Raw genomic sequence first — 144,179 nt, 5'->3', positions numbered from 1 at the left:
AAACATTATATGGTGCTTGTTTTATGAATAATTTTACACATGACTTAATATGGTTCAGAACATATATAGCACATTTGCCACTGTACGTAAATCATACAACAACCAATCAATCATGCCTAAAAATAAAAATTGATTAGAATACCTGATACCTTCCGGGCGATTAACATTTCACTAATAGATAATATGGTATTTTACTTCCAGAAGGACATTAAATAAAGTAAACCTAGACAAATTTGTACTAAAAGTGTCAAACTTTAACTACTTTATATTGAATGATACTTCAGTCGTGATGAAGCTATCACAATATATTTAATTATGATATGAGCCTATCACGCAATCGGTAATTTGAATCCCAATCGGATAGAAAGCGTGATGAATATTGAACTAGTTACATACCTCATGATGAGCCCGGTTCCACACAGCAATGAACTCGAAAAAGCTAGCCTGACTTGTACAATAAAACCTCTTCACACCTACAATTAACTGCTATGGTACTGGAGATTCTGGTAAGATTGATAATAAGTTCAATTAACACGCGTTAAGTTATTAACGAATGCTTATTGGTTGTCCAAGTTTATGGTGAAAGTTTAGGTTAGACAGGTTTCACTGTTTATCATCTCGGAATTGAATGCTGTTAACATCATTTATGAAATTAAGCATACTAATAATTAAAACGAACATGCAATTTATGATTATTCTACCATTAAAATGTATGCGTTTTTCAATCTTAAATAGATTGATTACCTCAGAATTAAAATCCAAATATTTGACAGGCAATAGAGTTATTGATTTTTATGATTAAAGGATCGTTTTGAATGCATTTTTTCAACCAAAAAATCATGACTGGAAATGAACATGCGAAGTGAGAAAACGAGGAACGACACCAAGCAATAGTACAAACAAGTAAAGAATATTTAAACTAATGAAATGTGTGGTACAGGCTGAATGAATTTAAAGGAGAGACGAAAATGAGATTTCCATATGAGAATAATCAATTGGGTCAAATATAGGCGCCCATTGATACTCTGTTCACCATGTGTGCTACTTGATTTCGTATCATATCAACATCAAAACTCTTCAGATAGTTTGAAAAAGTTCAGAGAAAAATAACAAGGATCTTTAATAAAAATAGAAAAAAACGACACTGTCCTTGTCAACACGTTTTCTACTAATCGGACAAGAGTTAATGAAAGTTAAAGGACATTTTGTTCTAAGTACAAATAGCCAAAGTTATTTCCAAGAAAACAATGAATCTATGAGTTTCCTAAAAAAAATCGTTATAACTTGTGTTTTATTTACACGGTCCTGTTTTACATCCATTAAATAAGAAAGTGTACAATCATTTCGTCCCCGCAAAGTCAAAATAGTAAAATTCGTCTTTACTTTCATATATATGTTAGTTCTACTAAAAATGGGAGAATATAATCAGGATATATTAACTCAGGCAATTCAATTGTTAATCATTATGATATTATCAACGGTTTATATGCAAAACACAATTTGATTGATTTGAAAAAAGAATATTAACACGCTGAAACTGGCGTAACTTAAAAGTCCATTTTACACATTAGTTTTGGTAAAAGAACTATGAGACGAGGTCTTACAAAATAAAAATACCTATATTGACATATTTTTATATGACATATCGGTTGAGAACACCTTCTCTTTTAACACTTTAGACCGAATTAGAATTATATTGTGATTGTATTAACCTGTTTAAAATAAAGGTTGCCAAAGGTTTTGTAATACTGCTTTTTAACCATAATTTTATCTTATACACTTTTTTTGTTTGATTCAGAGAAGAAATTTGAGTGAGTTATACGTAAATAAATTATTATGTTTTCAGTGGATAGACAACGGTAGGCTTAAATGAACAAATTCGAAAATTTTACTTTGTGGGTACTAGATTTGGTATGTGGAGTTATCCATTAGTTCAGTCACACTTATGTTTTTTCAGAGCAGTCAAGCAGTCAAGCAAGTACTCTCAGATCTGTTTATTGTGTCTTTTTGTGTCGGGATGTATAAATACCCGGCCACGTCCATTTGTATTTTTTGTCTATCTGATGAGTTAAGCCTTTTTCAACTGATTTTTATAGTTCGTTCTTATGTTGTACTGTTATACCACTGTCCCATGTTAGGGGAGGGTTGGGATCCCGCTAACATGATTAACCCCGCCACATTATTTATGTATATGCCTGTCGTAAGTTAGGAGCCTGTAATTCAGTGGTTGTCGTTTATTTATGTGTTACATATTTGTTTTTCGTTCATATTTGTACATAAATAAGGCCGTTAGTTTTCTCGTTTGAATTGTTTTACATTTTCTTATAGCTGACTATGCGGTATGGGCTTTGCTCATTGTTGAAGGCCATACGGTGACCTATAGTTGTTAATGGTTGTGTCATTTTGGTCTTTTGTGGATAGTTGTCTCATTGGCAATCATACCACATCTTCTTTTTATAAGCAGTACATGTTCATGAAATGTTATGTTGTGGCAAAAGTTACTGACCCGTGGAGTCAGATCATCGACATAAACAGTACGTAACATTTATTGCGCCTAAGCTTACATTTCGGCTAAAGATGAGATAAAGTCTTAACTTCTGAACATATCTTTATGCATACATTTTTGCAATCTCCCTGCATGTGTAAGGAAAAAAACGATGGAACTTTTTTTCAATAACAGACTTCAGTAAAACATACATTTGCTGAAACAATGATGTTTTCCCGTTTAATACATACGTTCACCAAATCATGTAATATTTATAGTGCCTATTAGAAATGCTTCATGTCATTTGTCTGGTCAGAACGTTACAACAAGGTCAGCGAGTAAAAACGTGTAATTATTCAACAAACTGTAGAAAATTATATATAATTAGAGTGACCAGAGTATAAAACCTACAATTATTCTAAAGTTATATCTTTTTAGAAGACAAGATTACTTTGGAAGCACGGCTATTTTCTATAAATGGTTTCAATTTTCCGCCGGTCACCTTCACTAATCTAATGACGTTTAAAAATAATTATTTTCTATTGAATCAGAGACAGTTGTCTCTAATTCCTATGACAGCGACAAGCTCAATAGTCTATTTGTTCATATTTACCAAGGCAAAAGTTTATTTTGAACATTCTGTTTCTCATTCGTGTCTAATTTGCACTCTGTTTTCATTAGTTTTTCCTAAAGCAGTGTATATTTTTTGATGTATGAAACGTTTCGCTAAAGTATCGGTTACGTGTAAAAAGATAGCGTTGGTGACCATTATAAATATTCACCTGTATAGATATAGTTTTTTGTAAAGTAATTAAAGTAATTTAATATATAACATGTGTCAGATTGTTTGTTCCAAAATCATAATGAGACCAATAGAAAACAGTTCCATTGAACAAATTCTAAATTCAAATGAAACAAGGTACCGTGGAATGTATGGGCACTGAAGCTGACTGCGATTGTTGGACGTGTTATATTATTTATTCATTCGCTTCTTTGTTATACATATTCTTGTGTGTGTTTGTGCTTTATTTCTGTCGCGGAATGATGTCGTTTCAGCGATATTCTTTAATATTGTCATGAAGCGGGAAATTTGGGCTAGTCATTAAACCAGGTGCAAGCCGTCCTTTATTGTCCTGTATACATATAGTTGATTTGTTCCCCTCAATTTTGGTTTGTTACCTGGATTCTCTCTCTCTCTCTATCTCTCTCAATCGATTTCAGACTTTTGAACACCAGTATGCTACTGTTGCCTTTATTTTGTTTTGATTATATCAGTGTCTGTATAGTCAATATTTAATGGCCATTGTTATATCATAGTTCGTTTCTGTGTGTGTTACATTTTAATGTTGTGTTTCTGTTGTTTCGTAGTTCTCTTATATTTTATGTGTTTCCCATAGTTTTAGTTTGTAACTCGGATTTGTTTTTCTCTATCGATTTATGAATTTCGAACAGCGGTATACTACTGTTGCCTTTATTTAAGTTACTGAACATAGATTGAAGTTAGTGCAGCGATTACGTTCTTATATCGAAATATACTACTGATCATTATACAAATTGCAACGAAAGGATGCATATTATGTTTACTTATATAGTTATCATAGGAACCAGGATTATGAAAATACGCCAGACGCGTACTTACACTGAGGATATCCTTTTTTTTAATTTTAAGATCATAACTTCAAAGTTCACATTAAAAGCTATACTTAGATTAGTGAATCAAAGTGGTTTTCAGACAATAACTTTGGAATCATAGAGCGAGTTCAACAAAGAGTTGTTTTACAGTCAGTACAATCAGGGTACAATGTTAGGAAAATCCTGATTGATTCTAAAGTCAAAACGTCACAATCTTATTAACTCTATAAACCTACTGAAAATATACCGAAATAATTGCAAAAGGGGTCATAAGCACCTTTTTAAAAGATTGAGTCTTTACAAGACGCGCATCCGGCGTACATAATTTCAATCCTGGTATCTATGATGAGTTTCTTAAAACATAAATAATTTTTAATTATGGTAACAAATAAAGAGATTCCTATTGATTTACAGATTAGTATATGGAAACAATAATCTCATCATCGATACCAGGATTGATTTGTATTTGAACCAGTCGCGCGTTTTGTCTACAGAAGACTCATAAGTGACGCTCAAATAAAAAAAAAAGTTAAACAGGCCAAATGGGGTATTATGATAGTTCTTACTATAATAGTTCTTTAATCCAAAGATTGAAATACATAACTAAAATATGAGGGAGATTTCAGATAATACAGTAGGGTAAACAGTTCAGGCATGTAAAAGCACCGTATTGATAGTTGATAATGTCAAAGTAAGCAAACATCATATGACGAGTGACAGATTTCGTTAACAAAAGAGGCAATACGAAACATGAGGTCGATGTATAATGGAGCTTCACCACTTGTTTTGTACTTTAGTGTTTCTGTTTATTCGTTGTTTCCAACTTATAGCTGATGGGTTACCTCAGTTTTAGGTTACAACCCGGGTTTGTTTTCTCTAAATCGATTTATGACTTTCTAACAGCAGTATACTACTGTTGCCTTTATTTGTTGATGTTCCTGGCCTTAATATATGTTGAGTTGCATAACAGATTAACAGAAGACCCTTATTCTTAACATGTCCTTCTATGTTGTCGGATAAATATGTCTCTCTATTACCTGTTTATTAAGTTTAATTTGATAATCTGTGATTTAAACATCAGATAACAAAACTGACTTTTATATAGTTAGATAAGAGAAAATTTTTTTAAACATTAATTATACAGCAATTACTTTCTAAATATACATTAAAGAGCATGCAAATAAAACTATGGGACATAATCAGGCCACAGAACTGCTTTTTCAATAATAGTTTATTAATTTCTGTATTATAAATTGGCAGTGATTATTAGTCATATTCTGTTGCATTTCATTGAATACATACATACTTAGTTCTGCTTATTCATTACAAGAAATCTCAACTGTTCTTCTGATCGCCGTTTTTTGCTTTTACAAAAGTAACACTACTGAAACACTGTAGTTCAATTGTCAGTCCAATAATTGTATGGTAATGAACTAGTTTGCCTTCAACTTTTTCACCTCAGCATGCTCAAGAACACTCTTGATCTTAATGATATTTAAGTGCCAATTAAAGCGTTAATAAATCTTCGTGGTTCTAAAGAAGAACATTTTAAGAAAAACAGTCATGTTCGGAAAGTCGTCTGGCGTCCTACTTATTTCTTGGCTTTCTGAACTTACGTCAAAAGTATATAGGAACCAGTTTGTCTGTTCAATCAGTATTTGAATAATCAGAATTTTAGAGTATTTTGCTATGTACATAATAACATACCAAGTATTTTTCTATAGTTTATAAAAACTTAAGCAACACATGTATAGAAATTTGAAATCAGGCTGACACTAAAATTGATTAACAGTAACATTGTTTTACATTCTGTTCTGAAAGAGAGTTTAATTAATAACATTTTTTTTTAAATTTGTGCACATTCTAATTCACTTTTCAAAAATGTTGCATTGGCTTGTAGTAATATCCGGGCGAAATTAATTTCCAAAGTTGCACTGAATTGTGCAGATGTAATCTTCCCTGGCAAAATAGCACATTCTTTCATTCATGAATAAATGATTGAGTATGTTATATTATCTATAGGGTTAAGTTAATATTTGAAACACAAGTGCATCGTTCAGAAAATGATAATTCAATTTGATTCATGCTCACAAATTTATATTTGCAAATTGAAAAATCATGATACGGACTCATAGTTCAAGCAACAATCTCAAGCATACTTCGTTAAACATAAATCGGATGCTCAAATTGAAAAAAGAAAGTTTGTCTTTTAAAATTAGAAAATGTAAATATGTTTTTTTTCTTCAGATTTCAAATCCTTTGTTATATTGATTACTCAATTTTTTGCCCTCTACTTTTTATAGTACATGGTTTTTCATGCACTATGAAATGCTATACGTGAATGCCTTTTCATTGTTAGTTAATTATGAACGTGGACTCTTAATAGCTGCACTAACGAAGTGTACAACCCCGTAAGGCATTTTCCTTGGGAAAATAGCCCACTGATTAAAGATGAAAGAGCAAAGATTAAAATAAAAACATTTTGAATTTTGCAAAATTCCATGCATTTTCATGGGGTGTCTTCCTCCTACTCCCACTTTTTAAAAATATTATTCCTTCTATTCCCACTTGAAAATAACAATAAATGTTTTGATAAATAATTTGTTTTTATAACATTCAATGTGAATTAGAATTTCACCTAATATTTACCTGTATTTTTTCAACGCAAGACAAGACAAGACAAGACAAATACTTTATTAAAGTCTCACCACTTGTTACATATAAAATATACAGCTTTTTAAAGAATATACACTCTATAAAGAGTTATGAGAGACTATAAAACAATTTTATAATACAAATAAAACTTAAGTCAACTATCATGAATATAAAATACATTTTCGCTTTATTAAAATTTCATAGCAGTTTTTGGCAGTGTAAAATACCATATTTTTATTTGTAAAAGAAAAATAAATTTCTCATTATTAGACATATGTAAAACATTCTCATCAACAATACTAGCATGGTTAAAAATAACATTACTAATATCTGAATATACAGGACAGTTTAACAAAACATGTTTTTCATCTTCAACGTCATCAGTACAGGTAAAACATAATCTATTTTCAATATCAATATTCTCATAACGACCAGTATCAATTCTGATGGGTGCACAAATATTCCATATCAAGTTCTTTTAACTTATTTTTTACTCTAAAATGCCAATGTTTTACTTTTTTACATGTGTTACCCCATATAAACATTTTTATTTACTCTATCATCATTCATTTTATTAAAACGTGTCCAGTTTCTGAAAACACTAGTCCACTGTTTGATTTTACATGGAATTCAGCCAATGTCACCATACAAAGACATATTAGGCGTGTATTTTCCTACACCCATGAAAAAACGCATGGCTCTATTTAACCCATTTGGTACACTGTTTAGGTATAATACCTTGTTTATTTGTAATATGCATATATGTTTCTTTTTCCATCAAAGAAATACTTAAAAATAAAGAAAAATTATGATAAATAGATTGGATTTACATTTTTTTTTAATTTGTTTTGGATGTGTAAACTTATAAACATTATGTTGTACTAATAAAATTAATCATAATGTAAATAATATTATAACCAAGTATAATCTTAAGATGTCGAATAAAAGTATACTCTTTTGAGTTAAGTCTGCCAATTGATATTTTATCGTATGTTTTTCTATGTTGTGATGTTATGCTATTGTTTCAGAAAAAGGGAGAAGGTTTGGGTCCATTAAAACGTTTAATCACGCTGCAAATGTTTGCACCTGTCCTAAGTCAGGAATCTGATGTACAGTAGTTGTCGTTTGTTTATGTAATATATACGTGTTTCTCGTTTCTCGTTTTGTTTATATAGATTAGACCGTTGGTTTTCCCGTTTGAATGGTTTTACACTCGTAATTTTGGGGCTCTTTTTAGCTTGTTGTTCGGTGTGAGCCAAGGCTCCGTGTTGAAGGCCGTACTTTAACCTATAATGGTTTACTTTTTAAATTGTTATTTGGATGGAGAGTTGTCTCATTGGCACTCACACCACATCTTCCTATATCTATCTAAAAATATAATGACTTTGGCCAATAATCAAAGGTATAAAACAATTGAGGAAAAACTTCAAAGCATTAAAAATTTATATAAAATTGTGGTCCTTATCAGTCAAGGCATTATTCAGTTTCAATGGCTAATGCACAACTACAATTAAAGTTTGTCACAAACAGACTCGGAAACAGAATTCTTGTACACAGTGGGTTTAAGTTCCAGGCAAAGAAAAAAGGGGCATAAGAACTTACTGGAAGTGTTCGACTTCAAACTGTCCAGCCGCCATCAAAACTTTGAACAACATACCAACCAACGTCTCAGCACATCACAACATGCGTCTGACCCCATGCAGCTGAAAGTAGACAGTGTCCTTCAGAGAATGAAAGTCGCTGCACAAATAAACTGACACCAATTCTAATCATCTACGAGGGAGAACTTGTCACCTATATAACCACTACTTAACACAAGAACCAAGGACAACAAATCATTTAGAGTTTTCTGGTTTTTGGTGGGGTTCGTGTTGTTTATTCTTTAGTTTTCTATGTTGTGTCATGTGTACTATTGTTTTTCTGTTTGTCGTTTTCATTTTTAGCCATGGCGTTGTCAGTTTGTTTTAGATTTACGAGTTTGACTGTCCCCTTGGGTATCTTTCGTCCCTCTTTAAGAGGGTTGGTACCCGTCCACATCCAAATAGATTAGACGAACTTATTATAAGGTTAGACACCACACCAGGAAGTCACAACAGTAGAGTTTGGTGATGCAGCCTCCCACCTTCTTCACGTGGAACAGATTGATAAACTTTAATAGACTTGTATCCAGTGATTGTCTTATGTTTGTGCTACAATGTGTGATTTGATTTAGTGCTGTTGTATAGTTTATGTTATATTATGATTGCTTGAATCTACAGTTGAATTCATACAGAAAAATATCTTATTACCAGTTCTAATAACAAAAAACACTGGTTAATTAGCAGTTGATTAAAAAATGTTTGTACAGTATAATCCTTTATTATCACAAGTTTTCCTCCAATTCCCACATGACATTTTACCTTTTCTTACTAGATTTATAAAAGTGGGAATAGAGGGAATGAACCTTTCATGGTACACATATATAGAATAAACAAAAATAATTTGGTTTAATATCTAGATAAAATAATACTTATTTTATTTGTATACCTGACATTTGAGGGATTTTTTTTCTCAAGAAAACAATGCCATACTGCTGATATATAAAGCAAAGATTTTTTGGGAGAAACACAAATACATGCAAATTAATAAAAAAAAAAGTAAGCATGTAATGTTGAATGGTCGGAATTTAAATATTTATACAGAGAGTTTTATATTTGAAAAAAAAGTCAAATTTCAAAAAGGGGATTTATATAACATCGTTTTGCTTTTTAAAATCAAAAAAATCTCAAGATATCTAAGTATTAAATTTCACCTTAAGCAGAAGAAAAACAATTTATCTATACGGTCCTCACAAACTATGTCCGAGCTGATTCATTGCATCTATTGAAATGATGATTACCTATGTTTTACACTTAGCTCAATATAAAAGTGAACTCTTATTCAGGTTTGAATATTACAATGGGAAAGGATAATTGTGTAAGGTTACTCGAAAGAGTGAATATGTTCTGAATTGGTCAGACAATACTTGGTCATGTTTTGTTTTTAAAGATTTAAGACCTCGGCTTTGCCTTGGGCTTAAATCTTCATAAAACATGACCAAGTATTGTCTAACCTATAAGTAAAGATAATTAATGCGCTTTTGTGTATACTCATTTATAGATATCGTAAACTGTTAGTCAAATTGTAGTGCACTCAGATATATAGCAATTTGAATTAAAGTGCATCGTATACATTAAGAGAGACGCGGCAAACAATATCCTTCCCCTGGGAAGGTCTTTAAATGAATTTATATCGTGGTAAACCCTATGACATTTACACAAGAATGACTCCTCTCTCAATCCCCATTGTCTTAATGAAGTAAATGAACCTAGTGAACCGTCTTTGCCCTTCCATTGTTGGTTTTAGTCTTGAAATTTTCAATTTCATGTTACATGCTCCATATAACTTCCTTGTTGATATGTCTTTACACGAAACGAAGGTGTTGTAGAGTTTTTATTCGATAATGTCTTGGGATTAATGATCATAGATTGCCTATTAACGAAGGAGTCTACCATTACTATCATATTTTTGAATCAAAACTCGCATCTCTAGAGAAAGGAATAACCTCTTTGACACTAGTAAAAAAAATCCATTTATTCTGATTAAAAACCATTAAAAAAAATCATTGCATAAAACATTCATAAGATGTTCGTTAATCTTGGTAAGAATCTGCAGTAACAACATGTAAAGCAATTGGTTGAATGAAACCCTACATTGAATCGGTTATAAAGTTTTATTAGAGTGATACATGTATCTTGATTATCAAAACTTGATTACAGCCCCTCTCTTATAGGCGTAATAAATTAAAGCAATTTGCCAAGCTTCGTTAGTTGTTAAAACATCTTGAAGAATCACGCTTTACTTGCGGTAAAGTGTTTGACTATAAAAGATAAACGAGGAAATTTCAAGATTAACTTCGCAAGTTTTTTCCCCAATACTTTTATCGTCATTGTCAGTTTTAATGTATTCTTTTAATCTTATTAGTACATTGTATGTCTAGTTTGAAATCAGGTTTAACTATAATCATTGTTTAATGACCATGCATGATTTGAAAAGCGTAATAATTTGCAGTTTATGAATAAATAAATTGGGGGGGGGGGGGGGGGGGGGGGGGGGGGTGGGGATCTTTTACTAAATATACATTGTTTATGACGTTGCTTATCAATACGAACGTTTCCAACCATGAAACTATCAAAATACAACATTACACGGAATGGTTTATATTAAATCATAGATGTAATACATCTATTATTCTATATATTCTATAAATATTCTACTACAGAAAAGATAGTTCGTGACCTTGATTTCTTCTTTCTACAACCCTATGACTCCCTTCCTGAATATGAGTGATGACTCACAAGTCGTATTTTATTTATTATAATCTGATTAAATTACGAAACCATTTAGCATTGCTGGTTTACGTTACAATTATTACGACTACCGAAAACCACAACTAATGACGTCCTGTTGCACGACGTCTCTACCATTAATAAGTTACCAGCAGTGATTTTTAACATTGGGATGTCGTTCTCTAAAAGCCGGAAGGAACTATAAATCAAAAGATTGAATTTTCCCATTATGTTTATTTGCTGGGTTAATATGCATAAAAACTAATTACTGTACACTTTAGTATGGCGTTGTCAGTCAAAGTCGTTAAACATTCCCGGAGTAAACCAGGTTGGGAAATCGGTTTATATTCCATAACAACTTGCATGTCTCCCAATGTATTTTCTTTTATCGCTTAGATATATGAATAAAGTATGGAGAAAACATCCATTTTATAGTCACTAAATCTAATTAAATTTATCTTTTAAATATCCATGTTTATATTGTAGCATAGAATAAATTTATTCGTTCAGTGTATGTTCACTTGCGTTAATATGTTTTTGATTGAGTATAACAATTTCAATTGATATTTCTTGGTGTGTCTTTCTATGTTGTGATGTAACACTATTGTTTCAGATAAAGGTGAAGGTTGGTACCTATCAACACGTATAAATCTCACTGTGGAAGACCGTAATATAAATACCTTGACCTATAAATGTTACTTTTAGAAACTGTGACTTGGATGGAGAGTTGTCTCATTGGCACTTATACCACATCTTCTGATAATTATTAAACATTTTACAGCTGACTGTCGGCATTTGGCAGTGCCATTTAGCAATTGACCATAATTTGAAAATACATTTTTTTATTACATAAGATAAGAAGATGTGGGATGGTTGCCAAGGAGACAATTCTCCACAAGAGACCAAATGACTCAGATATTAACAACTATATGTAACCGTTCGGCCTTTAACAATGAGCAAAACCAATATATATATATACATACGTTGGGTTATGTTATAATATATATAGGTTGCAGCTACATGGAACATATTTAAACTCATGTGTTCGGCTGGCTGTTCTATTTATCATTTTAAGTGTATGTTGTTCTGTAGTATCCTTAACGTTTGGCTCTTATCGTAACGAAAACACGTGTATAGTACACGTACATATAAGATTAAGCTACTTCATAACTTAAACAATATAGCAATAAACACCTCAAACGAGAAGAAATTTTGTATGGAGAGTTGTCTCCTTGGCACTCAAACTACATATTCTTTTCATATATGTACACTGACCATTTTTGTCAATGTCGTTTTATCAAAAATAATAAAGATTAAAAGAACATTGGCAATTCCATTCACTTACATTGAATATTTTCCTTTAATGAACATTTGAAACCTCAATTATAACCTGCATTCTGATAGATGTCGTATACATATATAAAATCAGCTGTTTTGATCAGTTGTTTCTTCCGACTTGACACGTCCATGTCATGTTGAGAAATTGAATAAAGATAAGAATCATTATGCACGAAACAGCGAACACAATATGAAAAATGTATGTAACTAATACTGAATAGAAAAATATGGAAATTCATTTCGAAAATTGAAGTCTCAATCAACTTAATTGCATAATTTAGACATTTGAGTGAATTTAGGGTTACATTTGACATTTATGATTTGTATTCAAAAAAAGAAATTTGTAGGAAGGAAAGTGTATTCGTCAAATAACCTTTTTTTAATTTCCATTTTCATGATGTCTTTCAAACTTATATACAGACATTTTAATTGACATGATATAAAGTATGACGACTTTCCACTAGAGACCAACAGACGTAAAAAGTAGCACGTGAAGGTCATTGTCCGATCAACAACGTACAAACCTTTAACGCATAGAAAGTTATATAGGGGTCCAACATTACAAATATGATTCATTTCTAACGAACTTATAAACTGGTTAATGAACAGTATCAAAATTAAAACAAAAAAATCACAATATACAGCAATAATTTAATTTTGGATGTAACACGTTTTCTGATTGGCTGACGTTATTTTGTTATGAGCCCATATACATAATTTAGTCATGCGACCGTGACGTCATCAACGTTTTTTCATGGTTTTCTACGGTTTAAAATGGATTTTATAATTAAATTATAAGAAATGACTGTAATATTTTTTCTGTCTATTCGAAATAACATAAAAAATGTGGTGCACACTGTTAAATAACCCGCTACGCGCGTTATTCAGTGTGCACCACATTTTTTATATTATTTCTTCATAGACAGAAAATATATTACAGTCATTCCTTAACCAAACGACAACCACTGCATTTCAAGTTGATGATAAACTCATGTATAGTACAGTATATGAACGACAACATTGTGTATAATGTCACTTTTAACTCAGCGGTTACTTCATTTAAATATCACTGTCGTACATACCGTCAATAAAGATGTCTGGTATGGTCATTATGTTTGATGGTCCAACGTCCGATTCAAAAGTTATCAAAGGTACAAGGATTATAATTTAGTACGCCAGACGCGCGTTTTGTTTACATAAGACTCAGCAGTGACGCTAATATCAAAACACTTATAAAGCCAAAAAAGTACAAAGTTAAAGAGCATTGAGGATCAAAAATTCCAAAAAAGTTGTGCCAAAATACCTGGGACAAGAAAATCCTTAGTTTTTCGTTAAATTCAAAGTTTTGTAAACAGGAAATTTATAAAAATGACCTTATTATTGATATTCATGTCAACACCGAAATGTTGACTACTGGGCTGGTGATACCCTCAGGGACGAAATGTCAAATAGTGCATGCAAATTCAGGATGTGAACAAATTAGAAATTGAAACTATAAGTAGGTTCTGCTAGTAAAATCAAAGTTTGGAAGTTTGAATCGCAACTTGGAAAGGAGTATAATGTATTTAGGGACATACATTTTGTCTTACAGCTGAGCAGGCTATTCACAGATTGTCAAAGAGTGGTTTTAATGGTTCATTAAAGTGTGTAAATACCGAGCGTGTAATAATTGAGAACGTTTATTCATAGAGAGCGCGTCACAATCGGATTTAAGGTCTTCATTCTAACCAACCAGGCGTTTATTGGGTGTAAACTCGAATAACCACGATAAGCAGCATTTGGGTCAAATCTAGTTAAAAAAAAAGAATAATTTTAATAAAAACACAGGCACTTGTCTCAGATCCACCCTCATATACATTAATATGAAGGAATATAGAAAAAAATCTGAGACAAGTGCCTGTGACCAATCAGAGTAATTTGGAATGCATGTTTGTTTTTCTGCCGTTGGTGTATCATTGAATTCACTCCTTAGTTTTGTTGTATAGCATGAGTGTTTTTAGCCTTAATTAAATCTTTTTAGTACATACAGAGACGTATGGGTAGAGACATTTATTGTCCGTTTAAAACAAACCATTTGATGTTAGTAGTGGAGTTATATATGAATTCGGGGCTATTTTCTGATTCTGACATTTACGAATGACGTCAGCTACTAATTAAACTATAGTAGCGTGTTTATAGATGCTTTCTAATTAATTCCTCTTTTATACGATATTATATATTTATCCTGTTTTCACGTATTCACTGAAAAGTATTACACATGGATAACATGAACTTTTTATGACCTTCGGAAAATTTAATAAAAATTACTTGCTACTAAAAAATCCACGGATTACATGGCATGCTAACTGAAAATGGTAATGGTAGATGGACATTAAAAAGATATGGCAGGAAACAATTCATAGAGACGAACCAATTAAATGCAAGCTTCAGCTATATCGGTAATTTTCAGAAGAAATACTTTGTTTTCATTTATTCAAAAACGTCTATAAAATTGAGAATGGAAATGGGGGAATATGTCAAAGAGACAACAACCGTTCAAAGAGCAGATAACAGACGAAGGTCGCCAAAAGGTCTTTAATATCACGAGAAAATCCTACACCCGGAAGTGGACCACAGCTTGCTCCTAAATAAAAATGTGTACTCGTTTAGTATGAATAAAACTTTAAAGTCGAAAATGAAACTGAAGAATACTATCATTGGTCGTATTGACTCAATTTTGTATATTGATATTGAAATGTCAATTCTAGTTTTATCTTGACAATAAGCTTCTAATTGCTCTGACGCGTATAACATGTTCTTTCACATGTATATGTACTTTTAAATTATTTCATTCCCTTATCTGTCTAGGTGTACCTTAAAAAATATGTTACTAGATGTTCCAATATTTTGTAATATTTGTCACACAATAGTTCTCTTTTCTTCAAGTTACAGACTTGGTCTTGTAAAGCACCTGCTAGACTGTCAGAATTCTAATCATGTCTGAGTAACAATCGAAATCAAAATAAAGGATGTTATTAATAAACTATATAAAAAGAGCCGTTTTCATAGGCATTCATATCTAGATTATAACATTAAACAGTATTAAAGGAGTAGGTCCGGTAAGGGCCGATTTTGGCCCCAAATTTCAAGTTCATCTAACGAAATATTTTGGACACTTTTTAAACACTTAAATGTCTATTTCAATTGATTCAAATAGTTTATGTAAAAGATTTTAACTGATTTAGTTATTAAAAACGCTCCAATGAAAATATATAAAATATGCCAAAAAACGTCACTTTTTAGTTAGTTATTGTCAAAAATGAAAGTGACCGCATCCGTGTTCATCCTCAACCTTTATATATGTAATGTATAATAATAAAATACAACTTTCATTTCAATATTATGAATGAACACGAATGCGACCACTTTCATTTCAGACGGAAACCGTCTAAAAATTTACTAAAATGCCTAAATTGTGACGATTTTAGCAATTTACCATGACTTAATGATGCTAGTACTCGATATATGTGCATTGTATTGTAAAAACAGCCCATATTTATGTAGCAGAATCATTCTACTATCCAGTAAATAGCCTGAAGATTACCTTTTCTCAATTTTGAAAAACGGCTATATTTGGGGCGAAACAGGGGTCTTACTGAACCTACTCCTTTTACGTCTTGGACTATGACTAGATTATTTGTGATTTGATCTTCTATACGGTCAGTCACACAGCTGTTGGGCAAAAACATTTTTAAATGCAAAAAACGATTATGTTGATGCTTTATAAATGTCATTTGAAATTTTAATCTAGGTCACAGTAAATTTCAAGATGTTGTGACTAAATGGACATATAAATTTTCAAAATATCTCTTTAATTTCTCAGATCAGTAAATTGCCTAATTGATGTTTAAAAGGTTTGAAATTTTATTGAAAAACTTAAAAAGTTTTGAAATGAAAAGTCTAGTTTTAGTCTCCTAAATTGTCTGCGATGGTATCGTAAATTTGGTAAAAGCAATTGAAGAAAACCACTTTTGTATTGATTAAGCATTTCGTGGAAGATATAAGCAATAAAAGAACTCCATCAATTCACTTGAAGAGATAGTTACGTTATATACTAATTGATTGAAACAAAACTTAAATATTGTATAAAATACTAAAAGACTCGTTGTTTGCAATAAACTACAGAATTTTACTTAAAATTCGATGTAGACTGTTTGGGATTGAAAACTACAGACGGATTAGGAACATATCTTTGTAATCATTAAGCTAAAAAGATGCCAAGAGCAATTAATAAACTATTTCTAGATGATTTATGAAGCCAGAGGAGTTATACTTGTAAACACAATCTGAAACCATACATTATTGTCACTAGATACAGCATGTATAGCCGAACAAACTTACCAAACCAACATTTTGTAACAGGTTTTACATTCCGCAGTACGACAGAACTGGGGGTTGTTTACCAATCTGACCTGTCCGTGGTGTTTTTATCAAAACTCTTGGAATGCTAAACCAAATTGACAATTACGAAGTTGAATAGCATTTAAACAAATTTTAAATTGGGGCAAAATCGGCTTTATATGGAGGGTGACACAACACTTAAGCAACTCAACTGACTTAAGCACATACAGCAACATCTGAATCAATAATGCTACATGTAAGCATAACTTAAATTATTGAATAATGGTTCATATTCAGTATTTGCTCCTTTATTATATAATTCACTATCACTGAACTAGTATATATTTGTTTAGGGACAAGCTGAAGGACACCTCTGGTGCTGAAATTTTTCGCTACATCGAAGACCTGTTGGTGACCTTCTGCTGTTGTTTTTTCTATGGTCGGGTTGTTGTCTCTTTGACAAATTCCCCATTTCCATTCTCAATTTTATACCAGTGCTTACTGTGGTATTGGTGGTATTTCAAATTTGTAAGCATGTTTGGATAACATTAATGATTTCATTGTACTAACTGGCATTGACCTAGCTTTCAGTAACTGCAAGTACTCATAGTTCGGTCCTGTGTAGCTTTTTTTTTACTTGTTTGGCTTTTTAACTATTTTGATATGAGCGTTACTGATGAGTCTTATGTAGACGAAACGCGCGTCTGGCGTATGAAATTATAATCCTGGTACTTTTGATAACTATTTACACCACTGGGTCGATGCCACTGCTGGTGGAAGTTTCATCCCCGAGGGTATCACCAGCCTAGTAGTCAGCACTTCGGTGTTGACATGAATATCAATTATATGGTCATTTTTATAAATTTTCTGTTAACAAAACTTTGAAATTTTCGAAAAACTAAAGTTTCTTATCCCAGGACTAGATTGCCTTAGCCGTATTTGGCACAACCTTTTGGAATTTTGGGTTCTCAATGCTCTTCAACTTTGTATTTGTTTGGCTTTTTTAACTATTTTGATCTGAGCGTCACTGATGAGTCTTATGTAGACGAAACGCGCGTCTGGCGTATAAAATTATAATCTTGGTACTTTCGATAACTATTTTCTCCCGATTAGTGCCAAGCAATTATGAACTGATTTTTATATGTGTATGCCTTCGTCATAGCCAACGAAAGAGTTCGAATAATGGCAACAAGTCATTTACCGTTCCAGAGTTATGTTCCTTTTTAATCTTTTAAAATTACAGTGAGGCTAATCGTATATAAAGGAGTGTTGATGCCATTGAAATGTAAAGTGAAACACCAAATGCGAATCCGCTGCTGACAAAAGTTCATGACAGTTGACAAGAACAGTTCCAAAAAAAAAAAATTTTGAACAAATATTTAACTCCGCCTTTATAATTAGTTGAGACAAGGATATGCTTCCCTTATGACACATTTCTCAACACTGTCTCCGATGCAAGTTGGTTTATACTGTAAACTATAAACGGCAATATAGTCTTTTTATTTAGCTTATTTAAGTTTTCGCTCTAAATCATTGCATTGTAAACTCTAAATGGTGATTTGTATTTCGTTCTGGTATTCAGTACACAGACATCGCCGCTTGTTGGTACAAATAATGATTTTAGCTCGAAACAACGATTTAAACACGTTTGTAGGATAGGAAATATACGACATGCGAAAGGAAGAAGGTATGCGGAAATTGATTAGAACACAATGTTACTGATTCATAAGATTCATAAGAATCTAAGACTGTATAGTTCCTGGGTTTCTTAAAACTCTAAGCGACATGCAACTGTAACATGATTCGTTTTCTTTTGTGATGTTTATGATATTGCTTCAGGTTCTAACTTTTATTCCTTGGTTTGGTACATCTTTTAATTTCTATTTTAGAAACAGAACTATTGCTTAGTACAAATGTTCGTCATTGGCATTTCGTGTTCATTATCATTTTAATACATTTTATTTGAGATTGTAACTTTATTCTGGTTTAATATTTGAACGACGATACTTAATAATTAAATTAAAACAAATGATAAATCATATTTATTTTCGATAAAGACAGCTTATGTGTATTGCATTTAATTTGTTGCAATGTCAATACAAGAAAGTGCATTAATCAAAATGTTTCTCATGATTCCAATTGATTTTTATACACGAAAGGAAATTATTGAAAGCATCGTGATCAGAATACATTTTGAATTTGAATTTCAAACTTTGAGCAACTTTGAGCAATTAAAAATGCAAAAAACGGAAAATCATTTATTGAATTTAATGGATACTAATTAAGTTTGTTGATTTACTCAAAAGTTTTGATTGGTTTTAATTAAATTTGACTTATAATTAAATCAGATGTTACCAAGGAAACTAATCGTAAAAAATCTAGAATTCTTTATAGGTAATTCACTGCAAATACATAAAAAAGAAGATGTGTTATGATTGCCAATGAGACAACACTCCACAAGAAACCACAATGACACCGAAAACTATAGGTCACCGTACGACCTTCAACAATGAGCAAAGCCCATACTGCATGGTCAGCTATAAAAGGCCCCGAAATGACAAAAAAAAAAACCAATTGAAACGAAAAAACTAACAGTCTTATTTATGTAAAACAAATGTCGCTTTAACAATATAAAGATTTTATTTAAATTTACTTCGTATTTACAAATGTTTCTCAGAATTTTATGTTCATAAAGTCGTAAAAAGAGATTCATGGTTTGTACTGGGGATTATTTAATTTACATATGCCTAAAAGACAGTTGCAAGATACCAAAGGGACGTTCAACCTTAAAAGTCGACCATAAACTGTCACGCTAAAAAAGCAAAATGACTAAAATTGCAATCCTGGAATAATTATCAAACTTTTAAATAGGTCTTTTAGAAAAGTCGATTTTTACCCTGTTTCCCTTAAATCATTAAACTTTAAGGATTAAAGAAAATATTATCACAAACGTTCAAGAAGATTATTTTTGACAACAGTTACTATTATATATATATATAAATTTGTCAGTAAACATAATATTTTGTTTAAGCTGTTGTCATTCATTGAAGATTTAAATTTAAAAAACTGACAAGATTTTTAAAATGTCATTAAAAGTTGTAGATAAATACCGTTGAGTATGTTACAAATAGTCATACGGTGACATACAGTTATTTTCATCCTCGTTCTCTGGTCTATGTATGAATATAAAAAGAACGAGAAAACTTACGGCCTTAATTATGTACATAAAATAAACGAAAAACAAACATGAAACACATAAACAAACGACAACCACTGAATTACAGGCTCCTGACTTGGGACAGGCACATACATAAATAATGCGGGGTTAAACACGTTAGCGGGATCCCAACCTTCCCCTAACCTGGGACAGTGGTATAACAGTACAAGATAAGAACGAACTATAAAAATCAGTTGAAAAAGTCTAACTCATCAGATAAACAAAAATTAAAGTAGACGTGACCGGGTACTTATACATCCCGACACAAAAAGACACAATGAACAGATCTGAGAGTACTCGCAGTTATCTGACAACTAGTTCAGAGCCACTAACAACTAATGAAAAAATCATGCATCTAAAACTAAACTTAGTCAAGCCTTTTTCAATTGTGTGTGACAGTTTTTTCATATGTTACACCGCATCCCAGATTGAAGGGGGTTTGGGATTGTAAGCTCTAAAACATGTCTTACCCGGCCACATGGTGCATGTTACTGCCCCATGCTTGAAAATTTATTTCAGTTGTTGTTTGTTTCTGTCTGTAATTTTTGTTATTTCGTATTCCGTTTTCGTAAATACAAAACAGGACATTGGTTTTCTCGATTTAGTTGCTTTTAATGTTCTCTTCACAAGGTATTTTGTATTTTGTATTTCATTTGGGCTTTTTTTTACTTTTTTTTGGATTTGAGCGTCATTGATGAGGATATTGTAGACGTAACGCGCGTCTGGCTTATATATATATACGGTATCTATGATGAGTTTATTTACATACATGTACAATCAATGTTATACGTACAGTAGTGTGTTCTCTCTGCTATACAATTTAAATATCTTTCAGTTTTAGAACGTTAAAACAAATTATCAGAAAAAATATATATTTTATAAGCTTGGAATTAAGAAAATCTCATTGTAAAACCAAGAATTTAGATAGGAAGTCTTACTTTACAGGTCCTTGTCGAGACACAGACGTACTGTGACTTTAAGATGAACGTAAACAATTGGCAATTTTAAATTTGTTAATGAGTTGTCAAACCTGACTCTATTTTCTAGGTTTGCGTTCATGTTCAAGAATCAACGTTTAATCGTTAATCTAATCCTTTGTCAGAAAATATCGATACTGAAACAGAAAAAAAATAAAAAATTAGCACGACCAAGCTAAAAAAACAACAACTTGATATGACCGCATCTATAAATTTTTACGACTCATTCCACAAAATTTTTACTAGAAAAAATTATCACTGAACTAGTATATATTTGTTTAGGGGCCAGCTGAAGGACACCTCCGGGTGCGGGAATTTCTCGTTACATTGAAGACCTGTTGGTGACCTGCTGCTGTTGTTTTTTCTATGGTCGGGTTGTTGACTCTTTGATACATTCCCTATTTCCATTCTCAATTATATTGAACATTCCAGTATAACTTAGTAATACGATCAATTTTTGCTGTCAAATGATTTGTGGAAAGAGCATCATATACTTAAGCGTCATTAAGGATGTCTGCTGGTCATGTTTTTGAATTCTTGTCATATTTTCGATTTTCTCAGGTTTTATCCATCCAAATGTATTAAAAAAAATTTACACGACACCCCACTTTTGTCTTCATTAATCTGTTCAATAGATCATTTAAGATTTAGTGATCCGGCGGAATGAAATCCTTGTTATTTTTTCTTGGTTTAAAGGGTAAAAAATAATTCCAATGTTAACAAATAGTAAAGTCTGAAGAAAACCCTTTTCCCGCCATTTTCTAAATGTCTCGTATTTTGAAAACTACACACGAGACTAATGATTTTATTACTTTATTTTGTTTAAATATCAAAGTTGTTTTCATTTTAAGCAACCACATGAAATCCTTGTTATTTTAAATTAGAGCAGCAGACATCCTTAATCTAAATACTTTTGTCGTGTTGCAATTGTGCTTGATTATAAGTTTTGTAACACAATTATTCATTAACTGTCCCTTGTAGTATTCGAATGAATAACGCCTTTTGAAATTATATAATCTTATTAAAAATAATTTGTCAAAACTTCATCTTTCTTATCTTTTTTTGTTCATTTACAATTCATGGTATGTGACTTTCTTTTTTAAGAGATTTTAAAAGAAAGTATCTTCCGTCCTTTCTGATTTAATCGTCTTTTAATGAACAACGTTGAAAGTTATTTTAAAGAATTTACAATGTACTAGTTAAAGAACTCACAGTCAAAAATTACATCATATAACGTCCAGTCTTAAATTTAGTAGAAATTGCATATGTTTTATTAACTGCAAATAACATTATAGAACAACAATTATTTGGTATCTGTTTTAACATATTCTTCTAATTATTTGTTTAGATAGTATCCAACTCACAAATTTATTCCTGCTTATGATTTCATTTCTTACTGCATATCTGGTTTAACATGAACCACGAAATGTTAAAATTCAATACTGTATGCTTTTGTGTTTTTTTTACATTTAGAAAGATTGAAGCTCGGTTCCTGTCATTGTCGTCTTGTGTTTAAATGTACCTGTAGTAGTTGAGTTCTTTTAAGAATAAAATCATAATTAGAGATTAAAACATGCCCGTTCACTTTTTGTAACTTCTTTTAAGCGGGGTTCAGTACTTATATATTGTACATCCCACCATTATATTATTGTGCTTTATGGTCATTGTTTATTTTTTGTCTTTTATTTTACGTGCTTTTTCTATATGCCATTTTGCATGTCTTTGTTGACATGTTTGTTTGTTTTTATAGTGATTTTAATTATAACATAATAATTGACTGCGGTTTCTTTTTTCTTTTACTTTGTACATGTTATGTCCGTTTGTTTTGTTCACACATTGTTGTCAGCATAATGAAATTGTTTGCTACTGTCATACAAGTAAGAGGTTTAGCTAGCGTTAAAACAAGTTTAAATCTCCTGTTTATTATATAAGTAAATGCCTGTACCAGGTCAGGAATATGACAGTCGTTTTACATTCGTTTGAAGTGTTTGAGCTTTAATTTGATGTTGTAACTTAATAAAAGAGGGCCGAAAGATACCAAAAGGACAGTCAAACTCATACATCTAAAACAAACTGACAACGCCATGGCTAAAATTGAAAAAAGACAAACAGAAAAACAATAGTACACATGACAACATAGAAAACTAAAGAATAAACAACACGAGCTCCACCTTAATAAGAGTCGTTCCGTTTTGAGTTTCCCTGGAGTGCGATATTTTTATTATTCAATTGTTTTTGCTTCCCCCACATTCAAAACTCACTGTCATCTTCCGTAATCACCAAAAAAAATATATAATAATGTATTGCTATTATGAAATGTAAACTTTTGATCCTATTTCATTTACAAGATTATTCTATTTCAAGGACATTTTTCTTTTTCTTATTTTATTCGTTCTGCTTAGCACGTTTTTTAAAACAGAATAAAGATTGCTAGGAGTCATTAAGATTCATTTGTTAGTTGGAATGAAGATATATGAATGTGAATAAAACGATGTTTCATGAAAGCGGTGATAAGACAACATTCTAGATAAAGACTTAAGACACCTAGAAAAGTACAAACGTTTTCAAAACAATACAGAATAAAAATGTTAAGATTGAAATATCAAAAATACATTTTCTATGTATATCTGTTTGCATTATAATTAATAATAGGTTTGAAATGGGTGAAATTTCCGATTAAAAAAACCCAGAACCAGCCCTATTTGCACAGGTTGTGTCATATAAAAAAGGAGAAAAATAGCAACAGCTTAGTAAACACGTTATTTGGATGGAGAGTTGTCTCATTGGCACTCACACCACATCTTCCTATATCTACAAACTGCAATAAATAAACTACCATGATATTAGCAATGGTAGTAAATTACATATCGAGAATCTGTTGCCGAATGGCATTATAATTTCGACTAAATGTCGTCATAACGAGCGGTAATTCCGATCTTACAAGTGTTAATTATAACCAGTTAATTCCATCTTCACAGAAGCATATCATTAATCCATTCATAATACCATAAATTTGCATGGCACACATTTTGTATGAAAAAGCCTGTAGCAAAATATTGGAAGTAGATCAAATTAAGGCCCTTTTCTTTAGCAATTTGACCCTTTCGCTGCTAATTAGGATTTCTAAAAACTAATTATCGATCTCTAGATTTACCAAATTTAAAGTATCTAGAGGCAAATATTTAATTCTATAAATCTGATACTTCTTCGTTATTTCATTAGTGGTGAAAAAGATTCTCTTAACCGCTCTTGTAAAGCCACTTATATTATGATCATTGCAAATTATTTCATTGTGTCCCCATTTGCTCCATTATAACCTTGATTGATTGAATTTACCCAATCTCAGAAGTTCTAACTTCAATTTCCATTTATTTATTTTCGACTTCCCTACACAATAGATCGGACCAAGCAATTAATGGAAATGTCAAAGGAAAGAAATTATAGTCCCTCTTAGGTTAGATTACAGTATCAAAGCTCGCAAATTGGTAGGAAATCTATTTATATCAGAATTATTGAGTTATTTGACAATTACATACAAAAGAACGTAAAAGAAATTAAAGAATGGTAGAAATGGAATGATTTTCGATTGACAACAAGTCTGCGTTAACTTAATCTAAATGTTGTCTTGTGGAAAAAGGCTGATCCAATTCCTTATTATTTACAGTGTTATCTTAACTATTTTAAATGAATGACGCAATTTTTATTAAAAACTGTGCTTGACTACTCTGGATTTGATTTATAATGAAAGTACATGGTATCATTAAATAACATCTAACATTTTGTTGCATGATTGCGTGTTTCAATTTGATTGCTCTGCAGAATGAGGTCTTATTCTCTGTCAGAAAAAGTGCAAGAAAGTGGCGAATGTAGGTTAATTTTCAACTGGACGAAGTGCATCCTTTTATATCTGGTTCTTCAACTATGTTCCATCTATTTAATTATGGTTGTTTGCAAGAAAGCAAGAAATACCCAAACTGTCTGAGTTCTTATGGTTAAAAAAAAGAACTTGCATAAATTCAAGTATATTAGAGGGACATAATCTGGCAATTGATGTTTGATCAATGTCCTGCGAATAAAGTTGATACATAATGATGCATCGATTTCTGTTTAGAAATCAAAAGGAAAATAAAAACAACTTTCATTTTTAACATAAACTGACAATGCAAAGAAAAAACAGAAAGACGAAGTAAAAACGAACAAGTCCTCAAAATAGTACATACAACGGTTTTCAAATATAACTTGCGTAAATATTTAGGTAAATTAAAAGTATTTATATGTTCTTATAATGAAACAATACTCAATGTCTGCAACATTCGCATCTGTAAAGCACAATTCATCAATCAACTAATAAAGTATTTCAATGAATTCCGTAAAACAACACATCATAACAAATATGCATAGGTAGGTGCATATTTTTTACACGACAGGTCATAAAAAATGAAAGTTGTCGAAAGAAGAATGCTTTTAGGATTGGTATAATCATAAACCCGTCATGGAATATATCTTCACACTTAATCACCGTTAAACTCAATTGAATAATCTTTGTTGGTCACAGGTGTTTTTGTAATATTTATGCAATGATTTTTTTCTGTTGTGCTTTGTGTCTCTTAACTTCCCTTCAGATGAAATAGACTGAGAAATATGTTGGCCAGAAAACTACTTCTAGCAAATACATTAGAGAAATGAGTTCAAAAACACTTTGCTAGTAAATTAAAACTAAAACAGTAAATCAAACACTCTAAACAATAAATATATTTACTACCACATTAGTTTGCTGTTAAAGGTAGATTCACTGCACATCGCCATCTTGGATTGTGCACACTAGCAGTTCACAGTCAGAATAGTTCTTTGCAATAAATCTACAAATTTTAATCAGATATGCAATACATGTGTAAGACTGTTGATTTACATATACAAAAATAATACGTGAGAAATTGAATTAATCAAAATGAGGACACACATACCAAATAGTTGTGTTTTTTAGAACCACTTTTTTTCCCAACTTGGCCCTTTAAAGGTAGATAACTCTTACTGGATTTTTTAATGTTGGAATGATAAGGACAATTTGATGTTTTACTTGTAGCAATATATAATGATTTTATCCTTTCGTTTGATGTGTTTGTGCTTTTGACAATCGATAGTAACTTGTGGTTTTGAATTTATTTCGGAGTTCATTTTTTTTTGTGGTTTTACTTTTTTTTAAAGTTTGGTGATACTATATTTCTTTCTATTTGTATAAAGCATAATATCAAACCTTTCTCCTCATATTTTGTTTCAAAATTATGCCTTATATTGATTTCTTTTGAAACACAAAAATGTCTATATTTCATTAAATGTATCCAAATTTAATAAATTTTGCACGACTTGTTGCTTAAAAAAGCACGGTGACACATACTCTGTATTTTATTATCGAAAAAAAAACCATAGTGAAATCTCCATTTAGCAAAGCAGTAAAAAGTTCAATCTGAGGAAATATTAACCGATGATAATTCTTAACAATTTATCCCAGTAAATACTTGTTCGTGTAATTCTAAACCCTTGTGCAAAAGTGAAAATGTTTACGCATCGCGTAATATCTTTCAAATCGGTTTAGGTTAATTGTTATCAAATGCCAAATTATTCGCTTCACGTAGACGTTTTTAGAGAATCACCATACAGCCTTGAAACATTTACACAAATGCACCACTTCTTGTTGTTCGGTAAATCATTCTCAAAGAAGAAATCGGTTATTGAACTAAAATCACTTACGACTACTAACCTGTTGATAGTAAGTATGCTTCAAATACAGAGAAAAAGAAAATCAAATATGACAACTTGTAAAACATAAAGGTAACGAGGTAAGTACTTCAATACATACAAAGTAACGGAAATGGACAGCTTCTGTACACCTGACAGAGTAAAACATATGTTAGTGATGATTATACTGGTCATTTTACTTTTGATGTTCACATAAATCATCGTTTGTATTCATTAAGATCAACAACTGCCAAACTTTTTTGAAAGATGTTTTTTGTACATTCTATTATTCACTATCATAATCTGAAAAAAAATTATGCAGACATTTTGTTTTTTATTCTGTTGTAAGTTTACCTTTTTACCTTTGAAAGACAATGATATCACAAACGTTACCGATTTTTTCTGCATCAGATGTGCATTTCGACAATCAATCCAATGTTATTTAAAGGATGAATAGCTGTAAACCAAAAAGAAAGGGCAGCCAAAACCGGACAAGGATTCAGAGCTTCGCTAGAATTTTCTCGGAGTACAGTAACTTTATGATTTTACTTTTTTCTTATTACTATGTCAAAAGATATCAAACTCCTTATTACTGCAGTATAAAAAGTGTCGCTTTCTTATTAATATATATATATATGTAGATTATGCCCAATGTGTGAAAAATGTCATGTAAATCCATCACACTTGCTCGAAGATGCTGTGATGACATTCACTCTGACTAAACCATCTTCATACGGTTAAAGCTACCATCGAAGATGCTGTGATGACATTCACTCTGACTAAACCATCTTCATACGGTTAAAGCTACCATCGAAGATGCTGTGATGACATTCACTCTGACTAAACCATCTTCATCCGGTTAAAGCTGCCATTATGAAAGGATTTATTGAAATCCTTTAAGCGTGTAGATTCTTTGACAATGTTTATGGTGAGATGGATAGGTTGATTCCTTCACAATCCCATACTTAGTTTTGGAGGATAAAACATCATATAGTAATCCATTATATTTTTTATAAAATTCATTTTCAATGGGAAAACTATAATTACATCACATCAAACCATACTAAAATTTTGATAAATAATGAACACAGGTAATTCATCAAGTTAATTAAGACCGCTTGATATTAAGATATTTCACATCGATTAATGTTCCAAATCTGTAACAGTATAATATATATTGCTAATTTAACTACATGTTTTAATTACTTTTTAATGAAAGACACATGCTATTGATTATCTATATTGCAATTACTATATCATAATATTGTTGGGTACACTATGAAATAATGTGAACCTGTTAAATATGCATTTGTATTTGGGCAAATGTCCATGCATGTTAAATCACCTTGTTATCACGATGAAATATATAAAAAAATCGTTATTCTGTCTAATTTCTCTTTGAATCGTGGCTCTGCAGTTGAGGACTATGCAAGAAAATGGGTAAAGCGCGAACCAGATGAACCCGAACTGGACACTTTGTCTGAATGGATCAAAGCTATTCGATCATGCATTCAGAGGCGCATACAAAAACTACGATGTAATATGAGTACTAGAGTTTCTAACCCTTTCAGGAATCCGGAGGTTGTGGATGCTTTATCCTCTTTGCATGACAAATATGTCGTTGTTCCGGTAGATAAAACCTCCAATAATATTGTCTTCATATGTAAAAAACAATATTTGCAATGTCTCAAAACAGAGCTTGGTATTGATAAAACAACTGGTAATCCTACATATTCTTTAACATCATTTACCAAGGATGAAATTTTACAAAATCATAAATCTGTCTTTTGGTATCAACATCAAAGAAAACGAAGAAACTTGACCTCATTATACTGGATCCCTAAATTACACAAAACTCCATATAAAGAACGATACATAGCTGGGTCTTCAAAATGTTCGACTTAACATCTTTCTAAAGTACTGACTTAACATCTTTCTAAAGTACTGACTACTATTCTTTCTGCAGTTAAAGATGGGCTTCAAAAATATTGTGAGGAGATATATTCTACCAGTGGTGTTAACCAGATGTGGATTCTCAAAAATTCGAAAGATCTACTCCTTAACCTTCGATCACAAACTTTGTAATTTTGCAGCAACATAAAAACTTTTGATTTTTTTACGCTATATACTACTATTCCCCATGCTCAGTTAAAAGATCGACTTCACCATCTTATGAGATGAAACAGAGCTTTTTCTATAAAAATGGGAATCGTAGATACAGATTTCTTGTATTGGGATACAATAATTGTAAATAATCACACTGAATCTTCCAGAAAATATACTGAAGATGATATTATTAAAATGCTGGACTTTTTGATCGACAATATATTTGTTGAGTTTGGAGGATTCATATTTCAACAGACAGTCGGTATTCCAACGGGTACTAATTGTGCACCCCTGCTGGCTGATTTGTTTTTGTACTCGTATGAAGCAGAATTTTTTCAGAACCTTCTTAAAAAAAAAAAAAAGCACCTTGCGAAATTCTTCAACCCATACTTCAGCCAATACTTACATCTCATATATCCCAGTGAACTTGAAATTAAGGACACTACTGATACTAGAAGGACTGCTTCATAACTTGATCTTTTCCTCAATATTGACGTAGATGGACGACTTCACCCGAAAATCTATGATAAACGGGACGATTTCAACTTCCCAATTATCAATTTCCCATTTCTCAGCAGTAACATACCCTCTACCCCTTCGTGTTTACATATCACAATTAATACGTTATTCACGTGCTTGTTCACACTATATGGACTATATATACAGGAGTGTGCTCCTTACGCAGAAACTGCTCCAACAAAGTTATGAGGAGGACAGATTAAAATTGACACTCCGTAAATTTTATGGACACCATCACGAATTAATGTATCCATACGATGTGTCTTTAACCAAACTAGCTAAGGACATTTTTACCACATGGTAGATTGCAGTTTGTCATTATGTCGTCTAATCTTTTATTTACCAAACGTGACTTATTCCCGATTGTGACTGTTGTGCTGAATGTGAATTCGCATTACCATAAGACGGGTTACGGTACTTGTCTATCCCAAATTCATGTATTTAGTTTAAATTTTTAATGTTATATTTGTAATTTTCATCGGATTTTGTCAAATGTGTTGACGTCTTTTTTTAAATAAAAAAAAATAATCACCGCCTTTATTAATTATATTTAATTTTGTACGATAATTTACGTTTGAAGTTGGATTCATAACAAACTGGACATATATGTATTATAGTTAATTGCTATTAATAAGTATTTCAATATATATTGTTTAAATGTAATATCAGTATTTAGTTCTAATATAATCTTAAATCAATCCTAATTCTATCTTACTTTTGAATTAAAGTTTTTCATATGTGACGTCATGCTGTTTCTAAATTTCATAAATTCAAATGTGGCGTAATGTTTGTGCCTTTACGCCATCGTATGTGACGTCATTTTAAAATTTATGATTCACTGCGTTTAGGCCTGAACTGATTCGGGTGTGTCTATTCTGTGTTGGTCTTAGCATTATGTATACGGTTTTAGTTTTCAGTAATTAGTTAATACTTCAGTTTCATTATGTATATCTCTTTCATATTCATTTGATAAAATTTACTGTTTACAATAGCATTAACTGTTCTAAATAATAAGGATGTTCTTATCCCAAGCATAAAAACTACGCCGTATTTGGCACAACCTTTTTCAACTTTTGATCTTCAGTGCTGTACAACTTTGTACTTTTTTTCACTTTCGATCTTTTATACCTGGGCGTCACTGGTGAGTCTTGTGTTGACGAGGCGCGATTTTGACGTATTGAATTTTAAACCTGCTTCTTTTTGTTATCTAATAATCATGTGTTTCTTTGTCTTTGTCTGATATGTTCTCCTATGTATTTGTATTGTAGTCCTGTAATATTATGTTGTCATTTCAATGTTATATTTAACTTTGCCATTAAAGTGCGAGGTTTGGCGTGCCACAAAACCAGGTCCAACCCACCATTTTTATTCCCCTTTAAAAATGTCCTGTACCAAGTCAGGAAGATGGCCAATGTTATATTATTGTTCGTTTCTGTGTGTGTTGCATTTTAATGTTGTGTCGTTTGTTTTCTCTTATTTTTGTGATATTTAGATAAGACGTGGCACGGGGTACTTGTTTATCCCAAATTCATGTATTTGGTTTACATGTTATATGTGTTATTCTCGTGGGATTTTGTCTGATGCTTGGTCCGTTTTTTTGTGTGTTGCGTTTCGGTGTTGTGTCGTTTTTCTCCTCTTATATTTAATGCGTTTCCCTCGGTTTTAGTTTGTTACCCCGATTTTGTTTTTTTGTCCATGGATTTATGAGTTTTGAACAGCGGTATTCTACTGTTGCCTTTATTCTGTACTTATACATCTGGTCATTGTGTTGTTGTACTAAGGTAAACTTGTCTATTCTTGTATTTACATTTCGCTAAAATGCTTGATTTGTATTTCATTTTGTGCGTACTTATAACATATTTGTTTGTTTTAATAGTGATTAAGATTATAACACAATGTTGACTGCTGTACCCTTACTTTTGGCATGTTTGCCTTATGTGTCTGTTTGTTTTGTTCACACATCGTTGTCAATATAACGGAATTCGATGCGACTGTCATATAAGTGAGAAGTTCAGCTGGCTTTAAACCCAGGTCAAATCCACCATTTTCTACAAAAGGAAAGGCCTCTACCAAGTCAGGAATATGACAGTTGTTATCCAGTCGTTTTTGAGCTTTTGATTTTGCTGTAATTAAGAGACTTTCCTTTTACAATTATCCCCCGAGTCCAGTTTTTTTGTGATTTTACTCTTTGTTTGCTGACATCGTTTACTAAATACGATGATCCTGAAAATCGAAATCAGATTAGTTTCCACTTTTGTGTACGATCTGATGAAATCTGGACGGCATCACTGTATACATATGTACCATTCTGCGCCATTATGATCATTTTTTTCTTATACTGTACATATTTAGAATGGATCAACGTTGTCTATGTTCATGTCTAACGCTGTTCTACATTAGCCTTATATTTGGTCTTGCTTATCCCCCTACGTAGATTGCAACTATGATTATATATCGTTTCGTCCCTTGATCAGTTTATTGCTAATAAGACTGGATAGATGTTATTTTATGTAGAACATTTTAAAAATTCATTTCGTATTATTCGTTTACTGAATTTTGATTATATGATAATCTGATTCAATCAATCACAAACGATTCAATATTAGTTAATGTAATTAGATATTAATGCATTTTAGTATCAAATTGATACCTAGTAAATTCCCAAACCACTATACTGATATAATTATTTGTCTGCCTGCATAAAAGGCTAATATTGAATTTATTTTATCTCGTTTAATTTTCAAAAAAAATTCAAATGCGCAAAACCAAAATTAAACGGTTTTATATCTGTTCAACATATATTATTCAGTGCAGAAAGAACAATTAATTCGTTGTCTTCAAGCTTCTGTAACCTAACGGTTAACGTATTGATCTTCACTTTCTATGTTGTAAACATGTATTATTTTGTCTAATATTTTCATGGTAACCTTTTTTCAATTATCTTTTTGACAGTATAAAAAGGAGGTTGTATTCCAGGACTTCCATGATCAATCTTTGGGTAGAATATTGTGGCAACCGTTGAAATAACGGACCTTTTTTCACTTGTGATTTCAAACTAAAAATGTGATTTTCGCTGACTGAAAATTGAATTTGACAAATGAAGTGTTTAGGCACAATTTCAAATTAAACGAAATGCGCGTCTGTCGGAAAAAGAAAGTTATTAAATATGATGAGTTTCTTTAACCGCCTGCCGGGTGGATTCATATACTGACAGAGATGTTATCTACGAGGGTATCACCAGATAACACGACTTTTTATTGATATGGTCATAACTATGAATTAACAGTTTGTAAAAGTTTGCATTTTCGAAAGGTATTTTCTACCCTACCTGAGCTTTACCAATCCGAATTTTGGGTTTTCAATTCTTTTCAAAACTTCGGACTTTATATTGCTTTTTTTTCTTTTTTTTATTCGATCGTCACTGTTGACTACATGTGCATTTTGATGAACAAAAATGCGAGAAGAGAACAATCGGGGATTTATGAAGCAGAATATTGACCAGAGATGGACATACACTGTATTTATTAACGACAACGTGAAACGAAATAACATTTTGCCGTTAATCTATCTTTCTTTTAAATGGTTTCCAATTAGAGGATAACGCTTTTATTTCAGAATAATAGAATACATACTCAGGCAAACATTACCCAAAAATGACTCTGCTTTCGTCAGGTTATTCATATTGACAAATTCTTAGAGATCCGTTAGACAGTCAAAGGATTTTTTGAACATACATTACGTTGTGTCTATTAGAAAACAGAAAGTCATTTGTTGAAGACGTACTGTCAAATTTGTATACTAGTATGCAATTATCTTTGACGATATTTAAGCAGAAAAATAATAACTTCTCTATAGTACATTTAGTCCCGATGAATGTATTCGGAAAGCCGTACGTGGCAGCGGCGTGAGACACTAATTTTAATTGACTATTTTATACCGATGGTCGTAGGCTCTCTGCGAGCTTTCGTGTTTCCTTAAGCCTTCAGAACTAAATGCCACGCAGTACTACTCTAGCTATGATGTATTTAAATTTGCGTAATTTAACACTAAAACATCGAATAATCAAATAAATGGAAGTTAATTGGTGAAAAGTCCTTTATCGTGGAGATGAAATCATCCTTTCTTAAATTTTACGCACGCCATCATGAGTTGGTTGACCATTATGGAATAACTGTTTCACAATTGATATTGGATATGTTACTTATGTCGTAACTCAAATCCTCTTCCCTTTTCACCACGAATGTGACCTTCCGAATAAGACTATTTACCTGGTTTGTAATAATATGAGCAACACGACGGGTGCCACATGTGGAGCAGGATCTGTAACCCTTTCGGAGCACCTGAGATCACCCCAAGATTTTTGGTGGGATTAGTATTGCAAAGTTTTTAGTTTTCTATATAATGTGTCTTGTTAACCATTATTTGTCAGTTTGTCTTTTTTTATTATTTAATCATGGCGTTGTCAGTTTGTTTTCGATCTACGAGTTTGACTGTTCTTCTTATATCTTTCCCCATCTTCTATCTTTCTTTCAGTCTCAGTCAAGTCGTTACTGTTCAAATACATACATTATTCATTATTTATATCTAAACGGCACTATTCGACACTGATTCATTTTGTAAATTATGCAAATTCGCAACCTTTACAAAAGAGTCGAAAGATATCATAGGGAGATTCAAACTCATAAGTCGTAAATAAACTGACAACACCATGGCTTTAAGACTTTTCTCTGATAACACCCTTCGTTTGTTCAATTAACTCTAAGTTTTCTGTTTATTTATTTTCGAGAGCATGAAGAAATTGGGCACATGAAAAATGGTAAAAGTATATATAATAAAATATAACTAATTCGAGTGGGGAGAACATATAACCTGGGCTCACGAATAACATCAATGTGACCAAAAAATTATTTGTATTCATTTAATCTGCGATAACTTAGAACATTTCAACAGCAAATTAATTTACGTGATACATGTACAGAGTGAAATATATACATATGTCGTACTTCAACAGACACATTTACAAGGTAAAGAAGTCATTTACAAAACTTTATTGTGATGTATGGACAATTATATAACAATTGTAAATTTATTTCCTTCTCCTTCTATGTAAATCTCATCTATTTTAGTATTCATAAATCATCTAATATCAGGTGTTCTAGAGAAATAAACTGCGTTCTAAGGTATATAAAATAATTTAGTCATTGGTAACAAAATGATGTGAGACTAAAAGTAATTTTACATGATATAAATTGTTTACAAATATTTCAGAATATTAGAATACATGCACGATTGTATCCCAAAATAATACAAAACTATTAGATAAAGCTGAATCTGGGCGACTCCTCAAGTCGACCCAGAAATGTAAACAGTTGTGAAATTTCTGACACATTTAATTACATACAAGTAGAGGTACAAAATCTGTACAAAATTTGTGATATAAATCAGATTTAAACAGAAAATTACAACATGTATTTGTGAAATTGGTATACTTTGATAATAATAACAACTTTCTACTTCTACAAGTACCGAATATATCGGGATCAAATTTTTTAAAAGAAGTAGAAGTAACCATACAAAAATAGATTAAGGAGTAGGTTTATTAGAGCACAATCAATTAAGTGTTCTCTCTGGAAAAGTCGCTTTCGAAGGGTTCAAAGGTCAAAGTCCTGCTGCCATCTGAGTATAACATTGTTTAGACTTCTTATAATGTGAAATGATCAGGAATAACACATTTCTGTCCGGAACACTAAATAGTTATGTGAAATACGACTACATGTACAAATGGTCAAAATATATATAAAGAGGTATGACCATATACTATAAATATAACACCCGTAAAGCTGTTGTTTATGATCGAAAGTTATTGTCATAATTATGAATTGCTTTCCAGTTCAATATGTAGTCTATTACAAGTGTGAAATGGGTAAAAACAACTCAGCTTTTGTTCATACAGAAACAATTTAAGCATAACTTAGAAAAAAAAACCCAACTGATATAAAATATCTAATGAATTTATATAATTATAGTTTTGTGAAATTTTGAATGTCTTTAAAATTTGTAATCGTCTAACAAAATCTTTAGCTGACAAAACATATACATGAATCATATTCAATCATAATGCAGCGAGAAACAAATAAAAATCAACAAACACAAATATGAACACAACCATAACATTTAACATCATTTCTCTGTAAACAGGTACTACGGTTCCATTTCACAAGCTTTTTTCACATTTCGTGTCCCTTTAATTCGAGTGAAATAGCCATTCTTACTGACCATCCATATTGAAAATAAATCACAAAGTATTTGAACATGCTACTTTTCATTGCATTAGAATTGTGAAAACAATATTGCAACATTGAAAATCTCAAGTTAAACATATTACCTAAGTAATATAAACAACGTAACGAAAGTCAAAGCAATTAAACCTGTTGATGGATTAGCTGAATATCCAGAGTTTGGATTTTCGTCCGTTGTCGATGAATATTTCTTTGTATCTACAAAACAAAAGTGTACTGATTATATTAATGTTTTACAATCATATGTATTCATGTTTGATTTCAGAATATTGATAAAGGTATAAGTGTATGAATTAAGAATTGAATGCTTCTTTTTGTAAATTTATTGGGTGGTAAAAGCGTTGACCGAAGTACATTTTGTATGAAGCGCGGAAGCGCTTCATTCTAAAAATGTACGCACGGTCAACGCTTTTACAACCCTATAAAGTTTCAAAAAGAAGTATTCAATACTTATAATTACATTTTTTTAGCTAAAATCATGAAAACACGATTTTTATCCAGTTTTATTTAATTCACCTGTGCACTTTTTTGTGGGACCTCGTGTCATCATGCATGATAAATGTTATTGTCTGATGCAATTGTTTACGGAATAACATGTTAGCCAATCAGAATAACGTATTATAATGAAACTTACATCTAATGTAATTATGTTAAAATGAAGAATGTATAAACATGTGATAGAAAACATCAAAAATATCAAGGCTAAACAATGTTATTGATAAAAACTAAGGTAAACGAATTATCACGAGCAGCATGGAAGATAACCCTTTCCCGGGACTAACAGACCTTCTGGGTGGAAATCAACAACCCAATGATAAACATTATGACTGAAACATGCATCTTTTTAATCTTTCAAAGCGTGTTCATTACAAATCATCGTGCATACGCTCGAAGAACTGAAAAGAATTTGTCAAAAAAAGGGAAAACATCAAGCCTTATAAAATCATAGCACTGCTAGAAATACATAATTAGAGCTATATAAACTGAACAAATCTGTCCAACAACCAAATATGGTGTAAATATGACACCATTAACATGTTTGAATTGACGTGTAATGACGAGATCTCAAAATGTGAATAATCTGACTAAATATGCACCGTTTAAACTTTGCACAATATGTTGTTTTCTACTTTTTTTCGAATCATATTTTCGTAAAGCATTTAAAAATCATTAAGAGCATATTTTGATAAGAAATAAAAAGATATGTTACTTTTAGCACAACACCGTTTTGTATGATCCATGATTTCGAAAGGGGTCATACGATTAGTTTTAATCAGGTCCATTTCTTTTTACTTTATTTCGTGTGTGTACGTTTATTTAACATGTATATTTAATTTGCTATAAAAATTATAGGCTGAAGTAAAAACCTACATATGATTTTGATAAAATATTACGAAACATAAAGTTATAGAGAATATTTCCTGAAAACGCATTTTAAGTCTGTTTGTTTTTGAGAAAGTTCGATACATCCATATTAAATCATAAATTAAATATTTCTTCTAGTTTCATATCAATTTGACACAATATTCACAACAACAAAAGTAAAATCGCAAAAATACAGAACTCTGACATAAATTCAAAACGGAAAGGCTCTAATTAAATGGCAAAATCAAAAGCGTAAACACAACAAACGAATGGACAACAACAGTCATATCCCTGACTTGGTAAAGGCAATAACTTTTGTAGAAAATAGTGGATTGAAACATGGTTTTAAAGCTAGGTAAACCTTTTACTTGTATAACAGCTGCATAAGTTATATGCAGTGACTGGTTAAAAGGGCAGCGATTTTGCATGCCCAAATTAGAAGCACCTATTGTCACTCCATTTGAAGTTTATATGACATCCATGTCAGTTGTTATGTTCTTGGAAGGCTGTTAACAATTATTTTTTAAATGGAGGAACCGTACAATTTAAAGATTTGTTCTATTCTGACAAGTGAGTTTTATGTCACTACATTGGAGATGAGAGCATTGAAATGAACAAATCAGCAGTACCCGACCAGCTTCAGTCCCTTTTATGTCTTAATAGAGGTTTTGAAACTTGAAAATCAATACCAGCGTATAATTCCTCTAAAAAATCATTGTACTCGCATTTATTATGTGAAATGAAAAACCTTATTACACAGATTCAGTATGTCAGTAGTAGACATTGGTAGCATTAACCGAATACATCATACCACGATACACGAAGATATTCCGACGACTTTTATAAAATTTGATAACATTTGTCAGAGAGTATCGTTGGCATTTAAGACTCTTTAATATTTGATCGTTCATATAGTTGAAGTTGTGAATAATGTTTTATGCATTTATGTTTTATTTATCATCCTTTAACTTCTTCTGAAATCTGATAATCAAAATTAATTTTAAAAATTACTTTTGACTGGAGATTTACCGTATAAGAGGTTCATCATGTCAACAGATCTGTAATTCTGATCCTGATATTTGATTAGATTATTATTCATTTCCCTATGTGTGATCATTAATCGAGAGCACCCGTCATATCCTGTGCTTTTCTGACAACGATGAAAGACTTGGCCGTATGAGTCAGATTCTACCATTGTCTAGAGTATTGATTAACATCACTGTTTCTCATCATCAATATTTGGAGTACTTTAAATCTAACGATGTACTAATGTTTTAATAAATAATTCGTTTCACTGGACAATTCATTAAGTTGAATGCATTACGGATATTAGACTTAAAAGTTATTGATGACACAGACGATGACAAAACGTTGATATGTGCCACGATTTGACTAGTTTAGGTAAAAATAACTTTAAAATGCTAACGAATTTGAAATTAATTGCAAGTCGTAGAATATTATTGAATTCTGTAATCAGTCTATAGTCATTAAAAAATAAATATTCTGTATTTTTAAAAGTTTCAATAAATTATTTTTAATTACAACGCATCATGCCCTCGTGATTATTCTTGTTGTATTATCATTTGGGGATACAATAGTGATGGTAGTATTGTATTACTGTGACAGAGTCATTTGATAACAACTTTTTGGTTATTTTGCATTTTTTTTAAAAACCAAAACAAGTATTAGAAATGCGAATAATGATGAACACCTCTTAAAGACAGGCAATTCTCTACAGATGATTTTGCTTTATAATTATTATGATCTTGAGCCAAGAAATCATTTAATTTGAGGACAATTGTCTCTCTAGATATAGCGTACAGCGTGACTGAATCCCAAAACAATTTGCTTTCATATTCTTTAAATCACCTATATGACAAAACCGACAGATTCTAACTTATTATTCCAAACACCAGAGGAAAACAAACAACGGAACTGAAATGAATTGTTTCTTGTATACAAATTAGTTGCTAGGAAGCTTGGACGGAAGGTCACAAGGGTTGTATAATCTATAAGTGTATTTATATATCAGTATCAAAATCAGACATTTTTGCAGACCCCCAAAGGAACGAGATGCTTAATATTAATGAACAGTATCGTTTTACAACAATGGTCCTAATTTGATACGTTTTCGATAAGAAAAAACAAAAAAGACTATGTAATTGTAAAATGTCAAAACTACTGATGTACAACAATGATATTACTGTCTACAATAAATGGATGTTTTAGACATCAATGCAGGCTACAAGTACACTTCCCTTCTATTGACTTATCCAGATATGATAAAATGCACAAGGGAATTGCGTGTTACAATGGTACGGCGATATTTGCAGATATGACACGTTTTATTAGATAACTAATTAGTTGATGCAAAAGTCGATGACTGCGATAAGAATCAGTTAACTACAGTACAAATTAAATGCAAGTTAGTAGAAACCACTGGTTAACTAAAGTCATTTTATAAATGTACAAAGCATTGACACATATTGTAATGAACAGAAATGAACATTACACTTGAAATTGCAGATTTTTCAATAAAAAGAATAACTTGACTAAAAATAAGCTTTATTTTTAAATTTGTCATCTGAAATACTATAAGTTACCAATTTGCCAAATAGAAAAGGGTTTGCAATAATTTCAGTTGTAATATTAACATTGGCTCGTGTTTTGTCAATCAAGTCGGTTTTGAAGATTTCTTTCAATTCTTTTATCCGTTTGAATCTATATAAAGAGGTATATTGTTTTTCAAATCTATAAATTTATAAATTATTATAGAGGAATCATTTAGGTAATATGTTTCTCTGTATATTTCTGGTTATGAAAGTTAACATGTGATTATGTACATCCATAAGTGACGATTTTCTACATAAAATTGAAATATAGCATATAAAGCTAGCAAAGCATCGATGTATTGCAATAAATTAACTGCATATTTTGTATTGGAGTCAAAATGAAAAGTTTAAACTCTTGAAAGTTTCTTTTTATCTTATCAATAACTAATACAGATATCGGAGTTCTTAAAACCTAACATGATCAACAATGCAATCTATTTATATCCCATACTGTTCTCTTTTTTGTCCACCTCATTGTATTGCAAATACTTAAGATAATCAGGTCTGTTTGTTTTTCTCACAGTTTATTGTTAATATAATTGAATTGTTTGTGACTGTCATACAAGTGAGAGGTTTAACTAGATATAAAACCAGGTTTCGTTCCTTGTTCCTCAAACAATGAAATGTGTGTTCTAAGTTAGGAATATGAACCTTGTTATCTATTCGTGTAAAACATTTGAGCTTTGGCTTTTGCCATTGGTTAAGGGACATTCCGTTTTATTTTCCTTGAAGTTCGGTATTTGTGATACTTTACTTTTTGTACTTTATATTAGTACTCTTAATATACTCATTTCGGTTAAAAATGAGATTACAATATTACAATTACACAAACTGGTTTTGATTTTTTTGTTTTCCTCAACTGTGATCAAACCAAGTAATTAAAATATATAAAATATTAAAGTTTCAAGTCTAATAAACAAAAATACGCAGGCAAATACATTTCACGAACCTATAAATATTTAACTGGTGCTGACTCCCAATATACGGATTTTATAATGAAATATTTAAACTTTTCTGGTTTTCTGTTAGATTTAAGTATATTGATGATTGTGCAAAACAGATCTACAAGCAAACTACTGAAGCAGGACTTAATAATTACGATGGTTCCGAATATGTACTCTACAAAATGTATGTATATAATACATGAATCATCTTGCTACTTTATACTGAGCTGATTGTTGTTCTGAAAAATTTTGACAAATCGAAAACGTTTAAAGAGGCTAAAGTTATGTACTTTTAGTGCTGAACTACGATAGTCTTATATTTGGATATTTTTACGTTTATCAATTCTATTTTGAACAGCGGTATACTACTGTTGCCTTTATCTACCAATCCTTCTCCATACACTATAAAATGAGAATATATACGCTTCACAATCGTTATAAAATTAGGCATCACGTTTTTAGAAAAATGGATTTTTGAAATCATCCAAACGAAGCTGTCAATAATTGCAAACTCAAACTAAAAATTTACATTTTTGAAACATTAAATTCAAAGCATTAGGATCAGAAAATACATTAAAGGATTTTCTTAAAAAAAAAGGAAAGAAGACAAATTTTATGTGTGCATAACTATCTACTTTGTTATGTAATTTGGAAAATAATTTGATGAAGACTGGATACGGTATATGAGGCAATGTGAACAAATTCTACAATCTATGAGTTTGCAAAGTTAAATGCATAATGTGCAACAATTCTGATAGCGTAAGCAAATCCCTATTGGTAGCCATTTCAATACATCAACATCTGAAAAGATTTTTTCTAGCAAACTTTAAGCAAAAGCCATAAGAATATCTTGTGCAAAATTGCATTGTTAATAATAAAAGCAAATCGTAGGAAAAGATTAATGTTAATGTTCGATATATGTATACTGTTCTTACCTGCTCTCTTTCCGTGTTCTTTCTCTGCTGTGGAGAATGGTAGAAGGAAAAAGAAAGATTAAGATTCATGTAGAAATATATCTTCATAATAGTTTATAAAGCAAGTAGACGTTTACAATAAGTAAGGTACAGATTTGTCCTGGAAACTTCATAAAAGTTTAAAACTGCATATTAATTAAAATATAAGGACTATAAAGTAATACCGCGATTCATGATACTGTATGAAATGAATGGATGCTTAAAATATATAAGACATAGATTCGTCTTGCAAACTTCATTAAGGTAAATTTAGTTTATTTCAAGGGTTTACAATACGACAAAATAACAACATATACTCTTATTTCTAATTTACCACCGGTATAGATGTTTTACGATTTGTCACACAGACTGAAGGAGTGACGGAACAACGATGATTATTTACTGTACGTTCTCTCTTCTTTTCGGGGAGCATAAGACTGAAATGGAGTATGGTGTAAATGAAACAAATATCGTCCCTGTAAACTTCCTAATAACTATTTGTCTGGTCGGCTTTGGTGACATTGATGGCGTTGTTATTTGATCACACGCAGTCATCATAACTTATTTTAATAACAGTAGATACTAAGAACGGCATGCTCATTCGGAAGAAAAACATTCTTTTAAGATCAAAAGAGATTCAATGGCACGTTACTTAAATAACTTACTATTTAGAACTGATATATCCAAACTTGTGGTGTAAAAATTGTTCATTGCGAAACTTCGGCAAACATATTTGCCTTTATCCGCAAATATGCTATAGTCTATAGTCAATTCACTAACAAGCATTCTGCCAGGTACATCAGGCACATAATCATTTATACGTAGTCTCGACTTCCATCTTGGATCTCGTCCACGTATCATGTGACCATTAAAGAACCAGTCTATGAGTGACGGCGCACGAGTGCCACCTGTTGCATTGCATACTAATTTGATAGGTTCATGAAGGTTGATAAATTTAGTACCATACATAGCTATTGCTGAAAATACAAATGAACTTGGAATAAATAATAAAAAAATATGCATTTTTCACTATCTTACATGTATTCTTTATTAAGTTCAATTACCATATGCAGTATCTAATGGAATTGAAAAATTGCTATTGAATACAATTGTCTAGGTTAAACAATCACTAGACGTTTATAAATTGAATGTTCCAGTAAATATAAAAATAAGAAAGAAATAGTATGATTCGAATGATTCATATTAGATAACTACCAACCAAAGTTCAAATAAAGTGAATGTAATCAATTATAGGCAGCCGTACGTCCTTCAGAGAATGTTTGCAGCTAAAGATTGACATTAAATTTTCAAACATAGTTATGATGAAGACAAAGGGTTCCTTGAATGAAACATACATCTGTTTTGTCTGGTATTATTATAAAACATATTGTTTTCATATTATGAACAACAAAGCTACAAATGTGAACGGGTTGTTTGTCTATTTTTACCATATAAAATTATACCAGAACGGAAATACTGGAAGGTTTGTCATTTAAACATAACGTTTTCATTGTGTAAACATTCATAATAACTATAAACTGCTACAAAAACCTAGCCGCAATATATCAGCAACGGAAATAATTGAGAAGCGGACGGAATGAAAACAAGACTTTATAATTGTATATAATTATACCTTTTGGTTAAACACTAATGGCACTAACGATACAATGTAATGTAGCAAATTTACTTAAAACAGATGATTTGAAAGACAGCCTATATTATCTAGGGTAGATGCAATATGCACATATTGTTTGTACTTTACGAACTTCAAAAGACAGACAATCAATTACACCATTAAAGACAGAAACACTGTAAGGTTGAGCTCTTGCAATTACTTAATTTTCCACTGTCAAGTTGAGAAGCAGTACGATGTAAAAGGATATGTAAACATGTATTTGTATCACAGAATCAATGTGACGGAAATTAGCAAAATGATTAATTCAAGACAAATTATCCAGTTTAATTTGTTTTAAAAAGCGGCATAAGGTTATTACGTCCTGATTTATTTTATGCACATTAAAGTATCCATTCTAGTAAATAAGTATAGTACCCTGTTTAGTACAAGACCAGGATGGTAAGCCGGATGTGTTAGTTCACAAAGCACAAATAGTCCGCAACAAGAATAAGACTTGTCACTAAACCGAGACGCACTTTTCCGGTTCAGAGTCAATCAGCATAGATCTTATTAGTATATATAATAATGTATAGGACAAAAGTTTTCCTTTGTCAACTTACAAAGCTTCATGCAGCATAGTTTATAACTTATTCATATTTAAATTTGTATATTTTACGTTAATGAGAAAAGTAAGAACATTAACATATAATTGTTAATAACTAAACACTTGAATGTCAAAATTTGTTACAAATAAATGTGAAAATACACAAGATTGTAGCAAACATTCAGTAATTAGCTCTTAACAAGTGTTTTTCGTAGTATGATTATAATGAGAGGTTCCTGAAATAATGATTATTTGATCCCCTATTTTGTCATTTCAACATATTATGTATGTTTGTCATGTTCTCACCTCGTTGTTAAAATCATGAAACTTTATGTGACTGTCATACCAGTGAGAGGTTTAGCTAGCTATTGAAACAGGTTTAATCCACTGTTTTCTACATTTGAAAATGCCTGTCCCAAGTCAGAAATATTACATTTGTTATCCATTCGAATGATGTGTTTGAGCTTTTGACTTTGCCATTTGATAAGGGACTTTTGAGTTTTCTTCTGAGCTCGGTATTCTTGTGATCTTACTCTTTGATCCGAATCCCTGTATAATTCCTAATTTGTACAAAATACACAAATGACTGAAAAGTAAAATTTGTATGTAAACAACATATATACGATATGAGATGAATGCTTAGGATTATTACATTAAACATGCATGATCGTGAACAATATTGTGCAGTATAACACGTATATGAACATAATCAACATACCTGGATTGACAACTAATGGCGTGTCTGTAAATGGAAAGAGCAATATAATTATAGTACAAAGAAACTATCTAAAAAAATGAAGTTGCTCAACTAGAGATAAGCATAACCTCATTGTTACAGCAACCAAACATATAAAACATACAGCAAATTTCTTATTCATTGAAACACGAAATTGAATTGACCATATATTTTAGAAAGTTTACAAAAAACGAACATGTGTATTTTGAAGTAGATATGACTTCAACTTCAACATGCGTAAACAAAAATTTCAATCTTAGACGGATCTATTTTACGGACAGACGGACACATAGACCGGGAACAATACACTTCTTACTGCCTAATGTGGATATGTTGATGGCTGCAGCTAAAGCTCGTAACTGAAATCCTAGTTTTGACATTTTATAATGTATTGGACACCAACTTCGTATGATATGGTCTATTACATCCGCAATACTCGAGTTACAACCGCTGACAAGTAGAGAATGGTACTATACGTTTTTCAAATTTTTTTTATTGTATTAATTTGTCGTTGTTTTCTCGTATTATTTTCTGGTGATTATTTTTGTTCTTTTCAAAACAACTTAAAGCGAAGATGACTTTGTCGGATGAACCAATTATGAAAAGAATTGGAACGATGAACGTACTATGATCGCTGTGTTGACGCTATGTGGACCATAACAAACAGAATAGTGAATAGCTAACGTGATAAAACTAAAATGTATATAGTATATTGCGACCGGTACATATATACAGAACCTTGTGATCGTTGGCATGTAATCTATACAAAGCATTACTATTGAGATTCAGGAAACACTAAACCTTATCATAAACGGCATATCATATTTTAAGAACTTAAATAGTTCTCGTTTAACTTTTTTTTTTATCTCATTGTTTGTATTGTATTATGAAAAAAATTATTGATGTTGTAATGTTTATGCCCTTTGGGGCCCATAATTGGAAAATAAAAAAAATATCTTATTTTATATTTACGGTGCTGTTGTTTATAGGGATAGTAAATTTTACGATCCAGGTAAACGTATTGATCCTATAAATAAACTTATTCTGAAGGTTATTAATTTTTAATGTGGTACGATCTTTGAAATTTTTCTTTAAAGTAATAACATCGATTTTTTTTAAAATAGATTGAAACAACTAAATGTGTATTGTTATATATTTATGAACACTTATGGTCTAGAACTACATCATGTCTAGAAGTACATGTTGGCTATGTTCAAGGTCATGATTTCTTCAGTTTGTTTACACCAAATCCGTCGTTGAATGTGTAATTGTCGACATCTCAGTCTAAGAAAATTTTGTTTTTATTTTATTAGTTGTAATTGTCTTTGGACTTACATTAAGTAACAGCGAGTACTTTAAATCGGTTATTTGTGTTCCTTCACTTTTTGTTAAGGGTTTTTGTTGTGTTTCGAGCTGACATAGCAAGTCAAGCCATTTTCAAATAATTTTGTCTTTTAAGTTTATTCTTTTTGACACACTCTCCATTTCCATTCTCAATTCTATGTGTTGTTTAACCTTTGCCTCAAATTACGGGAGGGTTGAGCGCTCACAAAGCCTGTTCAACTATTGGCAATCATATATCACATCTCTTTATTTTCATATAATCGTTTCATTATCTGTAATTTGCTACCAGTGCGAGATAAGAGCAGTGGATCAAATATTTATTTAATTTGTTTGTTTCAGTTTTATAGCAATGTATTTAACAACAATAACAAAAAAATGTATGAAAAATGATCATAGTAATAATATCGCAATCTTTGCATAACGTATGTTTTTTCTTGAATTCGTGTAAGTTATAGTCATACTTGGAGTGTAGTATGTTTCACCGAATAGTCATTGTTTAGATATCTGCGGTTTAGCAAATAGTGATTAACAAACCTCATATCTCCTTGTTTTCAAAACAAAAACCATCCACGTACATCCGGGTTATTGTTTATGAACATAAGTGAAAAACGCAATATATATTGACTGTGCCAAAAGACGATATAAATTATGAACTTTGGTAATTGAGAGAATAGTTTTCAGCTGATATGAACTGAAAGAACAAATCAGCAGGTATGAACTGAAAAAACAATTTGGTAGTTATAAACTGAAAGAACACTCGGCAGGTATGAACTGAAAGAACAACTCAGCAGGTATGAACTGAAAAAAACAATTTGGTAGTTATAAACTGAAAGAACACTCGGCAGGTATGAACTGAAAGAGCAACTCAGCAGGTATGAACTGAAAAAAACAAATTGGTAGTTATAAACTGAAAGAACACTCGGCAGGAATGAACTGAAAGAACAACTCAGCAGGTATGAACTGAAAGAACAACTCGGTAGGTATAAACTGAAAGAACAACTCGGCAGGTTTGAACTGAAAGAACAACTCGGTAGGTATGAACTGAAAGAACAACTCAACAGGTATAAACTGAAAGAACAACACGGCTGGTATAAACTGAAAGAACAACTCGGTAGGTATAAACTGAAAGAACAACTCGGCAGGTATAAACTGAATGATTAGTTCTCGGCAGTTATAAACTGACAGAACAGTTCTCAAATGCAGCAGGTATGAACTTACCTATCACTTTAAGGTAAACATAGTGAGTGTAAACATTTTTAGCGCTGATCTGACACTCATACATTCCCGTATGTCTAGGCTTAGCATGTTTAATTATTAAGTCCCATTGTGTCAATCCCTCTTCTTGTTTTTTAAGATCCTTGTAACTAACACTTATATCTTCCTTAGGGTCAAATGTCACAATACCAACCGTCAATGGCCAATCCATTGACACTTTTCGCCATGCCACCTGAAAAACACAGTAAATTATACTTATAAATCATAAATCGTGGTTCTCTAAAGGTCATCAATTGATGCAATCATATTTGAGTGTAAGAACGCATGCTTACCATTTCAATTTAAAAGTACCATACTTAGATATATTATCAATAAGTGGTATTATTATCGCTATAAAGCACAGACCAGAAGACGAGGACGTAAACAACAATATACCATTAATTTATACAGCCTTCAACAATGCGTAAAACCATACTATATGATGAGTTATAAATGCTTTGTCGTGACATTTTGAAACAATTCCAATACAACACGAACGGCCCAATTGGTGCTAGAAACAATACATGAAATCAGGTATGCCAGACAGTAACAAACTACATATACAACCACTGAATTACGGGCTTCCGGATATGCATACCAAATATATAGTACGATTGAACATGTTAACAAGTGTTCAGTTCTCCCATAACACGACACAATGTAGTAAATAGCTTCACTTATAAACAGTCACTCGGCATACAAACAGACCCTATCATAGCTTGACTTATGAACAGTCACTCGGCATACAAACAGACCATATCATAGCTTGACTTATAAAACAGTCACTCGGCATACAAACAGACCCTATCATAGCTTGATTTATAAAACAGTCACTCGGCATACAAACAGACCCTATCATAGCTTGACTTATAAACAGTCACTCGGCATACAAACAGACCCTATCATAGCTTGACTTATAAACAGTCACTCGGCATACAAACAGACCCTATCATAGCTTGACTTATAAACAGTCACTCGGCATACAAACAGACCCTATCAAAAAGTAATTCACAAACACAAGGTACAGATTTAAGAATATTCGCAGTCACTGTATTCGAATGTAAAGCCAACCAACTCCCTTTTATAACTGACTACGCGGTATGGGCTTGCTCATTGCTGGTGGCCGTACAGTGACCTATAGTTGTTAATTTCTGTGTCATCTGTTTTCTTGTGGAGAGTTGTCTTATTGGCAACAATACCACATTTTCTTTTTCTTTTATATCAACGAGGAATTCGATCATGTTTTTCTATACTCGACATTCAATTAATACACATCCCACGACGGATTGACATTGTGGACCTAATAATCAAGACACTATCCTTTGATCTTACGACAGTGTTAAGTTTGTTAGTTTTTAGAATGAGGTTATTTAAAAATAATAAAAAAGCATCTGTTCAGTGAGTTTACTTGAAAATTATGAAATTAACGGGGTCTATAAATAATATTCCCGTAAAAAATATAGACGCAACATCCCGTTTGTAATATGGTTTCCATGAAGCAATTGAGTAAAGATTTATAAAGTATAATTTGTGGTAACAAAATCTCTGACTTGTAATAGGTTTATCAGTTATAAACTGGTTACGTTCAATGAAATCTAAAACGTCAATACAATCACAAGCTTGCTTCAGTTCTTTCTACAGTTCATGGTACGATATCATATAGAGTCCTGTTCTTCATGTAGTTGTTCTATAATCTTCCAACATTATTGATAATCAAATTCTTTTCCTATAGTCGGATTTTATCGTTTATATGTTTTCTTCTTGATCTTTATAATTCCACTGGTCGAGATAATAGCTTACAAATGAATTTAAAACCCGCGAGATGTTAATTGTCTGAGAGGTTGTAAACAGTGTTACTTTACGTTGGTTTTTACTATTCTCTGGTGTATTTGTTCACAACTTATCAAAGCAATTTTGACCTTGGCAAATTGTATGGACACTTGTGCATTACTGGAGGCAACACGTCTCATCTGTTTGTTGTCTAATGAACATTATCCCCACAATTTTATTCACTTTTAATAATAAGGAAATAAAATGTTGGCAAAGAAGAAAATAGTAAGAAAATAAAAATTTATAAGCTACAATGCAGCTTTGATCAAAGAACCGGTAATATTAATATTTCATGACAAATCAATCTTTATTAACATACTCAGTGTTTCGTTGTTTCTTTGATATAGATTCATAATGGCTTTAAAACTCCAACAGACTATCTGTTGTTTACGACAAGACTTTACCAAACCCAGGCTTTAAAACTCCAAAAGACTATCTGTCGTTTACGACAAGACTTTACAAAACATTTTGATATGTAAACTGTATTATAAGCACTTCAATATGTATTATATGAAGGTATTGAGTAGTGTAAATGGTAAAATGGCCTCAGCGACCACGTGGTATAAGTAAAACTACTGTATTAATATCATGTCCCCACTTAAATCGCAGGTTGTAAGTCCGAATCCCGATATTGGCCATGTTGACAGGTGCGCTAGACTTCAATCTTAATTGACTAGGATTGTTGGTTACCCTACGGAAGGTCAGTGGTGCTCACCACCTATAAAAACTGACAGCCCCGGAATAGCACAATAGTGCTGAAAGTGGCATTTAATTAACTCCAATCAATCAACCAGTCAATGTAAATGCAATAATTAAAAAAAACGTAGATTCTCGACCATTTACAAATGTCTGCAGTCTTTACTTTATTATGCTAAATGAATCGTTCTTTTCTGTCTATCATAAAGTTATATTTAAAATTGAGAATGGAAATGGGTAAGTTGTCAAAAAGACAACAACTCGACTATGGAGCAGACAACAACCGAAGTCCACCAATTGGTCTTTAATGCAGCGAGAAATTTCGCACCCGCAGGAGTCCATCAGCTGACTCCTAAACAAATATGTACATGTATACCAGTTCAGTGATAAGGAACGTCATACTAAACTCCGAATTATACACAAGAAACTAAAATTAAAAAGTTACCTGTTTCGGACCCAAGTTTTTGATTCTACACTGGAGTTGTGCTAATTCATTCATGTGGACGGTAACGTTTCTTGGTGTGTTCAAAAATGTTGGTTCAGCGGTCATGCGCTTGTATGAATAGCTAGTAACTGAAAGTAATAAAAAAAATGTAAATATTTATTAATAATATGCATTCTGAAATATAAGATTTAAATATTTCCTCTTCATGAAAATCTGTTATTCTTTGTCCGGATTTGGCAACACAGTTTGTTCTTTGTTTGGTTTATAATCTCTTCGTATTTTTTAATAGGTTTTGCATGGATTTTTAAATGGTGGCCTCAAGCATCACTGAAGAGACATTTATTGTCGAAATGGAGTCTAGTGCAGTAAAGTTGGTACCGTTTAATGTTATAAATGGAGGTACTCAAATATACAAATAAAACAATTGAAAGTTCTAAAACGATTTTTTTTTTGATTTTTTGTGTTTGTTTTTTTAATTAGTAGACTTGACGGTAATGTTTAGTTACTATAACATGTTTGTCATCAATGGTGAATGATGCAGCTATTTATTAATTAACGATAAATCAACTGTAATTAAGGTTATTATGTTATTTTAACCTAAAGTACTTATCGACATTCTGTCAGTTAAAAACCGTACTTGACACGTCAACAATTTTTTTTTCTACAATCTGCTACTTAAAAGGAATAAAACAGTATTTCCCTATAAAATCGTTCTCTGTTTGACAGCTTTCATAATCCCAGCGAACCCAGCCATACGATTTCATTACATATCTATTTTTCCCTTACTTTTCTTATCAATTATAATATAAATCAATACGAAATAAGATGAAGAAATATTGACGACAGCGTTATAGAATAGACCCTGTAACAATACTTAAGAAATATTTCAATGAATTTGTACGACCTGAACTTGTACAGTATTCCAACTAGTTTGTAAAACGAAAGTATCTGTCTCTAATTCTGAGTGGTCTTAATTGAAATTTGCAGCCTAAATCAATGTAAATTTTCTCCTCGTCTAGAAATTCAATAGTAATTTAATGCTCAAGGAAAAGCTGGCTTTTGGTTTTGAGTTCCGACAGTTTAAAACATTGTTAATATTAAGTGTGACATTAAGTGATACATGAAAACTTTATTAGCAATAGAGACGGTTAAAACCAACTTATCACCGTACGGCGCGTATGCTTATCAAACCACTCTAGGTTAAAATAAAATTGGAATTATCTTAACTTAAACTTTGTAACATCACACTTCAGTCCATGTAACCAACTTGAAGTAGATTTAGATCGATTTTGTAAGTTAAATACTTTCGTAGATGTGGAGTTCATTCTAGGTCGTTTCACTATGAATAAAATCTGCCCAAAAAGCAGTGGGATTCATTTATGTTTTTCAATTTTCAAGTATTATTGTTTTATTTAACAATATGGTCGTGTAAGGGATTATTTGTATGCAATTTGAAAGCAACATTTACTAAAATGAAATCACGAAAATAACAAACACTTAAATGTCGAATTCAATTTTTTTAGAAGTCCATTTCAACCGGCTTCACGGGAATCAATTGCCCGCTGTTTTCTTTATATTAGGTGGCAAAATGTACTTGGATATTCTGGACAAAAAGAAATTAATAATTTACAAAATGTATACGTTCTCAAAAGTGGTTTGACTTATGGTCTAAGACGGACATTAGACTACCACATAACATTAGTGTTTGTTAGATTTTGAGAGATTGGACACAGATACAGGCCACCTATAGACCTGTCAAATTATTTGTGGTTCATGTAGAGATCATGACACGAGCCATCGAATTGAACATCCCAATTCAGACCGGACGTGGCAATTTATTTACATATCCAACACAGCTGGATACACGTTCCTCCATAGTATAGAGTGAAAGAAGCCCGACCGGGTGACCATATTTCTATAGCCCAAGGAAAATAACCGTGTAACCGTATGTTTTAAAGTATAAAGATAGACAAACATTTAGATTCACTTATAAAATGCTTAATATAAAACGAAACGATAAGCGAGGTAAGTAATACTAATGTCGAGATTACATACTATAGATGTATATAATGATAAGTGAATTCATACTTTCGAAATTAAGTGTTAGTGTTAGTATGTAATTGTTTTGCACTTCAATCGATGTAAGCTAAAGTAAAAAATTTAAGCCACGAAAAGAGTTAAACAGGCGCCAAAGAATAGATATTTTCTATCTGGTCAAAAAATGATTATCAAATATACGTAGTGCTATAAATGTATTGTGAGGTGAGGGTCTAAATCATGAAGCAAGATAGAGTTAGGATGTTATAAATGTATTGTGAGGTGAGGTCTAAATCATGAAGCAAGATAGAGGTTAGGATGTTAGAAATGTATTGTGAGGTGAGGGTCTAAATCATGAAGCAAGATAGAGTTAGGATGTTAGAAATGTATTGTGAGGTGAAGGTCTAAATCATGAAGCAAGATAGAGTTAGGATGTTAGAAATGTATTGTGAGGTGAGGGTCTAAATCATGATGCAAGATAGAGGTTAGGATGTTAGAAATGTATTGTGAGGTGAGGTCTAAATCATGAAGCAAGATAGAGGTTAGGAGGTTAGAAATGTATTGTGAGATGAGGTCTAAATCATGAAGCAAGATAGAGGTTAGGATGTTAGAAATGTATTGTGAGGTGAGGTCTAAATCATGAAGCAAGATAGAGGTTAGGATGTTAGAAATGTATTGTGAGGTGAGGTCTAAATCATGAAGCAAGATAGAGGTTAGGATGTTAGAAATGTATTGTGAGGTGAGGGTCTAAATCATGAAGCAAGATAGAGTTAGGATGTTAGAAATGTATTGTGAGGTGAGGGTCTAAATCATGAAGCAAGATAGAGGTTAGGATGTTATAAATGTATTGTGAGGTGAGGGTCTAAATCATGAAGCAAGATAGAGTTAGGATGTTATAAATGTATTGTGAGGTGAGGGTCTAAATCATGAAGCAAGATAGAGTTAGGATGTTATAAATGTATTGTGAGGTGAGGGTCTAAATCATGAAGCAAGATAGAGTTAGGATGTTAGAAATGTATTGTGAGGTGAGGTCTAAATCATGAAGCAAGATAGAGGTTAGGATGTTAGAAATGTATTGTGAGGTGAGGTCTAAATCATGAAGCAAGATAGAGGTTAGGATGTTAGAAATGTATTGTGAGGTGAGGTCTAAATCATGAAGCAAGATAGAGGTTAGGATGTTAGAAATGTATTGTGAGGTGAGGGTCTAAATCATGAAGCAAGATAGAGTTAGGATGTTAGAAATGTATTGTGAGGTGAGGTCTAAATCATGAAGCAAGATAGAGGTTAGGATGTTATAAATGTATTGTGAGGTGAGGGTCTAAATCATGAAGCAAGATAGAGTTAGGATGTTAGAAATGTATTGTGAGGTGAGGTCTAAATCATGAAGCAAGATAGAGTTAGGATGTTATAAATGTATTGTGAGGTGAGGGTCTAAATCATGAAGCAAGATAGAGTTAGGATGTTAGAAATGTATTGTGAGGTGAGGTCTAAATCATGAAGCAAGATAGAGGTTAGGATGTTAGAAATGTATTGTGAGGTGAGGTCTAAATCATGAAGCAAGATAGAGGTTAGGATGTTAGAAATGTATTGTGAGGTGAGGGTCTAAATCATGAAGCAAGATAGAGTTAGGATGTTAGAAATGTATTGTGAGGTGAGGTCTAAATCATGAAGCAAGATAGAGGTTAGGATGTTATAAATGTATTGTGAGGTGAGGGTCTAAAGCATGAAGCAAGATAGAGGTTAGGATGTTAGAAATGTATTGTGAGGTGAGGGTCTAAATCATGAAGCAAGATAGAGTTAGGATGTTATAAATGTATTGTGAGGTGAGGGTCTAAATCATGAAGCAAGATAGAGTTAGGATGTTAGAAATGTATTGTGAGGTGAGGGTCTAAATCATGAAGCAAGATAGAGTTAGGATGTTATAAATGTATTGTGAGGTGAGGGTCTAAATCATGAAGCAAGATAGAGTTAGGATGTTAGAAATGTATTGTGAGGTGAGGTCTAAATCATGAAGCAAGATAGAGTTAGGATGTTATAAATGTATTGTGAGGTGAGGGTCTAAATCATGAAGCAAGATAGAGGTTAGGATGTTATAAATGTATTGTGAGGTGAGGGTCTAAATCATGAAGCAAGATAGAGTTAGGATGTTATAAATGTATTGTGAGGTGAGGTCTAAATCATGAAGCAAGATAGAGTTAGGATGTTAGAAATGTATTGTGAGGTGAGGTCTAAATCATGATGCAAGATAGAGGTTAGGATGTTAGAAATGTATTGTGAGGTGAGGTCTAAATCATGAAGCAAGATAGAGTTAGGATGTTATAAATGTATTGTGAGGTGAGGTCTAAATCATGAAGCAAGATAGAGTTAGGATGTTAGAAATGTATTGTGAGGTGAGGGTCTAAATCATGAAGCAAGATAGAGGTTAGGATGTTAGAAATGTATTGTGAGGTGAGGGTCTAAATCATGAAGCAAGATAGAGGTTAGGATGTTAGAAATGTATTGTGAGGTGAGGTCTAAATCATGAAGCAAGATAGAGGTTAGGATGTTAGAAATGTATTGTGAGGTGAGGTCTAAATCATGAAGCAAGATAGAGGTTAGGATGTTAGAAATGTATTGTGAGGTGAGGTCTAAATCATGAAGCAAGATAGAGTTAGGATGTTATAAATGTATTGTGAGGTGAGGGTCTAAATCATGAAGCAAGATAGAGTTAGGATGTTAGAAATGTATTGTGAGGTGAGGTCTAAATCATGAAGCAAGATAGAGGTTAGGATGTTAGAAATGTATTGTGAGGTGAGGGTCTAAATCATGAAGCAAGATAGAGTTAGGATGTTAGAAATGTATTGTGAGGTGAGGTCTAAATCATGATGCAAGATAGAGGTTAGGATGTTAGAAATGTATTGTGAGGTGAGGTCTAAATCATGAAGCAAGATAGAGTTAGGATGTTAGAAATGTATTGTGAGGTGAGGTCTAAATCATGAAGCAAGATAGAGTTAGGATGTTAGAAATGTATTGTGAGGTGAGGTCTAAATCATGAAGCAAGATAGAGGTTAGGATGTTAGAAATGTATTGTGAGGTGAGGGTCTAAATCATGAAGCAAGATAGAGTTAGGATGTTAGAAATGTATTGTGAGGTGAGGTCTAAATCATGAAGCAAGATAGAGTTAGGATGTTATAAATGTATTGTGAGGTGAGGTCTAAATCATGAAGCAAGATAGAGTTAGGATGTTATAAATGTATTGTGAGGTGAGGGTCTAAATCATGAAGCAAGATAGAGGTTAGGATGTTAGAAATGTATTGTGAGGTGAGGGTCTAAATCATGAAGCAAGATAGAGGTTAGGATGTTAGAAATGTATTGTGAGGTGAGGTCTAAATCATGAAGCAAGATAGAGTTAGGATGTTATAAATGTATTGTGAGGTGAGGGTCTAAATCATGAAGCAAGATAGAGTTAGGATGTTAGAAATGTATTGTGAGGTGAGGTCTAAATCATGAAGCAAGATAGAGTTAGGATGTTAGAAATGTATTGTGAGGTGAGGTCTAAATCATGAAGCAAGATAGAGGTTAGGATGTTATAAATGTATTGTGAGGTGAGGGTCTAAATCATGAAGCAAGATAGAGTTAGGATGTTATAAATGTATTGTGAGGTGAGGTCTAAATCATGAAGCAAGATAGAGGTTAGGATGTTATAAATGTATTGTGAGGTGAGGGTCTAAATCATGAAGCAAGATAGAGTTAGGATGTTAGAAATGTATTGTGAGGTGAGGGTCTAAATCATGAAGCAAGATAGAGGTTAGGATGTTAGAAATGTATTGTGAGGTGAGGGTATAAATCATGAAGCAAGATAGAGTTAGGATGTTATAAATGTATTGTGAGGTGAGGGTCTAAATCATGAAGCAAGATAGAGGTTAGGATGTTAGAAATGTATTGTGTGAGGTGAGGGTCTAAATCATGAAGCAAGATAGAGTTAGGATGTTATAAATGTATTGTGAGGTGAGGGTCTAAATCATGAAGCAAGATAGAGGTTAGGATGTTATAAATGTATTGTGAGGTGAGGTCTAAATCATGAAGCAAGATAGAGGTTAGGATGTTAGAAATGTATTGTGAGGTGAGGGTCTAAATCATGAAGCAAGATAGAGGTTAGGATGTTATAAATGTATTGTGAGGTGAGGGTCTAAATCATGAAGCAAGATAGAGGTTAGGATGTTATAAATGTATTGTGAGGTGAGGGTCTAAATCATGAAGCAAGATAGAGGTTAGGATGTTAGAAATGTATTGTGAGGTGAGGGTCTAAATCATGAAGCAAGATAGAGTTAGGATGTTAGAAATGTATTGTGAGGTGAGGGTCTAAATCATGAAGCAAGATAGAGGTTAGGATGTTAGAAATGTATTGTGAGGTGAGGGTCTAAATCATGAAGCAAGATAGAGGTTAGGATGTTAGAAATGTATTGTGAGATGAGGTCTAAATCATGAAGCAAGATAGAGTTAGGATGTTAGAAATGTATTGTGAGGTGAGGTCTAAATCATGAAGCAAGATAGAGTTAGGATGTTAGAAATGTATTGTGAGGTGAGGTCTAAATCATGATGCAAGATAGAGGTTAGGATGTTAGAAATGTATTGTGAGGTGAGGTCTAAATCATGAAGCAAGATAGAGGTTAGGATGTTATAAATGTATTGTAAGGTGAGGTCTAAATCATGAAGCAAGATAGAGGTTAGGATGTTATAAATGTATTGTGAGGTGAGGTCTAAATCATGAAGCAAGATAGAGTTAGGATGTTAGAAATGTATTGTGAGGTGAGGGTCTAAATCATGAAGCAAGATAGAGGTTAGGATGTTATAAATGTATTGTGAGGTGAGGTCTAAATCATGAAGCAAGATAGAGTTAGGATGTTATAAATGTATTGTGAGGTGAGGTCTAAATCATGATGCAAGATAGAGGTTAGGATGTTATAAATGTATTGTGAGGTGAGGGTCTAAATCATGAAGCAAGATAGAGTTAGGATGTTAGAAATGTATTGTGAGGTGAGGTCTAAATCATGAAGCAAGATAGAGTTAGGATGTTAGAAATGTATTGTGAGGTGAGGTCTAAATCATGAAGCAAGATAGAGGTTAGGATGTTATAAATGTATTGTGAGGTGAGGTCTAAATCATGAAGCAAGATAGAGTTAGGATGTTAGAAATGTATTGTGAGGTGAGGTCTAAATCATGAAGCAAGATAGAGTTAGGATGTTAGAAATGTATTGTGAGGTGAGGGTCTAAATCATGAAGCAAGATAGAGGTTAGGATGTTATAAATGTATTGTGAGGTGAGGGTCTAAATCATGAAGCAAGATAGAGTTAGGATGTTAGAAATGTATTGTGAGGTGAGGTCTAAATCATGAAGCAAGATAGAGTTAGGATGTTATAAATGTATTGTGAGGTGAGGGTCTAAATCATGAAGCAAGATAGAGGTTAGGATGTTAGAAATGTATTGTGAGGTGAGGGTCTAAATCATGAAGCAAGATAGAGGTTAGGATGTTAGAAATGTATTGTGAGGTGAGGGTCTAAATCATGAAGCAAGATAGAGTTAGGATGTTATAAATGTATTGTGAGGTGAGGGTCTAAATCATGAAGCAAGATAGAGGTTAGGATGTTAGAAATGTATTGTGAGGTGAGGGTCTAAATCATGAAGCAAGATAGAGGTTAGGATGTTATAAATGTATTGTGAGTCGAGGGTCTAAATCATGAAGCAAGATAGAGTTAGGATGTTATAAATGTATTGTGAGGTGAGGGTCTAAATCATGAAGCAAGATAGAGGTTAGGATGTTAGAAATGTATTGTGAGGTGAGGGTCTAAATCATGAAGCAAGATAGAGGTTAGGATGTTATAAATGTATTGTGAGGTGAGGGTCTAAATCATGAAGCAAGATAGAGTTAGGATGTTATAAATGTATTGTGAGGTGAGGGTCTAAATCATGAAGCAAGATAGAGTTAGGATGTTAGAAATGTATTGTGAGGTGAGGTCTAAATCATGAAGCAAGATAGAGTTAGGATGTTATAAATGTATTGTGAGGTGAGGGTCTAAATCATGAAGCAAGATAGAGTTAGGATGTTAGAAATGTATTGTGAGGTGAGGGTCTAAATCATGAAGCAAGATAGAGTTAGGATGTTATAAATGTATTGTGAGGTGAGGGTCTAAATCATGAAGCAAGATAGAGTTAGGATGTTATAAATGTATTGTGAGGTGAGGGTCTAAATCATGAAGCAAGATAGAGGTTAGGATGTTAGAAATGTATTGTGAGGTGAGGTCTAAATCATGAAGCAAGATAGAGTTAGGATGTTATAAATGTATTGTGAGGTGAGGGTCTAAATCATGAAGCAAGATAGAGTTAGGATGTTAGAAATGTATTGTGAGGTGAGGTCTAAATCATGAAGCAAGATAGAGTTAGGATGTTAGAAATGTATTGTGAGGTGAGGTCTAAATCATGAAGCAAGATAGAGGTTAGGATGTTATAAATGTATTGTGAGGTGAGGGTCTAAATCATGAAGCAAGATAGAGTTAGGATGTTATAAATGTATTGTGAGGTGAGGTCTAAATCATGAAGCAAGATAGAGGTTAGGATGTTATAAATGTATTGTGAGGTGAGGGTCTAAATCATGAAGCAAGATAGAGTTAGGATGTTAGAAATGTATTGTGAGGTGAGGGTCTAAATCATGAAGCAAGATAGAGGTTAGGATGTTAGAAATGTATTGTGAGGTGAGGGTATAAATCATGAAGCAAGATAGAGTTAGGATGTTATAAATGTATTGTGAGGTGAGGGTCTAAATCATGAAGCAAGATAGAGGTTAGGATGTTAGAAATGTATTGTGTGAGGTGAGGGTCTAAATCATGAAGCAAGATAGAGTTAGGATGTTATAAATGTATTGTGAGGTGAGGGTCTAAATCATGAAGCAAGATAGAGTTAGGATGTTATAAATGTATTGTGAGGTGAGGTCTAAATCATGAAGCAAGATAGAGGTTAGGATGTTATAAATGTATTGTGAGGTGAGGGTCTAAATCATGAAGCAAGATAGAGTTAGGATGTTAGAAATGTATTGTGAGGTGAGGGTCTAAATCATGAAGCAAGATAGAGGTTAGGATGTTAGAAATGTATTGTGAGGTGAGGGTATAAATCATGAAGCAAGATAGAGTTAGGATGTTATAAATGTATTGTGAGGTGAGGGTCTAAAACATGAAGCAAGATAGAGGTTAGGATGTTAGAAATGTATTGTGTGAGGTGAGGGTCTAAATCATGAAGCAAGATAGAGTTAGGATGTTATAAATGTATTGTGAGGTGAGGGTCTAAATCATGAAGCAAGATAGAGGTTAGGATGTTATAAATGTATTGTGAGGTGAGGTCTAAATCATGAAGCAAGATAGAGGTTAGGATGTTAGAAATGTATTGTGAGGTGAGGGTCTAAATCATGAAGCAAGATAGAGGTTAGGATGTTATAAATGTATTGTGAGGTGAGGGTCTAAATCATGAAGCAAGATAGAGGTTAGGATGTTATAAATGTATTGTGAGGTGAGGGTCTAAATCATGAAGCAAGATAGAGGTTAGGATGTTAGAAATGTATTGTGAGGTGAGGGTCTAAATCATGAAGCAAGATAGAGTTAGGATGTTAGAAATGTATTGTGAGGTGAGGGTCTAAATCATGAAGCAAGATAGAGGTTAGGATGTTATAAATGTATTGTGAGGTGAGGTCTAAATCATGAAGCAAGATAGAGTTAGGATGTTATAAATGTATTGTGAGGTGAGGTCTAAATCATGATGCAAGATAGAGTTAGGATGTTAGAAATGTATTGTGAGGTGAGGGTCTAAATCATGAAGCAAGATAGAGTTAGGATGTTAGAAATGTATTGTGAGGTGAGGGTCTAAATCATGAAGCAAGATAGAGGTTAGGATGTTATAAATGTATTGTGAGGTGAGGGTCTAAATCATGAAGCAAGATAGAGGTTAGGATGTTAGAAATGTATTGTGAGGTGAGGGTCTAAATCATGAAGCAAGATAGAGTTAGGATGTTAGAAATGTATTGTGAGGTGAGGTCTAAATCATGAAGCAAGATAGAGTTAGGATGTTATAAATGTATTGTGAGGTGAGGTCTAAATCATGAAGCAAGATAGAGGTTAGGATGTTAGAAATGTATTGTGAGGTGAGGGTCTAAATCATGAAGCAAGATAGAGGTTAGGATGTTATAAATGTATTGTGAGGTGAGGGTCTAAATCATGAAGCAAGATAGAGTTAGGATGTTAGAAATGTATTGTGAGGTGAGGTCTAAATCATGAAGCAAGATAGAGTTAGGATGTTAGAAATGTATTGTGAGGTGAGGTCTAAATCATGAAGCAAGATAGAGGTTAGGATGTTATAAATGTATTGTGAGGTGAGGTCTAAATCATGAAGCAAGATAGAGTTAGGATGTTAGAAATGTATTGTGAGGTGAGGGTCTAAATCATGAAGCAAGATAGAGTTAGGATGTTAGAAATGTATTGTGAGGTGAGGGTCTAAATCATGAAGCAAGATAGAGGTTAGGATGTTAGAAATGTATTGTGAGGTGAGGGTCTAAATCATGAAGCAAGATAGAGGTTAGGATGTTATAAATGTATTGTGAGGTGAGGGTCTAAATCATGAAGCAAGATAGAGTTAGGATGTTATAAATGTATTGTGAGGTGAGGGTCTAAATCATGAAGCAAGATAGAGGTTAGGATGTTAGAAATGTATTGTGAGGTGAGGGTCTAAATCATGAAGCAAGATAGAGGTTAGGATGTTAGAAATGTATTGTGAGGTGAGGGTCTAAATCATGAAGCAAGATAGAGGTTAGGATGTTAGAAATGTATTGTGAGGTGAGGGTCTAAATCATGAAGCAAGATAGAGGTTAGGATGTTATAAATGTATTGTGAGGTGAGGGTCTAAATCATGAAGCAAGATAGAGTTAGGATGTTATAAATGTATTGTGAGGTGAGGGTCTAAATCATGAAGCAAGATAGAGGTTAGGATGTTAGAAATGTATTGTGAGGTGAGGGTCTAAATCATGAAGCAAGATAGAGGTTAGGATGTTAGAAATGTATTGTGAGGTGAGGGTCTAAATCATGAAGCAAGATAGAGTTAGGATGTTATAAATGTATTGTGAGGTGAGGGTCTAAATCATGAAGCAAGATAGAGGTTAGGATGTTAGAAATGTATTGTGAGGTGAGGGTCTAAATCATGAAGCAAGATAGAGGTTAGGATGTTATAAATGTATTGTGAGGTGAGGGTCTAAATCATGAAGCAAGATAGAGTTAGGATGTTATAAATGTATTGTGAGGTGAGGGTCTAAATCATGAAGCAAGATAGAGGTTAGGATGTAAGAAATGTATTGTGAGGTGAGGGTCTAAATCATGAAGCAAGATAGAGGTTAGGATGTTATAAATGTATTGTGAGGTGAGGGTCTAAATCATGAAGCAAGATAGAGTTAGGATGTTATAAATGTATTGTGAGGTGAGGGTCTAAATCATGAAGCAAGATAGAGTTAGGATGTTAGAAATGTATTGTGAGGTGAGGTCTAAATCATGAAGCAAGATAGAGTTAGGATGTTATAAATGTATTGTGAGGTGAGGGTCTAAATCATGAAGCAAGATAGAGTTAGGATGTTAGAAATGTATTGTGAGGTGAGGGTCTAAATCATGAAGCAAGATAGAGTTAGGATGTTATAAATGTATTGTGAGGTGAGGGTCTAAATCATGAAGCAAGATAGAGGTTAGGAGGTTAGAAATGTATTGTGAGGTGAGGTCTAAATCATGAAGCAAGATAGAGGTTAGGATGTTATAAATGTATTGTGAGGTGAGGGTCTAAATCATGAAGCAAGATAGAGGTTAGGATGTTATAAATGTATTGTGAGGTGAGGTCTAAATCATGAAGCAAGATAGAGGTTAGGAGGTTAGAAATGTATTGTGAGATGAGGTCTAAATCATGAAGCAAGATAGAGTTAGGATGTTAGAAATGTATTGTGAGGTGAGGGTCTAAATCATGAAGCAAGATAGAGTTAGGATGTTAGAAATGTATTGTGAGGTGAGGGTCTAAATCATGAAGCAAGATAGAGTTAGGATGTTAGAAATGTATTGTGAGGTGAGGGTCTAAATCATGAAGCAAGATAGAGTTAGGATGTTAGAAATGTATTGTGAGGTGAGGGTCTAAATCATGAAGCAAGATAGAGTTAGGATGTTAGAAATGTATTGTGAGGTGAGGGTCTAAATCATGAAGCAAGATAGAGTTAGGATGTTAGAAATGTATTGTGAGGTGAGGGTCTAAATCATGAAGCAAGATAGAGGTTAGGATGTTAGAAATGTATTGTGAGGTGAGGGTCTAAATCATGAAGCAAGATAGAGTTAGGATGTTATAAATGTATTGTGAGGTGAGGGTCTAAATCATGAAGCAAGATAGAGTTAGGATGTTAGAAATGTATTGTGAGGTGAGGGTCTAAATCATGAAGCAAGATAGAGTTAGGATGTTATAAATGTATTGTGAGGTGAGGGTCTAAATCATGAAGCAAGATAGAGGTTAGGAGGTTAGAAATGTATTGTGAGGTGAGGTCTAAATCATGAAGCAAGATAGAGTTAGGATGTTATAAATGTATTGTGAGGTGAGGGTCTAAATCATGAAGCAAGATAGAGGTTAGGATGTTATAAATGTATTGTGAGGTGAGGGTCTAAATCATGAAGCAAGATAGAGGTTAGGATGTTAGAAATGTATTGTGAGGTGAGGGTCTAAATCATGAAGCAAGATAGAGTTAGGATGTTATAAATGTATTGTGAGGTGAGGGTCTAAATCATGAAGCAAGATAGAGTTAGGATGTTAGAAATGTATTGTGAGGTGAGGGTCTAAATCATGAAGCAAGATAGAGGTTAGGATGTTAGAAATGTATTGTGAGGTGAGGGTCTAAATCATGAAGCAAGATAGAGTTAGGATGTTATAAATGTATTGTGAGGTGAGGGTCTAAATCATGAAGCAAGATAGAGTTAGGATGTTAGAAATGTATTGTGAGGTGAGGGTCTAAATCATGAAGCAAGATAGAGGTTAGGATGTTAGAAATGTATTGTGAGGTGAGGGTCTAAATCATGAAGCAAGATAGAGGTTAGGATGTTAGAAATGTATTGTGAGGTGAGGGTCTAAATCATGAAGCAAGATAGAGGTTAGGATGTTATAAATGTATTGTGAGGTGAGGGTCTAAATCATGAAGCAAGATAGAGTTAGGATGTTAGAAATGTATTGTGAGGTGAGGGTCTAAATCATGAAGCAAGATAGAGGTTAGGATGTTAGAAATTCAATACAAATAATGAACATTTAAAGGTCATTGACGACTGCGTTAATTTATAATAATTAGGTATAGAAAGCTAAAAACCGATAAAAGATAATTACTTCTTAACCATAAGTGGGGGCCACTGTAGCCGAGGGTCGAAGGAGGAACCTCAATGAGGCAGGTGCGTTTTTTAGAACAGTTCAGAAAGAAAATAGATAAACAAAACGGGAAGAAGACAATGTCTATCCCGTAGATCTAACTTCCGGTAGAGGCACTGTGTCTATCCCGTAGATCTAACTTCCGGTAGAAGCACTGTGTCTATCCCGTAGATCATACTTCCGGTAGAGGCACTGTGTCTATCCCGTAGATCTAACTTCCAGTAGAGGCACTGTGAATCTTTTCTTTCTGAAGCAAATCCTGAAAAGTAATACTGACAGAAATGCGTGTATTTTACGCTTCTCAGTTTTAATAGATAAAGTTAAGTTATGCATCCACTTGTTTCGTAATATGTATCTCATACATCCAGTTTTAATAGATATTCAAGCAGAAACTAATTAACTTATGCATCCACTTGTTTCGTAGTATGTATCCCATACATCTTCATGACAGACATAAGAATAAAATGTATTAGTGGTGTTTGAATGAACAGAATGTGCTTCAATGTCATTTAAGAATTCATTGTAGGTGCAATCATAACCAAAGAATGCAGGCATTTATATGAAATATATAATTTACAATATTGGCGCATGTAAGTGAATAGACAAGGGAAAGACAGGCAAATAAACTATTCCTTTCAATTAAAATGCGAAGATTTATCTCCGAAACTAACATTCCATATCGAATTGAACCAACAGGTTCACCTCGTTTTTCATCGGCAGAAAAGAATCTTTGATTTGTGTAGACTACAATAGCTATGAAATCAGATATGAAGACTTTAATAGGAAATGGTATCACTTTTCAAAAACTGACAGAATATGATAAGCGATTAATTATGTCCAGTCTATGCAAATGAATTTTTGTCTGAATGCAATTGTGAAGGTCGTATTTTATAATTTGACCTTAAAGAGCGTCGATCGCTACCACTTCATTTCTAACTGAGGCTGTCACTGTTTTGTTTGTCCGTTAATAAAATTTATTGATAAAGGAGGTTTTGTTGCGGAGAAGGTGGGACAATTCTTAATGCTTTTAAATTTATACCTCATAGTTATTTCAGTCCAAAATTAAATAAGTAAAAATATGGTCCAGCAAGATTTTCAACTGTTTCTTTTCCATTTTTCTCCAGAGATGTAAAATGACGTAGTTTTATGGAAAAGTGTAGGTTTGTGCTTATACGAGCAACACGGCAGGTGCCATCTGTGGTGCATGATCTGCTAAACCATCTGAGATCACCCCCGATTTTTGGCGGCTTTCTTGTTGCTCAATCCCTGGTTTCTATGTTGGGTGATGTATATGGTTGTTTGCATTTTGATCGTGTTTAGTTATTTGACATGGCATTTTATATCTCCGTGGATTGCAAATAAAATCCGATCATTAATTATTCAAACCTTGATCGGTTATTTTGGTCATGAATTTCCTATATGATGTTTGATCCATTGTGAAGTATCTGGAAACTGGTTTCCCAGGAGAGATGTAGGTCTGTCAATTTTAGCAATGGTTAATGGATCGTTTTAATACCAAGATTAATTATGCTTTTTAATACAGTAAAATAAACATTGTATATGGCCCTTTGCTTCAAATTAAGACTTGCGTAAAATTATTGCAGAACTCATTGACTTTTTCAAGTGCATTATAGTGTCAGCGATAATATTGAGATTTTAATCACAATATCAGTAATTGATATTCATTTTTTTTAAATATATTATAATTGATCATATTTATATTATCTTGTCCTATCATGATAATGTACAATATAGAATACATATAGATAAAATCTCTAAAAAAATATTGAAATGGGTTTTTATTGTAATTTAAAAGAGATGCAAGTGTAAGATTAACCGGAGAAATATTGATATAGCTTTCTGTTAATTGCTGCAAATTCACTTTTTTATTCATTTCATTACCGATATCGCACTAGCTAGGATGGAAAACTGTAGATATATATCAAGCAATCGATTACTTATATATGTTATGACAATTTTTGCCCTTTTCTTACACAAATATTCTAGATGTGTGGTTATTATTCGCAATGGTGTGAGTATGAATAAAGAATGCAACTTTTTTCTAGCACGCCATGCGTCATATAATAATGAAGGTGGTTCTAAAAGATAACTACAATTCCCGACCGATCACAATTCTCTTTCATAATAGTTTCCCAAGAACAAGATCCGCTGTGTTTGTTATTGTATGTTTATAACCGTACATTCCTGTTTGCGTGAATGCATGTTAACAAAAACAAGTAAACCAAACTGCCATCTGGTTCAATTTTCTATTATATGATCAAATAAAACATCGTGGGTTAATAAGCAAAATATATTGATAAGCCATTCTCAAACAAAATTTTCCAATCCAAAACCCCTTTGATTACCCAAAAACGTGGTTTGTAGAAAAGAATTCAATTCATTGGTAAGTATAATGAAATTTGTTGTATTTTTGATTAGTCAAAATGTTTATTTTGTGGCATCTGTTATTAAAATGTTTCAAATTTGTTAAACACGTGTTACTTCATATAAATTTGAATTCATTGTATACGATTACAGAACATTTACTTTATCCATTAGTTGGCCACAAATCAAAAGGGCATTACATTATTATTCTGGGTCCCTGCAAAATGCTTTCTCTTTTGTGTAGATTTATTGATTGATTTTAATTTGCGTAAGGTTCAGTGGCAAATATTCCATATGTTCAGTAGTGTAAGACCCATTAGTGGCCCTGTTGCCTGCTCTATGATCGGGTTGTTGTCTCTTTGACACATTCATGTAATGCATTAACTTTGTTCTCGATCAGTGCAATAACTCAATTCCGTTGCTAATACATGAGGTTTTTTTCTCCTTCCGTGTGAACCTGTATGCATTAACTCTATTTCTGTTCAAACATGGAGTTGTATGTATTTAAAAATAGTGATTGACATGTTGGCTATTATATTACATAATTCAAATAAACACTTAAAAGCAAGAGGGGGAAGTTTTCCGGTTTTAAGTACTGAATTATTCATTTTTGACAATTCAATATTTATATAAAGAAGAGAGTGTCAAACTTTGACATAAATGTGTTTAAATTATTAATAAACATTTTAATCACAATCTTAGTCGAAATATTTATTTTATCTTACAAAAACACTGATAGGTTTTAATATTTCAATTACATTTAATTCCGACAATTATGAAATAAATTATTACATATTTACATTATATGCGTTACAAGATTGGCGACAATTATTGAAATAAAAGAAATTTCTGGCGCCTTGTTTTTCTACTTGTACTCCATGTCAAAAGGAAATCATACATACTGTTTAAATACCTATAAAACCTCTGTATTGTTTTGTTAGAAACTGACCACAAATGCCTTAAATAAGTATATATAGAAATATAACCGAATAGAGTAATACTAGGTCTGAAAGGTACTCGTTTGTCAGTCTGTATGTTATCCTAATTATATGTCAAACAATAATAGTAATAATTTTAATGTGATTGAAAAATGTATTGATCTGACATTTCAAACATAAAAACTTCAAATCATTAAATACATACATGTGAGATTTGTCACATTATATTCCCACCATGTCAGTAAGTGGGGTAATAGTACAGAGAAATATTTGCGGTAAGATTTTAATGAGTTTTTGAAATTCATTGTTCATGTGTATGACACTTCCAAACCTTCAAATACTTTTGAATAAAGTCAGAAATTATTGAATATTCATAAAACCTGACATTTTTAAAAGAAAAATATGCGAAACCATATTTACTTTTTAACTTCATTGACATTCAAAGCGCTTGACCGTGCTGAAATTCTATACGACGTTTCTGATTATGAAAAAATACGAAATTAAAAATACTACAATTGCCACACCCATACAACGCAACTTTCTTTTAATCTGATTTACTACGACAGACAGCAAGGAAACAAACCAATCGTATCATATGTGAAGTTTAATAAACGTATGTTTTCTACTGATAAGAAAAAGAGCTTTTAAGTCCGTAACAGCTAAGTAAGTTAGAGACCCGTATGTGAATTTTACTTATGTTTTAACGAGTCTTCTGTGTATTAACCAATTAAAAAAAGAACTAACATATGTTAATGACAAAAAACTTTGCTGATCTTATCAGGTCGTCTTTTCTTTCAATTTGTACGTTATGTTTAATTATTTACAATTTCTCCCAAGTGGTTTCAATTGATGATTTTCAATAGTCCATTTTGATCTTATCCAACGCCAAACTTCTATAACAAGAATTGATAGCAATGGAATTTTTATGGATAAAAGATTGATTTTGTAATTACTACGAGTCTTGTCTGACACGGGAGGCGTTTGATTCGTACGTAGAGCAGAAAAATGGCACAAGCTTCCAATATAACGAGACACCAAAACGAGAATGAACATATCACGTTCTCTGTGTTTGTTAAGTCACTTGGAAGTTATTTTTTTTATCAGTGTGAATATTGGATATGTAGAATTCAGCTGTATTTCAGATGTTGAGATTTAATATTGATAAACTGTAATTCAGCAACCGCATTCTGTATCAGTAAAACACTGTGTCATAGAAAAGTAATGTTCTGACACTTTGATTAAAATGACCCGTAATTATAGATAGAAATCAAACAATACTAACTATAATGTATTTGTATAAAAACATAACGAGATGATATATGGTATAATTGCCAATCAGACAAATATCCAGAGTCCAATGACGTGGTTGTAAGACCCCATGTAAGTAACAGTAAAGATTAGTATATGTGTTTCAACAAAGAACAAATAACTATACTATTCAGGTTTAAAGACCCTGACATGACAAAATGTGAAACAAGAGGCTGTCAGAGAGACAGCAATCCGGATTTTTTAACATTTATATATTGTGTCCTGTCATTGTTCAATATCACAAGAACTATAACGGATGAACGGTGAAAGGGAAAATCGTCAATATCAAATTTGAGCTCTATTTTGTCATCAGTAACAACATATATCAAAACTGAGTGAAAACCTTTGGTTCAATCAGAATGGTTCATAACTGAAAACACCTTTTATCAATCTTTCAATAATTTAATCCACCATTTGAAAATGCCTGTACCAAGTCGGGAATATGACAGTTCTTGTCCATTCATTTTTGAAGCGTTTTGCATTGTGATTATGGACTTTCCGAATTGATTTTCCTCTAAGTTAAATATTTTTGTGATTTAATTTTCAATAAGCATTACTCCTGAACAGAAAAAAGTAATAGCCATTATTGAACTTGACCTTAATTTTGCCATCAGTGACAACATAATTAAATGTGAAAAGCATTGGTTGAACAGTTTATGAGTGCATGCACGGACAGGACTTAAAACGCCATTTTTCAATCTTTCAATAACCATAACTCCTGAACGGTAAAAGCCAAAATCGTCAGTGTTGAACTTGACCTCCATTTTGTTGTCAGTAACATCATATCAAAATTTTTAAAGGCTTTGGTTGAACAATTCATGAGTAAATGCACGGAAATTATTTGGATGCCGCCCACCCGGCCGCCCGACCACCCGACCACCCGACGTATATCTCCCAATCAATAACCGACATTTTTATCACAAGAATCCGGTTAAAAACCATCAAACAAGAAAACCGACAAATTGATGACAAAATATTTAACCGAAAAACAAATATAGAAGACAGCAACCAACGACGTCCACTGAATTATAGGTTCGTTGATGTTTCTTCTGTAAACAATAAACAAATATTTACATATAGAGAAGAAGACAAAATAATTAGATAAGACTTGCAAGTTTTGAATTTTTATCACAGTGACCGATTTGTTTTTATGTTTGGTTTGTCTCTTTCGTTCGTCTGTGTGTTTCTGTGGACAGCGTAGGTGCAGTTTTGTGATTATTGATGAATGCTAAAGCATTGATCATTCATCATTACAATCTCTGCACCGCTTACATCACTAACAATACGCTCGATTTAAATATTAATTTGAAAATTCTTGATTTATCATTTTTCTTCTGAACTTATATACATTGTACCTTTAGAAAAATGTTAATTAAATGACAAAAAGCTATTGAAAATCTGAAAGAAGAGTTACTGTCTTCTTATATTTCAATTTGTGGTAAGTTAAATTTTCTTTTTGAAGTTCGTTATTTGCATATTGTGGTGTTAAGTTTATTCATTGCAGCATCATAACTTATATCAAACTAGCCACGGATCTCCTTCTTCAAAGGTAAAATATAACTATAACCTCCCTCGTAAGATCAAATTGCTTCATTATTAAAATCAGCTGTTACAGAAGCTACTACTACAATATCATAGTAGTATCTCTTATCGTATGATGGGAAATACAAAAAATTGAAATCGAGAGTCTTATCATTACAAAATACGTTTTACGGTTTCAATTTGTTTAAAGGTCAGCTAGAAGTCCTGCAATTTCACTGCTCGGTATGCGCAATATGTTTTGGCTATCTGTTTTGATTGCAGAACAGTAATCTGCTTTGAATATTTTGATTGTTTTATCCAAAAACAAGAATTAATAATAGCTCTCTATATGTATGTCATGTATGTATAGCTATGTAATAAGGTAAACTTTAATTCATTTATTTGTTTGCAGTAGCTTTATGTTGTGACCTTTGAACATTAACCATCATTTGAATTTATGCATCGAATTGGCATTTACTTTTGACGGGCATTCTACGTTTGGCCCAATTTATTATTGATGTGAGCCATGATTGATTTGCACCAAGTATAATAAAATGCGCAAACAAAGTCAGTGTTAAGTAATTTTTTTTTGCTGAAAAGATTTTTTTAATCAAAATTAAACATTAGCCTCAAGATGTAACATTCTAAATATTTCTTTTTTTAAATATGAAATTGGAACAATTTTTTTTAAAATACATGTTATAAATATTTTAACAGCAACGACGGCATTTTCGAATCGTTTGCATAACAGCTACGTGTACGAGATCATTAAATTCTTTTCTGTACACGCTCAGGTTATCAATTGACTGGGTCATATTATGTCTTTATATGTTAGTCGCGTAATCGAAGTGAAGAGATGTAGTCTATTGAACAAAAGAAATCTATTTACATCAATACTGCCTGGGACTACATATCTAACGATACTACCCTGAACTTGAAGAGAGATGAAGGACCTTAAACGCTCCTTCAATCTTTCGACATTATATTTTCTGACATATATTGATCCTTGTATGACTTACGTAAATATTTCATTATGCTATAGTGGTCAATTCTATCATTTTCTTACGTTCAACTATTTTCTTGGGATTAAAGTATTCCAGCACTTGTTTTGATTAAGATACACCAGACATAACTCTGTGAAAAAATAAGACTATAACAACAAGAAATAATGCGTACAATTCATCAATATTTCATGCTCAAGTTTATGATCTTAAAGATACAAAATTTGTTATATTTTCGAAAGGATATTGAACCTTTGGGTAGTATGGATAGTTGCGGTACAATGTTATTGCAGGAAATGCCTTAAAACCATGACTGTCGATAGAAAAGGGCCGAAAGGGACATTCAAACTCATTAATCGAAAATAAACTAATAACGCCAGGGGTAGTAGGGGAAAGCAGATCCTGCTCCACATGAGGCACCTGCCGTGTTGTTCATATTAGTACACACCCGGTAATAAGTCTCATGCGGTAGGTCAGATTTGAGAAGAGGGAACGGGATAGGTGTATAACGAATTTCAGAAGCTGATAATCTAAAGAGACACGCAAAATAAAGACAAATGAATTAATGAAGACAGACAGAGTGTAGCGTAAATTAAATGTAAACAGTGTACACACAGGTAGTACAGGTATGAAGACAGTCTACACACAGGTAGTACAGGTATGAAGACAATGTACAAACAGGGAGTACAATAATGAAGACGGTCAATGACGGATGAAGATAGGAACTAGTAGATAGATGAAAATAATCAGTTCGTGTACTACATTTCTTCAAACAAAGAACTTCTTGGATCTATCAAAATCCTGTCAGCATCAGAAAATACAAATAATCGCAACACCAAGCTGGATATAAATTAAGATGAATCGTTTTACTGAAATAATCGGGAAACAGAACAACCACCTAAGTCAAAAACATTAACCTTTGTAACTTGTTACAAATCTGTGATGAAATAACTTGACCTCACAAATATATTAACTTACATCACGAAGAATTCCCTACGGGAATAAAAACCTATAAATTTATTGTTAACCGATCAATGGATATATAGTAATTTACTTCCTACAAATTATTCTACACCTTTACTATTTCAATTGAAGTTTTCCCATTATTTTCTCTTTAGGAAATCTCACAGTTTTGTCATGTAAACTTTGAGAGCTACTGGGGAAAGACGAGACATTTATTCAAAGTCAATTGAACAGAGATAAATTAAATTTGTTACAATGTGAACGAAACATATAACACGTGTTATTGCATTTGCAAACGTTTTACGACTTCGTTTTTACGACATCATTTGGTATCGGAATCTCATTCCAAACAAATAATTTTGTGTAGTTCCTTTCATATCGAGGCATATTAAACAACCTATGTAAATACCACACGGTTGCTTAGGATGTAATGACTTAAACATTAATCAAATCACACTAATATGTAAATTTTATTATTTCGTTTTGAATACGCTTTAATTTGGAAGAAGAAAGATTAACTAAGACCGAATAATTTCGGTGAAATGACTCTTAATTCTACAATACTGATGCAGAATCGAATCAAAATCTGATAAAAGAAGCAAAATTTTATTAGCTGGGCGGTGAATACGATCGAAGTATTATCTAATTTACTCAAATGAAAAAGTTTTGTGGCGGATTGAATTATTTTTCCAATGACGAAGAAAAAGTGGGTCACTAGCTTCTATTGAAGGCCAACCAACGTCTTTGGACGTCTAATATAAGGAAACGTAGGACTCAGATAGATGTAACAGCAACCCAACAACGCAATACAAAATGAATATACTAACAAGTCTTATTTACAACTCATCTTATTTGTATTCTCTACAAAATTAAAACCAATACCTCAAAGACGAAGCCATTTTTAGGAAAAGGTAACATTATATAAACACCTATTATCTCTTCTACGAAAACAATGACGATTTTGATTATCTAACAGTAAACATTGGCTAAATGACTTTCATATGTATAAGAATTACATGTAGCGAAATGATACAACTTTTTTTTATAGTTATTATAAAGCACAAATTAAATTAATTAATCCACTTGCAAGAGGTAAGTGTCAACAACTTTGAGTCAAGAGTTTGGCAAAAGGCCGGCAAGTATTGTTTATTCAAAACTATCCGAAGTTACACAAATCGAAATAGGCGTAGTCGAATTCTGTTATGAGTTAGCAGTATATTTCCCCACGTTATAAAGATAATTTTTATCCCCAGATCAAACTTTCAAAATAATTTTAGATATCTAATCAGAGGACGCAATGAACCAAGCTCAAAACTACAATAATAAAAGCTTATAGCAGACATACCAGTCCTTAGTTTTTCTGATAAATAGTGGTTTATGATATGCATTCTGTTTAGACATGACAAAAATAAGTTCAAATTATTGATTTCATATTTATTTTGGCAAATTTATTGGCATTTATCATATCTGTGTTAAGTCATTTTCCAATTGACGACGGCTTAAATCATAAAACATATGAAAATATTGCAGCAAGGGGCACAATTATAAATCAGGACTAAATGATTTACCAATAAATTCATAGAGAGAGTCTTTCATCGCCTATACTTATAGTGGTGTGCTCCAGTTTATTGAGGATATGATTGGGATAATATAAATACTTCAAACCTGTTTGTTAACCATGACATGCATATGCAGACTATGCACTTTTCACAAGAATACATAATAAATTGTGTATAGTGGATTATTTGGCTATATATACACACATTCGTGGAACCTCAAATAAGATTACTCTAAAGTCGTCAGAGTAAACGCAAGTGGCAGTTCTTGTTTTTGTAAACAACCCTTTATGGACGGAAAACAATACTGTAATGATCAATACATTAAAAAATAGCCAAAGCCCAAAACAGATCCCGGGTAATTTCATAATTTCAAATGTATAATACATAATTTCTCTCTGTAGTGAATGATTATTTATTCAGCCTATCTTAAATAACATTTCGTACTAAAAGTATGTTTCAGGTTGAAAGGTTTGGAGATGACCTCACTGTAAAACAAATAAAACAGTAACAAATGTAACAAAAGAGTGGCTCATTTTCAAATGAAAAATCAATCAAATAAAATCGTCAAAGAAATAATTAATTATACTCTTTTAGAATGCAACTGTATTTTCCCATTTATTGCAAATGACACTATTTCTTTGATCATTTTATATACTTGCTATTATAGTTCGTTGGGCACATGTGAAAACAAAAACTAAGAAATTGTTCAAGGCGTTGTTGTACTGAGATATCTTTATATATTATTCTATATATAAATGTAGATAAACTCAATCAGAACCCTTTACAACTTAATGATCTCTATAGCTAGTGTTTTAAATTATGATAGATCGAAGCCAATGTAGGCATATGTTATATGCATCAATTTACATTGAACGAGAGCTTTCAAATAAACACTTTACCCTGCTATGCCTCACAGTCAGAACCTGGTAAATCAGATCCTGTCATTCCGATCAATGATAAACTGATCTAATGCCCTTTACAACGAGATGATGAAGACAATTACTGTCCTTAGAGTCATATTGTTTTATCACGGCATAGATTATAGACAGTAAATGAATATGCACTGATGTTCTACTAGTTGCCTGGCGTGTTAAAACCAGGAACACATCACTTAAGAAACTTGTGAACACATTGATCGGTTGTTTATAACTTGACAGATGGACTCGAGTCTGGTGAAGGAACCAGGGGGAGGGACAAAAAGGTTGGGGTAATTACCACTAGAGTCTGGTGAAGGAACCAGGGGAGGGACAAAAAGGTTGGGGTAATTACCACTAGAGTCTGGCGAAGGAACCAGGGGGAGGGACAAAAAGGTTAGGGGTAATTATCACTTTTAAATATAAAAAACAAAATCAGAGGAAGATAATGACAACCGCCTACGCTGTATTGAAACACCGTTTTTCCTCCTTCTTGAAACTTAAGAAGTTTATCAACGCCCACCCAACCCGGTCCAACTTTGAAGTCCACTCCTATGCCAATTGCGATTACGTTTACATATTATATATATTTTTTATAAGAATACTATGTAGGCAATAGACATGAAAATATTTAAGGCAACCGACAAAAACTATAACTTGAAATATTTTTTTAACTTTTCTGTTACTTTTAGTTACTGTAGTAATCTGCCTTCCATCTAATTTCTCCAATACTTTTATTCTAGATAACAAACTGAACGTTTACTAGTTAATTTTAAATTCACTGATGAACAAGTTTGATATGAAACAATTACTTATTTGACTGAGTTTTAAATTGTTTCAGTTGTAACACATTAACCCACACCTTATTACAGAAGGCACACTCTAGAGATTTCAAGTAATTCATAAATTTTCCAGAATATTTCACCGATCAAAATGATAAATATGATTGATATAAAATAATTAAAACTTTTATATTCGCGCACTCACTTCACCGATTATAACTTATTCATAGACGCGATATTATTAGACAAGGGATTTGAAAAATTAAAACATCTTTCATTGTTCAAAATAACGAGTTTTCCATATTTTTGCAATCGCAGCTTGGTATGACGATATATATAAGATGTCAGCCGTATAGCCATGTTCAATATAAACGAAAAAATTAGAAGCAGACGATTAAAAGCACGTGATCTTCTTTGTCATTTATTTTGTCGTTTGAAATATGTTTTTTCACGACCTCACCCGTTGTTCATATATCCGATGCCTACTACTTCATATAGCTGCCACTGGGCGTTAAGCAATAACCAACCAAATATCCTTTTCAAGCGATATTTGATTCTGCATAGCTGTAACAGTGTATACAGTTTTCATACATGTAACATGTACTAATAATATTTGCTTTCACCTTATTTTTCGATGATTTAGTCTTAAGGTTGTTAACATTTCCTTGTATGTTATGAATTAAGCCCACAAATAACATTGAAAGTGTATACGACGTTTTCATCAATATCTTTTCGGCTTTATTGATTTGTTGGTGTCTGTTTGTCTGACACATAACATTTCCTTATACTTATATAACATTTATAATAAATAATGGTTAAATAATGACAACTCTGCTGGATTGTACGATGCCGATTTGATAGAAATAACAACAAAATATTGAACACCAACTTAGACAAAATATGTGTGAGGTTATGCAGAGTGAATTTTGATTCTACTGGTTGCCAGGCCATCTGATAAATAACCATAATTCTTCAATGAAATTGCAAAACATGAGCCTGTAGCCAACCATCAATCGCATTATAACTTTTTGAACTTTTATGCATGTCGCTCGTTTGGCGTTCATCAAATGTGACTTTCATGTACATGCATCATGATATTTCTGCTAGTCATAATCAACATAACGGGTGTCACTTTTGTGTTAGGAACTACTAACCATTCTCTAACACCCGAGTTCATCCTTTTATGTTTGGTTGTGTTCGAGTACTTCAATCATTAATTATCTGAACAAATTATCGACAAATCCCGAATGCCTGTTCAATAAATTTGGTTCATTGGAACGAAGATAAAATAGATAAAGGGGAACATGTCAAATTGGACCAGAAATTTGTTTTTCAATAGGCAGATAGGCCATCGGGATTAACCAAGGTCCCTATTTCGACCAGAAGGGTCTGTGTATATACTTACACGCGATTTCTGGACATCCAGAATTAAAAACCCTGGGAAACCGATTCCTATATCTATAATCCAAGATACCGTCGGGGTTCATAAAGAAAAGAGATCTAGACGCTAAAGCACCACCATTCTTTAAATAGAGGTTCCGAGTAAACAAATTGCAATTTATATAACTACCTGTAACGTTTCAGTTTTGAAATCAATAGATCACCTTTTTGAGTATATTCCTTTACCTTTACCAAAGGCAACATATTTGTAGAATTTAACATGAAAAATCTAGAACACGCACGTGAAAAATTAGGAGTTAAAAATGAAAAAAATTACATAAACATAACAATTTGCTTGAGTCATTTCATTTCTGAGTTCCGGTATAATTACAACAGGTATTTTAAGTGATATTTCCTGCTGTTTACGAGTACAGTAAACTATTAGTATTATTTTATTTTAAAAAGTGAGCAGATACGTTTCATTTTGATTACCAAACTATTCATAAGTACCCCGTAAAGATTATAAATAAAACACTTTTTCATACATTCTGTTTTTAGACCTAAACTTTATTGCTACATTATAAATAAATGGCATGCTATAATAACTTAAAGGTATACACCTCAAAAACAAACAAACTGTTGATTTATTAAGGATACTTTAGACACTAATGCGCAAATAATCAATTTTTTTTTTTCGTGTCAGTATGTTTGTATGTATATTGAAGCTCCCAATGTAATTTTACATGCAATTTCTTAAGAACTTATATGTTAGTTCCTGCGGGGACACATGTGCACGTGTTTAGTGTATATAATTAAAGAAATAAATATTTGAAGCTGCAGTGGGATCAAATGTAAGCATCTGTGTGATTTTAAGATAAACATCATTTCATACGCAATCTGCATGTATAAATCCTTCTAAAGATTCTTAAAATAAAACAAATAAATAGTATTTGTTTGAAATGTATACACAGGAACAACTTTGTTAGATAAGAAATTATATTGTTCGTGTTATTAATAGAGTTTTCGCGGCACAACCGTCTGAATGACATAAATTGTGTGTAACTGTTGCATTGTATGTTGTAATGTCGCACTCTTTAAAACAAATTAAAAATAGAAGTTGTTAAAAAAATTCACATCGGTATATGTATTCATAGAACATTGAGCAAGATTATAGTATCTATTACATGAATTCTATAACAATTCCATCCTGTCTTATATACATGCAGGTAAGGCATGTAAGGCACTTTTATAAGCTAAAATATGCATACACTTACCTTTAAGTATAAGAGGTAGCAGAAGAAGTATCTCAAGGAATTCCAGGATCTTTAAATAAAATCCAATTCTGGCCATATTTTATTGCGTTCCATAAGGTTAATGTTCAAGCTGACAATATTAGATTCACATTTCACAAAGGGTACCATCCTTACGATCCACTGTGTGGTAAAATCCATTCGGAAACCACAACAGTTTTAAAATGTCTCTTCATCATATGTATTTGTGTCGATGCTGAACTCTTTGAACTCTTCTCAGTGTGAAAGTTTTAAATATATATTTCTTATTTACTGATAAGACTCTGCAAAAAAGAAAATAAAAACGAAAATAATTCCTCTGATATTAAGTTGAATGTTACTATTACAAATATAAATGAAGTCTGCCCTCAATGTGATAAGAACATAAATTCTCCTTCAGATTTTTCGAAGAGCTTGTTTTAGTTATGGCTACATCATAATAAATTTTAATATGTTTTGAATAAGGCAAAGTTAAATCACAGTTCAAACGTCTTATTCAATTGTTTACCAACTCTCGATAAATGTTTTTATTTCACCTAAGTCGCCGATGTTTATCAAGGAAAGATTTCAGACCGTATAGGAATCGATTTTACTCTTAATATAGTATGTTAACCCAATTCATGTGCTTTACTTTCTACTATCAATATTTGTTTAAAGATTTATATAATCTGAGAATTATGTTTATAATTGATGTAGAAAAAGCATCATATTTCATATTTCAATACTGCTAAATTGCAGATCAGTAATTTAAGAATGAAAAAGCAAATTTATTGTTCTTTTTATGTAAACCCTGAAACAGAGAAAAGAACAACTAGGTACTTGAAACTTATTAGAATACTATTTAAAACGCATACATAGCTAATACGTGTTCTTTAAATACAAATGGGTAAATATAGATGAAACAGAACCTTATAAAAATATATTTAACTTCTCGTGTTTGGTTAATATTAGTTTACTAAAAGCACACATTTTGGCTGGTCAACTTTTGACCCATCTTTTTTTGATAAATTGTGAAACTACGTATTTCAACCAAATTCCTAGTCACCATGCTGCACCAGAGACATATAATACAATTGCATGTCTCTGTCACCACTGCAATTCAACATGTGTTTTTTTGTGATTCATATTAATAACCATATTAAATATAAACAGGAAGGCCTATGTAAACATATCGTGACAAAACACAATAACTGAGCTTGAAGTAACTTAATTTTCAATTTATTAGTCAATTACATGCTTATCGAATTAGAAAACTGCACTGCCTATCTGTTTCCAAATTTTTATAACCTCATCTGTGACTTTCCATTTTTGTAAACTAATTTAACAGAATAATAAAAAAGTGTTTTATGAGATTATCTAGATTTATACGACTTTTGAATGTGCCGTTCCATTAATTTACATTTTACAAACCACTTCTTCGTAATCCATTTGACATGGTTTCTTTGATCGTCAACCCATAAATAGTACATATGAATAAGTACTTTATGACCACCAATTTAACTATGATTTTATAACAGTCAAGATGGAGTACAAAGTGGACAACTCATATAGTGCATCTTAGTAATTATATAGATATGTAAAGTTAACGATCGGAAAATTAAGAAATTGCATTTGCCGCATGCATTTATTTTAACCGAGCTTAATTTTCCAAAAAAGTACTTTATGAACACCAATTTAACGATGAGTATATAACAGTCAAGTGGACTCATAGTGCATCTAAGTAATTATATATGTAAGGTTAACGATCAGAAAATAAGCCATTAGTATTTGCCACATGTATTTATTTAGACCTAGCTTAATATTCCAAAGTACAGAAACACCAAAGCATAAATTATACAAAACTGATCATTATGATTGTCATGATATATTTGTTAAGCAAGCTTTTAAATTACATTGTATATTATATATTAGTGATATCGACGTCAATCTTGCTTTTTTCGCAGTGAGTGCGTACATTTCAAAAATACCTGTTAAGTTGGAATTCAGCATTTAACAAAAACTTAAAAGTTCTGCTTTATATCGAAAACTTTTTACTTGAAATCAATGCTGACAGAAATCTTATGATAATGATCTATTGAGATGATATAAGTCATGTTATATACTATCTCCACGAGCATACCCCTCTTTAATATACATTTCTCATTTGATAAGATATACTTTTTGTGCTATAGAGTGTGTTTTAATAGTGACGAGTTCACCCAATTTACTCAATAGCTACTATAACAAGGAGTTGCTCACCATCGTAAATTGATTGATCGAAACAGTTTCTAGTTTTCTCAACTCAACCGGTGTCTTTCAATAAGATATTATTAACGGTTCAAAATCATCTGACACTGACAAATGGATGTGACATTGGGTGCATGCATAGCAAGTGTTGCTGCACATGTTCTCACTATGTTTGCATATAATTATGATTCCGATTGTGGTTTGAATTTTTGTATTGTGATTTTGATTGTGGTTTGACAATCTTTTGATTTTAACATTTGATAAGGGATCCTCCGTTTTGATTTTTCCTCGGAGTTAAGTATTTTTGTGATTTAACTTTTTGCTCCAATTTTGTCTGTTGAGTATATGAACTCGTGTATAAGGCCGACTGTCTGTCCTGAGTCAGGATTCTTCAATTCAGTGGTTGTTATAATTGTTTGCTGTCATTCGTATTTGCTTTTCGTTTATTGTTTTGCCATTGTTATTAATCAGACCGTTTTTTTCTTCGTTAGAGTGTTCAAAATCTTGTCAAGTCGGGGACTTTTATAATTGTCATTATGTTATGGTTTTTACTAATTGTTTTAGATAGTAACTGCTTCAATCCACACCATTACGAGTCTCAAAAATATTGTCTCCTTGACAATCATACCACATTTCCAACCTTATTTTATTTCAATCATGTTTATATCTCAGAAATTACTACAAAAGCCAAATCCGAGGTTTGAATGTCAATTGTATTTGTTTAGTTCTGAAAAATCAAATGCTTTGACAGTGTCTCTGAATTGACAATGTTTTATGAAATGTAGCCGATTGTTTGCTACTAAGATTTGGGATAGACTGCGTTTAAACGTGCATTTGAATTTGATTTCATCTGATTTGGTTATCAAATTTTTGCTTAAGATAATGAGTATATTTTCCTTGAACCTCAGATTCAATATGAACTATTACACACTGATTTGATTTCCGATTAAAATAAAACTGAAGAATCTATTTAAAAACATGATAACACGAAACATTTGGCGTTTCACCTTTGCAATAAACGAAAGAATGAAATTAATCAAATAATTTGAAGAATTGTTTATGTCATTCAAATGAAAATAGTATGCAAGAAACAAAAGCACCTACACCAAATCAGTCAATCAATATGTCGTTAAGCTTTTCAAAATGTACGAAGCACGTGTTCTTCTTAGCACGTTTGTTCTAGACTAAGTATAGACGTTACATCGCCTTTATCAGATGCCTGTCAAATCTAGAGATGTACCAAGGACGAATTGCACGAAAGGGAAGTTAAGTATATTTCAAATTTATAAAATTTGAAAAGTTTTAACAAAATGTGTAAAATCTTTCGATTTAAGTTTTCAGACGTTTAATGAATTTACCACAGACAGACGAATTAATTTAAAAATTTCAAAGCACTTTTAAGTTATGTCAAGCATTTAAAGAAAATTGTTTTAAATCCGAAATCGTTCGTAGCATACTCTATCAACTCGCTGAGGATTGTTGCACAATCCCGTCAGTATGTTAAAGAAGAAAAAACAAAGTGCGCCGTTTACAAAGGCACAACAGTATAACAGATAGTCGTATTCAATTTCACGCTGCTTAAAATTGATCAAACTGTTTATTATAAGGGTGATCAAATGTCATAACAGGTGGAAGCATTCAATGATAATAGTTTTTTGTAAAGAACGACGTTGTTCGTGCGAGTGATACAAATTTGCCGTAACATTCGTTTGTAGTGTTTATAATATATATCTAAACGCACTTATGCATTTGAACCCAGAAGCTACCAGGTTTTTTCAAGATATTCTACCGAAGTGAACCAGAAGAGCCAATGTTAAACTTTTGATAACAATAAAAAAAATTAAAGGAAACTAAAACGAATGTACTACTGAACTTATTTTCGTAATGTTTAATGTACAATGTACTTGCTTTTGGTGAATTCCTGCTACAAAATAGTCCTGGTTCATGCAGTTCGTTTTAATTAAATTTCTAAAAGTAATAATTTAAAAAGTGATAATTTTATCATAATTAAAATGGTCCATTCAATATAGTTTTTGCACCAGCTGCAAGAATACAGTCTAACGTTGATTATGATTAGCCAATATCTAACAGAACTTAATAAACAGCAAGGTTTCAGTGCCAATTAGTGCTGCTCGATAGAATTTTGATTAAAAACGGTTTTATTAGCTTCGTTCAGGAATACATTTGACACAAACTTTATGTAATTGACAGAATTATATAATTTGTATAACATGGATTAGGTTCAGTAATAAAAGAGATGAGATTTTTCCGTTCTTCTATTTGCTGGATTTAATTGACCACTAATTGTAAGTGCGATCAAAGCGAGGAATCAGTAATTTAATTGTCAAGGTAGATAACTCATGCCAAAGTCCATATCCAATTATCTGTTGATCAGTTGGTAGGCATGCTTCCTTTAACGCCACGGTGTTTATCATTGATAATAATAAGCTATTTAATCGTCCTATTACTCAGTCTAACCATTTGTTAATCAGGGTTTTTATCTTATCTTTAAATATTACATAAAGATTGTATCGGGATTTAATCCTGCATAAATACTTTAAAGTTTAAAACGTGGTTGGATTAAACTAAAATTGTACTAATGTTTAACTTTAACCGTGTGATCACTGTCGCCTTTATTGGCTTAGCACCGTCTTGTGACCTCGTTAAGATAAGAATAAAACGAAAAGCGGATTTTACGGTAACTCTTGTCATGTTAATGATATTACTGTAATGAAAAAAATCAAATTAAGACAAATTCAATTTAAACTAGTAATTTGACAAATAATTACATTTTGTAAAGGCATTCTGTGTAAGAGCATTGGTTTTTTTTAGTAAAAGGAATAAATTAAGCATGTGTATCCAAGAAGTATTCACTGCTTGTCTTTGCAATCAATTTGAATAAAAAAAAAAAACTGATTTCTCAATTTCTATCATGGAATGTACATGTACTTAGTTATGTCAAATCATTACTTTTCTTCAAAGTTGCAGTCATTTGTTTTTCAACTACATGTAACTATATACATTTATTTGTTCAAATTAAAAGGACAAAATTTAAAAGCAACCACCGGAATCATGTAAGCCATATAGACGATCAGATGAGTGTGTCAAGTGCCTAATATGACCAAATATTTCCCTACTTTCTGGAATATATGAATTGTAACATTTTTCTCAAATGATCTTTAACATTGACAAAAGGCCCTAAAACGCGAGAGCTAGTTCCACTCACTTGATGTGTTTGAGCTTTTGATTTCGTCATTTGATGAGTGACTTTACTTGGAGTTCGGTATACTTGTTTACTCGCAATCATCGATACTTAATGTCTTGTTTCAGCTCATTAAATCAACAATATCAATTAAAGAAGGTTACTTCTAATAAACAGAACAAAGGAAATTATTTTGATCTTTTTATGCTTAATAAAACCACCATCAACAGGTTTAGCAAAAAACAAATTAGTTATCTACACAACTCGCTTTGGTACATGGTATATACCTTATGAAATAATCATTTTGTAAATGTCATTTCCTCTATCTCTTATCTTTTGTCTACGCTTCATTTGTGTCTCTTTCAGTATACGAGGTAAAAACGAAATACATTCTTTGTTGTACATTTCTTGTTTTAACAATAATATATATATATACTAAAGTAGATTGATGTAGCAGATACTGTGTCTAAACCACGAAGCCAGACTTTTGAGTGTATTCTAGTGTACCACCCACGATTCTCTTCATTAAAATATTGCGCACAAAAAGGTCAACTTTTTTTAACCTTATTTCAAGAAAAAAAGTTCCGCAACTTTTACAATAAGCATGACTAATAGAATAATGCGCAGTTTGTTGTCAAATTTAACTCTAGTTTAAGAAACTGGTGTAAATAGATATAGGAAGATGTGGTGTAAGAGTCAATGAGACAACTCTCAATCCAAATAACAATTTAAAAAAAAAAAAAAAAGTTAACCATTATAGGTCAATGTACGGCCTTCAACACAGAATCTTGGCTCACACCGACAACAAGCTATAAAGGGTAAGACCATTTGAATTCAATCATTTATTATTAATTCTCTCAATTTAGCATGTCGTAGTATATCGGTCTATATTTTATCGGACTATTTATTACGAAAGAAGGTGTCATCATTCATAATGTGTTATAAGACTATGAAACTAGAAGATGTTGATGCCATGCAAGCCGAACTTTAAACTTGCGACGGAAACTAAAATTGTCTTTCAGTAAGCAATTATGTTTTAGTTTGTCAACACAGCACATGCTTCAAACTGTCAAAACGTTTCACTTAAAATATTAAATTTCGGTAATCGAATACTTGGGGTATTGTATTAAGAAACAACAGACAACGTACTAAAGTAAATACATTCTCATGCATATGTATGAGCCCTCGTTGATTGAATCTCCAAGCAGTCGACCTGCAGTCGCAGTTCTCAAGAAGTTGGATGACTTTATAATTCAGTCGGAATGTTACAGGTATTTTAGTGGAAGGCTAGTGAATGAAAACAATCCATTAACATTGTGGTGCCACCAATATGACCAATAGGGACCCCCAAAATAGCAAAAACTCGTGCACCTACAGTCAACGTTGCCTGAGAGAACTGAAACCTTAGTGTCTTTCTTTATTATTTCTCAAATCAACGGAGATTTTAGAAAGGTTAGTTATAAATCATGACACTATACCGAAACACTTGAATACTGGGCCGATTAAATACTCAATGATAAATATTATTATTCAATCCATGTAAGGGGGCGTTCGAATGACAAACATATTTGACAACCACTTGAAAAAGGCATGTTGACTTTTGTGTTGCAACCTACGTTCCATTGTCAGTTTCAATCGATAATTTGTTTTTTTCAATTTTGTTGTTCAATACATTCTAATTTATTTTATCAACGACATTGTTGAGCAAACGAAGTATTTATCAACAAACAAGAATCAATCAATTTGTATTTTACCATTGAGAACTTAATAAAAATTCACCAAATTATTTCATTTACGTATTAAGGCAAACAATTTCCACTGTACATCTCAACTCGAATAAAGTATTTAATTGTTCCATTTGTCAAAATTACGCGATAGACATGTAAATAACTTTAACGTTTTTTTGCTTTAATATTTCTCCGCTTTTATTGTACAATGTAATTTTGATATGGTATATGTTCATCGATATTGCTTTCCGAAAGTCTAATCAAGATGGTTGGTGATAACTGATGGCGCGGATTAATCAGAGAGTTTTTTGAAGCACTGATGCTATCAATAGATGTTGGTTTCCAATATTTGATTTCCTATTAGATCCATATCTTTTCCTCATAGTTTGTATTTAAGTTCTTTCCGTCCAATGTCGGTCATCTATATGATCGCATATATAACGATATTGGTTTGAATGATATTTCCTCTGTACTTTAAGCAACGAACAGGAATATTGAAATCCATGATTTTAAGGTACCAAAATAATTATAAGCTATGATGAATTTTACACATTGTCTCGTTCAAATCGGAGTCAGTAGAGAGTTACAAAACTTACGACAAAAAAGATCATTTCAATTTTGGAATTGTGAACTCTCTGTTGACAACAGTTTTAGAGAGACAGACCAATGGAGAACATATATACGTTAATACGATATTGAAGAATTTGTGTTTTTGATAAATGCTATTCTACTGATCTCCGCGGTTGATTGATTTAACGACCAGAGGCAGATGTATATCCATTGCTTTGGATTAAATAACGGGTTATTTTCTTTCTCGGATTTACCTTCATCATGAGCACTCAAACCTAAACACATTAAAGTCAAGGATAACCGGCGCATGATTATATATGTCAACAAAAACAAGTATAATGCATGGAAATGATGATTATATAGGTCAACAAAAACAAGTATAATGCATGGAAATGATGATTATATAGGTCAACAAAAACAAGTATAATGCATGGACATGATGATTATATAGGTCAACAAAAACAAGTATAATGCATGGACATGATGATTATATAGGTCAACAAAAACAAGTATAATGCATGGACATGATGATTATATAGGTCAACAAAAACAAGTATAATGCATGGACATGATGATTATATAGGTCAACAAAAACAAGTATAATGCATGGACATGATGATTATATAGGTCAACAAAAACAAGTATAATGCATGGACATGATGATTATATAGGTCAACAAAAACAAGTATAATGCATGGACATGATGATTATATAGGTCAACAAAAACAAGTATAATGCATGGACATGATGATTATATAGGTCAACAAAAACAAGTATAATGCATGGACATGATGATTATATAGGTCAACAAAAACAAGTATAATGCATGGACATGATGATTATATAGGTCAACAAAAACAAGTATAATGCATGGACATGATGATTATATAGGTCAACAAAAACAAGTATAATGCATGGACATGATGATTATATAGGTCAACAAAAACAAGTATAATGCATGGACATGATGATTATATAGGTCAACAAAAACAAGTATAATGCATGGACATGATGATTATATAGGTCAACAAAAACAAGTATAATGCATGGACATGATGATTATATAGGTCAACAAAAACAAGTATAATGCATGGACATGATGATTATATAGGTCAACAAAAACAAGTATAATGCATGGACATGATGATTATATAGGTCAACAAAAACAAGTATAATGCATGGAAATGATGATTATATAGGTCAACAAAAACAAGTATAATGCATGGACATGATGATTATATAGGTCAACAAAAACAAGTATAATGCATGGACATGATGATTATATAGGTCAACAAAAACAAGTATAATGCATGGACATGATGATTATATAGGTCAACAAAAACAAGTATAATGCATGGAAATGATGATTATATAGGTCAACAAAAACAAGTATAATGCATGGACATGATGATTATATAGGTCAACAAAAACAAGTATAATGCATGGACATGATGATTATATAGGTCAACAAAAACAAGTATAATGCATGGACATGATGATTATATAGGTCAACAAAAACAAGTATAATGCATGGACATGATGATTATATAGGTCAACAAAAACAAGTATAATGCATGGACATGATGATTATATAGGTCAACAAAAACAAGTATAATGCATGGACATGATGATTATATAGGTCAACAAAAACAAGTATAATGCATGGACATGATGATTATATAGGTCAACAAAAACAAGTATAATGCATGGAAATGAACAATCGTTTAAGAAAATACAATATAAACAATTTCTGAAAAAGTATTTATGTGAAAGTAAAACCATTCTTTGTCATGTGCTTTGAATACAAATACATCTGTTTGGAATGCAGGTTGTATCACAAAATAACAAACAGCAGATATTTGGTAATATTTTATGTACTACTAATGCTTGATGTGCAGAATAGTTCCAGCTTGATACCTCAGACTGATCTCTTCGACACAACAGGCAAAAATGTGTGGTATGATCACAATGAATAACAATGTCTGTAAGCTACATGTTGTATATAGTCTGACATTAAATGTTGTTTGATGTTCTCTGTGGCTTTCTATTACTGTTTCGTAATTTTCATCTTTTTCTTCCGCTCAATAGACTCTTAAAGTCTATTTTATCTTCTTTTTTGCTTAAGATCAATCATCAGAAATCCCAGGGGTCAGTTTATTACCGATTATCGTACTAGGAATTAGCTAAAAATCATTATATTTAGTGCATAGGTTATACACTTTTACTTATAGGTTTGTGAATGCAGAAAATATTTCTATCAATTTGGTAGCCATTCATATAATTTCTATGTCGGGTTTGATAAATTTTATTTAAAACACATCCGCCCAAAATGTTTTTTTTCCGCGAAAAACTTTCAAACCAATATTTAAAATATTTAGGAATCAAAGAAACCAGTCGAACAACAAAGAAATCCGTGGGAACATTGTTGATGTGTTATTGCAATGCATTTAATTGGTTTTGCCGACGGAATGTTATAAAAAATATGATAGCTGAATCTAGAAACAAGAATATATATTGAATAAGTAGTAAGTTACTGGGGTTTTTAATAGTCATTTATAGTCGTTTGGTTGACTATTTTAAAACATAACATATCTAATTACTATAATGTACAAGTTTTACTATGTGTTACATCAAGATCGACATTAATATTTAACTAATGTTTTATAAGTAGGTGAGATATGTATCAAATACATTCAGATAAAAATATAGTAAAGTTATGTGTTGAATAATTCACATTGTCGATAATCTAACTATTCGTGCAAAACTACATTTAATTATGTATAAGTGATGTATGGTTTTAGGAACCTCGTTGCAGTATAGAACACTCTAGATTTAAGAAGCAGTGAATAGTAACAAGTATTGCATTATTTATACGCGGACGGATTCCCAATAGGTTCCGATACAGACCTTTCCAAACAAAGCCACATAGAATGATTGATTATTGCTGTATTGTATTAGAAAGCCTTTTGTTCGGAAGCACTTTATTAGTAAGTTTATGTACGTATATAGTTATTTGTGGTATGTCTAATAAATGTTTTCCCTGTTTTATGTGTAGCTAGCATGCAAGTATTTATGAAGCTTATTGCTCTGATTAGATTTGAAAAGCCACCTTTGACGTCACTCGTATGTCTAAAATTACGAGGGTTATACAGCTTTTTCGTCTTGGTAAAAGTCTACATACTATGTAATAGCCCTTACGATTTTGTCACGAGCGACACGAGATTCGGCAATAAGCTTTCTAAAGTTACTATCAAAAGTAGATAAAATAGTCTATGCTGTTGCGAGGCTGTTGCACAATAGTATATTAAATTCGCATTTGGAACACGGAAAACAAAACTTCCTGAATTAGTAAAAACTAAAAACTTGTCTGCGAACTTTTTGCACTCTGGAGGATAGGGTATAATTATGGAGGTTAAATTCAACTTATTTAGTAAAATAGAGCTGCAAAATTAAAAGCGGGCCGAGGGAACAGCTTTATATACACCCCAAGTACAGTATAGCAAAAAATTAAATACACTTAAGCTCTGACATGCATGTTTACGCTTTTATAATACAGTAAAGGATCTGTAAACGTAGAACTCAGGCTGTTTATTTCTTTTGTGTATAATTTTCGATTTACTTTGCTCTTATATAATTTCCTACATTTGCCCTATATTATGTAATAAGTAATTTTCAATTACTTCTGATTTATTTTAGATAGGATTGAAATTAAATCTTCAAGCAGAAGCAGAGAATGAAGGGTGGTATCTTTGTTTTGTTAATTGAAGGCTTAACGTTCAAATTTTCTGTAAGGAATGGCTTTAATATTTTTTCTGTCTATAAAGAAATAACATAAACAATTTGGTGCATACTGAAAAACGCGCGTAGCGGGTTATTTAACAGTATGTACCATATTTTTTTTTTATGTTATTTCGAATAGACAGGCAAAATGTTACAGTCAATTCTTATGAATTAAATAATTCTGAATTTCATTCAAGTCCGTAGAGAACCACGACAAAACGTTGATGACGTCACGGTCACATGACTAAATTATGTCTATGGGCTGATAACAAAATAAACTTCTATGGAGAGAAACTTAAAACGAGTGCATAGAGCCAGGAACCCGTTTGATATTTTCGGATGTAAGGAACTTGACAGCCACAAACCATAAATAAATTCAACCATCAATCCTTCCAATAGTGGTATAAAAGTACAATGGTTGAGGTCGGTGGCTTGCTGCCTCCAACCATCAATCCTTCCAATAGTGGTATAAAAGTACAATGTTTGAGGTCGGTAGCTTGCTGCCTCCAACCATCAATCCTTCCAATAGTGGTATAAAAGTACAATGTTTGAGGTCGGTGGCTTGCTGCCCGCCACGAACTATTAACATATACATATCTTATCGTTATCCTTGTTGCAGGAATATTTCATGTCATTTCAGCTAGAAATTGACATCGCTTAGCGAGAGCATTAACAGAGAAGAAAACTCATTTCTTGTTAACGTAATACATACAAATGTCACTGTAAAAATCTTCTCTTCCGGGCAAAGAGTCAATGAAACTGATGATAATGCAGCCATTTTATATTTAAGGATGACGAATGGCGTGTTTGATTGCAACGCTGTCAGAACTGATAGATACAGGATTCTATTATTTTTGAAAGATGTAATCCGAGGCCAAAATCTGATTACAACGTGCTTTTATTACAAAGCATTTCATTTCAGCTTTGTTTTGATTTGATTACTTAAATCATTGAACAAACCCTTAATACAAAAAGAGCCCAGTAAAAAAGTTGCATTCGACGAAGAAATGTCAGGTTGTAGAAAATAATACTATGTGTACTTCTATTCATGATGGAGAAGACCTCCTACACTGAAAACTCGTTAGCAGTGAATATATAATATATCCCCAAGTTTTTTCTTCTTAATGGCAAAATTTGAATAAAAAATACATATACACTAATCAACTTGAAAACAATTTCTTTGTTTGCACTTGTATTGTTAATGTTTTAGAAGCATGTTCAGAACGATCAAAGTGACGTGTAAAAACATTATTTCGAGATAAAATTACCATTGTATTGAGTAAATTAAGGCTTCAAGGAAGACATTTAGATTTCGCATTCCTACATGCCCGGATACTTTTAACAAAGCAGAAATTAATCTCGTTTAATCAAAGTTTGTTGTACAAATTGCTATTGTAGCTAATGACTATAAACAAGCTAGCTTATCCGTTTGAATGTTCTGCTTTGTCAGATTTATTTTCATTTCATTTAAAATCTCTGTTTACGAGTTTGACAGCTGGCTTGAAGCCTATTAACCTCCTCTGAGGCCAAACAAATCAAGCGATATTACCATGACTTATCTCCCCTATTAATAGGGCGATAATTGACTTAGTGACCAGTCAATATATCATTATTATCGCCTTTAAGCAAGATACGTACAGATTAGTATACTCCAATGTAATGCCATTAGAAATAGTCAAAGACATCATAGTGATATGTATTAATTTGTTGAGACACAATTCTGTATCGAACGTTTCATTTCCAGGGGCAATCGTTTTATTTTCAATACATCTATTTATACTGTTATGTGAAGGTGACGTGATAATGTACAATGGATTGTATATTTCTTCGAGAAAATGACAGCGACTTTTTGGGAGACTATATATTTTTGTAACAATTGCCATGTCCAAGAATGTCTGTATTAGGATTGAGTTGAAAACAAAATTAAACTATTTCTTTCTGTTAATTATTATTCAACCGTCAAATATTTGCTTCACATAGTTAGCTTTAAATGTATATTTACTGGTTTTAAATTCCTAAGTTTTATGTCGTCACCTTTTACAATACTTTACTTTATTTATATTTATAATCATTTATCTTATAAAAACCCTTCTGATGGTTTTATAGTGACAGTTATGATCATCTGATAAAAATCGTTAATAAAAATAAAATTTTACAAAGCAAAGCGATAATAGAAAATAAACAAAATATCTTTTTTATGTGGACGAGATTTCTCTGATACTGGAGCTCTGATACTTCTTCGTGTAAAATGGTTCACATGACGATATAAAAGCTTATTCTGTATTTATAGTTTAGGTCCTTGGTGAAATAAGCTATGCAAGATTGTTAAGGAATAGAAAAAAATCGTAACAAGAAATACAAGAGAAATAAGACATTTTACCAGCTTGAACCGCAGGACCGAAAGGAGGCTAGTTGTTTGAAAAGGCACTTTAGAGCAAGCAACCAGATTATAATTTCAAGGCACGGAGTGTATTTTGACATTAAAAGTTTTATATTGTTTTCTTATTTCACATTCATGAAAAATTTATCTATACTAAAGCACTGCATATGCATACACTACAGTTGTCTTTTCTATGGTCGGGTTGTTGTCTTTTTGACACATTCCCCATTTCCATTCACAATTTTAGTTGTAACAAAATGCATTACATGTAGCATGTACATTTTGGTCATAAAAATACCTCTTCATGTAAATAAGGTAATACATTTGATGGGGACTTATGGAAAATATACATAAAACTTTTAAAAACCTAAACATTTATGTAGTATTTAGGGGTGTAAAAATAAAATATTCCGCGCATTATTTGTTTGCTTGCATACATTGACCCTCTTTCAATTTCTTTATTTTCTTAATCGCAGATTAAGGTTACATGTATGATGTTATGATGATAACACGTTTTATACTCTATTGGTATGGTCAATGTCCTTCTGAATGAATCGTTCAGTGTATTCATATGTTGATCTTTTACATATTTACACCCAGATAGTGTTACTCATACAATATTTCCCCTTAAATTACATGCATTATAAAACTATTATGCAAGTATGCTAAAGACCGTCGTTTAATGTTCTGCATATGTTGGGGTCTTAATTAAGTTGTATATTGCAAGCATTTTTGTTTACTTTCAGCATGCTGTACAAATTTAAAATAATGAAATAAACGAAAAGGTGTTATACTTTATTTCTTTGCTTTTTTTTTTTAAAGTCAATGTAATATTGTGAGGAAAAGTTACGGTTAGTACACTAGAAGTTTGGCACTGTAGTAATAAGAACAAGTGTACTTACAGAATAAGTTAAGTCAGATATGTAATTTGAAGTGCATTTAACAACCTCTTGTAAGAGCTGATAAAACGATAAAGGTTTCCCACAATGTAGTATTTTCTCATTCATATCGGACTGATATAGTGCAAATCTTAAAATATTAAGTGGTCAATTTCCTCTTAAGGAGAAAAAACAAGCTGAGCTGGCGTCACTAAATTAATTTAAAAATAGAACGACTGTCGATCACAGGAATTTTTATTTATAATAAATTTATTAGCCCAATCTATAACGAAATTCCATTAAATATGCAATCAATCTTATTTGACATGTATTATATGCAATTGTAATTTACCTATTAAAATTAAACGCAAGTTTCAAATTATAACACTAAAGTCAATGATTATGTACCAAGTATTTATTCAGCATATTCTAACATTAAGTAAAATTCAATTTAAAATAACTTGAACAATGCCATAAATAATTTCTCTAGATTGATTTTTTAGCCTTTAAAACCTCATAGGTGCTAGATGCATTCAATTCCTGTCAATAATTATTATATTTTACAATTTAAGACTTCAATTTCAATTAACCAACTCTAACCCATTAAATATGTCATTTTACGTTTAAAAGAATACTCAAATTTCATCAGTATTGAAATTTTAATAAAAACTCATTAAAAGCATTGAAAGGTGACAAATTATTCAAATATTGTTCACATTTCTCTAATTCCTTTCACCTGGTCTGTATCTCAATATTATTTGATAAGTAAACATACCTTAAGATCCCGTTGTTTAAAAACGGATATACAATGTATATGAAACTTGAGGTAAAAATCCAGCTGAGAAAAATTACATACGTAATCCGGTTACACAAATTTCACCTAACAGTAATAACTTTTTATTCACCTTTGTTTAAAAATCCATGGATCTTAATATTGCTACGAACTGTAATGATTATAAAGTAAAACTGATTAACAGCAGCACACGACAACTGCACGCGGGACTTCTGCTTCTGCAACCGACAGCCAATCAACAAACAATATCGATAAAATTCATTTGAGGCGTTAAAAATCTTATTGCAGGTAACCGCGTGTGGCCGTCTGTGGGTTGTACATAGAGACGTCAATCAAATGAGTGGATTTTATCGGATTTGCTTTACAATTATTTGAATAATATCACTTTATTGAATCCATGTATTCATATCATTGATAACTTCAGTGTAAGATCTGTTACTTTTTTTTCCAACAAGGTTAAACTATTTTAGCATTTCACTAGGAAATTTTATTAGTTTAAGAATTATGAGAAAAACAATGACTTTGTGTAACTGCTTCTATGTTTGTTTTTGTTCTGTTTAGTATCATGATTTTGAACGAACACAGCCATATGAAAAAAAACGGATTATTATTTGATTGATTTTTTATTGACGCATTTCTCATGCTCATTCAGGACGAGAACAACTATGCAATAAATTCAATTAATAAGACATGCAATATAGTACAGGGTCATATTGACCGGGTGAAATGTCGTGTAATTTGGACCATCTCTAAAAGAACAAAATAGACGAGATGTTGAAGGGTTAATTCAGAATATTGTCTACTTCTAGGAGACACACGGGTAATGGTCAATCAAAAGAACGGTAAAATTCTGATGCATATATTTTTAGAGTCAATGAATTGTGTGAAAAGGGAAAAAAAATTCCGTCATAGGCAGGATAAGGTCTGGTGACCACTATTATGGATTGGGGAAAACATATAGCGATAACTTACTCACCAATGATAAATGAATTTCGTGCGGTCGGCCATATTACCTAATAATAACCTTCTTATATTTCATAATATATTTTTTTCATACTTATTTTCATTTTGTTCGATGCCACTATTGAAGACTTACATTTTTTAGTTCATTTTAGCAAGGAGGTTATATAATCTCCTTGATACCTAGCAGCAACAGTTGATTTATAATTTTGACCATATCAATGATAAATCATGTCAGCACAATGCTGACTACTGAGCTGGCGAAACCTTCGGAGAATAAAAATTTCACCAACAGTGGCATCGACCTAATTGTTGTATATGAACACTTAATAGATTCCAAAGAACTCAAATTTTATATTTGCACCGGACCCGTGGTTCGACTACCAAAGACTCTTCAGAGATGCTCAATTAAAAGAAAGTTAAAAAAAAAAAGCCAAATATAGTACAAAATTGAAGAACAAAGGACCAAACATTTTACTAAATAGAGCTAAGGTAATCTATTCCTGAGGAAGAAAAAACTTAATATTTAAAAAAATCAACCTTTTGTAACCAGCTTATATTTCTAAGTATGACCCTATCAATAATAATATATGTAAACACAGAAGTACATGAGGTGATACTCTCGGCGAAAACAGGTTTATGTGCAGGCAAATCTTCCTGAAAAAAACTTTGTCAGTTCATGAAAAGGATGACTTGCAAGCTGCTCGAAATGTTCTTCCAACTTAGATGGGCATCATCACTTTTTTCATACCAATTATTCCTTGTCAATTCTGTCTGTCCTGTCCACTAAATAAGTGTTGCGCCTAACGATTCATAAGAAAAAAATGAGCCAATTAAAACTCACAGTTTTTTAATACTGACTGTATCAAGCTTAAAAACGAAAACGTGTTTGTCAATTTAAACAGTGTTACTTCATGTTATAAAAGGAGATGTAAATTAATTTAAACGAGTATTAAAATAGATTCGTATGTATCAAAGTAGTTCGTAACATTAAATAGTGTACAATTGGAAGTTAATCATCTCTAAACACTATGACATCCATTAATTCCTAAATAACAACATTTTAAATGAATGTATTCGATTTACTTTAAAATCATGTAATCAAATCAGTATTTGAACCAACACTTAAAATTCGAAACCGTATAATGTTACCACGATAAGTAAAAATGTCAATAGTTGTTATGTTAAATTAGCATACAAAAGGCATAGCCACAATAAAGCAATAAACTACAACAATCCTTTGGAAAAATCAATCATGGTTTACTTTATATTCAAAGTTTCAAGGACGTGTTATATTATTACAGGAAAGTAAACTATAGTTCTCTAAGTAAGCAATTTAAGACCTTGGCTAGAAATTCAGTAGCAGTAAATTGTTATCAAAGGTACCAGGTTTATAATGTAATATGCCAGGATTATAATAAAATAGTGTAGCTATCATAATATTTTAAAATATACATTCTAGAGTTCAGTTTAATGATGCATGGAATTATAAACAAAGAAGATGCGTGTTTAACGTACACGAAATTGTAACAACCAAACGACACTAATTACAACAGAAGATATCTAGGCAAACACTACACTAACAGATGGATTAATAACAACAGAAGATATCTAGGCAAACACTACACTAACAGATGGATTAATAACAACAGAAGATATCTAGGCAAACACTACACTAACAGATGGATTAATAACAACAGAAGATATCTAGGCAAACACTACACTAACAGATGGATTAATAACAACAGAAGATATCTAGGCAAATACTACACTAACAGATGGATTAATAACAACAGAAGATATCTAGGCAAACACTACACTACCAGATGGATTAATAACAACAGAAGATATCTAGGCAAACACTACACTACCAGATGGATTAATAACAACAGAAGATATCTAGGCAAATACTACACTAACAGATGGATTAATAACAACAGAAGATATCTAGGCAAACACTACACTAACAGATGGATTAATAACAACAGAAGATATCTAGGCAAATACTACACTAACAGATGGATTAATAACAACAGAAGATATCTAGGCAAACACTACACTAACAGATGGATTAATAACAATGCTTATGAATATGTTGTCACCATCTCTTATATGCTCGAAAACATATGTCAGTTACCAAAGAAAAATAAAGGAAACAGTAGTTACTGGTATTCAGAGGTCATAAATTGAAAGAGAAAACAAATCTTGGTGACAAACTAAAACCGAGGAAACACATCAACTATAAAAAAAGGGGGGGGGGGTAAAAAAAAGCAGTCAGTCGTAAATAAAGGCAACAGTAGTATACCGCTGTTCAAAACTCATAAATCCATGGACAAAAAACAAAATCGGGGTAACAAACCATAACCGAGCGAAACGCATTAAATATAAGAGGAGAACAACGACACAACACCGAAACGCAACACACACAGAAACAGACCAATCATCAGTCAAAACACCACGAGAATAACAAATGTAACATGAAAACCAAATACATGAATATGGGATAGACAAGTACCGTGCCACGTCTTATCTCAATATCTCAAAAATAAGAGAAAACACAAACGACTCACAGTTCGAACATAAACTGACAACACCATGGCTAAAAATGACATTTTCGCATGATATACCAAATCTTCATTTTGTTTCTTGGATTTTTTGCTTGCTGTTTATATGGCGCAGACAATACATTTTTATCAATGTTTTATTTTCCTTATCAGAACCCCACTGGCTAGTTGGTGGTCAAATTCGATAACTTAACGGTTTGTCTGTTTGTGTTACAACTGTTATGTCGTAAAAAAGTTAAAACTGCCATTTTTATACACAGCCTTGATATCTGTAAAAGGAAGGTCTGCCCCAGGCTAGTCTGGTTTGTTTTGATTAGAAATTTGGACAAAGAATGTGATACCATTTTGTTTTTTGTAGAAAATATAACATTATGTCTGCATGTGGGTCATTTTTCATTTTTAGCCATGGTGTTGTCAGTTTATGTTCGAACTGTGAGTTTGAATATCACTCTGGTATCTTTCGCCTTTCTTTTGAGAAACATTTTTTCGTGTAAGAATTTTAACTAAAAATTATGCATGTTAAATGCACATATTAAATCATCCTTGATATCAATATTTATTGTTGTTTAAAAACTTATTTTTTGTAAAATAAAATTAAAAGCTTGAGAACCATCTACTTTTGCTAGAATTTCAAAGAAAATCATTTTAGTATATTCTATGATTTGCTTGTCAGAAACTATTATCTGTGTCAAAAAATGTAGACTTCCCATGACAATGACAACAGAAATACTTACATTTGTAGTGCTTGGATTTTAACAAAGCACTTTTTTTTTTATTGAGATCACATCCTGGATCAATTGCTTGTGTCATAATTTCAAGAAAAAAATGACAAACCATGACTATGAATTGTTTTGTATGCATCAGTGTATATGCCTCAGACAAAAGTGTGCAAAAGCTTTCCTGACATGACAGTTTTCTACTTGGATTTAATTAACATTGCATTCAAAAGGGGAAAATGTTGTCTTGAATACCTTATCTCAATATCGGAAATGTCTATACATATAAAAATCAGAAGATGTAATATAATTGCCAATGAGACAACTCTCAACCAGAGACCAAATGACATGGAAGCTAACAACTATACAAACATGTAGGTCACCGTATGGCTTTCAACATGCTCTCAAGTATGTAATTGGTGATGTAGATTTAGGTGATATTTCTCTATCTCACCAATTACGGAGACACAGTAGTACGAAACATGCACGAAGATATAAAATGTTCACCACTTGGGAAAACAGTATATAAGGTTGCTTAGATATGTATTTGTTTGAAGAATGACAAAAATGCCCGAAAAAAACGAGAAACACAGAAAAATCGGGATGCCATGCAACATCTAGTTGTGTCAGTTCATTGCCGTGAACAAATAGTTATTGTACACAGTACTGTTATATCTTTAAATTTTAAAGACCTGTTCCAGGATGCAAAAATTAATTCGAATTTATTTGTTTGATGACCAGAAAACACATTATTATTTGTTAGAAATACAGACTACTGTGTATACCGCTGTGCGAAATTCATACTAACTAAAACAGGGAAACACATCAAATATAAGAGTAGAATTGTGACATAATAGAAAGACAACACTAAAATGTAACACACACAGCAACGAACTTTAATATAACATAGGCCATTTTAATGACGTTGTACAGGACATTAAAAGACAAAATGGTAGTGAAACCTCCCGCTGTTATGGCAAAGTTTAAAATAACATTAAATGACAACATTGCATGACATGACTACAATGCAAATAAACGAGAGAACATATAGGACAGAGAAACATACGAGTATTTACTATCAAATATACCAGGTTTTTAATTTAGTGCGCAAGACGTGCGTTTCCTCTACACAAAACTAGAATGATCGTCATCCCGATCCTTTTTTAAACAGGCATAGACCTATCTATATAGAATATCTTTCGGATAAAGATGGTTGATAAGTAATTGACGCTGATGATACCCTATATCTCCATGTAAAATTATATCCTAATTCTCATGAAGCCAACGCATGCGATAAGTAGAGATAACAACTAGAACTATTAACAATACATATAAAACAAGGAGAGAGGTTACAAAAGTCACAAGCCAGGAGGACAAACCCAATTATTAATATGTTTTATGAATAAACAAAGTTTCTTCAGGACTGGTTTTCGTGTACTCGACCTATTTAGTTCAGAAAATTTAGCTGTATCATATCGTTGTAGTAATAGTCTTTGATTTATCCTTTGAATTTTCCTTCATTCTTTTTAACAATTTCGATAGCAAATGTGATACAGACTTCAATTGAGAATCATCTTTGTATATTAGTTTTTTTTAAACAAAAACAATATTAAGTTTAAAAAAAAAGATGATGCCAAGTGAATTGTGGGCAAAACTTATTTGTTGTCAGAAAATATTAGATTTTCAAATACATCTTTTGTTTGGTAGGATTTTCAAAGAAATTGTTTTATAGGAATTATATATGTTTGTAATAAATTATTATCTTGGTCAACAATTGTAGACTGTCCACGAAAACTCCACAGAAATATTCCTTGCTTGGATTTTAACAAAACTTAGTTCTATCGAGATCACATACTTAATTAATGTTGCATGCATCCGTGTAAGTGCATCACACAAAAGTGTTAACATGGAGCCTTTGCTGATATGGCAGTTTTCTTGTTTAATTTGATTGAAAGTTGCATTATAGAATGCCTTTTATGTCTAGATATACTAACCATTTATCTAAACGGGAACCAAAATTGACTTAAATACCTTATCCCAATAAAGTAAATGTCGTTAAAAAAAACCTATACATTCGGTTAATACTTTCCTACAGTAGAGATCACTTCTAACCTCTCATCAAATCTGTCAGAATCTGTCAGGGAAGCTGTCCTAGCTAGAACAGTTGTAACCTAAAAATGACCGACAGTTCTACCTAGAACTAATTTAGAGCACTGTTTAGTACGCGTCTGGCGTACTAAATTATAATCCTGGTTCCTTTTGATAACTATTTACACCACTGGGTCGATGCCACTGCTGGTGGACGTTTCGTCCCCGAGGGTATCACCAGCCCTGTAGTCAACACTTCGGTGTTGACATGAATATCAATAATGTGGTCATTTTAATAACTTTCCTGTTTACAAAACTTTTAATTTTTCAAAAAAAACTAAGGATTTTCTTATCCCAGGCATAGATTACCTTAGCCGTATTTGGCACAACTTTTTGGAATTTTGGATCCTCAATGCTCTTCAACTTTGTATTTGTTTGGTTTTATAACTATTTTGATATGAGTGTCACTGATGAGTCTTATGTAGACGAAACGCGCGTCTGGCGTACTAAATTATAATCCTGGTACCTTTTGACTATTTTAACATCTCGTGTGGCTGAATCAACGTTAATCATAGCACTGAATGGTTATCAGTGTCTTTATTTATAACTGTTCTACAATCCTGACAGTTTTGGTCAGTTCTACGACTATCATGAACACATCCTGAATGAATAGCCAGTGTCAAATTTATAAAATAATGAAAAAGAATCATTAATTGTATTGCATGCATCTGTGTTACAAAAGTGTGAAGAGTAAATTTTGCTGACATGACAGTTTTCTATTTGAATTTAATTGATAATGCATTATCGAATGCTTTGATGGTACATGTTAGATATTAACCACTGTCCAAAAGGGAACAAATGTTGACTTGAATAACGTATCTCAATATAGTAAATGCTTATACATGACTGTTATGTTCTTATTTAACTGCACTTTTGGGTACTATTTTCATATCTCATCCAGTATGGTAGACTCAGTAGTATGGACCATGCACGATTATATAAAATATTAATAACCACGTGAAAAAAACACCAACAGTTTATGCTTTTGTACATATTTTGCAATTTGTTTGGTGATGGTAAACATGACAGAAAGCGACAATAGACACATTCAGTCTATATCGCTGGTAATTGCTAGTGGACCATCATTCCACGAGAATTTGGCGTTCTTTATCGGTCTATTCGGCTTTCTGCTTTCTAAACTTCCTGTCTTGAGTTCACCTTTTTATTTTAATGTTATTCCAGAAACACGTGTCGCGATCACGGAAATCTTGTCATAATTTGACTAATTGTTTATCAAATCCCATTGAGCACAGTGATAAATTACACTATGGATGTAAAACTGCAAAGGGAGTCAACACTAATAAAATAAATCATAAAAAAAACAAGAATTAAATGTCAGTAATTATTTGACTACACGAAATATAAAATGATCTGGATAAGTGTTAGTATTTGCAGACTAAACAACGATAACACATTATTGGATACATCTTTTAATTTAAGAACCTAGTTTTTATAGTTCTGACGTCAAAAAGGATTCCAGAAAGTTCCTTTAAGTTAAGCGAAGCTTATTTTTCCAAACTGCATGTTACACGCATTTGTTTTTAAAGGACACCATTTTAAAAGTATATGATTTTACATGAATGAAAATGTGCCAATGCTAGAACACCCTTCACGATCTAATTACATATCTATCAATATAAGATATACATGTAGTTCTAAATATCAAACAAAAGCGACCCTTTTCTTATTTTAGCTATTGTATTTAATACAATTTTTGCGAAGTTTATCAAACTGAAAAGAATGAGGAAAAGCTTTGTAGAGAATGGATAGATGGTTTTCTCTCTAACCAGATCAACTACATGAAACTATTACAGCATGGAAACTGTTCAATACATTCGTAACATCTGATACTAATGTATTTAAGAGTTAGATTGCTCATATTTCCCCTCTGTGGGGTACTGTCTGGTGTGTCAGTGGTCGTAATAATCGTTCTACATTTTCTGCGATTGAAGTCGTTAAACTTATAAAATTTTAATGGAAAAAACATAAAATGTTTTGTAAATGATTTTTATAGCGTGTCACAGAACGTGTCTTTCTCGGTGTGGGTATAGTTACTAAATAACACAATTTATAAATATTTTATGTATTTGTAATATTTGTTTCCGTCAACGTGGTCCTCATTAAGGACTTTTAGACACGTCTACGTTTCAAAAAAAGGAAAGACAATACAATCACATTAATGATCGCATTAAATTGGCAAAGCTCGGATATGGCTGTTAGCCAATTTGTCCTATATTTTTTATTCATTGAGAGACGTTGTTGATTTTGATATTCCTGTCTTAATAATATAAATGATACAGTTTTATATTCATATATATGATGTAAGGGAACATATATTTAAAGCTGTGCACATTTACACGCATTGCTGTTAAAAACAGTTTTGAAAAAAATACTATATTGCGAATCTAGCAAGTTGGATTTTTTTTAATATTTTTAAAAGGAAATTCATTAATTTAAATGGATTTATTATGATAATATGGATACTTATTTGCAAACCCCAAAACAGATATCCTTCTTATTACTTTTTCGGGCAGAAATTCTTAATATTTTTCAATATCTAACAAAAATGCAGTTTTGATAATCTATTTGAAGATGTTATATATGAAATACCTTGGTAACATGTACAACAACAAAATTAAAAGATGTTTTAAAAAAAAAATCTAAGGTTTACAGAGGCGGTTTTTATTTTGGGGAGGGGCCGGAGGCCTAGTTTAATAAGGAGCTTTACATATAATGAATGTATAGAATTTTTACACGTATCGTTCCAAACGTTGGCTTGTCAGGCCCCTCCGCCGTCCTTTTCAAAATCCTGGATCCGCACCAGGTTCATCTGACCTTGATTTCATGTTAATGGTTCATAGTTAGGACAATGTTATGTTTTCGAGAGTATTATTGAAAAAGAGGAGATGTGCTTTTTCTGCTAATAAAAGAACTAGTCATAAAGACAAAAAGACAACCATGTATAGATGAACAAGTTATTGGCAATTGGAAAATTGAAAGGGATGTCATCCCGAATTCTCGAAACAAAAAAGTATTTTTTTCAGGATTCCATGAAACAGATGTTGTGTAAAGACGTTATTCACAGTCTCGAAAGTCTGACCTTGTACAATACCATTTTATAAGTATCAATAGTATAGTACATCATAAACTTTAAACCGAGATAAAAAAAAAGGTGAGAAAATACTGTACGTTTGAAAAGAAGACAATCTACCAAAAGTCAAAGTGAATGTTTAAAAATCAAATATTTTTCACTGTACTGCATTCAACAATGAGAAAAACGTAATAACAACATGTGTATCATTTCGAAGGAAAAAATGACTCGTCGTAAAAACGGGAAAGGCTGTCAAAAATAGGACGGGGTTGAACATGTATTTGCGCAGTTAATCCCCACAAACCGTTGACTGCATGTGGTTTAACAGCACAAAATATGAAACACACTGTAAAAAATCAAAATGGTTCTACTCTTTCAATAACTGTGACTTGAGTATTGGTGTTGCTCTCAACCTATTGCAACTTATTCAAAATTATTACCAAATTGCAATTTGTTTTTTTTTAAAACGAAACTGTTCAACTGGTTAGAAATTTGAACAAACTACTGTAGAAAACCACAGTCAAGTTGTTAAATATTCTTATGAATATGGAAGACTTTTCGAAAGAAAAATTATATGACAGCTTAGTTTGAAAATTTTTATAGCAATTCAATATTATAACAGTGCACCTTTAGCATAAAAATGACACAAAATATCTATACAAACTGTTGGACCGATTTTTCAGAACAGCATTGTAGTGGACGAAAACCATATAGGATTGCAAGTATCCTTTATTTTATCACCTTGCACTTTCACATTTTGAGTCAATAATTAGTGCAAAATTCTGACAGTTGAACAGTTTGGTTTGATAAAACAAATTGCAGTCCTGTCAGAATGTTGAATTGTTTGCAAAAGTTAGAGCGCAACACAAACGGACAAGTCACTGTAACACGAACCACACAGAGCCATCTGCAGTTCATGAATAAATTAAGTTCTTCCAGACTAAAATATTTATCAGTACACATCAAACAGTGTAAAGACGTTATAAAAAATCTAAGTAACTGCACGAACGTCTGCATTTCAAATATATAAGTACATTGTATCAATAGGATGTAAGACCAAGTTTTCAATACAGGACATATAAATGCACTGAGTTATCTCTTAATTGACAGACATGTTTTGTTACATATACAACTTTATAGATAAATGTAAATGTTAGAACCTATAAAGACAGAAATACAAGATCTCTAATGCTAATTTGATAACATTTAAGAACAATCCAATTAATCGAAAGCAATGAGAAGTTATTTTTAATCGTATTTTGATTTACGGACTCTGTAAACAAGATCTACGAAATAAATTAAGGTAGGATATCCATTCAATATGTACGTTCGCAATAGTGGCAACCATACTTTCAACTAAAATCGGTGTACCCCTGAAAAAAAGTAAGTTATGTTTAAAGTAATTTGTTGTTACGAAAACTTTTCTCAACTATTATAATTCTAGTAGGTAAATTGAGTGTTTGTAAGATTGTGTATGCCCGTCTGATAGTGGTTATCTGATATTCACATCACTTCTATTCATTTAAGTTAATTTGATACCTATTATAGTAAGACTTTGATAATACAGATTTCCAAAATAAAAGACTAACGAATTTTTGTTTCTTAATTATATCCAGTGAGATGAATCTCCGAATATTTTGTTACCAGAAACAACCTGACGGGTGCTACTTATGGAGCAGGATATGCTTATCCAGACAGTCACTTATAAATATTCCTAGTGAGGTGCGTGTTTCTAAATCTAAAGATAAGTATGTATTGTTTTGTTATTTGTCGTCTTTGGATTTTACTATGGCGTTGTCAGTTTCTCTTTAACTTATGTGTTTCGGATGTATTATTGGTATTTTATATCTCTGTTTACTACGAGAGAAGTGAAAAGCCAAAGGGGATAATAAGCTTCAAGATTTTAGATGCCTTTCCGAAGTTAGGAATAAATTCAATTGTTTTCTTTCAATGTATTGTTCTGAACATGCATACAGTATTTGTCACTTGACGTAGAGCAAACAACAATAAAGGTTTTAACATTTGATAAATGGAGTCTTTTGATATCTGTTCCTTATCTTTTAGTGCATTGAGTTGAAACACGTCTTGTTTGTGGAATTATATTGCTTACCAATGAGGAAGACGTCATGACTTTTTTCCCAGCTAAAAAGTGCATTTATTAAAACAATCTACCTCAAGAATAAACATGAAAACTATATGTTTACGATTTTTTCAATACAAGCAGTGTCAAGTACATCTTTGAATGCATCCTTTAAATAATATCTTTCAATATAATTGTTGCTGTTACAGTGAGATATCATCTATGTTTTAAGTTTTCTTTATAATCGGCTTAGAGAAAAAGCTGAGTCTCCAATTTCTGGCTGTGTTTTTTTTTATAAATAATTTAAACAAAAATAACGATTTACAAGTATAAAAAGGTTTCTTTTTCAGAACTCTTTAAATGTTCAAACATTTCAACATTGTTCGAATATTTATAAATAAGTGTTTGGTTTCAGTAAGTGATCGAACTAATCGTAAAAACATCTTAAGAACTACAAAGAGTTAACCAAAAACGAGTTTTTTTTTTATGTAATTGTTATAATCACTAAACTTTATAAATTTTGTATCACAAATAATGTATATGATCTGGTGTGAAAAAGTAGCCAGTTGCATATCAGTACTAGAGTCGATAGTGGATACAGAGCTATATTTAAATAGACAAGTATTACTGCAATTGCATTAGATCTTACCTTGCTCTTTTGTCTAAGTTGGCATTATATGATTTTGTTTGTTTTGAAGTTATAAACATTGCATTTGCCCCTTAATAAGTTTTTTCGAACTTGCATTTCTAGCTTGTAACATGACGCCGTAATGATATCACTATCGTACATTTATATTATAAGAATTGATTAAATGATCTCAAAAAGGTTAAACCCTGCAAGGAAATAGAGAATTATAGTTATCATTTAACAGACTATGATATATGCATCATACATGTACAACAACCAAAATGAAAGCTTACTAGCTAAGATAATAGTAAATAACATGACATAAATCGGTAATCATACATGTACACACTTTCATTATTATCTTCAAGTTACTGGTATGTTTGCCCAAACTACTTTTAATAATTCTGTGCTCGCTCATATGATAAGATTAAGGCAATGATTTGTAATCTGTACAAAAGAATAGTTCAATGACAAAACGTAATTAATTAGATGCTGGTGTGCGTACCTAACACATCATTAGTACAGGTAGTTGGCTTCTTTACCTACAAGTTTATATATTTATAGGCATACTCTGAAATCTGTTTATCCAATATTTTAACTGAAGACATTCCAACGATCAAATTTTTTATAACCACATATTTATAGTTTTTACCAGTTACTTTGCTACTATGATATGTTTTCAAATATACATGAACCTGTTAGAAATACAGATTATAAGAAAATGGACCTTTGCATAACAGATACATTTAAATTATTTTCAGATATATTTATTCAAAGTAAAATCATTCCAACAGATGAAAAGAAAAGGACCAACTGCGTTGAAAGTCAAATCGGTTACCAAAACGACTGAAACGAGCAAAACAACGACATTTCTTAAGAATATGAACTCGCACCAAAACGATGCAAAGATTAAATATTACGTCAAATGTGTAATATTCATAAATTATAAAAATGTATGCTGAAACAGCATGAAAAGAAGTTGAATTTAGGTTTGAAAAGTAAACCAAAGAAGAAAATAGGCGTGGAAGTTTGACACCTAGATCACATTGTCTTAGGGGCATACGATATAGTTACAGGGGAGGTAATGACGTAGCTAACGTAAAATGTTATTTTTCGCGACGTCAAACTATGACATATTGGGAAAAGATGCATTTTTTCCGACTGAATTTCATCATTTAAACTAATTTAATTTGAAAACAAGTCCGATACCTATGTTTGAAACGATATTTTGTTTCATTTTGCAGGGAGATTATGAGGACCAAATTTGATATATATATTTTTTTAATTTTGATAAATATAAAGCAAAAAATTACGTTTTTTTTCTCTCAATTCATGACCATTTGATAAATATGAGTTTTTTCTGAATAAATAATGCGAATTTTTTTTAGGCTACTTTAAAAATACGGAATATACAAATTTAAAAAAAAATAAAAAAATTACAATGTATGTTTATCTTTTTAAACAAAAAAAGTTATGGCTTTCTTTCGAAAGGGAAAATACAGCCACATATCCGAATTTTGAGTAAATATACACAATTTCGACCTCATTTAACTAAAAAAAAATAGCACATGAAGGAATATTTGTTTTTACATATTTGATTTAATCAGGCAATAAATAGCCTATATGGAAATTTTCATCAAACTGTAAATACAGGATCAAAACTGTATAGTATGCCCTTAACACATTCCTGTTGACATTATTCCAACGATTCATCATGTTCTAATACAAGCTGTAGTATTTCATTAACAAATTTATCAATACAAACTTATTATATTCCAAAAAAAAATATTTATCTGCACAAAATTACTAAAAAAAATGTTGCATGATAGAAAAACGCATTTTACTTTATAACTCTAAATACTTTACTGATAACACTCAAACAATTGGGAATAAAACAATCTTACAGTTGATTAAATATCATACATTCATGTCAAATATGATTGTAATTTTTAACTTTTGCCATTTATTGAAATAGAATACATGGAATTGATTAATGTTACACTTAGTTGCCATGAAATTACATGTGTTTTTTACCTTCTTAATACCAGATACTGCACTCAACTTTTAATTGGTTAGATGAAATGGTATTTGGTTTATAATCGATGCTGCAGATGCAGTTTATGCATATCTATTCTCAATCCTTAATAACTTTTATAATAGTTGTGTTCATGCGTGTTCAACTATAAAATGTTTTAATGGAGTCAATTGTTTTACCGTAATTCCAATCATTGCTTTTAGGACAGTATATATTGTAGTTACAAAAGAAAATACTGTTTCAAAAGACCAACATATGTTTGTAAGCAGAATACAATTTTAAGAAATATATGTTGAGAAAACTTTGTAAAATGTCCCCCTGAAATCTAGTGTTAATCTATAAATTCATTGCATGGTTACATAATGTTAGTTTTGAGAACATTTCTCATCGTTAAATCTATCAATCTTCACTAATTTACTGGCATAGTTTTTATTCTATCATTGTCTACATATTTCTTGTACAATGAGAAAATATACGCATAGAATAAAAAGTAGTCGTTACATCGACACTATCAACCTATGGTTTATAAAGCAATGTATTAAAACCTTACATAAAACGTTATGTAACGTAGTACTATCCTACCGAATATGTCAAGGTTTATTGTGTCACCATCGAAGTCAGTAGGTTGATTTTGCTAGTTACTACAGTATTGTTCTTTTTTTATAGACCGTAATTGTTCACTTTTTGAGTACTGGACTACAATTTTAAACATCAAGGTAGGCTTGCCAACGAGACAACTATCAAAGAGCGTCAAAATAAAGAGGGTCACGGACCCCCTGTATGCCTATATCAGTACAATGAACAACGGAATGATTAGTTTGATTATTTTAAGCTTGTTTTCATTAAGAAAAAACGTGTGATACCGATTTATATGCACATGACACGTGATCATGAAATACATATCATCAAATACCTTTGCAAAAACCATCAACAGCTAGCTTCGAGACCAAAAGTAATAAAATCCAAATGAATAAAACATTTGGTAGTAGTATACCAAACACATCGTTTGACCTTAACAGAACAGCCAACATCGTATTATAACACTAGTTGTATGTTTCATTATTAAACGTTATTTTGATTGATCAACAATCTCGCGTCATTCTGGAATGGACCATCATTTCAAAAATGAATTGTAACGTTCATGACGACAAATCTTTCCACAATAAAGTGCATAGGTGAAAAAAAGAAAAACTTGAAAGTAATCGTGTTTTCATTATCATAGCCAAACATGTAATTTATAAGTATTGAATTCTTCTTATAGTAATTTAATATGGTTTATATGAGGCAGGCATTACCTGTAAATGGAGACGAAGTCTGTATGATTTTTATTTTAACTTAAATATTTGTAAAAAAAAAAAGAAACGGAAATACCGTAACGTTTCCGATTTTGGTTCTATTGTTAGGGATTTTAGTTATGACGTTATTTAAGTTATGACGTCACATGCAATGTAAACAAAGAAACGCTGTCATCAGGTAACATTTTTTCATATCAAGGAATTATTAAAAAATTAAATTGATATTGCATTCCTTCCTATTTTATACTAGACTGATAAATATATAAGTTTCGTACAAACGAGACCGAAAAAAGGAAATACATTGTAGATTTCTGCGCAGGTCCGGGATTTCAAAACATGACATAAAAAAAATTGAACGATTTTGAGTTCAGTAGTACAATGAAAAATTTGGGAAATTTTCCCGAATTTGTTTTTTTTTTATTGAATTTTCTACTGTTATTGGGGACTTCGTCCCCATATAAAGGTATTGACTGTGCACACATCATTAGACAGAAGCTCTGTGTGTGTTACATTCTAATGTTGTGCCATTGTTCTCCTCTTGTATTTAATGCGTTTCCCTCAGTTTTAGTTTAGTACCCCGATTTTGTTTTTTGTCTATAGATTTACGAGTTTTGAACAGCGCTAAATTACTGTTGCCTTTATTTTACTCCCCGCTTCCTAAACAATGTACTTCAGGTCAACGATTTTACACCCTAATAAATTTACAAAAAAAACAGATTTTTATAAAGAACAAAGTTGTAATGTTATCTTTTTGCAGATACCTTTGTACATAGAGAAGAATTGATATACATTTTGACGTTTATTGCAATATAATACATGAAATTGATTAATTTAACACTTAGTTACCCTGAAATTACATGTGTTTTTCGTGCCCGTATTTATACAATAATAGTCGGGTTTAACATGTGTGTTTAGCTAACCCTTGTTTTAATAGAGTCATCTCATATCTAGCATTGTTTTAACGATGTTCCTATCATTGTTTCACGGCAAAATAGTTACGGAAAAAGATAAAAAAAAAAAGAAGAAGAAAAAAGTCGCTACTATAAAAAGAAAACATATATATGTTAGTAGAATGCTACTCTTAGTATTATTTCATATCATGTCAACTTTGTAAAATTAACCCTCAAAATTTGAATCTTATGATATAAATTGCACAGATAAATAAATAGTGTCTGTTATGGGCATTTTTTTTTATCATTAAATCTGTCAACTCTCACTATCTTTGTCTACAGATTTCTTGTACAATGAAAATATACATAGTCAAAAATAGCTGTTACGTCAAAGGAATTAACCACTATTTATTGATGCAATGCATTTGCAACCGTTCTGGAATGGTAATATGTATACACATAGTCCTATACAACATAATATTTTAGAGGTATGTTGTGTCACCATCGAAATTAGTATGTTCGTATATTTGATATGTATGCAGGTGTTTGCAAAATACAGCTAAGGTAATCTTTTCCTGAGGTAGAAAAGCCTAAGTATTTCAAATATTCAAGGTTTTATAGACAGTCAGTTTATAATTATGAACACATCAATGATAACTCTAGTCAACATCGAAGTGCTGACTACTGGGCTGGTGATACTCTCGGGCAATTAAAACTTCACCAGTAGTGTCATCGACCCAAATTTCATATTCATGACTTGGTAGCATATTTCAAAGATCGTCATGTTTTAATACTATTTTTGTACTGAACTATAACTTTATACATCGTACTTTCCATATTTAATTTCAGGATGTTGCTATATATAAGATAAGGAGAGATAGTATGATATCCAACGAGACAACTATCAAACATAGTCCAAATAAAGGGGACAAAGACCCTGTATGCGTATTTTTTTTTTTTTATGTTTTTTTATCAATACAGTGCATACAGGTATAATTTTATTGTCGATAGGTTAAGTATTTAAAGCTTGTTTTAATTAAGAAAAACGTGTGATACCGATTTATATGTACTTGACACGTGATCATAAAATATCATCTGATATCATTGCAATAACCATCAACAGATATTTTAAAGATCAAAAGTATAAAAACCAAACGAATGAAAAGAGTAGTAAATTAAAACATGTATGACCTTGTCAGAACAGCCAAAATCTTAAACTTTAATTTTAATGGAAAAACAAAGTTTAATTGGTTTCCGCCTTTAGCTTGTAGGTTGCTTTTTTAACGTAGAAGAATTTATATGTAATTTATTTTCGATTGTCTCTCTGACTACACGAATCAACATCATTGTACAAAAAACTTATATTTGTAAGTAGAACTTTTAAATTCTTAAATATGTCATATCCTGTGTCAACTTGGTCAAATGTGCTTCCAAAATTTGAGTGTTCAATTAGACATGTAATTACATTGCACAGTAATATAGTGTTTAATATCAAAGCATCTATCAATCTTCACTATCTAATGATTGCCATGGTATATATTATATGTTTCGTTAAATTTGTCTACTTACAGATTTTTTTTTATAATGAGAAAATAGACATATCGACAGTTAGAAGTAGCCGTTAACTGATTCATAATGTCATGCATTTAAATCCTTCTGAAATTGAAGTTATGTAAACACGCATTTGCATCGAAGTCCTTATGTTGAATCTGAAAGCATTCTTTTTTAATTCAATTAACCATAATGTTTTAATACTATTTGAGTATTAAATAACAGTTTAAAACTTTGTACTTTCCACATATTTTCATGATGTTGCTATATTTGTCAGAAGTATCACTTATTTGACAAAAAGAATCCAAGTTTTCTTTAAAAAAAGAGAGACGAGGTTATACTGCCAGGATTTTCAAGAAGCCCTGCATGACTATACTGCAGAAGTTTATTTTTTTGTATAAGTACATTTCACAAAGTTGGACGAAGTATTTTAATCTTGCTTCCATGAATGAAGAACGAATGTATCGATTTATGTGCAGAGGACACGGGATTGATCAATAGCCACTAACAGCGACCAAAAGTAATAAAGCCTTAATGAATAAAACTTTCAATAGTACATGTATGAACTTAACATAACAGGAAGTATCGTATTATTTACTTTTGATAAAGGTAGAGGATTCCAATGTTCCTCGCGTTGCACATACATTTTTTGCATAGAATAATGAATGTGTAAATTATTTCTGATTGTGTTTCTGGTTACACAAGACAACATTATTAGGAAAAACTTATATTTGTAATTATAAAATTTAAGTTTAAGAATTATTTCTCATCTTGTGTCTGAACATTGTAAAATGTGCCGCAGAGATTTAATTTATATGGTAGTCGTGCATTGCCTGGTGCTATTTTGTTTGGTATGACTTATAATGCTATCCATTAAAACCCTTTTAAAGTGATGCATGTTATGTTAACACAGCCTCATACTACCCAAGTTTCAATGCCTCTTGTTTCACCATCGAGATCAAAAAGTTTAATATGCTCATGTTTGCACTAGGTTTTTTTCTTCTTGTTGACAGTAACGTTTAAATGCTATTTGCTTATTGACTTAACTTATACAACATCGTATTTTCCATATTTTATTATATGATGTTGACGTTTTTGTAATAAGTTTTTAATTTTTTTAATTATATAACAATACTTTTTTTTAGAATCAAATAGAATTATTCATAAGATAAGGAATTGTGATAAAATTGCTAACAAAACAATTATCACACTGATTCCAAAAGAAGAGGATTAAAGACTCCTACATTAGTTCTGTCTTTTTTGTTTTATCAATACTGTACAGTGCATAGAGGTATAATTGTATTGTCGATAGGTGAAGTATCTACACTTGTCTTTATTAAGAAAAACGCATGAAACAGATTTATATCTACACGACACGTTATTCAGCAATAATCTTTTGAAACAAAGAAGAAAAAAAAGGAAAAAGCATCAAAGAGAAGAAAAAAATCATTTAAGAGCTAAACAAAACAATCAAAATCGTTTTATCTAATTTTGATATAAATGTCCCCGAGTTGCACTTGTTTTCAAATAGCCAAATTTATACTATTATTATAAATCAACATTCTGACTACACAAGACAAACCCGTTGTAAAAAAAAAATGTATACTTATAAATATTTCTCAAATTGTGTCAACTTTGTTTGGTATGAGAGCAGATTTCATTGTTGACTCTATCAAAGTTCTTCAAAGATATAATTTATTTTAACTTTGTCTACAGATAGATTGCTCAATGGGAAAATATATACATACGATTCAAACGGTAAATGTTTTCTGATTAACCAATCTTATAATTCCATGCATTAAAACCCATGAAAGTGATGCACGTTATATTAACACGCATTCCAATCCTTACCAATATATAGAGGTCTCTTGTGTCATCATCGAAGTCAGTTGGTTGAGTATTCAAGTGTTCGAAGAGGCGTTCTTTTTCTTATCTCATTGAAGAATTTATTAAATACTGTTTGAGTAATTATAAAATACAAATTTTTGAAACATCGCACGTTTCATTTATTGTCCATGATGTTGCAATTATTTGTCGCACGTATCATTTTTGTTTTTTCTTCTAAAACAAAAACAAATCAATTGAATTTATTTTCAAAATAAGGAGATGTGGTAAGATTGCCAACCAGTCAGCTCGTCAACAGATTTCAAATGAAGACCCTTGCATGAATTAAGGTTTATTTTATATCAATTCAGTGCATTAAGGTATCATGCTATAATAATTGTCGATAGGTGAAGTATTCTAAGCTTGCTTTTATTAAGAAACAAATATGTGATGCCGGTTTATATGCACGCGACACGTGATCATGAAATAATCATCAGTAGACATATTTGAAATAACGATCAACAGATATCTTTGAGACAAAAAGTATTAAGAACAAAAGAAATGAAAAAATTAGCAAACACAAATATCTATTACCTTAACAAAACAGCCCACATCTTGTAAGTTCATTTTATTAAAAAAAAAAACAACAGAAATACAATGTCCAACGCTTATTGTTTTACATACTAGAATTCATTGCATGGTTAAATTCAATTGGTATGAGACCATTTTTATTGTCAAATCATAAGGTATCTATTTAACATTCGTCTACTGATTTTTGTCTACAGTTTAAAGTATATTGTACTAGAAACATACTTTTCACTTGCTTAATTTAACTATTTTGACCTGAGCGTCACTGGTGAGTCTTAGGAAGACGAAAGGCTTGCGTATAAAATTATACGTCTGGTACATTTGATAACTATTTACACCACTGATTCGATTCCACTGCTGGTGGACGTTTCGTATCCGAGGCTATCACCAGCCAAGTAGTCAGTACTTTGGTGTTGACATGAATATTAATTGTATGGTCATTTTTATAATTTTTCTGTTTACAAAATTATGATTGTTTTGAAAAACTGAGGAAATATATTAACTTAGTCGTGTTTGGCACAACTTTTTGGAAATTTGGATCATCAATTCTCTTTAACTTTGTACTTGTTTGACTTTATGACGATATTGATCTGGTTGTCACTGATGAGTCTAATGTGGACGAATTGCGCGTCTGGCTAATAGATTAGACGCCGGTAACATTTTACTACTTATTAATAATGTAAAATGACATGCTGAAAGCAGATTACAAATCACTGCAACAACCATCAACAGATAGTTTTGTGAACAAAACTATTAAAAGCCAAATGAGAAGCTAACAAAAAACACGCACGAACTTAACACAAAAGTCAACATCTTACATTTTGGTGTTAATGAATAAATGGTTGTCCAATGTTTCCCGCGTTGCACATTCTTTTTCACACATACTATTTTATATGTAAATTAATTTCCAATTGTTCCTTTTGCAACAAAAGACAAAGTAGTTGTATAAGATAACTTATATTTGTAATCAGAACCTTCTTAAGCCATCTTAAGTTTTGTAAACACACAGTCACACCCTATCCGCTTCTTCAAAATAGTTTTAATCATTATCCTGCTAAGTATTTCAAATATGCTCGTGTTTGTAGTAGAATCCTTTTTCTGTTTTCTGTTTTTTTTTGTTTTTATGAAGAGTTTTTGTTTCTATCTGTAAATTGAAATACATTTTAAAACATCTTACTCTCCATATGTTTGTTTCTTGAATGTCGATAATATTTGTCACATGTATCATGTTTTACTTATATGACAATACGAAATCAAATAAAAAACTATATATAAAACAAGAAGATATTATGATAAGATTTCTAAAGGAGATATCTATCCAACAGATTTCAAATTGAGCAGATTAAATACCTCTGTGTGACGTAGTATACGTTGATATTTTTACAGGACAGTGAATAAAAGTACTATCTTATTGTCGGTAATGTATTCTAAGCTTTGTTTCATTAGGAAGAAACGTGTGATAACGATTTATAATAGCTGGACACGTGATCATGAAATAACCATCATCAGATAGCATCGAGACGAAAAGTATAAAAAACCAAATGAATAAAATATTCCAGAGCAGCAATCTAAATACATGTATGACCTTAACAGAACAGTTAACATCATCGTATAATTTTCTTTTAAAATTCGATATGAAAATGTACATTCAAATTAACCATATCCGGACAAATGCAAATCACGGACAAAAAGCTCTGTATCACGAGTATGTAAGTATTGAAAAACACTGGGTCAATGGTACCTTTGGGGAAAGTATAGACTACTTTTGAAAGTGACAATATTCGTCAGCGTACAATCAAAACTTGATAATATACGCTGTTTTTTTTTTATCATAAAGTACATTGCAAGTCGTAAATAAACATTGATATTACTTCCTTGTTATGTCATTATTTATATAGTACCGCAGTGGAGACATAAAACTAGCTTTAGGTTCAGTATGTACAAACAATTATAATTTTACGATGTAGGCCAATGAGAGACCCTAAAAGTCATATATAAAATGATTTAATGTTGATCACATTAGCACAATCATAGATTATTGCGTGTTAAAACGTAATGTAACATCTAAAATGTAGCATAGTAGAGATAGCAGTATTGACCCAGACAAGTATTACCAAAAATAAAGCAACATTAATTTCCTTTATAAATATAGAAGACTTAATTAATATTTCCTGTCCTTTTTGCTCAAAATAGTTTCTTACACATTTGTACTTTTAAATGAAAAGGTTTACTTTTCCTAAAATTGACCATAACAGTATTTGATTATATAAAGTGTATTTACAATTAAACAAATATACCGTATAGAACTGTTTTGTGTTTTTATCAAAGATCAGCATGTATTATCGTACATTTCGCCATTCTTTTGCAATCCTGTAACTGTCTTTACAATTTATAGCTAGTTTATCTGATCTAATTGCCCTTCACACTGTTCAGACTGGTTGGTATTGGTAGACGTGAAATGAAACGGAGAAACTCTCATTTTCACACGAATGTACCGATGTCATTATTTGGTTTAACTTCCTTATTCATAAAATGTTCAATTATGGTTGTTCGTGGCACGTAAGTGTTTTTGTTGTTTCGATGTTTTTCTCTTATAGTTGATGTGTTTCCCTCAGTTTTAGTTTTCTCTTAATCGATTTATGACTTCCGAACAGCAGTATACTACAGTTGCCTTTATTTGATGACTGATGAGTCTTTTTTAGACGAAACGCGCGTCTGTCGTATATACTAAATTTAGTCCTGGTATCTATGATGAGTTGTTTTGATATATACTACACATTTGCCGCTAAACGATTTAAACAACAAGCTTGCATGTATTGTACGAATTTCTAATCTTGACGTCTTTGAAGTCTTTACCTTCTTATTTTACGTGCACAAGTTTCTAATTTAAATGTATGACTTACTATTTGCTACGTTCATGTTAAAAAAGTTTAAGTCAAAGGGTCTAACTATAACGAGCGTACTAATTCTTCAGACTGAAAGACGCATCTTTGAAGTACAAATTGTTCAGTATTGGTTTACGCATGACAATCGTACAAACGTTAAAAAGAAGACAACGATAAGCTTAGACAACGCATTTAACTAGTCTAGGATTATGTGTATCAAATACCTCAGATATCTCAGAGTACACACAATCTAAATTTTCTCTTGCAACGTAATAAACTCTTAGAATTTATCTGGGTTTTTTTCAATAGTATATATGTCGTGTACAAGTTGCGGTTTTGTACAGGTTATAACATGTTCAAAAATAATGTACATGTTATAACTTGTATAATGCAAAAATACAAGTTATAACATGTACAAAAGTACCTCATACATGTTATAACCTGTACAAAATATTGCTTAAAAATGGTTTTAACTTGTACAAAATTAAAAATAAATCTTAATGAAGTAAAATATACATTTAAATTCACCAATGCATAATGCACAACAATAAGTAGGCCAGAACGTGTCTTTTTCTGTAGAGGGACATGATCACAAAGTTTCAGAAATACCGGTATATGTTTCATGACTAAAGTTGGGAAAATGTGTTTTCATGTAATTTTATGTTTTATGCAGTCCTTCGTGGCTTAAATAAGTGTGAAACTATTTACTTAAAGCTTGCATTTCCTCAATGGCAATTACATAAGTTACTAGGAACTAAATTCTTCCAAAACATTTAAGAACGATGCCTAATAATTTTGGGTAATACTCCTCTCATTTTATAGTACAAAACAATGTCTTATATGCTTACTCTGTAAAAGAAAGAGAGAGCTGTAATAGTTTTCTTTGGACCACGCTTCATTATCAATATCTTTGGATCTACTCTTCAACATTTTTGGCCTTCAGCATGACTTGTGTAAATTGATAACTCAATCTTTTTTATAAACTATAGAATCATTGCATGAGGCGAATGTCATTTTGATGTTTTAAATAGTATATTGTCTAATTTAAAAGGATTAATATGTGGCCTTTGGATGTTGTCTGCTCCATGGCGGGTTGTTGTCTTTCAGACACATACCCCATTTCAATTCCCAATTTTATTTGTACCTGGCTATCCTCTTATGTTTTTGAGTGTCAACTAGAATGAAAGTATTTTACTATTGCCTTCAAAGTGGACACATATAATTCATCAAATAAAAATCTGTCCATAGATAGTTATAAGAGGATCATAAGACATGGCCTAAGATATATCTTATGACAGGTCTTGAGAATGCTTCGTAATACCGACCCCTGGACATTAATTGTATAAAAAAAGGACAAAACACACTAAAATGAAGGAATAATAAAAGAAGTTATGAAAATGTAATTGAGGTCAATATCATCTGTTGCGATAATAAAAACATATCCTTATTTTTTCTCGATTTTGTACAAGTTAAAACCATTTTTAAGCAATATTTAATTTGTACAGGTTATAACATGTATGAGGTACTTTTGTACATGTTATAACTTGTATTTTTGCATTATACAAGTTATAACATGTACAATATTTTTGTACATGTTATAACCTGTACAAAACCGCAGCTTGTACACGACATATATATATATTTTAATATAACATCACTAATTAATTGGGCATTTCAAAAGTCTGAATGCGAATACATATGTTTAAACTCCTTTAGGTCATTTTGTAGTAGCAACACATATGTTGATTGGACATGCTTTGAAACTATATCTGCGCTTGAATATTTACTTGATAACATTTGTGTTCGCTTTGGAGATTCCGTGTATCGTCAAGTTATTGGAATTCCATGGAGGAATAACTGTAAACCACTTATTGCGGAATTGTTTTTGTATTGTTATGAGTTATAATTTTTGACTAAAATAAACAAAGACCTATCGAAACAACATTTCATACAAAAAATAAACAATACTTTTAGATATTTGGATAATATATTGACTCTCAATAATGACGATTTCAGTATCTATACTAAAGAAATTTATCCTGTTGAACTTACATTAAATAAACCTTATACTAACAATGACCACTGCCCTTCCCTCGATCTTGATATCTATATCAATGGGAAGCTTAATACAAAATAATATGATAAAAGAGATGATTTTTCATTTCCTATCGTTAACCATGTATTTTCAGATGGTGACATTCCGTTGTAACCGTCTTATGGTGTTTATAATATATATCTTAACTTATATGATTTGCTCGTGTATGAAACAACGTATCATATTTTATCAAGAGAAATTTGTGTATTACTGATAAAATATTACATCAGGTTTTCGATATCACAAACAAGTCAAAACATTTACTAAATGTTATCATCGGTATAAGGAAATCATTCGTAAATAAACTCAACATGCAGACATCTTATACGTAAACGTATTTCACATCCATTCTTTTATGGTAATAAACTTTACAAAGCACACATATGTCAGTATTCACCTCTAAAGCTAACAAAACGTTTAAACCTACTTATTTAGAAGGGATGTAGATACATGTACGATACTGTTGCCAGGTCAGTAAAGGTTGCTTATTTGGGCTTTAATATTGATTCACGTATAGAGTCTTTGCATCGGAATTAAACACATTTATTTTCTTTTGTTTCATACTTTGACATCGGACTCGGACTTCTCTTAAACTGAGTTTTACTATACGTATTGTTGTGCATTTTTTTTTATACATTGGCTAGAGGTAAACGGAAGGGTTGAAATCTCAAAAATCCTGTTAAACTCCGCCGCAATTTAGCGCCTGTCCCAAATCAGAAGTCTTTGGTCTTTGTTAGTCTTTTTAACATGATTTACTTATATTTCGGGAATGCTTTTGTTCTCAGCATACAGTCGGCAGTCTTCTTGGGCCAACATGTGCTCCTGTTCTTCCTGGTGGTCTACAAACAGGAGCTTCGCATTTAAAATAAAAAAAAAACCTTGCGTATCTTTTATATCCGCTCAAATCGACACTATGTTAGTCGCATCTATCACATTGCTTTTGAATCTAAGGACAACATTGCTTTTGAATCTAAGGACACCACAGATACACTTAGGTGTGTTTTATATCTGGAAAATGACAACGAGACCCGTCTGAAAACTAAACGTAAGTTGAAAGAGATGATTTGATTTTTTTCTAATATAGACCTTGGCGAAATTCCAGCAGCAGCACCTGCATATGGAAACTATATCTTCCATTTGATGCATTAACTATGAGAAAGTTTCCAGACAACACAACACAATGAACAGACGTATAATGGTCAATAGCGGTTTTCAAACACAAGCAAGTGTGTAAGAACCTTATCGTTCCGAATATAATTAAGTTGTGTAAATATTTGATAAAGAATATACCAACAATCTTCTATCAAACTCTAAACTTTGTAATAGAAAGACAACGTCTAACGAGCTTCCATATTTGAGATAAGAACATTTCTCAAGTTAAAAAACTAATGGTTAAACCATGAAGATTGATGGTCTTAGTCTACCTTAGTTTCGTTATCATCCCCATGTTAATAATACTGTTTGTTAGTCTACCTTAGTTATCATCCCCATGTTAATAATACTGTTTGCGACAATAATCATCAATATACACCTTTACAAGACTTTCGTTATCATCGCCATGTTAATAATACTGTTTGCGACAATAATCATCAATATACACCTTTACAAGACTTTCGTTATCATCGCCATGTTAATAATAATGTTTGCGACAATAATCATCAATATACACCTTTACAAGACTTTCGTTATCATCGCCATGTTAATAATACTGTTTGCGACAATAATCATCAATATACACCTTTACAAGACTTTCGTTATCATCGCCATGTTAATAATAATGTTTGCGACAATAATCATCAATATACACCTTTACAAGACTTTGATTCCAAGAAACATTTGTCAGTCGATTGGTATCTGCGACGACTTGATGTTTTTATTGTCCGAATTCATCCATCTTAGTACGTCGTGTTAGCCGATATGGCATGCTTTTGCACTTTAAAGCCATTATAGCTAATACCATAGGGATGTCCAAATGAAGACAAAAAGCCACACAGACGAGATGTCATTTATATAAAAATCTCTTCATAATGGTTATTCATCATATTAGATGAAACGCCTGAAGCTTATAATGCTTTTTACAATATATAGTTGGTGTCGTTACAGCGATTGATTTGTTGGTTGGTAATTCATCATATTTGCTTTCAGACAATATTAGAAAATGTGTTAAAGATTCGTATTGTTAATGGTATTTGCACGCACGTTGTGGGCCTAAACATACTATTAGCACCAGCAGCCTTTAAAGGTCAAGTTATTAATCTTAAAAGACTACGCCAACGTCACAAACATATAACGATTTATTTCGTCCACTTATTAACTCGGAAAGTAAAAGTTTGCATGGACGTATAGTCACTAGCGTATATAGTTAAAAAAAAATGCCAAAATTCTATTGCTACATGTATAAGAAGTGTGTTACAATGTTCAGAGTCTGTGGTATACATTCATAGAGGTAATGAATTGCCAAATTTATAAAAACGGATACTATATGTACGCCATGATGTTTTATTAGAGATATATATTTAAATTTAGACTTAGTATTATCAATGTCAAAAGTTAAAGGTTTTATACGTCTATAATACAGCACTCAACGACGAACAAATAATCATGATATTCAATGACAGACAACAAATCATCTGTATATACATACAATGTACTTGTCAGACACAGGACCTTGCTATCTCTTTTTCCAAACCTTTTGAAAATGAGTTTAAAGAAAATCAAGATAGCTATTTAACCACAAACATAACATTTTAACAAAAAACTATATTAGGATATAACATTGATCAACCACTGGCAAGATTCTTAATTTTGGACATCCATGAGGATATTTTACGGAGCAAACTATTCATAGAAATTCAAACAAATGGCTCCTGAACCCCAATTAGGAAGGTGAGTGTGTAAATGTGTTATGCATCGATCGACGTTGATCAGATAAGCTGAGAGCCCATTTACATTTAATTTTTCTACCTACATTTAGAAGAAAGGTGAGAGGCAAATGTTGTATTGCATCAACCGACCCTTATCGGAAAAGTGAGATCAAAATAGTCTAATGTTTCGACCAAACTATATTAGGAAAGAAATGGAAACCCAGTATGTGTTCATGTGTCAAACGATCTACCGGCAAATCAGGATAGGTGAAAGCAAAATATATTTTCATGTGTCGATCAACCTTTAGCAGGGTAGGTTAGAGCCAAGAACTTCCGTGTATAAATTGACATTTATATAGAAAGAAATAGAGCCAAGTACTCCCATCTCATGTGTCAACAGTGACAGAATTGATGCATGCAGTTGCTAAGGTTGATTTGTTTTATTTAAGAAATCATAATATCAATCTTCAGGGTTCTGTTGATTTGAGTGTTTATCATCTTGTGTGTCGTTTTAAGAAATGACGATTAACCAGTTTTATATATTTAAAGAGTTCATACAGTTTTTAAGCATTGTCAGGTTAATTTTAACAAAAACAAGTCTTTTCACGTATCACTTTAGTTAAGTTAGTATTCAAACCGCGCTATTTAGAAGCAGCATCGTATGCAATCAAATTGGTTAATCTCTGGTGTGTTTTCCTTTTGTCAAAAAACATATTGATAAACCTACAAATAGGTCTTACTTGCGAAGAGTTTTGAAAATTTTGAAGCAAAGTGGAGTTTTTAGTTGAGGCAAGCTAACGTCACATACAACGTACATGTACATGTAATTAATGGAAAATATTACATCAGTGTTTTCGATATCAAAAACTTGTTAAAACATTTACTAACTCTTATCATCGGTTCAAGGACATCATTCGTCAATATAAATCAACTAGCAGACATCTTATACGTTCAGGTATTTCACATCCAATCTTGTATAGTAATATTCTATACAAAACACAAACATTTCGTCATTCACCTTAAAATCGAACAAACTTTCAAATAGACTTATTTAGAAGGGATATAGTTACGATGGTGTTGTCCGGTAACTGAAGATGGCACTTTCTGGAATCAATATTGATTCACTCAAAGGGTCTTTGCAACGGAATAAATGCATTTATTCTACAACCAGTTGTTGGCATGATACGGGTTATGTTCTTCTTATATATTTTTATGATGTTATTATACTTAACCCTTAACGGGAGGTATTGTGATAGATTTTCCCTCCGTTTGGAGTCTAAGTACCCAAAAGGCCATATAAGACTATCCACGTTAATATAAGGTCAAGATTGTCTTCAAAGCTTCCGATGGAAAAAGAAATAAAAGTATACATGTACATTGTAGGTAACTACATTTTTTTGTAAATTTATGAAGCATAACATATATATCATATCAAAAATATTTCCTAGCTAACTATATACGTTATCATCTCATTGATATGCATAACAATAAACCCCAAAAAAACATTCTGCATTTGAAGATTTTAACTTTCATTTTATTTCTTAAATATGAACATAAAGAAATTAATAGATGTACTTACCTAAGAACTTTCGTGTTATTTCAGAGAGGAATAAAGAGCCATTAAATGAAACAGTCTAATTCTGTACTAAATAAATATATTGCCACTTTATTGACAAAATCAACCATTTAGTAATGTAATATAGATATTAGACTCCATGGTAATCCAGCCAACTGTATTACATATAGAATTAGTCGCCTTTTCTTTCCGCAATCAATAATAACAACTTTATATTCATACGATATTAACCTTCTATTCACCAAAACACAGCGTAAAATGACATTTGTAGAAAATATCTGTAAATGTCCACACCAGTGACCGGCCGCTGCTCTCATTACATATTATATTATTAACTTGATTTTGTTTTAATCAGTTTCTATGTACAATTAACCACAAGAAATCAATATCATTTACAAGTGTGAAGTTTCTACGGAGGTGACAAATATATTCCAGTACATGTTGTAAAAGTCTAAGACCAAAACAAAAATCTTGTTCTGATTTTGCAATGTATACAATGAAAAACTACCTTTAATTACTTTAAAATTATATATTAAAATGTATTTTTTAAAGAATTACTGTAACAGACAAAACAAAACAAAAAATGGCAACACAACACGCTAATGATAAACATGAATATGCTATCTTGATTTGGCTTTAAAAAAAGTGTAAATGCTTTTAATTACAGGGTCTTTGGTAGCCAAGTGGTCTATAGCTAAGTAGTCCAACTTACCACCAGTCTCTAAACGCTGAAAGTGTTCGAATCTGACAGTTGCGGTCGACCTCGATCTTAATTGTGTAATATTGATAATTTTCTTGCCAAAGGTCGATGATTTTGTTCAAAAGGTACTTGTTTCTAAAAAACTACTTAATATGTGCTTAAATATAGCTTTAATATAGCACAGATAAGTTTTTCTGAGATAAGTGCATGTGTTACCTCAGGGTTTTGCCGCTTCTTCTGCCAATATAAAAACTAACCACCTTTGAAAAGCCAACAGTGATAAACACAGTTCAATCAATTAAAATTAGAAAGCTGTCAAGTTTGTCATATATATATATCGTCTACTCACGATAGAAATCTTAAGCGTTTGGCAATATAATCTGATATCGTGTTAATACAGATTGACGTACTGACCCCCTCAGACAAACCATGGCCATATAAAGTCGGTGATAAGATGAAGCTAATCAATAGAGATGCCTTGTATCATGGAGTCAAACTAAATAGTCCCATCAAGTGGAAACAAAGAGGTTAATATATCATTCTATTTTTTACTTCAGAAGTTGAAGTACCGGATATAGATTACTACACAGTATAATTAAACGTAATTGTAGTAAATGCTTTATTTATTAAATAAGTGAATGCATACACAAGACATGGAAGTTCATTTGAAACTACATTTAAGATACTCTAAGGCCGTGTTCACACCAAACGCCGTGTACAGTAAACATGTTTACAATAAGTTTACCGTAATGTACACTTGTTTCACATTACATTTGTTCACATCTATACACCTTGTTTAGCTACCTGTACATAAGTTTTGTTCACACTTGTAAACTATATGTCATTTAAATATTCATTACGTAGAACTGAATTCAAAGTTTTCGGACATTTTTTCTAGCGGTGAGGGAACGACCATTTGACTTCAAAAGGGGGGATGGAAATATTCCGATCCCAAATTTGATAAAAAAAAAAAAAATCTGGTCATACAGATGATAAAAAAAATGTTCTGAATCAAGAGTTTCCCCATACATTATAGTGTTAAATAATGAAAAGTATTTGATCACCAGGTTTGAATAAAAACCGGAATAAAAACGTACGCGCGAAAAAAATTTGACTCAGATAAAAAAATAATAACCCTCCCCCTTTTTTAAGTTAAGAGGTTGCTACTTTATTAAAGCCATTTTTATAATTTGTAGTAGTTTGAATATACTAGAGCGATTACGCATTAGAAAACGTTAGCTGCAGCAGCGTGCTACCAGACGAAAAAAAGATATTAGGGAGCACTACATTTTTCATGTTTTTATCTTTTCTGTTTGTTTCATATGGTATTTCTTCTCCGAAGAGTATTTGGTTAAGGAATAGGGTAGCGGTTTTATTTTATTTTAAGTGTTATTTAACGGATCTGAGATACTAGACAAACATATCATTTATCTGACACTTTTTTTAGTCATGCATTTATGCGTGAATCGTTGTTTGAGAAAAGACCAGTCACGAATATTTCTGTGTACGACAAGTCGATTCGGGAAGACCTTTTTAAATGAATTAGGCAGGAACTATTTATTTCATTTTTTAGGGGGAGCGAGGGGTGGGGGTTGAGGGTAGGGGAAGTAAGCTATAGATTTTTTCAGGAAAAATTTTGATAACAAGTCGAAATCAATTTTAACATTATATAAAGTGGCAGCTGACAATGCTGAGGGTGAAACAAAAAAAACAAAACAAATTCATGGCCAAAAACTGGAAACATTTTTTTCTAAAACAAAATCCATAGCCCACCATCTCTACCCCCACTCCCCTGCCTTTATGTTTTGTATTTAACTATAATAGCTCCCCTCCCCGAAAATCAATTATGGGTTCGGCAATGATGCTGCTTTGAGTCTTGATCAGGGGTTAATAAAGTACGTTAATTTTTTTTAACAAAAAAAATCTGTAAAATTTAGACAACAATTTCTGTAAAGAACTATACTAATTATTATCAAAAATATCAATTTTACTCAAATAGTTTCCTCCTTGAATATATAAAGGGTAAAACTAATGTTCTAAATGCCTAGTTTTGTGTACACTTAACCTACACAAGGCCTACATTGACTATCGACTGTGTGTAGGTAAAACATGATTTAAACTACATGTAAACATTGGGTCTAATCAATGGGAACGCAATTGTGTTTAGTTTACGTGTGAGTTACACTAACACAACACCGAATTTAGGTCAATGTGAACACGGCCTTTAATCAATGTATGCATTAAGTATTCTCGTCTTTTGATAGATGGATAATTTCACTGGTTGTTGTAAGTTTATGACATGCACCTTGACCATTGTTTTTTTAATGATTTTAAATATTTCTTTTGTCTGCTTGTGACTTGGTTTGAACGTTAAAGGTTTAAGCTTTATGCTGAACTGTTGTTTGCCAGTGGAAAATTGCCGGAGTTTCTCGCTACATTGAAGACCCATTGGTGACCTTCGGCTGTTGTCTGCTTTATGGTCGGATTGTTGTCGCTTTCACACATTCACCATTTCCTTTCTCAATTTTTTTTGCATACATATTCAGGAATCATATTAGCGGTTTATCTTAAATGTAGTTTTCGCTTGCGACAAACTACATCCCCTCACCTAGAGGATTTCAACAAAAAGTATTTAACATACATATTAGAATGTCGTGCTATCCTTCAACTAAGCATCGTGTTTAACTTGTTAATTTTACCAAAACGTTGCTGAGTATATAACATGATCTCTTGCTAATAATCTGACCTGTATGTATGTAATTTATGGAGTTCTAAATCAGTCTGGTATCGTTTAATGTTGACGTGCATGAGATGTTCTTAATTTGCGATGTTTTATCAGAAATTATGAGAAGAATTGTTTTCGTTAACTTTCATATATTAAGCAACTCTGTAAACACGATTCATTTTCAAAATTTTAACATCGACTCATAGGCGCTAGGAAAAAGCTCTCAAACTGCTTTTTTTCATTTGTTTGACTTCTGGTCCCAAAACATTATGTAACAATGAATATGCAACAACCCTTCATTGTACCTTGTTATATAAAACGAAATTATTTCAAGACTATTAATAATCTTCATTTTTTTTTACATAAACAAGGCCGTTAGTTTTCTCGTTTGAATTGTTTTACGTTGTCTTATCGGGGCCTTTTATAGCTGACTATGCGGTATTAGCTTTGCTCATTGTTGAAGGCCGTACGGTGACCTATAGTTGTTAATGTTTGTGTCATTTTGGTCTTTTGTGGGTAGTTGTCTCATTGGCAATCATACCACATCTTCTTTTTTATAAATTACAACAATTGTGAATTAATCAACTGTGACTTTTTCACGGTGTCTGTGACTTGTTCTCCTATCAAATGTACGACCTTCTGTCAGTTTACCTGGAATACAACATGACTATTTCTTTTCTTTACCATACACATGATAGGCATCCATACATTTTGATAAATTGAAGTAATACTAGTTAGAGATTCAAGAGTTTTAATGAAACAACGGTTGGGAATTAGATTGAGTGCTTTATTTTATTGGCAAATTACTAATGTTGAAAGCAAGTCATAGACTGCAGCGGTATATTTCCTGACAATTTAGAATTGCATGCAGACTCAGATTTAACACAAATATTATAATTATTAACCTTGGTTATAACACTTCTTTACAGTAAGTCAGCTGATTTACAGAATTACGATTAAATGTGTGAATGTATTTAGACTGGCAACTGACAAAAGACGAAAACAATAAAATTCACTCTATTTGGGAATTTCCATAATTAAGTTAAACAAAAGATCTGTTTGCTTGATTTTCAGAGAATAAGATGGTTCCATTGGGGCAATGAAACAGTCTGAAGACGGTGGAGGGCAGACATAAAGTCATGGCTAAAAGAAAAACACAAACAAGTTAGTTATCTCTAAAATCACCATCGGCTGTAATAAAAGAAATAGTAGGCAAATCGAAGTTTAAAATAAACACCTACTAGTGCTAGTGCGTTTGCCGATATTCTATGTATTCCCTATGTTTATGCGGATAAAGTCATTCACGAAAACCACAAAAATTGGTTCCCCACGAATAAAAGTACTTTCAGATTATCTGATCATGAGACATGACTACAATTGTGATCAGTTCGAACCTCTTAGTCACTAAAAAAATATCACTTTTAGAAAAGTGGGCGAACGGTCAAGAGTATTGTACAGGAAACTTCATCCTGCACATAGTATTTAACAGAAGCGATTATCACATGTTTGCCCAAAGCAGTTTGAACAGTTCTATCGTAGAAAAGCTTTCAATAGTTCTTATCTTAAAAAGTTTTCGATAGTTCTGTCAAAAAACGTTTAAAACAAATCCTGTTTGAATTGTTTTATACTAGTCATTTTGGTTCTTTTACAACTTGTTGTTCGGTGTGAGCAAATGATCCGTGTTGGAGTCCTTACTTTGATCTATAATTATTGTTTATTTTATACACATTTTGACTTGGTGGAGAGTAGTCTCTTTGGCACTCATACCACATCTTCTAGTTTTTATCTACTAACCCAGAACTGATTGACACACTATCGGGGCTTTTTATTTGTATAATGCATTGATTTATAAATTCATTTATGAAGTGTCTAATAAGTTACATCATTTCACTTTTTATTTTATTTATCTATCGATAAGCAGATTGGTGCTTCATTGGGACAGGATCATTTATCTATCGATAAACAGATGGGTGCTTCATTGGGACAGGATCATTTATCTATCGATAAACAGATGGGTGCTTCATTGTGATAAGATCATTTATCTATCGATAAACAGATGGGTGCTTCATTGGGACAGGATCATTTATCTATCGATAAACAGATGGGTGCTTCATTGGGACAGGATCATTTATCTATCGATAAACAGATGGGTGCTTCATTGTGACAGGATCATTTATCTATCGATAAACAGATGGGTGCTTCATTGGGACAGGGTCATTTATCTATCGATAAACAGATGGGTGCTTCATTGTGATAAGATCATTTATCTATCGATAAACAGACGGGTGCTTCATTGGGACAGGATCATTTATCTATCGATAAACAAATGGGAGCTTCATTGGGACAGGATCATTTATCTATCGATAAACAGATGGGTGCTTCATTGTGATAAGATCATTTATCTATCGATAAACAGATGGGTGCTTCAATGGGACAGGATCATTTATCTATCGATAAACAGATGGGAGCTTCATTGGGACAGGATCATTTATCTATCGATAAACAGATGGGAGCTTCATTGTGACAGGATCATTTATCTATCGATAAGCAGATGGGTGCTTCAATGGGACAGGATCTGCTTGCCATTGCTTGTTTTACACGGGAAAGAAAAACGGACATATTCTGATGTGATACCAAATTCCATTTACTCATTCGTGAGCAAGGGATGCAGACTAACTCCCCAAACTCATTCGTGAGCAAGGGATGCAGACTAACTCCCCAAACTCATTCGTGAGCAAGGGATGCAGACTAACTTCCCAAACTCATTCGTGAGCAAGGGATGCAGACTAACTCCCCAACCATTCGTGAGCAAGGGATGCAGACTAACTCCCCAAACTCATTCGTGAGCAAGGGATGCAGACTAACTTCCCAAACTCATTCGTGAGCAAGAGATGCAGACTAACTCCCCAAACTCATTCGTGAGAAAGGGATGCAGACTAACTCCCCAACCATTCGTGAGCAAGGGATGCAGACTAACTTCCCAAACTCATTCGTGAGCAAGGGATGCAGACTAACTTCCCAAACTCATTCGTGAGCAAGAGATGCAGACTAACTCCCCAAACTCATTCGTGAGCAAGGGATGCAGACTAACTCCCCAACCATTCGTGAGCAAGGGATGCAGACTAACTCCCCAACCATTCGTGAGCAAGGGATGCAGACTAACTTCCCAAACTCATTCGTGAGCAAGAGATGCAGACTAACTCCCCAAACTCATTCGTGAGAAAGGGATGCAGACTAACTCCCCAAACTCAATCGTGAGCAAGGGATGCAGACTAACTCCCCAACCATTCGTGAGCAAGGGATGCAGACTAACTTCCCAAACTCATTCGTGAGCAAGAGATGCAGACTAACTCCCCAAACTCATTCGTGAGCAAGGGATGCAGACTAACTCCCCAAACTCATTCGTGAGCAAGGGATGCAGACTAACTTCCCAAACTCATTCGTGAGCAAGGGATGCAGACTAACTCCCCAACCTATGAGCAAGGGATGCAGACTAACTCCCCAACCATTCGTGAGCAAGGGATGCAGACTAACTTCCCAAACTCATTCGTGAGCAAGGGATGCAGACTAACTCCCCAAACTCATTCGTGAGCAAGGGATGCAGACTAACTTCCCAAACTCATTCGTGAGCAAGGGATGCAGACTAACTCCCCAACCTGTGAGCAAGGGATGCAGACTAACTCCCCAACCATTCGTGAGCAAGGGATGCAGACTAACTCCCCAAACTCATTCGTGAGCAAGGGATGCAGACTAACTCCCCAAACTCATTCGTGAGCAAGGGATGCAGACTAACTTCCCAAACTCATTCGTGAGCAAGGGATGCAGACTAACTTCCCAAACTCATTCGTGAGCAAGAGATGCAGACTAACTCCCCAACCTCATTCGTGAGCAAGGGATGCAGACTAACTCCCCAAACTCATTCGTGAGCAAGGGATGCAGACTAACTCCCCAAACTCATTCGTGAGCAAGGGATGCAGACTAACTTCCCAAACTCATTCGTGAGCAAGGGATGCAGACTAACTTCCCAAACTCATTCGTGAGCAAGAGATGCAGACTAACTCCCCAACCTCATTCGTGAGCAAGGGATGCAGACTAACTCCGCAAACTCATTCGTGAGCAAGGGATGCAGACTAACTCCCCAAACTCATTCGTGAGCAAGGGATGCAGACTAACTCCCCAACCTGTGAGCAAGGGATGCAGACTAACTCCCCAACCTCATTCGTGAGCAAGGGATGCAGACTAACTCCCCAACCTGTGTTTCACTTCTCGATACATTTAGTCAATATGAATTTCGTCTTGCAAGATTGCTTGACAATGAATCTCAATGAATCTCAGTAATAAAACGATCTCAACTAATCGTTACCCGAAATCTCTAAATGTAATTTGATTAAAGTAAATATTTCAAGAGTATCGTGTCCTCAGTTTATATATAGACTGTTTTAAAAAGGATTCTAGCTTATTTGCACTGTACCTAACTGTGTGATCTTGGGTTAGGTATAGTGCATGTAATTTTATCTATGTCGTTTAAATTTGTAAAGTGCATATTTTCTTTTATCATTTTTTTAGCGATCGGAAAGAATTCTTTTCATAAAGGATAAAACAATTGTTATTCATAACAATGTTTATTATCTTTTTGAATACATCACATCAACAGTCATAGTTTTATATTATTCATGAAAAATACCTTGTTCCAATAACTACAAAATGTATATAGTTTCACAAGAAAAGATTTCGCACAAAATTAAATTCCTCTCTTTTTTTAACCTGAATATATGAATCAATGATAAAATCAAATTTTGACATAAATGTTTTGATTTATAGAATTTTAAGTTGTTTACAAATGCAAAACAATAGAGCTAATTTATCGCGTGCCAAAGCAAAATATACACTTTGTCATTCCATATCTTTGGGAGACTGCATAATTGTATAAAGTTAACATAAAAGAAATATGACCTAGTATGTCTATTCACGATCTGTTCTCAAACTTTTCAAATAATAACAGATATGTTTCTAATATTACAAAACTAATTATAAACGCGTTGATTTATTTCGTGCAATGATAGGTAGAATATATCGAATGGTCATCAATGGATAACGTTGTCTCACATCGCCATCTTTTAAAAAAAACATACCATGCAGATGTACAATTGTACAATGTAGGTTGTAATGTGAAGTTAATTATCATTTAAGTAATACACAAAAAAACGGTGTTCTGAGCTAAAATTAATATGATGAATACTCCATATCCTTTGTTTATGGAATATACTGAATATTATTTCCTGTTTGAAGCTGATATCTCCAGATAATGAAGTCTGATAAATTTTCTGTGATTAAGGAAGACATACATTGTTTTAAATAGAGGTTAATTTGATTCTTAGTATATTTTCTAGGTTGATTGTATAGAAGTATAACTCACGACCTACGTTCTACTATTCCACAGATATATATGTTTGTGTCAGGCAATGTTTATGCCCAACCTAGAGGCATTATTTTTTGCTCTGTGATTTGTCCGTCCGTCCCTTCATTTATCCGTCTGTCCCGCCTTAGGTTAAAGTTTTTGGTCAATGTAGTTTTTGATCAAGTTGAAGTTGAAACTTAGTTCACATTTTCCATATGATACATTGTAGCTTAATTTTACGGTCCACTGAACAAATAATGACTCGTACAGTGGGGCATCCGTGACCATTAGACCTTCTTTGTTTCAGTCAGATTTATGAAAGCAGAAAGCAATGATGATACTACATTGTACAATCATCAAATTAAATTATATGGCAACGCTTTTAAAGCTGACGAATTTAATAAAACTGATGAATTATTCGTCCCAGCAAAGGGAATACCGTCGGATTCGTGTTCATTTGCAGAAAATACTAAACAAATTTCCGATAAAGGGTCATTTATTTGAAAATAAAATTAAAACACAAAACAACAGATAATTCAATAATAAAAAAAAAACGATGCCAGGTAGATATTCCATATACAGTAGTGATTGTATACATTATAATAGGCCGTTAATTATTATATTTTTTAAAAACTTGTTGGTCCTTTGAAAAACTCCTTGATATTGGGATTTTATAATGATTATAAGGTAGAAGTTAGATTTAAGAAGAACAAAAAATCATAGGCACTTACATCGATTAAGCTAATACTATGATAAATAAATAGAAACATAGTTAAATACTTATAAATGAACAGAAACGGTCCAGTATCCTATCGATATTTATATTTTGCGAGTACTTTTAGATTGGTACCTTGTGTTTTTTGGTCATTTTGTGTGCTTCGTGTAAATGGACATCTTTTGAATCTCGTTGTGCTATCACACAACTGTTCCATGTAATTAATTTTATCAATTGGTCTAAAGACGACTAGCTATGTAGATAAGTATGAAGACTGAAACTCAGAAAGTATTGCGTGTATTTAAAAAAAATGGACACAGACGTGAGATTAATTTTTTCGTTGTCAGGAAATCCTGCATACAGATGTACCAGATACAAGAATACGAGGTCTTGATATTGCAATACTCACTCAATCACATTATTCGCATCAATAAAAACCTCGAAATAATTTCGAAATTTACAGTACTAGTATATAAAACCATAATTTGTTTGTATATTATATAAACTAAATGATTAGGATACACACTTTGATATATTTAAAGGTCAACACAGCCGAATAATTTGGCGCCCTGTATAGAAATACAGTCTTAATTCTGCTTCATCGGGTCCTTTGAAGCTTCAAGCTAATTTACAACGGTGTAAACATGCAAAACGAATTTGACACGTGAATTAAAAGCAGGCACGCAGTGGTAATTATTACAAAGAAATGCCGACAAAAACACCTATTATATAAGTTACTACCAGGTGGAAATTTAGTTATATCAATATTGGAAACCTATCTAATAGAACTAATGTCATTCCGTACATCCGTGTCAAACCACCATGATGATTAGGTTGAAGGTGCGAAGTTAATTATCATAATCGGATATGTTAAATAGGTCTTCGAACAACCACCTATATGGGGGCGTGTGTCGGTGTAGAAAAACACCTTTATCAGTCATATTCAGGACCGATAATTATGATAACTCAGTCGATAAATATTGGCGAGTATATAATGTTGAAATATATGTAAAGACAGAATTTTGTAGAAAAGTGTAGAAATGTAGATTTTGCTTAAAACATTAGATTAAAATAACAAATGACAAAAATCATTGGGTAAACAGTCGAGAGTCAAGAGTCAAGCCAGTTCTTGTTGTTTTTTCTAGTAAGAATAGAAAGTTATAGCCTTGGGGTTCGTTCATTTTGAAAATTTAAACTTTTTAGAGGAATGAGTAGAGGATAAACAATTTTCTTATTTCGTCGATAGTTTTGAATACTGGTCCAAGCATAAGACCTTAATAAATTACTATTGCTTTGGACAAAGTTGCACAGGGAACGAATTTGTAATTTTGTTTTGTGTAAAAATAAATTATGATTATTTTTGTTCGTGCAAGCTTTCGTTACTTAGCAGACGTTATGTTTTTCTTCTTTGTGCATCTTAACGTGGTAGATATGTCATGTGAGTTCAGTTGATTAACCTATAAAGAGCTCAAATACTTTACTATGTTAATGTTTTAAAATCGAGGACACTTTCAATTTTATAAAACCAATAAATCATAGTTAAAGATGATACCTTCAATAAAATACCTTGGATTTATTCAATAAATCATATTTAACCCCAGATAAAAATAATTCTTAAAATGGAAAATATCCTAATCATTTAGATAATTATTTAAATTTATGCCAATCGTTCCGTCTTTTATAAGAGACAAAAAAAGGTCCAAGTAATTTATTCAAATTAAATTTACTTCACCCCTTGAATTTGATTGTAATTTAGATTATAATTCTGTGTTAATGCATGCATAAAATTTTCAACAGCTGTACTGTTATATATTTAACCCATTTACAAGAAACCACACATATAGCCCTTTTATTTTGTTAAAGGTTAATTTAACAGCATTGCTGAAAATATACCTTAGTGCTGACATGTCAAATAGTTTAAAGTTTGCGGTCACTGTGTAAATCCTTTATAAAAATTCTTTCACGCTTTGACTTGCCTCCGGATAAACCTTCACACTAGATACACCGATATCAAAAGTAGGAAAGTAATCATGTATAAAACGTTTTGGCAGAAAAAAAAAGGCAAAAAAGCAAAGAACATCCATCGCACCCAGAGACTTAATACAGAGGGAAACCAGAAAGCTATCATCTACTCTTAGTCTACTTCCACCAGGTTTCTGACCAATTGGCAATAACAAAACGTAGCTTCATTCCGCAGACACACGTCTAACCTGTTTAGAATGACACACTAATAGTTATCAAAGGTACCAGGATTATAATTTAGTACGCCAGACGCGCGTTTCGTCTACACAAGACTCATCAGTGACGCTCATATCAAAATAGTTATAACCCAAACAAATAAAAAGTTGAAGAGCATAAACTTCGAAACAAATAAATGATATGCTATTTTATTGAAAGCAATTTGACAGTATGATTACAGAATATTGAATATTTAAAATTGAATATACTATATCACTATTCAGTCGACTGTTTTTATATATCATAGCATTTTAGACAGATTTGCAACGAACAGCATTTTAGGCGCTGTAGGCAAGTACATGTACTATTCTAGTTGCATCAAAACCGTCGAACAAAATGGCTGAAGAAAAGGAAAGCACTAATTTGTTGAAACAATTTTTATCGTCACGTCTTTATATAAAATAAATAAGATATTATCATATCAGTGCGAACTGGACCAAGAAATATAAATAAAACTTTCTTAAAAGGAAATCCATGCTCTCTGGAATTAATTGGTTTTATTCTTCACGAAACAGAAAGAGAATCATGGCCATGTAATTGTAGTGGCGTCAATCGTTCATTATCTCAAAATACCAATGATTTTTTTATAATATATTCAATTGCATTCTTCAACCTACATACATGCAGCTATTTTGGAATAACATATTGTAAGACGTCAAGTTTAAGATTTTACAGTTGTCTTCTTGTTGGAGATTGTAGAACATGCTTTCATTTTGTAACGATAATGTCTGAGGTGAACTATACATTTCAGAAACTTTTTTCAAAAAATGGTGTTCGTATAATTGAAAATAATCATATAATTATTTTTTTTTAAAGTCAAATGGTTCATTATGTAAAATTGAGAATGGAAATGTGGAATGTGTCAAAGGGACAATATCCCGACCAAAGAGCAGACAACAGCCGAAGGTCATCAATGGGTTTTCAATGCAGCGAGAAATTCCCGCAACCAGAGGCGTTCTTTGGTATACATGTGATTACCTGAACCATTTCCAATATTAGTCCAACAATAAAGCCCATACCAAGGATGAGTGTCCGTTTGTCTTTGTTGGTTGTTCAAAAAGCAGTCACACTCGATCGGAATATGGACGTGATATCCGATGCTTCGAGTCAAAAAAAAGTTTTAAATGGTACAATTTACTATTTCCTATATTTTGCTAAATCAAATTTGAAAGAAAGAAAATGTTTAATTCATATTGAAGTCTTGATAATTTGACACTATGCACAATTATATATAGTAACTGTTACTGAAAAGTTTGAAACGCTATTGCCGGATGTTAACTTCAAACATTCACCATTGGTTTGTCTAGAGACTTTAACTCGGTACCATATTATTTGTTCAAAATGTTTTTTTCCGTGATATATTAAAATGAAAATAAATCATTTAAAAAAAACATAAGTATTCTGAGTTGAACTTGATAGATACAAATGTAGCTTACAAGTTAATGCAAAAGTAATCCGTAGGAAGATACACATTTCTGTAAAACAACCATTGATAATGGATTAGCTCTCACAAACAAAAGCATGATCAGTGGTTTTGATGACAAGATATTTTGCCAACTGTTTTTTTACGAAATTAATTACTTTTTTGTGATCTTTGATCTTCTCCTGACTGCAATGATCCGTCATAATTAAGACAACTTCAATATTAATTAATTTAACTATATACCAATGTCTATGACGATATTATTCCCAAAAGACATTTCACGTCCAGGGTTTTATTACATGTGTAGGTCAATAACTGTTACAGGTTGCTCCATGGGGTTACATACATTTTAAACTGTTGCTGTTAAGCTACATGGCAGCTCCAATTCAAACCGATCTGCATGCTACTGTACATTGTGATGTAGAGAAGGTACATAGAGTTCTGGAACTTAATTTTCTGACGTCTGAAGTCGGGCAATCTTAAGTTATGTAACAGTACTTTGTTTCCTGATATATTGAAATTCAAATGAAAATATATTATTTAAAAAAAAAACGTAAATATTCTTGGTTGAACTTGATAGAGCATAGCTTATATGTAAAAGTCTTGTAAAATACAACACGTAGCTGCATGCAATACTGTTACTAGCTTCCAGGCAAGGATAATGAATAAATAACCCAAGAAGACTTAAAATCTTTCATCCTCTTTGTTTCATCTCTTTTTTTGGCCCTCCGAGTTACGCCAACAATCAAGCGAGTTTTGCAATTCCTGCACAGGCAATCAGTAACACAGTTCTGAATTCTGAACAGAATTAGCCTAAAAAGTAAACTTCCATATTACAGAGTACCTCAATAACTTTAATGTAAATCAAAAGTTTATAAAATTATGTCTATATAGAGTATATGACGAATAGTACCCCTGGCACCAATAATCAATTATAATAAGTAAGATATTATATAATTCTGTTTAAAATCAATAGTGCAAAACATTTTAACTATGTGCACATTGATTCGTGCACCCATGAGGAGTTTATTTATCCGTTTTTTTTTTTATTATTTCGTATCTTCTTTTAGAACGTTCTTACTAGAACTAGAATCAATGTTAACTTTTTATAATTGTCACAACATCATGCTATGTCAGAGATAGATTAATTAGATGAGGGATGTGCCCCAATGAGGCAGCAATTTGAACGACGCAAAAATCAAAATGCATATAGACTTCGAAGGCGTTTTTTTGTTTTATTTTGTTTTAATTTTTCCTTTTTTTAAACAGACTGACCCTTACAACGGTGTATGTTTTAACTATCTATTTAAACATTTGAGGGATTATAATACCCAATTATAACATAAATTGAGATCAATATGTTCATTCAGTCACAGTCTTGGTTAAAAGTATAAAACGTTCGAAGAAGAGCTATTAAAAAGACTTGTTTTAGAAGCTACTTTGTCATTGACAGCATATCAATTGATTATGCAACACGTTCATGGTTTCAATTATCGTTTGAATTTGCATCCACTTAGAAGATGCCTCCATAATGTATTGCAAATTAAATGAAAATGCACAATGGTTATAAAAATATCTTTGTTTTATATATATATTGCATTATTGTCAAGTGAGAATATAATTCATCGCTTTATGATATTAAAATGTAAAACTAGATAATATGTATTTCTTTTTATTCGTTTTGCTTTAGAAATATGGTTTAGATAAGTAAACAATGTATAGATAAAACGCCGATGATTAATCCCTATGTCTGTCAATCTGTATATATATATTTTTTTCGTTCAAGATATTTTCAAAACAAGACTTCTACTACAGTAGATATGTGTTTTTATGTTTTTTCGACATGAGAAAGAGATAAGACCACGCAAGGTTTGTATTCAACTTTTGTAAATACATCTCTATCGCGTAATACTGTTCCTGGTTAGGGAGGGTTGGGCCCCCAAAAACACGTGTTTAACCCCAGCATATTCGATATGTGCCTGTCCTTAGCTAGGGCTTGTAACTCAGTGGTTGTCGTTTGTTGTATATAATATTAATTGAATTGCGTTCTTTGTTTTGTACATGAAACAGGTCATTAGTTTTCTTGTTTAACTTGGTTTACACTTGTAAGTCATTTCAGGTCCTTTGATAGCTGACTATGCGGTATGGATTTTGCTCAATGTTAAGTTGTTTAAAACTTCTATGTCACGTGGTCTCTGTTAGAGATTTATCTCTATTGGCAATCATACGAGATCTTCTTATTTTTATATTTAACTTCATTTCGCTTTAATTTTAAACTAATTTAGATAATTGTATAAAAGCTTGTTGGATTTAATATTTTTAAATGTTTATCATTTGTGCATATTTTTTATGTACATGTAGCAAATTAACTCTCTCTCTATACATAAATTGACAGAGAATTTTAGAAGCATGATACAATTTCTTGAAAAAACAATACCTTCAAATAATATCTTCAACGGATAACAGGAATTACCCCACCCCTACTCTAAATAATAAATAAATGAATAACATAAAATAAAATGGAAAGTACAACAGAACCATCAAACCAACGAATATCTACTGCTTCAAAACATTGAATTCAAAACATTTTAACTTAAGGAAGTTTGCTTCTCAGTTTAAAAATTATAAGTTTTTCATAACACTAGACAGTTTATATTGATAGGGAATCCATAAAGGAATCAAAAGAGCAAAACCAATATATAGGTCAAAATGTTGTTTTCTAGATATTATCCATTGAAATTTTGGCGGGAAAGTATTCTCGCTTGACTTTTCATAGCTTTATCATTGACCAGTTTAAGTTCTCAAAAACTATTAAAACATAATCAAAATTTTAAAAGACTTGTACAGATGGCTTCTCATTATACAGGTACAAGATTTATAAAAAAGAAAAATAGGGGTCAATGGGCAAATTATTTTAAGGCATTCAAAGAGATACAACCAAAGGTTTCCGAAAATCTGACTAAAAATCCATAAACATGACAAGCGACCTTCCTTAAGAGATAAAGTAGGTCCGTTAGAAATTTGTTTGCATATGAAAACAAAAATCTTTTACGGAAAAAACATTAAAACATAATGTTTTACTTTTTTGCGATACACTTATTTAGATTTAGTGGTTCCATTTACCCTGGTTATAATATGTGTCACTAGTTTTCCTACCGCGCTTTGGTGATTTCATTCAAATACTTTATAATAATCAAGATTTTCCTTGTAAGGGTTTATATAGAAAAATAAAAATTATTTAAAGTAGTAGGTAAAACATTTGGTCCAAAAAGTTAAGTCCATTACTTCAAGATAATAAAAATGTTAATACGTTTAACACATAAGAAAATAAAATTGAATTTGCATTTTGTAGAGAGGAAGCAATCATATCTCCTAATTTACCTAAATAAATAGCTTTTCCATGGAACTTGAAAAAACGTTCTGAAGAATTTGGTTATGGAAACATAGGATATGGTTTAGAAATTTAATGTTAATGTTAGATGGTATAATTTGATTACTTATGACATTTGTCGATACGTGGGTAAAACAAAAACTGTGCTTTAGAAAAATTTGACAAATTGACTGTTTTCTTTGAATTTAATTAGATACATGTATTTAATATTTCAACTTGTTTTACGATATGCAAAGAACGCTGAACCATTTGTTTTCTTTAAAAAGACCTGATTCTGTCTGTTACCTGAACAAACGCATTATTATATAAATAAACGCAGTTTAAAAAGAATATTATTTACATAGAAATAGGAATTATATGGTGGCCTTATCTAACCTTTGTATAAACTCTCTTCGCTTCGAACAAATAGTTTTATGTCATAGAAAACATAACAAATAAGATATGATATTAATATAAATAAAATGATATTAACTTTGCGTTTCATTTGATAAAACAGTCATCTATAAAACATTTTTCTTCAATGCAGTACAGAAAGATATATGATCTTAATATGATGACTCAAGTTATAGAAATAAAATAAATAGAATTTCAGGATAATTGGAAATTAAATTGTGTGTTTAATTTCTTTCGACAATGACAAATATAATATGTGAATAAAGAAACAAAGCTTATAAAATTCAGAACTAAAATAGTCATCTGCTTTGAAGTAAATGTTCAATTTACAAAGAATGCTGTTGTTAATCCACGCGAAAAACATCAATTTAATATGTACTTACATTTGTAATTTTACCAATATGTTCTTCATTAATTGCATGATTACTACCTATTTCGTTTATCTTTCTGTTTACTGATTTTGAGAAACATGCAAGTGCTAGGAATGACTTTCTTTTAGCAAAGTGCCAATTTGTAATTTCAGTGATCGTAATTAAATGATGTGTCTGACAGGTTGCAAAAGAAAATGTATACCATTATGCTTACAAAAAAGAAGTAAAGCTCAGTTTGAAAAGTGAACAAAAATACTTAACAAAAAGTGAAAGCCTGCTAATTAATAGCTTGATTACCTCATTATAGCAATTGATGTTTGGGAATATTTTTTTGGATGCCATGGACTTTAGCATGGTACTTTGGTATTTTAAAAATCTTTCTATATATACATTTAACATATCAAAATTGGCACAATCGTTTTCTTTAGTTACATGTACCACACGTGAACAAATCACGCTCTTTTACGCGGCGATTTGGACATACTTGATGAATCAAATTCATAAATTGTATAAAAAAAAAATCTTAATATACTATATATGCTGATGAGTCTGGAGAAAAAAAATGAAATTTTTTGCATGAAATTAAACCCAACAACACACAAGACCAGCGACTAATTAGGCTACTATTATATAAAAGTGCAGATTTACGTAGTCGATTAAAGGCTTAAAAGTTTCCTCGTCGGCTTTATCTACGTGTTGTTACATAGTATTTGATGTAGTGTGACATACAGATAGTATAACCTTTGCTGATAAGCTGTTTTTGGCTGTCGTAAAGGGTGATAATACTTAGCATGCAGTCACATCAATATCGTTTTTATTATTATATACGTCTAATTATGTGACAACTTTATAACAGACGTTCTCCTGCGAATAACCTTTGGTTATGCAGGACTAAAACGGCAAAGTACATATACTACGTCTTAAATTATAACCAACAAATTAAGATCTGTTCTTCTCTCAAAGGGATTTGCATACATGCATCTGTGACATCACAACAACACCTCACTATATTGAAAAAAAATAACAGCATGAAATAAAAAGTAATAAAAATATTAAAGCCGTGATAACTGGAAGATGATACATGTACTTCATGTAATTAAACGCAACAAAAGATGGCATGACACAGCAATTTAATGGAAATAGAAAATTTGAAGACGTGTCAAAAGATGAAACGAATATCGAAAGAAAATAACACTCAATGAATTTGGTGCATTCGAAGCTTTTGTCTTGATCAGCAACACTAACACCTTAATATCATATTTGCTTTTTTTGGAGTTTGAGCTATTAGAATTATAGCTAAAACAAAGTAAAATCACAAACATACTGAACTCAGAGGAAAATCAAATTCGGAAAGTCCATAATCAAATGGCAAAATCAAATAACAAAACGTATCAAAAACGAATGGACAAGAGCTGTCATATTCATATGTCATATAAATGCATCTAAGTTTTACATTTCTGGGAGCGTATGCTTAATGGTTACTGAGTGATTTCAAAAATTATCAACGGAGAATGAACGATTCAAAGATTAAAATGTTGGTTTAAGGCAGTTTAAAACGAAATCATGGTCCCATCAACTTGTATCTTTTAAGTAAGTACGCATGTGCATTATGTCGGAGATACAGTGCACTTTTAAAAAGAATTCCAAAATGAAATGTTTGATCCAAAGTTTTGCAGTTCACGGAACACAGGCGAGGCGAGTTGGGTAAGGTGTTTCATGGACACAAAGGTTTATTTAAGAAAATCAATGAAAACTCAATTTGTAAAAAATAGGAAGTAAAATTGAAGTGAATCCTGTTTCAGTTTAATTATAAAATAAGGCACATGAGCATTAAATGCCCTTTTGTTTTTAATGAAAATGAGATAAAGAGCATTGAAAGTATTAAAATCGACGTAAGAAATGTCCATGCAAAAAAATTTATCTAAAACAAAAACAATGAAGACAAAGTAACTTTAAATTTGCAAAGAATCATAGATGAGAAAAGTCATAGATTTACCAGTTTATTCATTTGGAATAGTTTGAGTAATACTGTTATGTAACAGTTCAGACAATCCTAATAACTCCTTTTAAAAGTACAACTGTTTATTGTCTTTTCAGTGCAGAAAAGCACAAGGCTGGAAGAAATAAGATCCTTTCTCAAAAAAGGACCATCCGCATGACTCTCTCTAAAAGTCCATCTTGTTGTCTTTTCTGTGCAGAAGAGTGAAGGTTAGAAGAAATAAAATCCTTTCAAAAAGGTAGAATCAATTATAAGTGAAAAGATGCTGAACTTACAGAAATCAGTATTCTCTAGAGACTTTTACTGAAATAGACACCCTCAGGTACACTGTATCATGATGGTAAAACACTGTATACTTGTTTACAAGTCTTGATACCTTCCGATGACTTTATAAAAGACAGGACTTATGAAACAAAACTAAATCTTAATTCGTTCACCTTTATGTCCGTAAACAATTTCTGGGTAGCAGCTGACTATCTGTAAGGTATTCTAACCACAAACTAAAAGTACTTAGTTTTTTAAATGAGTTTTTAATGTTAGCTTTGTATAAAGAAGCAAAACGGTTTAGTCCTTTAGAATGCATGAAACTAAAATATCAAAAATATCTTTAATTTTGTTTTTTAGGCAATTGGCTTTACAATGTGGTAATGAGCTTACTACTTGATGTATGTTTCTCTTGTGAACTTAGTTTAATACGACATTGGACAGGGGGCATGACTATCATGATGACTAAAACGATGATTTGGAAAAGTAAATGATAACAGTTTCATATGTGTCATCGATGAGAACCTCGGGCATAAATTGTGCCTGCTCGTCTTTGTGAAACAAATAAACAATTTCCATAGTTAAAACCATATCAACTAAGAGAGAACTATTTAAATCAAAATACCGGTAAACTGAAAAATAATTCCTACAAAGGTAATTATTCATTTAAAAAAACCCGATAATGATAAGCATTCTTTTCACTGATTATTTCTGTTAAATCATTAATTTGTTTACTTCTAAACAAAATGTGTAAAACAATGCCACAAAAACAAAAATGTTCATAATTCAAAATCGTCGACAAAGACTTTGTGTAATTATAAAATGTAGGATTGATCATTGTACTTTTCACAATTACTTTTACTGGAGATACTTTTCAGTACAATAAACAGAACTCGAAAGTATAGTGGAATTGCAAAGACAACTATCATAGAAGTATTTCACAATTGGGGTCATATCCTTTTTTATTATATTTTTATTGTTTTAAAATACACGTATATCAAAATATATTCAAAGGTCCATCTCATAATCATATTCATTTACAATTGTTATGACAGGAGTTTTCAATTGCATCGATTGTTTTGTCCTACATGTAAAGGGTAATGTACCGATCCCTGCAGAGACGTATCGAATGTTTTGTCATACATGTAAAGGGTAATGTACCGATCACTGCAGAGACGTATATCAAAGTGCAGACAATCCTACAAAATTGTGTTTCCTCTTAACCCTTAAAACATGCAAAACCCTTCTGGTGCATATTGACAAATAATGTATTAAGTATAGAGGTAACCGTTGCTGTATTTATTGACATTTCAGTTCATGTTTTCTCTTTTATATTATGTATGCGTTGGCAAACGTTTTATGTACAGAAGAAATATGTTGCTGTTTTGAAAAAAAATGTTTTAGATTTGAAATGTATTCCCACTGACACATCATGTTTTATAGCATGTTAACTTGGAATAATACCCTCCGATTTAAACATTTCAAGTTATGGTGTTGATTGTGCATGTCGTAAAGTAATATGCAAAATGTATGTCTAAACCTGGGTGATATAAATAGGAGGATATCATGTCTTTAAAGCATATTAAAT

General features: G+C 32.0%; 1 protein-coding gene across 5 annotated transcripts; it reads right to left on the bottom strand.

The window, feature by feature from the left end:
• Positions 1-34,303: 34,303 nt before the first annotated feature.
• LOC134714450 (zwei Ig domain protein zig-8-like) lies at positions 34,304-123,112 on the bottom strand. 5 transcript variants are annotated; one of them, XM_063575694.1, is made up of 8 exons: positions 122,978-123,112; positions 77,614-77,912; positions 50,110-50,237; positions 47,103-47,331; positions 44,523-44,546; positions 42,251-42,562; positions 41,568-41,594; positions 34,304-35,909 (listed from the first exon to the last, which is right to left on the bottom strand). In XM_063575694.1, the coding sequence occupies exons 2-8, from the start codon at positions 77,687-77,689 to the stop codon at positions 35,794-35,796; spliced, it is 912 nt and encodes a 303-aa protein (XP_063431764.1). In that variant the 5' UTR covers positions 77,690-77,912; positions 122,978-123,112; the 3' UTR covers positions 34,304-35,793. The 5 variants fall into 5 exon arrangements, with proteins under 5 accessions (XP_063431764.1, XP_063431762.1, XP_063431766.1 ...); XM_063575692.1 differs by lacking the exon at positions 122,978-123,112 and adding an exon at positions 93,297-93,429; XM_063575696.1 differs by lacking the exon at positions 122,978-123,112 and adding an exon at positions 93,167-93,423 and having other exon boundaries at positions 41,568-41,591.
• Between the last annotated feature and the right edge of the window lie 21,067 nt (positions 123,113-144,179).

Source organism: Mytilus trossulus, chromosome 4, assembly GCF_036588685.1.
Source record: "Mytilus trossulus isolate FHL-02 chromosome 4, PNRI_Mtr1.1.1.hap1, whole genome shotgun sequence".
Taxonomy (NCBI): Eukaryota; Metazoa; Mollusca; class Bivalvia; order Mytilida; family Mytilidae; genus Mytilus; species Mytilus trossulus.
This window is presented reverse-complemented; position numbering and strand designations above follow the sequence as displayed.

Coding starts and splice junctions, on each gene's coding strand:
- LOC134714450 (XM_063575694.1), bottom strand. CDS start 77,689: ATGGCCAGAATTGGATTTTATTTAAAGATCCTGGAATTCCTTGAGATA. Junction 41,595..42,250: donor GGATATATCAGTTCTAAATA/GTAAGTTATTTA, acceptor CATTCTCCACAG/CAGAGAAAGAACACGGAAAG. Junction 35,910..41,567: donor AGAACACGGAAAGAGAGCAG/GTAAGAACAGTA, acceptor TTTGTTTTGTAG/ATACAAAGAAATATTCATCG.